This window comes from Phalangium opilio, unplaced genomic scaffold (genome assembly GCF_054372755.1).
Source record: "Phalangium opilio isolate 3A_F unplaced genomic scaffold, DU_Popi_V2 ptg000040l_1, whole genome shotgun sequence".
NCBI lineage: Eukaryota > Metazoa > Arthropoda > Arachnida > Opiliones > Phalangiidae > Phalangium > Phalangium opilio.
The window spans coordinates 316,975-454,314 of record NW_028324164.1 but is presented as its reverse complement, the minus strand read 5'-3'; the positions used below and the strand labels follow the sequence as shown (position 1 = coordinate 454,314).

The 137,340-nt window shown below is 36.9% G+C and overlaps 2 protein-coding genes and 91 non-coding genes across 93 annotated transcripts; 2 read left to right on the top strand and 91 right to left on the bottom strand.

Moving 5' to 3' along the window:
- The first annotated feature begins 1,012 nt into the window (after positions 1-1,012).
- LOC149679934 (uncharacterized) lies at positions 1,013-11,283 on the top strand. The gene is made up of 2 exons (XM_089834716.1): positions 1,013-2,648; positions 11,162-11,283. The coding sequence occupies exons 1-2, from the start codon at positions 1,013-1,015 to the stop codon at positions 11,281-11,283; spliced, it is 1,758 nt and encodes a 585-aa protein (XP_089690842.1).
- Positions 11,284-54,914: 43,631 nt separating this feature from the next.
- On the bottom strand, positions 54,915-54,995 carry TRNAL-UAG (transfer RNA leucine (anticodon UAG)). Its single transcript has one exon. It is a non-coding gene; the product is annotated as a tRNA-Leu (tRNA).
- A 70-nt stretch (positions 54,996-55,065) lies between these two features.
- Positions 55,066-55,147, bottom strand: TRNAL-UAG (transfer RNA leucine (anticodon UAG)). Its single transcript has one exon. It is a non-coding gene; the product is annotated as a tRNA-Leu (tRNA).
- Positions 55,148-55,673: 526 nt separating this feature from the next.
- Positions 55,674-55,755, bottom strand: TRNAL-UAG (transfer RNA leucine (anticodon UAG)). The gene has a single exon. It is a non-coding gene; the product is annotated as a tRNA-Leu (tRNA).
- A 222-nt stretch (positions 55,756-55,977) lies between these two features.
- Positions 55,978-56,059, bottom strand: TRNAL-UAG (transfer RNA leucine (anticodon UAG)). Its single transcript has one exon. It is a non-coding gene; the product is annotated as a tRNA-Leu (tRNA).
- Positions 56,060-56,562: 503 nt separating this feature from the next.
- TRNAL-UAG (transfer RNA leucine (anticodon UAG)) lies at positions 56,563-56,644 on the bottom strand. The gene has a single exon. It is a non-coding gene; the product is annotated as a tRNA-Leu (tRNA).
- A 70-nt stretch (positions 56,645-56,714) lies between these two features.
- On the bottom strand, positions 56,715-56,796 carry TRNAL-UAG (transfer RNA leucine (anticodon UAG)). Its single transcript has one exon. It is a non-coding gene; the product is annotated as a tRNA-Leu (tRNA).
- A 222-nt stretch (positions 56,797-57,018) lies between these two features.
- On the bottom strand, positions 57,019-57,100 carry TRNAL-UAG (transfer RNA leucine (anticodon UAG)). The gene has a single exon. It is a non-coding gene; the product is annotated as a tRNA-Leu (tRNA).
- Positions 57,101-57,322: 222 nt separating this feature from the next.
- On the bottom strand, positions 57,323-57,404 carry TRNAL-UAG (transfer RNA leucine (anticodon UAG)). The gene has a single exon. It is a non-coding gene; the product is annotated as a tRNA-Leu (tRNA).
- A 362-nt stretch (positions 57,405-57,766) lies between these two features.
- On the bottom strand, positions 57,767-57,848 carry TRNAL-UAG (transfer RNA leucine (anticodon UAG)). The gene has a single exon. It is a non-coding gene; the product is annotated as a tRNA-Leu (tRNA).
- Positions 57,849-57,918: 70 nt separating this feature from the next.
- TRNAL-UAG (transfer RNA leucine (anticodon UAG)) lies at positions 57,919-58,000 on the bottom strand. The gene has a single exon. It is a non-coding gene; the product is annotated as a tRNA-Leu (tRNA).
- A 70-nt stretch (positions 58,001-58,070) lies between these two features.
- Positions 58,071-58,152, bottom strand: TRNAL-UAG (transfer RNA leucine (anticodon UAG)). Its single transcript has one exon. It is a non-coding gene; the product is annotated as a tRNA-Leu (tRNA).
- A 362-nt stretch (positions 58,153-58,514) lies between these two features.
- On the bottom strand, positions 58,515-58,596 carry TRNAL-UAG (transfer RNA leucine (anticodon UAG)). The gene has a single exon. It is a non-coding gene; the product is annotated as a tRNA-Leu (tRNA).
- A 70-nt stretch (positions 58,597-58,666) lies between these two features.
- TRNAL-UAG (transfer RNA leucine (anticodon UAG)) lies at positions 58,667-58,748 on the bottom strand. The gene has a single exon. It is a non-coding gene; the product is annotated as a tRNA-Leu (tRNA).
- A 70-nt stretch (positions 58,749-58,818) lies between these two features.
- TRNAL-UAG (transfer RNA leucine (anticodon UAG)) lies at positions 58,819-58,900 on the bottom strand. Its single transcript has one exon. It is a non-coding gene; the product is annotated as a tRNA-Leu (tRNA).
- A 362-nt stretch (positions 58,901-59,262) lies between these two features.
- On the bottom strand, positions 59,263-59,344 carry TRNAL-UAG (transfer RNA leucine (anticodon UAG)). The gene has a single exon. It is a non-coding gene; the product is annotated as a tRNA-Leu (tRNA).
- Positions 59,345-59,414: 70 nt separating this feature from the next.
- TRNAL-AAG (transfer RNA leucine (anticodon AAG)) lies at positions 59,415-59,496 on the bottom strand. The gene has a single exon. It is a non-coding gene; the product is annotated as a tRNA-Leu (tRNA).
- A 70-nt stretch (positions 59,497-59,566) lies between these two features.
- On the bottom strand, positions 59,567-59,648 carry TRNAL-UAG (transfer RNA leucine (anticodon UAG)). The gene has a single exon. It is a non-coding gene; the product is annotated as a tRNA-Leu (tRNA).
- Positions 59,649-59,718: 70 nt separating this feature from the next.
- Positions 59,719-59,800, bottom strand: TRNAL-UAG (transfer RNA leucine (anticodon UAG)). The gene has a single exon. It is a non-coding gene; the product is annotated as a tRNA-Leu (tRNA).
- Positions 59,801-59,870: 70 nt separating this feature from the next.
- On the bottom strand, positions 59,871-59,952 carry TRNAL-UAG (transfer RNA leucine (anticodon UAG)). Its single transcript has one exon. It is a non-coding gene; the product is annotated as a tRNA-Leu (tRNA).
- A 69-nt stretch (positions 59,953-60,021) lies between these two features.
- On the bottom strand, positions 60,022-60,103 carry TRNAL-UAG (transfer RNA leucine (anticodon UAG)). The gene has a single exon. It is a non-coding gene; the product is annotated as a tRNA-Leu (tRNA).
- A 222-nt stretch (positions 60,104-60,325) lies between these two features.
- TRNAL-UAG (transfer RNA leucine (anticodon UAG)) lies at positions 60,326-60,407 on the bottom strand. The gene has a single exon. It is a non-coding gene; the product is annotated as a tRNA-Leu (tRNA).
- A 222-nt stretch (positions 60,408-60,629) lies between these two features.
- TRNAL-UAG (transfer RNA leucine (anticodon UAG)) lies at positions 60,630-60,711 on the bottom strand. Its single transcript has one exon. It is a non-coding gene; the product is annotated as a tRNA-Leu (tRNA).
- A 70-nt stretch (positions 60,712-60,781) lies between these two features.
- On the bottom strand, positions 60,782-60,863 carry TRNAP-UGG (transfer RNA proline (anticodon UGG)). Its single transcript has one exon. It is a non-coding gene; the product is annotated as a tRNA-Pro (tRNA).
- Positions 60,864-61,084: 221 nt separating this feature from the next.
- Positions 61,085-61,166, bottom strand: TRNAL-UAG (transfer RNA leucine (anticodon UAG)). Its single transcript has one exon. It is a non-coding gene; the product is annotated as a tRNA-Leu (tRNA).
- Positions 61,167-61,236: 70 nt separating this feature from the next.
- Positions 61,237-61,317, bottom strand: TRNAL-UAG (transfer RNA leucine (anticodon UAG)). Its single transcript has one exon. It is a non-coding gene; the product is annotated as a tRNA-Leu (tRNA).
- Positions 61,318-61,387: 70 nt separating this feature from the next.
- On the bottom strand, positions 61,388-61,469 carry TRNAL-UAG (transfer RNA leucine (anticodon UAG)). The gene has a single exon. It is a non-coding gene; the product is annotated as a tRNA-Leu (tRNA).
- A 222-nt stretch (positions 61,470-61,691) lies between these two features.
- On the bottom strand, positions 61,692-61,773 carry TRNAL-UAG (transfer RNA leucine (anticodon UAG)). Its single transcript has one exon. It is a non-coding gene; the product is annotated as a tRNA-Leu (tRNA).
- Positions 61,774-62,454: 681 nt separating this feature from the next.
- On the bottom strand, positions 62,455-62,536 carry TRNAL-UAG (transfer RNA leucine (anticodon UAG)). The gene has a single exon. It is a non-coding gene; the product is annotated as a tRNA-Leu (tRNA).
- Positions 62,537-62,606: 70 nt separating this feature from the next.
- On the bottom strand, positions 62,607-62,688 carry TRNAP-UGG (transfer RNA proline (anticodon UGG)). The gene has a single exon. It is a non-coding gene; the product is annotated as a tRNA-Pro (tRNA).
- Positions 62,689-62,758: 70 nt separating this feature from the next.
- TRNAL-UAG (transfer RNA leucine (anticodon UAG)) lies at positions 62,759-62,839 on the bottom strand. The gene has a single exon. It is a non-coding gene; the product is annotated as a tRNA-Leu (tRNA).
- Positions 62,840-62,909: 70 nt separating this feature from the next.
- TRNAL-UAG (transfer RNA leucine (anticodon UAG)) lies at positions 62,910-62,991 on the bottom strand. Its single transcript has one exon. It is a non-coding gene; the product is annotated as a tRNA-Leu (tRNA).
- A 70-nt stretch (positions 62,992-63,061) lies between these two features.
- Positions 63,062-63,142, bottom strand: TRNAL-UAG (transfer RNA leucine (anticodon UAG)). The gene has a single exon. It is a non-coding gene; the product is annotated as a tRNA-Leu (tRNA).
- Positions 63,143-63,212: 70 nt separating this feature from the next.
- TRNAL-UAG (transfer RNA leucine (anticodon UAG)) lies at positions 63,213-63,294 on the bottom strand. The gene has a single exon. It is a non-coding gene; the product is annotated as a tRNA-Leu (tRNA).
- A 1,137-nt stretch (positions 63,295-64,431) lies between these two features.
- Positions 64,432-64,513, bottom strand: TRNAL-UAG (transfer RNA leucine (anticodon UAG)). Its single transcript has one exon. It is a non-coding gene; the product is annotated as a tRNA-Leu (tRNA).
- Positions 64,514-64,734: 221 nt separating this feature from the next.
- Positions 64,735-64,815, bottom strand: TRNAL-UAG (transfer RNA leucine (anticodon UAG)). The gene has a single exon. It is a non-coding gene; the product is annotated as a tRNA-Leu (tRNA).
- Positions 64,816-64,884: 69 nt separating this feature from the next.
- Positions 64,885-64,966, bottom strand: TRNAL-UAG (transfer RNA leucine (anticodon UAG)). The gene has a single exon. It is a non-coding gene; the product is annotated as a tRNA-Leu (tRNA).
- Positions 64,967-65,341: 375 nt separating this feature from the next.
- TRNAL-UAG (transfer RNA leucine (anticodon UAG)) lies at positions 65,342-65,422 on the bottom strand. Its single transcript has one exon. It is a non-coding gene; the product is annotated as a tRNA-Leu (tRNA).
- Positions 65,423-65,492: 70 nt separating this feature from the next.
- TRNAL-UAG (transfer RNA leucine (anticodon UAG)) lies at positions 65,493-65,574 on the bottom strand. The gene has a single exon. It is a non-coding gene; the product is annotated as a tRNA-Leu (tRNA).
- Positions 65,575-65,797: 223 nt separating this feature from the next.
- TRNAL-UAG (transfer RNA leucine (anticodon UAG)) lies at positions 65,798-65,879 on the bottom strand. Its single transcript has one exon. It is a non-coding gene; the product is annotated as a tRNA-Leu (tRNA).
- Positions 65,880-66,102: 223 nt separating this feature from the next.
- On the bottom strand, positions 66,103-66,184 carry TRNAL-UAG (transfer RNA leucine (anticodon UAG)). The gene has a single exon. It is a non-coding gene; the product is annotated as a tRNA-Leu (tRNA).
- Positions 66,185-66,253: 69 nt separating this feature from the next.
- Positions 66,254-66,335, bottom strand: TRNAL-UAG (transfer RNA leucine (anticodon UAG)). The gene has a single exon. It is a non-coding gene; the product is annotated as a tRNA-Leu (tRNA).
- A 524-nt stretch (positions 66,336-66,859) lies between these two features.
- On the bottom strand, positions 66,860-66,940 carry TRNAL-UAG (transfer RNA leucine (anticodon UAG)). The gene has a single exon. It is a non-coding gene; the product is annotated as a tRNA-Leu (tRNA).
- Positions 66,941-67,316: 376 nt separating this feature from the next.
- TRNAL-UAG (transfer RNA leucine (anticodon UAG)) lies at positions 67,317-67,398 on the bottom strand. The gene has a single exon. It is a non-coding gene; the product is annotated as a tRNA-Leu (tRNA).
- A 70-nt stretch (positions 67,399-67,468) lies between these two features.
- Positions 67,469-67,549, bottom strand: TRNAL-UAG (transfer RNA leucine (anticodon UAG)). The gene has a single exon. It is a non-coding gene; the product is annotated as a tRNA-Leu (tRNA).
- A 374-nt stretch (positions 67,550-67,923) lies between these two features.
- TRNAL-UAG (transfer RNA leucine (anticodon UAG)) lies at positions 67,924-68,005 on the bottom strand. Its single transcript has one exon. It is a non-coding gene; the product is annotated as a tRNA-Leu (tRNA).
- Positions 68,006-68,225: 220 nt separating this feature from the next.
- TRNAQ-UUG (transfer RNA glutamine (anticodon UUG)) lies at positions 68,226-68,307 on the bottom strand. The gene has a single exon. It is a non-coding gene; the product is annotated as a tRNA-Gln (tRNA).
- Positions 68,308-68,833: 526 nt separating this feature from the next.
- TRNAL-UAG (transfer RNA leucine (anticodon UAG)) lies at positions 68,834-68,915 on the bottom strand. Its single transcript has one exon. It is a non-coding gene; the product is annotated as a tRNA-Leu (tRNA).
- A 374-nt stretch (positions 68,916-69,289) lies between these two features.
- TRNAL-UAG (transfer RNA leucine (anticodon UAG)) lies at positions 69,290-69,371 on the bottom strand. The gene has a single exon. It is a non-coding gene; the product is annotated as a tRNA-Leu (tRNA).
- Positions 69,372-69,440: 69 nt separating this feature from the next.
- TRNAL-UAG (transfer RNA leucine (anticodon UAG)) lies at positions 69,441-69,522 on the bottom strand. Its single transcript has one exon. It is a non-coding gene; the product is annotated as a tRNA-Leu (tRNA).
- A 222-nt stretch (positions 69,523-69,744) lies between these two features.
- Positions 69,745-69,825, bottom strand: TRNAL-UAG (transfer RNA leucine (anticodon UAG)). Its single transcript has one exon. It is a non-coding gene; the product is annotated as a tRNA-Leu (tRNA).
- A 70-nt stretch (positions 69,826-69,895) lies between these two features.
- On the bottom strand, positions 69,896-69,976 carry TRNAL-UAG (transfer RNA leucine (anticodon UAG)). The gene has a single exon. It is a non-coding gene; the product is annotated as a tRNA-Leu (tRNA).
- Positions 69,977-70,199: 223 nt separating this feature from the next.
- TRNAL-UAG (transfer RNA leucine (anticodon UAG)) lies at positions 70,200-70,281 on the bottom strand. Its single transcript has one exon. It is a non-coding gene; the product is annotated as a tRNA-Leu (tRNA).
- A 224-nt stretch (positions 70,282-70,505) lies between these two features.
- Positions 70,506-70,587, bottom strand: TRNAL-UAG (transfer RNA leucine (anticodon UAG)). Its single transcript has one exon. It is a non-coding gene; the product is annotated as a tRNA-Leu (tRNA).
- Positions 70,588-70,657: 70 nt separating this feature from the next.
- On the bottom strand, positions 70,658-70,738 carry TRNAL-UAG (transfer RNA leucine (anticodon UAG)). Its single transcript has one exon. It is a non-coding gene; the product is annotated as a tRNA-Leu (tRNA).
- Positions 70,739-70,808: 70 nt separating this feature from the next.
- TRNAL-UAG (transfer RNA leucine (anticodon UAG)) lies at positions 70,809-70,890 on the bottom strand. The gene has a single exon. It is a non-coding gene; the product is annotated as a tRNA-Leu (tRNA).
- A 223-nt stretch (positions 70,891-71,113) lies between these two features.
- TRNAL-UAG (transfer RNA leucine (anticodon UAG)) lies at positions 71,114-71,195 on the bottom strand. The gene has a single exon. It is a non-coding gene; the product is annotated as a tRNA-Leu (tRNA).
- A 529-nt stretch (positions 71,196-71,724) lies between these two features.
- TRNAL-UAG (transfer RNA leucine (anticodon UAG)) lies at positions 71,725-71,806 on the bottom strand. The gene has a single exon. It is a non-coding gene; the product is annotated as a tRNA-Leu (tRNA).
- Positions 71,807-71,876: 70 nt separating this feature from the next.
- TRNAL-UAG (transfer RNA leucine (anticodon UAG)) lies at positions 71,877-71,958 on the bottom strand. The gene has a single exon. It is a non-coding gene; the product is annotated as a tRNA-Leu (tRNA).
- Positions 71,959-72,181: 223 nt separating this feature from the next.
- On the bottom strand, positions 72,182-72,263 carry TRNAL-UAG (transfer RNA leucine (anticodon UAG)). The gene has a single exon. It is a non-coding gene; the product is annotated as a tRNA-Leu (tRNA).
- A 69-nt stretch (positions 72,264-72,332) lies between these two features.
- Positions 72,333-72,414, bottom strand: TRNAL-UAG (transfer RNA leucine (anticodon UAG)). Its single transcript has one exon. It is a non-coding gene; the product is annotated as a tRNA-Leu (tRNA).
- A 69-nt stretch (positions 72,415-72,483) lies between these two features.
- Positions 72,484-72,565, bottom strand: TRNAL-UAG (transfer RNA leucine (anticodon UAG)). The gene has a single exon. It is a non-coding gene; the product is annotated as a tRNA-Leu (tRNA).
- A 373-nt stretch (positions 72,566-72,938) lies between these two features.
- Positions 72,939-73,020, bottom strand: TRNAL-UAG (transfer RNA leucine (anticodon UAG)). Its single transcript has one exon. It is a non-coding gene; the product is annotated as a tRNA-Leu (tRNA).
- A 70-nt stretch (positions 73,021-73,090) lies between these two features.
- On the bottom strand, positions 73,091-73,172 carry TRNAL-UAG (transfer RNA leucine (anticodon UAG)). The gene has a single exon. It is a non-coding gene; the product is annotated as a tRNA-Leu (tRNA).
- A 222-nt stretch (positions 73,173-73,394) lies between these two features.
- Positions 73,395-73,476, bottom strand: TRNAL-UAG (transfer RNA leucine (anticodon UAG)). Its single transcript has one exon. It is a non-coding gene; the product is annotated as a tRNA-Leu (tRNA).
- A 70-nt stretch (positions 73,477-73,546) lies between these two features.
- TRNAL-UAG (transfer RNA leucine (anticodon UAG)) lies at positions 73,547-73,628 on the bottom strand. The gene has a single exon. It is a non-coding gene; the product is annotated as a tRNA-Leu (tRNA).
- A 223-nt stretch (positions 73,629-73,851) lies between these two features.
- On the bottom strand, positions 73,852-73,933 carry TRNAL-UAG (transfer RNA leucine (anticodon UAG)). The gene has a single exon. It is a non-coding gene; the product is annotated as a tRNA-Leu (tRNA).
- A 223-nt stretch (positions 73,934-74,156) lies between these two features.
- Positions 74,157-74,238, bottom strand: TRNAL-UAG (transfer RNA leucine (anticodon UAG)). Its single transcript has one exon. It is a non-coding gene; the product is annotated as a tRNA-Leu (tRNA).
- A 375-nt stretch (positions 74,239-74,613) lies between these two features.
- TRNAL-UAG (transfer RNA leucine (anticodon UAG)) lies at positions 74,614-74,694 on the bottom strand. Its single transcript has one exon. It is a non-coding gene; the product is annotated as a tRNA-Leu (tRNA).
- A 70-nt stretch (positions 74,695-74,764) lies between these two features.
- Positions 74,765-74,846, bottom strand: TRNAL-UAG (transfer RNA leucine (anticodon UAG)). The gene has a single exon. It is a non-coding gene; the product is annotated as a tRNA-Leu (tRNA).
- A 223-nt stretch (positions 74,847-75,069) lies between these two features.
- On the bottom strand, positions 75,070-75,151 carry TRNAL-UAG (transfer RNA leucine (anticodon UAG)). The gene has a single exon. It is a non-coding gene; the product is annotated as a tRNA-Leu (tRNA).
- Positions 75,152-75,221: 70 nt separating this feature from the next.
- On the bottom strand, positions 75,222-75,303 carry TRNAL-UAG (transfer RNA leucine (anticodon UAG)). Its single transcript has one exon. It is a non-coding gene; the product is annotated as a tRNA-Leu (tRNA).
- Positions 75,304-75,525: 222 nt separating this feature from the next.
- On the bottom strand, positions 75,526-75,607 carry TRNAL-UAG (transfer RNA leucine (anticodon UAG)). Its single transcript has one exon. It is a non-coding gene; the product is annotated as a tRNA-Leu (tRNA).
- Positions 75,608-75,677: 70 nt separating this feature from the next.
- On the bottom strand, positions 75,678-75,759 carry TRNAL-UAG (transfer RNA leucine (anticodon UAG)). Its single transcript has one exon. It is a non-coding gene; the product is annotated as a tRNA-Leu (tRNA).
- A 223-nt stretch (positions 75,760-75,982) lies between these two features.
- TRNAL-UAG (transfer RNA leucine (anticodon UAG)) lies at positions 75,983-76,064 on the bottom strand. The gene has a single exon. It is a non-coding gene; the product is annotated as a tRNA-Leu (tRNA).
- Positions 76,065-76,134: 70 nt separating this feature from the next.
- Positions 76,135-76,216, bottom strand: TRNAL-UAG (transfer RNA leucine (anticodon UAG)). Its single transcript has one exon. It is a non-coding gene; the product is annotated as a tRNA-Leu (tRNA).
- A 223-nt stretch (positions 76,217-76,439) lies between these two features.
- On the bottom strand, positions 76,440-76,520 carry TRNAL-UAG (transfer RNA leucine (anticodon UAG)). The gene has a single exon. It is a non-coding gene; the product is annotated as a tRNA-Leu (tRNA).
- Positions 76,521-76,590: 70 nt separating this feature from the next.
- On the bottom strand, positions 76,591-76,672 carry TRNAL-UAG (transfer RNA leucine (anticodon UAG)). The gene has a single exon. It is a non-coding gene; the product is annotated as a tRNA-Leu (tRNA).
- Positions 76,673-76,742: 70 nt separating this feature from the next.
- On the bottom strand, positions 76,743-76,824 carry TRNAL-UAG (transfer RNA leucine (anticodon UAG)). Its single transcript has one exon. It is a non-coding gene; the product is annotated as a tRNA-Leu (tRNA).
- Positions 76,825-77,047: 223 nt separating this feature from the next.
- On the bottom strand, positions 77,048-77,129 carry TRNAL-UAG (transfer RNA leucine (anticodon UAG)). The gene has a single exon. It is a non-coding gene; the product is annotated as a tRNA-Leu (tRNA).
- Positions 77,130-77,199: 70 nt separating this feature from the next.
- TRNAL-UAG (transfer RNA leucine (anticodon UAG)) lies at positions 77,200-77,281 on the bottom strand. Its single transcript has one exon. It is a non-coding gene; the product is annotated as a tRNA-Leu (tRNA).
- Positions 77,282-77,351: 70 nt separating this feature from the next.
- TRNAL-UAG (transfer RNA leucine (anticodon UAG)) lies at positions 77,352-77,433 on the bottom strand. Its single transcript has one exon. It is a non-coding gene; the product is annotated as a tRNA-Leu (tRNA).
- A 69-nt stretch (positions 77,434-77,502) lies between these two features.
- On the bottom strand, positions 77,503-77,584 carry TRNAL-UAG (transfer RNA leucine (anticodon UAG)). The gene has a single exon. It is a non-coding gene; the product is annotated as a tRNA-Leu (tRNA).
- A 665-nt stretch (positions 77,585-78,249) lies between these two features.
- On the bottom strand, positions 78,250-78,331 carry TRNAL-UAG (transfer RNA leucine (anticodon UAG)). The gene has a single exon. It is a non-coding gene; the product is annotated as a tRNA-Leu (tRNA).
- A 222-nt stretch (positions 78,332-78,553) lies between these two features.
- TRNAL-UAG (transfer RNA leucine (anticodon UAG)) lies at positions 78,554-78,635 on the bottom strand. Its single transcript has one exon. It is a non-coding gene; the product is annotated as a tRNA-Leu (tRNA).
- Positions 78,636-78,858: 223 nt separating this feature from the next.
- On the bottom strand, positions 78,859-78,940 carry TRNAL-UAG (transfer RNA leucine (anticodon UAG)). Its single transcript has one exon. It is a non-coding gene; the product is annotated as a tRNA-Leu (tRNA).
- A 70-nt stretch (positions 78,941-79,010) lies between these two features.
- Positions 79,011-79,092, bottom strand: TRNAL-UAG (transfer RNA leucine (anticodon UAG)). Its single transcript has one exon. It is a non-coding gene; the product is annotated as a tRNA-Leu (tRNA).
- A 222-nt stretch (positions 79,093-79,314) lies between these two features.
- On the bottom strand, positions 79,315-79,396 carry TRNAL-UAG (transfer RNA leucine (anticodon UAG)). The gene has a single exon. It is a non-coding gene; the product is annotated as a tRNA-Leu (tRNA).
- Positions 79,397-79,467: 71 nt separating this feature from the next.
- On the bottom strand, positions 79,468-79,549 carry TRNAL-UAG (transfer RNA leucine (anticodon UAG)). The gene has a single exon. It is a non-coding gene; the product is annotated as a tRNA-Leu (tRNA).
- A 222-nt stretch (positions 79,550-79,771) lies between these two features.
- TRNAL-UAG (transfer RNA leucine (anticodon UAG)) lies at positions 79,772-79,853 on the bottom strand. Its single transcript has one exon. It is a non-coding gene; the product is annotated as a tRNA-Leu (tRNA).
- A 223-nt stretch (positions 79,854-80,076) lies between these two features.
- Positions 80,077-80,158, bottom strand: TRNAL-UAG (transfer RNA leucine (anticodon UAG)). Its single transcript has one exon. It is a non-coding gene; the product is annotated as a tRNA-Leu (tRNA).
- Positions 80,159-80,228: 70 nt separating this feature from the next.
- On the bottom strand, positions 80,229-80,310 carry TRNAL-UAG (transfer RNA leucine (anticodon UAG)). The gene has a single exon. It is a non-coding gene; the product is annotated as a tRNA-Leu (tRNA).
- A 21,224-nt stretch (positions 80,311-101,534) lies between these two features.
- Positions 101,535-102,489, top strand: LOC149679842 (uncharacterized). Its single transcript, XM_089834715.1, has 2 exons — positions 101,535-101,560; positions 101,679-102,489. Exons 1-2 carry the CDS (start codon positions 101,535-101,537, stop codon positions 102,472-102,474), a joined length of 822 nt encoding a protein of 273 aa, XP_089690841.1. The 3' UTR covers positions 102,475-102,489.
- Positions 102,490-137,340: the final 34,851 nt, after the last annotated feature.

Below are 137,340 nucleotides of genomic sequence, written 5' to 3'. Positions count from 1 at the left end.
TCAATAACAACAAGCCTTAAAGGAATAAAAGTATCACTCGACAACGTTCCATTTCCCTTAGAAAAGGCACAGATAGGACATCCAGAAATATGTAAGAAAATAGAAGGGGTAACAGCGGAATTAAAGGAGCTGAAACTGCAAAATTCTGTTATCACCGGACAAATGAGCATCATTGACCAGAAAGTTGAAAAAGCATTAACTGAAGAAGGCAACGCAATCCCAATGCCAACTTACAAGGAGGTCGCAATCAGGAATAAACCTTTAAAGCACAACAATACGGAAATATCAAACAACGTTAAAAATAGACTGCCGAAGAAGGAGACAAAAACCATCTCTGTGGGAAGAAAGAATTCAACTATTGTGAAAGGCCTCCCAGACAACACGAAGATAATTAGGAAAAAAGCCTTCTTTGTTTCTCGCATAGACCCCGCTATGCCAACAGAACAATTCAAAAATTGGCTGGTGAAAGAATATTCATTGAAAACCGTGGTCGTTACAAGATTGAAAACCCGTTTTCCAACGTATGCCTCGTACCACGTTGCTGTGGGGAATAGCGAATTCGAGCAGCTAAATAACCCTGATTCCTGGCCGGTCAACTCCGTATACTCAGTATACAAGGGATGGCTACGTCAAAACCGGAAATATGACGAAGTACGAGACAGTGTACTCGACGAAACCACACTGGATAAATTGGATAAATTGGAGAACGCTCAGAACTCAAGTACTAACAGCATTGACGTTACAACCTCTAAATCGGAAAGCATAATCGAGCTAGATTCAAACCTGAAAAAATACGAGGACAAACGAACTGAGAAAGAAGATCAAGAACCAAAAATCAATAATGAATTTTCCACAACCAGCAATGAATAACAGGTCAAGGAAGTTATCAATATCGTATCAGAATGTACGGGGCCTACGCACAAAATTAGATGATGTCAGAGCGAACCTTGACAATTCCGATCAAGACATCGTTTGCTTTACAGAAACATTTCTTAATCATACACACTTCAATATGGATTTTGTGCCTTTGGATATGACAGCACACAGAGCAGATCGTTACCTAACAAGTACGGCTGAAAAACGGGGGGGAGGTAGTATGACATTAGTGAAAAACTATCTTAAAGTAAAGCGGCGAATGGATCTTGAACTAAGAGGCGAATGTGTGTGGATAGAGCTATACAAATTAAACGGACGGAAGACCCTGATAGGCAACCACTATTTTGCGCCCCAAGTGCCCAAGGAAGATTACGCTACCTACTTCAATGAACTTTTTGAGAAATTGGAAAATTGGGAAGGTGATATACTAATACTGGGAGATTTCAACGTTCCTGGTGTCAACTGGGACATGCTTACATCAACAAACTGCAATTCAGCAGTGAAACCTAAGGCAGAAGCACTTTTAGAATTTGCCTTAAGTTTAAATCTTAATCAGCTCAATAGAGTGGAAAATAATACAGGAAACGTTTTAGACTTAGTTTTAACAAACCACCCATGCGTAAGGAGTAGCGAAGACGCAACACCATTCTCAAAAGTGGACTTATTCCATCCACCTTTACAAATATACATACAAGACACACACAATATCTTTGCCCCAGTGAGATCACAAATCCTGAGAAACCAACCTAACTTTAAAAAGGGAGATTATAAGGGCCTATACACCTACCTAAAAAATCAAAAATGGGAGGAAGTACTTACCTCTCATGATATAAATACCTCGGTTGAGAAACTTCATGAGACCCTTGACGAAGGCCTTGCAACCTTTATCCCTTACAAGAAAGTAGGAAAAGGATCTAAATACCCTCACTGGTTCTCGATAGAGCTGCGGAAGTCACTGAACCGGAAACATTACTACCATCGGAAATACAAACGCTCCAAGGATCCGGCGGACTTAAGTAACTTTCAAAATCTAAGAAGAGAAACACAACTATTGTTGAAGCTAGACAAATTAAAGTACGGAAATTCGATTATTAAAGAACTGAATGATAAACCCCAAAATCTATGGTCTTATGTGAACAACAGGCTAAAACCTAGGACGGAAAACAATCTATGCCTAGAGGATGAGAGTGGTAACCTTATAACGGACAATAATAATATAGCTATGAGGTTTAAAGAACATTTTGGCTTAATTGATGGGCAAAGTAGTACAAATTTGACATCGGACAATGAAAACTTACTCAAGGAACGCATGAAAGGACAAAAACTTCAAGTATTTAGCACACTTAGAATTAAGGAAAAGGACATAGATGAAGCCATCAGGAAGCTAAGACCAAACAAAGCTATAGGTATGGACAACATACCTGGTTTTGTTATAAAAGCGTGTGCCCTGTCAATGATAACTCCATTGTTGCATATCTTTAACGCTTCCTTAAACCAAGGGATGTTTCCTATTAAATGGAAAAAATCAGTAGCGGTTCCGATCCACAAGAAAGGACCCAAAGGAGATGTCAATAATTATAGACTAATAACAATTATCAGCACCTTTTCGAAAATCTTCGAATCAATCATTTATAAATATGTCAGTACCTGGTTTGAACCATCTTTGGCCCAGACACAGCATGGGTTCTGTAAAGGCAGATCAATCAACACAAACTTACTTTCTTTCTTGGACTACTTGGCACCAAAAGTCGTTGGCAAGAAACAAGTAGATTGTATATATATGGACCTAAGTAAAGCATTCGACCGAATGAACCATAAAATCTTACTTATAAAACTTCATTGGTATGGAATGCATGGTAGAATGCTAGAATGGATTGCAGACTACCTCAATGATAGAGAAAACTATTTAAAAGTTAACCAAATCATCACACAAACCACATTCAAATCCATAAAAGGTGTTCCTCAAGGCTCAGCATTAGGACCCCTGTTATTTGTAATCTTTATAAATGATCTGCTATGGGATAAATCCTACATTAACCAGGCTTATGCTGACGACAATAAGATATATCGAGAAATTAAAACTAGAGAGGACTGTAGAATCTTGAATGAACAACTTCTACTGATAAATGATTGGGCTGAACTTAATAAATTACCACTAAATACTGATAAAACTTACATTATATCGTATACGAGGAAGACGAACATTATTTCATACAAATATCTAGTAGGGAATAAGAACTTACCAAGGAAATATGATATGCAAGATTTGGGCGTAATGCTGGATACAAAATTACACTTCAACAAACACATAGAGATAATACAGCATACCTCCTTAAGAAAATTATATGCAATATATCGCCTAGCAAAAACATTTAACAATACGGATATATTTGTTACATTATATAAAACCATAGTAAGGACGAAACTCGAATATGGTAGTCTTGTTTTTGGGGGTTGTTCAAACTACAACATAATTAAATTAGAACGAGTACAGAGAAAATTTTTAGACCTTTGTTATAAAAAATTTAAAAATCTTAATGAATATGAAATATCAAAATTGAACATTTTACCACTTAAAGACAGATTTAAATATTTAGAGATATCATTCTTATATAATCTAATTCATAACTATGTCAATTGCTCATATCTATTGGGGAATATTAATTTCCACGCTCAACAGAAAACAAGGGAAAAAACTTCATTCTACAATACAAATAATAATCTGTTAAATCCTATTTTAAGGATACAAAATACTTACAATAATCTATGTAACGCCCCAGATATATTTATTTCCAAAAAAAGTTTCTTCCAGACGGAACTTAAGAAATGCTTTTAAGACCTTAAATTTTATTCGACGATGTATTTAAATATATGGAGAACTGTTTTAACCATTGTATTTTTTAAATCTTATATAATATTTAAGTAATTTAATATAGACAAATATGAATTTTAATTTAACACTCTGTATTTCTATGAAAAGTCCTAATTGGATGTTGTTATACAGAGTCAATAAACTTGAATTGAATTGAATTGAATTGAATTATTATTATTATTATTATTATTATTATTATTATTATTATTATTATTATTATTATTATTATTATTATTATTATTATTATTATTATTATTATTATTATTATTATTATTATTATTATTATTATTATTATTATTATTATTATTATTATTATTATTATTATTATTATTATTATTATTATTATTATTATTATTATTATTATTATTATTATTATTATTATTATTATTATTATTATTATTATTATTATTATTATTATTATTATTATTATTATTATTATTATTATTATTATTATTATTATTATTATTATTATTATTATTATTATTATTATTATTATTATTATTATTATTATTATTATTATTATTATTATTATTATTATTATTATTATTATTATTATTATTATTATTATTATTATTATTATTATTATTATTATTATTATTATTATTATTATTATTATTATTATTATTATTATTATTATTATTATTATTATTATTATTATTATTATTATTATTATTATTATTATTATTATTATTATTATTATTATTATTATTATTATTATTATTATTATTATTATTATTATTATTATTATTATTATTATTATTATTATTATTATTATTATTATTATTATTATTATTATTATTATTATTATTATTATTATTATTATTATTATTATTATTATTATTATTATTATTATTATTATTATTATTATTATTATTATTATTATTATTATTATTATTATTATTATTATTATTATTATTATTATTATTATTATTATTATTATTATTATTATTATTATTATTATTATTATTATTATTATTATTATTATTATTATTATTATTATTATTATTATTATTATTATTATTATTATTATTATTATTATTATTATTATTATTATTATTATTATTATTATTATTATTATTATTATTATTATTATTATTATTATTATTATTATTATTATTATTATTATTATTATTATTATTATTATTATTATTATTATTATTATTATTATTATTATTATTATTATTATTATTATTATTATTATTATTATTATTATTATTATTATTATTATTATTATTATTATTATTATTATTATTATTATTATTATTATTATTATTATTATTATTATTATTATTATTATTATTATTATTATTATTATTATTATTATTATTATTATTATTATTATTATTATTATTATTATTATTATTATTATTATTATTATTATTATTATTATTATTATTATTATTATTATTATTATTATTATTATTATTATTATTATTATTATTATTATTATTATTATTATTATTATTATTATTATTATTATTATTATTATTATTATTATTATTATTATTATTATTATTATTATTATTATTATTATTATTATTATTATTATTATTATTATTATTATTATTATTATTATTATTATTATTATTATTATTATTATTATTATTATTATTATTATTATTATTATTATTATTATTATTATTATTATTATTATTATTATTATTATTATTATTATTATTATTATTATTATTATTATTATTATTATTATTATTATTATTATTATTATTATTATTATTATTATTATTATTATTATTATTATTATTATTATTATTATTATTATTATTATTATTATTATTATTATTATTATTATTATTATTATTATTATTATTATTATTATTATTATTATTATTATTATTATTATTATTATTATTATTATTATTATTATTATTATTATTATTATTATTATTATTATTATTATTATTATTATTATTATTATTATTATTATTATTATTATTATTATTATTATTATTATTATTATTATTATTATTATTATTATTATTATTATTATTATTATTATTATTATTATTATTATTATTATTATTATTATTATTATTATTATTATTATTATTATTATTATTATTATTATTATTATTATTATTATTATTATTATTATTATTATTATTATTATTATTATTATTATTATTATTATTATTATTATTATTATTATTATTATTATTATTATTATTATTATTATTATTATTATTATTATTATTATTATTATTATTATTATTATTATTATTATTATTATTATTATTATTATTATTATTATTATTATTATTATTATTATTATTATTATTATTATTATTATTATTATTATTATTATTATTATTATTATTATTATTATTATTATTATTATTATTATTATTATTATTATTATTATTATTATTATTATTATTATTATTATTATTATTATTATTATTATTATTATTATTATTATTATTATTATTATTATTATTATTATTATTATTATTATTATTATTATTATTATTATTATTATTATTATTATTATTATTATTATTATTATTATTATTATTATTATTATTATTATTATTATTATTATTATTATTATTATTATTATTATTATTATTATTATTATTATTATTATTATTATTATTATTATTATTATTATTATTATTATTATTATTATTATTATTATTATTATTATTATTATTATTATTATTATTATTATTATTATTATTATTATTATTATTATTATTATTATTATTATTATTATTATTATTATTATTATTATTATTATTATTATTATTATTATTATTATTATTATTATTATTATTATTATTATTATTATTATTATTATTATTATTATTATTATTATTATTATTATTATTATTATTATTATTATTATTATTATTATTATTATTATTATTATTATTATTATTATTATTATTATTATTATTATTATTATTATTATTATTATTATTATTATTATTATTATTATTATTATTATTATTATTATCATTAAACTTGATTACCGATTAAAGGAAGTTAAGCTAGATTACCGATTGCAGAAAATTAAGCTAGATTACCGATGGCGGGTAATTAAGCTAGATTGCCGATTCGTAATAATTTCCAGTTAGTGTTTAAATTTCACTAACCACTTCTGCTATGAGGATCCTTTTACTGGCGTTTTTTTACTATTTTTCATATGGATGAATAATAGTAAACTTCGAAGGTTGTCGTGCCTGAAATTATTTAAAAAACCTTTGTAATAGACATTTATAATTCACACCATTTTGTGCCTAATTTTGTATTTTTAAATCCTTTACGGGGACCATTGAGCCAACGGTTTTCATCTTTTTTGCTTTTGGTGAAAATAATGCGATTTATCTAGATATCGTGTAACGAAGTAGAAATATCTTCGTGGTTTTGATGTCTTTCTGTTAAATTGAAATTTTTAATAAATCACATTTTGTGTTTAAATTTGAATTACTACATCCGCTATGGGGACCCCATTCCCACGGTTTTTTTATTATCTTTCATATGGATGAATAAAATTAACTTCGAGGGTTGTCGTGTATAAAATTATTTAAAAAAAATCTTTTTCTTGAAATTTATAATTTACACCATTTTGTGTCTAATTTTGGATTTTTAAATCTTTTACGTGGACCTTTGAGCCAAAGGTTTTTCATGTTTTTTGCTTTTCGTGAAAATAATGCGATTTAATTAGATATCGTATAACGAAGTAGAAATATCTTCGTGTTTTTGATGTCTTTCTGTTAAATTGAAATTTGTAATAAATAACATTTTGTGTTTAAATTTGAATTACTACATCCGCTATGGGGACCCCGTTCAAAACGTTTTTTATTAACTTTCATATGCATGAATAAAAGATAACTTCGAGGGTTGTCGTGTATAAAATTATTTAAAAAAAACCTTTTTTTTTGAAATTTATAATTTACACCATTTTGTGTCTAATATTGGATTTTCAAAGCCTTTACGGGGACCTTTGAGTCAACCGTTTTTCATCTTTTTTGCTTTTGATGAAAATAATACGATTTATCTAGATGTCGTATGACGAAGTAGAAATATCTTCGTGTTTTTGATGTCTTTTTGTTACATTGAAATTCGAAATATTCAAATTTTGTGTTTAAATTTGAATTACTACATTCGCTATGGAGACCCTATTCCCAACGTTTTTTATTAAAACTAAACTTTCAAAAATATTAAAAATAAGGCATAATATAGTACACTTCAAGTTACCCATTAAATATTCAGATATTGATTTCTTAGCTCCGTTATGGACTTTAAGAACCTCTCAGTTTTGGTATATTCCGACGTAATGGAAATTAGTAATCTATTGGTGTGTATATATATATTATACTTTAGAGACGTTATGCTCTCTTATCTTAGAGGCCTAAACAAACTTAAATATTGCCTACACCCTATAATTTTTTTCATACTATTATTATTATTTGAAATTAAAAGATCTTAGATTTTTATTAATACAGTAATACTGGCAACACATGTGCCTTTCCATAGTCGTTTTATATAAGAGCTAGTTAAGATAGCAAGTATTCATGTGCTTTTCTTCTCAAAATAAAGAAAACGTTGCGTTTGTGTTTAATTTTTATGATCATTGTTAAAATACCGCTTTTATGGGGCCTTCACTTATACCGGAAGTAGTAGTGTGTGCTTTTTAGTTCTTGCGAGGACCGATAAGGGGGCGCTATTATCAGTCCGTGTGTGACACAAAATCGGCAATGTGTAATTTACCGCCTTTGTGGGGACCACCTTAAAAACTAATTTTAAGCAATTAAAATCAAAAAATAATTAATTTGAGCATATGTTTTTTTTGGGTTTTATGGGGACCGGGGTGTGCGTCCCCATAAGTGACTACGGTCCCCACAGGAAGGGTGTGTTTTCTCGTCGCGGTCCTCATAAGTATAGTAATGCAAACGCACCCACACACACAGACATGCCTGTCGATTTTAGAACCTCTCCGTGACATACGTCACTCGGAGAGGTAACAAGTGTGGCGATAGAGTAATGAAGTAGAATTTTTACCTCTCTCCAAGTGACTGGACGTGTCTGTGTGTCTGTCTGTCACCGCGTTCGCAGTTGGCAAATCGAAGCAAACGTGTTCGTAATTTCCGGAACGCGTTCGCAGTATACAGAAATTCGGAAAATGTTACTTCTTTGCTATATCCATCTTATTTAACGTCAATCATTAACTATTCGTTAAACCTTCATCTGCTGTCTAACAACCAATTGTTTCACCCAATGCTATCCGGTATTTAATTGTTTCTAACAACAACACCATGCACTAGTCTTTCGTGTACACCACACGTGAGACATGAGAAACGTCTAGCCTCCTAATGGCAGAGCTTCCACCAAAGGTTCACGCAATTGCGCATTTCTTATCTCTTAGTGTGAATCAATCACCTTATATACCCAAAATTTACAAAAGTTCTGATATAGGTGTTTCCTAGAAGTATAACTTTATAGATAGCTATGTTTAAAATTATTTTAGGAATTAAATTTCTTAAACCGACCTAACTATAATTAACGTAAAATACTGACAGTTAAAATAATTCATAGCACTTATATTTATTTAATTATTTAAGATAAATTTATTTCTTTGAAGTGACACAAGTGAGAGTTTATATAGAACGAGTAATGAAGATTGCATCTGAATCGAGACACAACACGCATATCAAAGTTAATATAAAGCGAGTAGGATGATAAGATCTCTTACAAAACGATAACATTTTCTTTTTGCAGAATATTAAATGGAAATATTTTAAATATTTTTCGGCATTACGATTCTTTTAGTAGTTGTGTAGCTAAAAAGCTTTGATTATCTCAGACACACAGATACGTCCAGTGTTATACCTCTCCGTGACGTCATCGTCACTCGGAGAGATTAAAACCTGTGTCAAGGGGAAATTCAAGTGATAATTTTATTAATTACTCTAATTCCAAGACATTCCAGCATATTGAACTCTTCAAGAATTATTTTCCAAAGATTGAAAAATCAAAATAAGTATAAATTCCTTCAAATATTAGAATAAGCTAGTCTTAAGAAATGTTAAATAATTTAGATTTTTAAAATCTTTGGGTTATTTTAAGGATGCTTCACTAGATTATTTTCCTCTAAGCTCATATCAATAACCTTTCACTTAAAAAAACATCATATCAGCTGAAAATGTGTAAAGTAAAGCCCAAAGGTGTTTATTCGCACCATTCGAACAGATTTATATTAAAAACACTATTTCCTTTTAAAAAACAATTTAATAAGGGTCAATTAACACCTAAAGGTGTGTCTACGTACCAGTGAATCACGATTTCCTTAAAAAGTACCTTGAAAGAGTCAACTAGCACCTTTTTACGGAGAAAACACCATCTCAGTTAAAAAACACTCCAAAAAGAGTGTATAAACACCTCAAGGTATTTCCGAACACCCATGAAACACCTTTTTTTCTAACAGTGTAGAGTCCCTTTCATTTACCACAAATTGTTGGAAATGTAAGAATATAGACAGCTACTTAAGCCTAACTTGCCAATTTGTAAAGAAATATTTCAAGCTAGAAGTATACACAATGGCTAGCATGCCATTTTAGGATCGACACTCAGCCATCAACATTAGATTCGCCATTCAGAAGTACCTGCAAAACATGTTCCCAGTTGCGAAACTTTAAAGGAAAAGGCCGTCTAACTTTAAAACTATTTTCAAAAGAGTATGCTTTAATACCTTGCAATTCCTTCAGTTGATCAAGATTATCTTATTAGTTAATTTATGATATATATTTATATCTCGAAAATTGGTTATTTATAAAAGGTGCCATTTTTTCTCCGATTTAGTAAATTCTCAGTTTTGTGACGTATGCCGGCCCTTGTATTGTCATTGGCTCCCTAGCCGCTCCTAGTCCACCATTACTTTTACAGGAGTCGGCTGCTTACGGAATCTAGGTAAAAAATATATACATATACTTCATGTTCTCCTTCTTGTTTGGAAATTGGCTGTTCGTAACTATGCAAATTAAAAATGAAACATTGTACAATTAAAGGATGCCAGAATCAAATTGGCGAATCCATGAGGTTATTTGGTGTTCCAAATATAATTAAATATCCCGATTTTGTAATGCTATGCGTAAAGTACGCTCGGGATGATATTCAAAAACTTCATGAAAAATAACTAAGCCTTTGCTCAAAGAAGAACCGACCATATAAGGTTTGTCAGGCACACTTTAATGAAAAATGCTTTAAAATTGATCTAAGAGCTAAATAATACTTAAAAAAAAGTAGCAAAAGTCGATCTTAATCACGGTTCTTATCCAACAATTTTTGATTTCCAAACCTCCGCCAACGTTGACTTTGTAAACAAACCAGTCCTCTCTTCAGAGCCATGCATTTAGAGTTCTACGTCTACGATTTGAGAGTCAATTAATATAGACAATCAAACCAAAAACTTTGAAGAAGAAATCGTTGAACAACCTTTTACAGCCAATGTCGCTACTCAAACTTGTAACAATAAATTTATGGTAGATAAAACTCCTTCAGTTCAAGATAGATAATCCCAAGTTAATATTCAAGAATTTAATTTCAAATTGCTAGTTGATCAATTAAGACTCAGATTCATATAGTGAGAGTAAAATTAAAGAACGTAGCCCCACAATAACGCATACCTAAACCTTATTTAAAGAACAGAAAATCCAAGGGATTAGCCCCTCGTTTCCCTGACCTAAAAAAATACCTGGGCCGTAATCCCTACGTTCATAAATTTACTTATGATTAAATTGTAATACTATATATTAAATATATTAAGATACTATATACTTCCTTTTGCTTTTCAAATTATTTTTGCTTTCTGGAGAAATACAAGTAAATTCTGGGATCGTGATAAACACCGCCTTAAGACCATTCAAAAAATATACCATACTTGCTTTTGCATTTATAGTTAACCTCGATTTCCTTGAATGTTTAAATAGAGGAGCGGGATTGATTCCGTGAAATCCTTATTGTCGACGTGTGACAGAAATTTTAAGGGAGAGTTTAACACCTTCCATTATATTAACGCAATCCAAGGTTTCTTTCGCTTTAGATATATCGAGAAAACGTAAACAAAATTGACAATCATTACCCTCACTTGTACAATTAAGTGAAATGCTAAAACTTACTATTACAGCCCCCATCCATGTAAAAAAAGAACGAAAAATATCACCTCACCACAATCCTCTTTCATTCACTGTCCCTTCAATGACGAACCGAAAATTTTACACTACTACTACTACTACTACTACTACTGCTACTACTACTATGAGAATGGCAACCTGGCAGGTCAAACTAAAAGCCTCATCGTAGATGTACATCATACGATGTGGCTAAAAATCAAAAAGCGAGGTAACTTTTAACACGAAAGTGTTTGTTTCCCATTTGTATAATATTGTAAAAATCAGACACCAAAAGGTTCATCATCCTTGTTAAACTTTGTCTAAAGTAAATTTCCTTGTAGGCCTAGATCAAAATATTGTAATAATGGTTTTTTAATATTATGGGATTCTAATTTCGGTGCCCCTCTGAAATTTACGGGTAGCCAACCCAGCCTACCCCATGGTGACACCACTGAAATTATAGGATCTTCCAATTGCAAAACCTAAGAGTTGAGAAATAATTGACCATCCTTCTGAAAGGTGGCAGTCAAAGCACTGACCAGTCTTATTTAGGAAAACAAAAGCACAATCTTCAGTTCCATCGGCAGAAAAAGAATCAATGTGTCCTAAGTGCTCTGCTTTAGAAAAGTATATACTGTTAGCTAACACCGGCTAAGGGCATTAATAAACTCCAGTATTGAGCTTATTATGTTGTCCTTAAATGCATTGCATTTTCACTTTTTACAGGTACCTTACACGTAGACGGAAAACGATTCCTGCAACCCCAAGAACCAAGCTTAGAAGAAGATGTATCAGTTCGAAATTTCCCATCCAAGATTTAACACCCAAAAGCCGAAATATCCGAATTAAGAACTTACTTAACGAATAATACCGACAAAAGAAAAGATTAAGAAAATTGGAGAAAGACATCAAGGAAAATTCAGTAACTCTTAACACAGAGCAAAGTTATGAATTAGCACAAGTGCTAAGTGACATAAATGTAAACCACAAGAATGACGTAAAAAGGATCATTTTAGAGGTCAAGAAACAAAAACCTCTTCTAGCCAAAGCATTTAGATATCTTGGGAGACGGATAGTGAAAACACCAGACTAGGGAAAATTTTGAAAGACCAGGGGAAAAATTTAGGCACAAGCACAGGCAATAGATGCAGCGCTTTAACATATGATCTTGCCCTAACACTATATTCACGAGCACCGGTTTCGTATAGAGCTTTGAAGTCTCTCAGAATAATAAACTTGCCAAGCGTTCACACTATTAAAAGAAAGGTACAGAAATTTAAATGTGGTGCTGGAATAGATGAAGAACACCTCCAGAGAGAAAGTATGAAATTTAAAAGCAAGTTTGAACAATATGGCGAAATAAAGAAACCACCACAAGACGGTTTCTTAGTTTTAGATGAAGTTAAAGTTATTGGCAAAATGGTATGGAATGCCAATACCAATGAATTCATACGGGCTAGCCACCACCCCTCTATGCATTGTAAAGGGACCCACCTGTAAACAAGCCATAGGCTTAGTGTGGAAATCCCTTCATAGGTAAAGCTTAGATAATTTTTATTATTAGCTATGGATAAGAATGAAATCCCATCACTTCAAATTTTTACAAATCAGGCTCTAAAAAAATGCCTGTCAGACCCAGTATGTTTTACAATATATTTGGAGCTGCACTGGAGATAAATTTGACGTCATTGGTCCTTTTTTTCCTAGTGCTTTTCCCTTTTCCCACAAACAATTAACTGTATTAACCCAGAAGTGCATATTCGCCTTTCAATCGGTTTGTTTTTTAATCTCGGCTATTATTTGAGATGGATTAAGTCATTCTAAGGAAGATGGAACACGAGCGTTTGAAATGGGGGGACTTTCGTTTGGTTGGAAACAGGTCCGAGAAGTTGAAGCCAGGGAAGATATAAGAAAAGATAATCTTGAACTTAATCAAGTTAAAGGTTTGCGCCACTCTTACATTGAGCGGGATGCATGGACAAAAATAAACGTCACTCCGGCAAAAATACTTCAGCAAAAACCATTTTTAAACGAACGTTTTAATAATGCCAATCCAAATTCTCATTTGTTACCTAATAATGATGAAGCTAAAAGCAATGAAAACAATACACCTGATTTTCCATGTAATAAAAAAACTAAAATAGTTGAATCACCCCATGATAGCAAGGAAGTCATGGCTTGCTATGACTTTCTTTCGGCATATCATAATTTTTTTGAAGCTGGTTTTCTTTCTCACAAAAAGGTGTTTTCTCTTGACTCCGAACCAGTTAGAAATATTTTGAAAGGTTACAAATATTTTGAAAGGTTACAAATACTTTGAAAGCTGGACGATAGAGACTATTAAGAGTGGGAAACCTTTGTCAGGAAAAGAATGAAAGTGTTTTTTACCATGGCAAACATGGGATCTTTTGTGTGTTATGGTTTTTGGATTCCTTGGCTTTGTCAAAGACTTTAATAAAGATAAAAAACCTTTTATTTGTATGCTGTAAAAGTTAATGGCAGTATTGTAGAATTGTTTTTTAGCCATTTACGTTTTATAACGGCTGGAAAACTTACAAGCATTAATTACAAAACCGCGAGAAGATCGCTTCCTATTAGTGCTGATATGAAAAGCCGCGCAAAAACTGTCAAAACTGGTGAGAGTATTTATAGAAATGTTGAGTTAGACGTATCGTCAATATTGGATTTTACTAACGTGGGTCAAGTCTGTTTATTTAAACGAGATAAAACAAAATCTTACAACGTAAATGTTACAATAATTTACATTGGCTTTAAAATGTATTATAGGAACTTATTTCTTAGTTCTGAACTAATGTTTAATAAACAAAATCATTATTAATTTTTTTTCCTAATTCTTCCTCGAGTTGAAGTATTTTCACAAATTTGGTCGTCCTTTAAGGGACATGTTTTATCTCGCATTTTTTACAGGTTGGTTTTGAAAGACATTTTTTTCTTTGGGGACTGTTTTCACTATTTTCACCAGATCCTCCGGATTATCGTTTTCAAAAACGTTTAGTTTCTTTAATACTGAACTTGTGACTATTTTGATTTGGTCCTCCTGATTTTCGTTTTCAAAAAGGTTTGGTTTCTTTAATATTAATTTTGATGTGACTATTTCAACTAGTTCATCATCATTTTGAAAAGGTTTTCGTTTTTTAAGGTTGGTTTTAAAACAGATGTTTCTTCTTTTGAGGCTGTTTTGACTGAGATAGTTTGTTTCGAGTTTATTTTTGTTTGAATTGGATCAGAAGTTTTCTTTTTATTTGTACTTTTTGTCCTAGATTTTTCTACCTTCTTTGACCCTGATGAAATGGTATACATCTGGTCTCTTAACAGTTGGCCTCCTTGACCACGGTCTTTGTTTTTCCAGTTTTTTTTATCACATTTAGCTAAGATTATATCGTTTAAAAGTGCATGGCCCATCTTCCTCAAGTGTACAATTCTAAATTCTTTGAGAACCTCTTGTGGCAAGCAGCATATCTCAAAACCTTTTATTGATGAATAAAACATTTCTTTCAAAGTTTCAAGATTCATTGTGTTTTCTAAAACAGAACATAAATTATTAGGAAAAAGCTATGACTATCAGTTTCTAACAAACTTACTTATGACATTCCTCTCATCTATTTTGCTAATACTTCTGTAATGGGCAGCAATGGTATTAGCTACTTCATTTGCATACTGAACAAGTGATTCATGCAAGAAATCCATGCCACCATTGTTTCTGTTATGCATTGCTTTTGGTATTATATTGGCAGATTTAATGGGATCACAAAGTAGCTGAGAAATTTTTAAAAGATGTGAGGCTTTATTTACTTGGGAGAAAGAGAGGTTCGAATTGTTCATTCGCGCCTTATTAACTTTAATAATTTCCCCAAGGGTTCCTCCCCCTAATCTGTAAGCTGCGTATAGAATGTCTGTTTCTTTGTGCCTCAAAGATACATTTTCAATATTTGCACCAGCGCTTGCATTGCCTTCTGATCCAGATAAGAGCTCAGATTGTACATTTGTTTGTTGTTGGTTATAGCAATCAAGAATTGCATGCCCCATCCAATTCAAAATGATCACTATGTCCTCAATGACTCCGTCAGATTTAGATTTAAAATTTTTCCGCACATTTTCTATAATTTCCGCCTGACTTGATTGGCTCTGATCTTCACATTTGTCAAACCCAAAGGCTAAAGATATCAAATCAATTTAATAACAATCCATAGTTTTCATTAACTGTGTTAACTTCTTTCATCTTCATTAACTCGAAAAACATTATCTGCGATACTTTTTATAGTTCAACTGTTGTTCTTAATTTGGAAAACAACTCGTAACGATTTTTGTAAATGGAAATCACTTTGAACTCCTCCTTAGAATGTTTTAATACATCGTTTAGGTCCATTTCAACTTCTAATGTTTAATGTAATCATAATGAATATTATACTTTAATAATTAAATTTTAAAATGTATAAATAAAATACATAATGAGCAACGTTTCGGGTCAGAGATCAGAGAACCAACATAAACAAGAGCAGGCGAACTTTAGAAAAAGTTCAGTTTGTCATGTGATCTATGTGTTACTCCGCGGTTTCCCGCCGAAAAGTATGGTTAATGAGAGGCGCAAAAAATCACGTAAAGTGACGCCTTTGTATCTTTACAGTGCATTAATAGGCGCGAAATTCGAAAGTTTAAGGTAAAATAAGATTCAAAACCCACTAAAAATTGCAATTAAGGTTAAGTATATATTGAAAGTCATTTTATAACCTAAATGTACACTGCCGAAACACAATCCTACGTTAATTGTCACTCAATTAAATATAGTTAACGTGAAATTAAGCCAAATATTTTAATTTTTTGGATAAAAACTCAAATAACTTTTAATCTTATTAAAACTTTTAATCTTATTAAAAACTACCCAAGCCATTGGTAAATCCCAATGTTTTCTATTTCACACTTGAGTTAATTCAAACTGTCTTTAAAGTACATTAATTGGAGCGAAATTCAAATGTTTTGTGTAAAATAATGACTGGCAAAAATGTTAAACTTCAGTAAACGTTGCAATTAGGGTAAAAAATTCCAATGAATTATACTTCTAAGCTTAATCCACTCTCCCGAACCGCGCTCAAATTAAGATTAAAACATCACAAGTTTTTCGCACAGCCACAGATGTTACCTATTTCACTTTCAAATTAATTTAATTCATCATTAAAATACATCGAAAGCTCTTACATATTTTAGGGTAATTGCAATTAAAGTTAATATTTTATCGAAAATTGTATCCACACTAGATAAACCGTTAAATTAAACTTAATCAAGTATAATTAATGTGAAATCAACCCAAAACACGAATGTTTTTGGTAAATTCATGGATACCTTATAATTAAACTAACAAATTATAATTAAAACTACACTTATCTTTCACTCAGCCTCAATTTCCCTGTTTAATTCTTACACTAAAATGAATTGTCATTTAAAAACATTTTTTCCATATTGAAAAGAGAGCCATTGAAATGGAGCGAAAACAAAAAGTTTTTGTTTGTTACAGTATTTGAGCCTTTTTAACAGGAGTATTGTTACAATTTTAACACTACCAGACCTAGAAATAGCACACGTCCACTGGTCCAAAACCAGTTTATTAATTGCTTGGACCAGTTTTTTAATTGAAAAAATTATTAATTAAGTTTTTTGATGGGAATTGAGGCGGGACCAGTTTGAAAATTCAAGCTTTCTTCCAATTTCTACTCTTGACTTTTCTCTTTCAAACACAATAAACCGCATCACTCTTGATTTTAGACCCAAATGAAGGGCTTGTCAAGTGGTACCAGGTTTTGGTAGTGGTATTAAGTTAGATTGAAAACTACGCGGCAGTCAGCAGTCTCAGCACGATTGGAATTTTGAAGCCTCGCAGAGTCGATTTAGTCAAACCTATCCTTTATGGTCAAACTACCTTGAACCTTCTCGCAAGTGGGCTAGCGTCTATATATATCAACAAAAAAATTTTACAATGGGACCAATAGAAATAATATTAAGGTAAGGGTCACTGATCCTAAGGACCAGCTTATTTTTTATAGACGTTAGGGGTCTCTAATCCTGGGGACCAGTTTATAAAAACCACTTATTTCTAAGCCTTAACAATACAGACCTTGTATTTTTAATGGGACCGGCAATACCGCAACGCTGAGCCGAAAAACCAGGATGGTAATTGTTTGGACCTATCGGGAGAGGACATTGGAGCACCAAAAACATACCGCGGTGTCACGTGTCAAAAGTCAAAGCAACCTTCACCACTATAAACCCCATGACCCGCTCAATCTGGCAATCTTTGAAAACTTTGAGGTACTTCCGGTCCCTTTTGATAAACGGGGTCTTCAGTGTAGAAGCTAAGTAGTAGAATTACAGTAGTTAGTCTCATTTCCTAGCAAATTGCCAACCTATTCCAACCAGGACAAATTGGAAAGGATTTTTATTTTGGGTGAAGGTCGCGGTAACGTTCAACTAAAGGCAGTGTTTTATGCCGAACGGTTTTCACACCGACAACATCCGGTGCGAAGCACCTTTTCCGAGATTGGTGAGCACCTTCGTGATTTAGGTAGTGCAAGATCGTGAACGTAGAAGAGACTGTATAGTCTGTAATGAGGATAGAGATTTTAAAATCGTAGCACGTTTTGAAGCCAATTCATGCTAATAATAGAGCGGTGGAACAAGAAGTTGCACTAAGCTATACTACTGTTTGTGCCAGTTTACAAGGGCATCACTACCGGCATTATCATACCCCCCTACATCAAGCCATAACGGACGAGGTTTTCCTAAGACGGCAATACCATTAGTCTTACCATGCGTCATGAGTTTACTGCTTGCAAACGTATTGTAAGACATGAACAGTCGTCTGTAAGAGTGCCCAATCCACAATGGTAGACACATCGAATATTTAGGTTGAGGTGTTTCCCAAACAATTAAGAGGTTATAATTTGAGGCCCACGTTCTAAGACTAATCGTAGGACTGTGATTTAAAATGTTTTGTTGTATTCAGGCATATTCTCCAGTATTCTTTTTGTAACTATTCACTCGTTGTTACTTGCATATAATAAAACATGAATTCCAGATAATTATTTACACGCTGTATAATTTAGTGTGACACCAGCCGTTGGCAGTTTTGGAGGTTGTACATAAAGAGAGGTCTGATCTCGACTACAATGTATATGTATAGAGTGTACGAAACAAAAAACATTTTTATTCTATATTTCAAATATTGTAATTTTTAAACTTCTTTCATGAATAAAGTTAAACATTATATGCTTATCGAAATCTATGCTTTTTATATAAGTTAAACGTAATTAACTTCTTTCAACCCCAAATGTATGACGGTAAAGCAAACATAATTATTCAAAATTTAATTACATTTAGACTGAAGTAACAGATATTATGAAAAAACGTCTTGGTTTAGACAAAGGCCGAAAAAACAAACGATATATGTGAGGTTTATCAATTGGCTGAAGTTCAGATATTGCAATTTTTTAGTTACATTTATCCATTAAATCCTTAATCAATATTAAATTCAATCAACTGATTTTACTGTTAATCGATCTAAATTAATTTAAAAAATTACGTATCTACGCTTTTTCAAGAACAATTACATTGTCCGAAAACATTATATCATGAAATTAATTATTTTGAAGGGATTTCGTGTCGTTGGTCACTAACTTGAATGCACTTTGACGGACATAGTTTTAATTGTTGCTGGCTTAACAAATTTTCAAGTTTGCACCAAAAAAGCTTAAATCTGTAAGTTGCTAGGAAGACTGATGTTCAAAAAAATATGATAATTTAAATCTGGGTGCACGGCAGTGCACCCGCCAAGTTGTCGTGCACTACCAGCAATCCTTTACCCGAAACATTTCAGCCTCATTTTAACCCCCTCTTAAATCGGTACTGGGGAATAGTACACCACTCATATTTGCACCTCAAGGGCACAGTGTTAATCCTAGGAAGTCCTCCAACTTCCAGCTTTCTAACTCATTTGGTTTCTGTGATAATCCTATGTGAAAATGACACATTATGAGACTGACTGACTGACTGACTGACTGACTGACTGACTGACACATCATCAAAACCTCTAGGGCATTTCCGGTGGTGCTAGAATGATGAAATTTGGCATACTTGTACCACTAAGCATACAAGCAAAGGGAAAAGTCCCAAAAGCGGGAGTTTCCCCCTTTTAGCCCCTGAAATGGGGGTTTAAAATTAGAGTCATCATCTAAACCTCTAGGGCATTTCCGGTGGTGCTAGAATGATGAAATTTGGCATACTTGTACCACTAAGCATACAAGCAAAGGGAAAAGTCCCAAAAGCGGGAGTTTCCCCCTTTTAGCCCCTGAAATGGGGGTTTAAAATTAGAGTCATCATCTAAACCTCTAGGGCATTTCCGGCGGTGCTAGAATGATGAAATTTGGCATACTTGTACCACTAAGCATACAAGCAAAGGGAAAAGTCCCAAAAGCTAGAGTTTCCCCCTTTTAGCCCCTGAAATGGGGGTTTAAAATTAGAGTCATCATCTAAACCTCTAGGGCATTTCCGGTGGTGCTAGAATGATGAAATTTGGCATACTTGTACCACTAAGCATACAAGCAAAGGGAAAAGTCCCAAAAGCGGGAGTTTCCCCCTTTTAGCCCCTGAAATGGGGGTTTAAAATTAGAGTCATCATCTAAACCTCTAGGGCATTTCCGGTGGTGCTAGAATGATGAAATTTGGCATACTTGTACCACTAAGCATACAAGCAAAGGGAAAAGTCCCAAAAGCGGGAGTTTCCCCCTTTTAGCCCCTGAAATGGGGGTTTAAAATTAGAGTCATCATCTAAACCTCTAGGGCATTTCCGGCGGTGCTAGAATGATGAAATTTGGCATACTTGTACCACTAAGCATACAAGCAAAGGGAAAAGTCCCAAAAGCTAGAGTTTCCCCCTTTTAGCCCCTGAAATGGGGGTTTAAAATTAGAGTCATCATCTAAACCTCTAGGGCATTTCCGGTGGTGCTAGAATGATGAAATTTGGCATACTTGTACCACTAAGCATACAAGCAAAGGGAAAAGTCCCAAAAGCGGGAGTTTCCCCCTTTTAGCCCCTGAAATGGGGGTTTAAAATTAGAGTCATCATCTAAACCTCTAGGGCATTTCCGGTGGTGCTAGAATGATGAAATTTGGCATACTTGTACCACTAAGCATACAAGCAAAGGGAAAAGTCCCAAAAGCGGGAGTTTCCCCCTTTTAGCCCCTGAAATGGGGGTTTAAAATTAGAGTCATCATCTAAACCTCTAGGGCATTTCCGGTGTTGCGGGAATGATAAAATTTGGCATACAAGTAGGACTTAGCATACAAAGAAAGGAAAAAGTCCCAAAAGCGGGAATTTTCCCCTGTTAGCCCCTGAAATGGGGGTTTTATAATTTATATCCCCTCGTAATAGGACATTATAATTCAATTTTTTCGTCTTTTAATATTAATATTTTTTACTAATATGATTCTTTCGTATTATTGCAAAATTTATGTTTTTTACGTAATGTTTTAGTAATTAAATTTTTTACTCATTTCCTTTTCATTTCGTCTGAAATGGTTCTAAGCGTGTTTTGATTCATTTAGTTTTTCTTAAATCTATTCTGTTGATTAAAAGTGTTACTTGCCACAATATTGTGTTCTTCGAATAGAAATACGGTTAACAATTATCACAGCCTGAGAAAAAAAAAGAAAGTTGAATGCAAAAAAGTTGAAAAAGGCAAAGCCAAGTAAAACTCTTGGAAAGAACAAATAAAAATCTAAAAGTACAAATGTTTATTTCACTTCATAATCCTACTTCTATAAATCTACAAGAACATGCACGTACAAAAAGGAGTGAAATCTCACCAAAAACATCTCTGTAAAAATATGCCAAGTTGTTTGGCCGTAAAAAGAAGTGAGATCTAAAATACGGCCAAGTTATTATCTCCAGGTGAAACAACATTTTATTCGACTTAAAACTTCTCAAGAATGTTTTTCTGACTTGGCCATTTGCATTCCAAACTTGCATCCTTCTTCTTTGCACCCGTGAAGGTTAATAACGGAAATTACAAGTTTAACCACAAAAGCTTATCAAGAATATTTAACCAATTTGATTTAATATTTTAATTTCGATCCATATCTGGAATTAAACGAATCCTTGATATGCAAATGGCCAAGTCAGAAAAACATTCTTGAGAAGTTTTAAGTCGAATAAAATGTTGGTTCACCTGGAGATAATAACTTGGCCGTATTTTAGATCTCACTTCTTTTTACGGCCAAACAACTTGGCATATTTTTACAGAGATGTTTTTGGTGAGATTTATTTTGTTCAGACTAGTTAATAAACTAAATAACTAATGTCGTCTATTTAAGACAAAGCAACATCGTTTATCCTGTGTGGTTTCATTTAGTAGGTAGCTATCTGCAACACTATACAAATATGTCGGTATATAACCAAAGGTAAGGGTAAAAGTTAGAGATGGGCCGATACCAGTTTAAACCGATACCGATATGATCCGATACTTCGGAAACCGAAACGTACCGATACCGATATTTTACCCGATCCTTCGATTAAACCGATATCAAACCGATACCGATATGGCATCGGTATCGGCCCATGATTCTCGATCCAATTTCGGTACTTGAAACTATAAAACTGGCTTATCATACGACAAACCCATTTTGGACAATAGTAACGTTATCCGGTGCATGGGGTATATAAATTTATAATAAAATAGTAACGTTATCCAAAAACAGATGAAAAACTGTGCTGTCTCAGAGTTCAGGTCTTATGGCGCCATCTACTCTCAACATAATTATTTATTTTCTTTAAAAAAATATCGGTTCATTTATAACCAATACCGATATATCGGTTAAAGCCAAATATCGGTACCGATACCGATATGGCATAGGTATCGGCCCATCTCAAGTAAAAATTACATAAAAAGAAATACGTTTCAGTACCAATGGCTTGTTATATTCATCTCCATTCATTACCAGTTAACGAAGAAGGTCACACTTATCTTAACCCCCCCCCTTCCTCCATTTCCCCAATATATAAAATTTTACAATCACCAGTGGTTCCAGTGTTTCGGGTCATCTGAGCCGACGCAATTCACCCAGCAAAAATAACCATATAGGGCGAAACCTTTTCACATTAGTGAGCGGTACATGACTCTCCGGACTTGCCCGACAACCTTAATAACCTAAAACTATAAAACGTTCGTGTACAAGAATGATAATTGTTGTGGCTTGACACTCGCTAGCGCCTGAGGGACCGATCACTCAGTGTAATTTGTGTACATTTGTAAGTGAGTAGACCATTTTAGAAATTACATACAGAGAAACTAAAACACAAGGGTGATGCCGCCATTGGGGTCTTCTCTCTCTCTCTCTCTCTCGCCTAGAAGCACCGCTATAGGCAGAGCGAGTTGACTAGCCTCCTGCCTCTTGTGAACTTTGGCACCGTCTGGCGGTGACCCTTGGTGCGAGGGAGAATACCCAATGGTGGCCACGCCACTGTGTGTTGTCCGAAATGGTATTTACGCGTGCTAAAATGATTATGCGTAATACGTTACCGGTTTACAAGTAACGCCAACAATATAGAAAGGGGTGGTGACGTTTCAAATTCTAAAGTTCGAAGAGGGAAATTGCAGTGCAACCTTTCCTTCATAGTCGCGACATTAGAAATGTAGCATTTCGATATACGAAATTAAATGTATGAATTCGTGCAACACCCTGGTTTGGAATCCACTATTAAAAATTTACATTTTCCTTTCGAATTATGTCAAAGTTCGCTTGGTCTTTTTAGACAGAGTATTTCAAATATTCATTATTAATCCCTCAGCATGTTCTCCCTTCAAAATAATTAATTTCATGATAAAATGTTTTCAGAAAATCTAATTGTTCTTGAAAAAGCGTAGATATGATGTAATTTTTTAAATTAATTTAGAGGGAATAGATCGATTAACAGTAAAATCAGTTGATTGAATTGAATATTATTTAAGGATTAAATGGATAAAAAGAACTAAAAAAAATTGCAATATCTGAAGCTTCAGCCAATTGATAAACCTCACACATATCGTTTGTTTTTTCGGTCTTGGTCCAAACCAAGACGTTTTTTTATAATAAGCTCATGGTGCAAGTGCTGTGATTAACCAAAGGAGTAAATGGTTAATTACATGGCTCTAGCTTTGGTCTAGTTCAATTACCGTCAGTAAATTACTTGTAATTTGCGAATTACCTTAGCAAATTACTGATCAACATCATACCACAGTGTTAATCAGTCTCTAAAATAGAAACCTTTTCCAGCTCTTACTTGTATATTAGAGTAAAACTAAGTGCAAGAGACTGTAACATTGTGCCCATTTTACTTCGGAGCCCAGCTTTCCCTGAATTTTCCTATCCGTTTGCGCTGTGTAAAGCACCTAATAAAGTGCTCACATTTCAACGTAGTTTAATAGACTATATCTCTGCGCGTGGAAAAATTTAAATCAGCGACAAATGGTAAATATATTTTCCCCAAAATTGGAATCGGTAACGTACCAGTACCTTATGTATGGTAATTTAAAAAAGCAGGACACTTTTGTGAATAAGAAAATTCTTAAAGGTGTATCCTAAATAAGAGCCTATTATTATTATTATTATTATTATTACTATTATTATTGGCATGGAGTGGCTGTAGTTCCTATTTACGACAAAGAGTAGAATCGGTACAACGGAAATTTATATTATACACCCATACGTTCTTCTTGCGAAATCTCGCTTACGATTATCAATTGTTACTAATTAGGCTTGGCCTTCCATCTTTAGCCCACTTACTTGAAATTATTGATATTAAATTTCTTTCAAAATTAATTAATAATAAGATTAAATTAAGCGACTTACTCGCAAAACTTAACTTTTTAATTCCAAATTCTCTCCGTCATACCGTGACTTTTTATGTACCTATGAAAGTTCTTAATCCAATTACTCGAATTCAGAAAACGTATAATAAATATTCCCAGACAATAGATATATTTTCCGTACCGATTAAAAATATACGCTAGTGCAAAGTTTATCTCAATCCCATGTATATATGTAAAAAGTGTATTTTCTGTAATTATATTGTATTGCTATCTTTTGATGTCTGTCTATATTCTCGTGAACTACTTGTATAGTTTTTTATATAGACATTAAAAATCTATTTCATTTCATTTCATTATTATTATTATTATTATTATTATTATTATTATTATTATTATTATTATTATTATTATTATTATTATTATTATTATCATTAAACTTGATTACCGATTAAAGGAAGTTAAGCTAGATTACCGATTGCAGAAAATTAAGCTAGATTACCGATGGCGGGTAATTAAGCTAGATTGCCGATTCGTAATAATTTCCAGTTAGTGTTTAAATTTCACTAACCACTTCTGCTATGAGGATCCTTTTACTGGCGTTTTTTTACTATTTTTCATATGGATGAATAATAGTAAACTTCGAAGGTTGTCGTGCCTGAAATTATTTAAAAAACCTTTGTAATAGACATTTATAATTCACACCATTTTGTGCCTAATTTTGTATTTTTAAATCCTTTACGGGGACCATTGAGCCAACGGTTTTCATCTTTTTTGCTTTTGGTGAAAATAATGCGATTTATCTAGATATCGTGTAACGAAGTAGAAATATCTTCGTGGTTTTGATGTCTTTCTGTTAAATTGAAATTTTTAATAAATCACATTTTGTGTTTAAATTTGAATTACTACATCCGCTATGGGGACCCCATTCCCACGGTTTTTTTATTATCTTTCATATGGATGAATAAAATTAACTTCGAGGGTTGTCGTGTATAAAATTATTTAAAAAAAATCTTTTTCTTGAAATTTATAATTTACACCATTTTGTGTCTAATTTTGGATTTTTAAATCTTTTACGTGGACCTTTGAGCCAAAGGTTTTTCATGTTTTTTGCTTTTCGTGAAAATAATGCGATTTAATTAGATATCGTATAACGAAGTAGAAATATCTTCGTGTTTTTGATGTCTTTCTGTTAAATTGAAATTTGTAATAAATAACATTTTGTGTTTAAATTTGAATTACTACATCCGCTATGGGGACCCCGTTCAAAACGTTTTTTATTAACTTTCATATGCATGAATAAAAGATAACTTCGAGGGTTGTCGTGTATAAAATTATTTAAAAAAAACCTTTTTTTTTGAAATTTATAATTTACACCATTTTGTGTCTAATATTGGATTTTCAAAGCCTTTACGGGGACCTTTGAGTCAACCGTTTTTCATCTTTTTTGCTTTTGATGAAAATAATACGATTTATCTAGATGTCGTATGACGAAGTAGAAATATCTTCGTGTTTTTGATGTCTTTTTGTTACATTGAAATTCGAAATATTCAAATTTTGTGTTTAAATTTGAATTACTACATTCGCTATGGAGACCCTATTCCCAACGTTTTTTATTAAAACTAAACTTTCAAAAATATTAAAAATAAGGCATAATATAGTACACTTCAAGTTACCCATTAAATATTCAGATATTGATTTCTTAGCTCCGTTATGGACTTTAAGAACCTCTCAGTTTTGGTATATTCCGACGTAATGGAAATTAGTAATCTATTGGTGTGTATATATATATTATACTTTAGAGACGTTATGCTCTCTTATCTTAGAGGCCTAAACAAACTTAAATATTGCCTACACCCTATAATTTTTTTCATACTATTATTATTATTTGAAATTAAAAGATCTTAGATTTTTATTAATACAGTAATACTGGCAACACATGTGCCTTTCCATAGTCGTTTTATATAAGAGCTAGTTAAGATAGCAAGTATTCATGTGCTTTTCTTCTCAAAATAAAGAAAACGTTGCGTTTGTGTTTAATTTTTATGATCATTGTTAAAATACCGCTTTTATGGGGCCTTCACTTATACCGGAAGTAGTAGTGTGTGCTTTTTAGTTCTTGCGAGGACCGATAAGGGGGCGCTATTATCAGTCCGTGTGTGACACAAAATCGGCAATGTGTAATTTACCGCCTTTGTGGGGACCACCTTAAAAACTAATTTTAAGCAATTAAAATCAAAAAATAATTAATTTGAGCATATGTTTTTTTTGGGTTTTATGGGGACCGGGGTGTGCGTCCCCATAAGTGACTACGGTCCCCACAGGAAGGGTGTGTTTTCTCGTCGCGGTCCTCATAAGTATAGTAATGCAAACGCACCCACACACACAGACATGCCTGTCGATTTTAGAACCTCTCCGTGACATACGTCACTCGGAGAGGTAACAAGTGTGGCGATAGAGTAATGAAGTAGAATTTTTACCTCTCTCCAAGTGACTGGACGTGTCTGTGTGTCTGTCTGTCACCGCGTTCGCAGTTGGCAAATCGAAGCAAACGTGTTCGTAATTTCCGGAACGCGTTCGCAGTATACAGAAATTCGGAAAATGTTACTTCTTTGCTATATCCATCTTATTTAACGTCAATCATTAACTATTCGTTAAACCTTCATCTGCTGTCTAACAACCAATTGTTTCACCCAATGCTATCCGGTATTTAATTGTTTCTAACAACAACACCATGCACTAGTCTTTCGTGTACACCACACGTGAGACATGAGAAACGTCTAGCCTCCTAATGGCAGAGCTTCCACCAAAGGTTCACGCAATTGCGCATTTCTTATCTCTTAGTGTGAATCAATCACCTTATATACCCAAAATTTACAAAAGTTCTGGTATAGGTGTTTCCTAGAAGTATAACTTTATAGATAGCTATGTTTAAAATTATTTTAGGAATTAAATTTCTTAAACCGACCTAACTATAATTAACGTAAAATACTGACAGTTAAAATAATTCATAGCACTTATATTTATTTAATTATTTAAGATAAATTTATTTCTTTGAAGTGACACAAGTGAGAGTTTATATAGAACGAGTAATGAAGATTGCATCTGAATCGAGACACAACACGCATATCAAAGTTAATATAAAGCGAGTAGGATGATAAGATCTCTTACAAAACGATAACATTTTCTTTTTGCAGAATATTAAATGGAAATATTTTAAATATTTTTCGGCATTACGATTCTTTTAGTAGTTGTGTAGCTAAAAAGCTTTGATTATCTCAGACACACAGATACGTCCAGTGTTATACCTCTCCGTGACGTCATCGTCACTCGGAGAGATTAAAACCTGTGTCAAGGGGAAATTCAAGTGATAATTTTATTAATTACTCTAATTCCAAGACATTCCAGCATATTGAACTCTTCAAGAATTATTTTCCAAAGATTGAAAAATCAAAATAAGTATAAATTCCTTCAAATATTAGAATAAGCTAGTCTTAAGAAATGTTAAATAATTTAGATTTTTAAAATCTTTGGGTTATTTTAAGGATGCTTCACTAGATTATTTTCCTCTAAGCTCATATCAATAACCTTTCACTTAAAAAAACATCATATCAGCTGAAAATGTGTAAAGTAAAGCCCAAAGGTGTTTATTCGCACCATTCGAACAGATTTATATTAAAAACACTATTTCCTTTTAAAAAACAATTTAATAAGGGTCAATTAACACCTAAAGGTGTGTCTACGTACCAGTGAATCACGATTTCCTTAAAAAGTACCTTGAAAGAGTCAACTAGCACCTTTTTACGGAGAAAACACCATCTCAGTTAAAAAACACTCCAAAAAGAGTGTATAAACACCTCAAGGTATTTCCGAACACCCATGAAACACCTTTTTTTCTAACAGTGTAGAGTCCCTTTCATTTACCACAAATTGTTGGAAATGTAAGAATATAGACAGCTACTTAAGCCTAACTTGCCAATTTGTAAAGAAATATTTCAAGCTAGAAGTATACACAATGGCTAGCATGCCATTTTAGGATCGACACTCAGCCATCAACATTAGATTCGCCATTCAGAAGTACCTGCAAAACATGTTCCCAGTTGCGAAACTTTAAAGGAAAAGGCCGTCTAACTTTAAAACTATTTTCAAAAGAGTATGCTTTAATACCTTGCAATTCCTTCAGTTGATCAAGATTATCTTATTAGTTAATTTATGATATATATTTATATCTCGAAAATTGGTTATTTATAAAAGGTGCCATTTTTTCTCCGATTTAGTAAATTCTCAGTTTTGTGACGTATGCCGGCCCTTGTATTGTCATTGGCTCCCTAGCCGCTCCTAGTCCACCATTACTTTTACAGGAGTCGGCTGCTTACGGAATCTAGGTAAAAAATATATACATATACTTCATGTTCTCCTTCTTGTTTGGAAATTGGCTGTTCGTAACTATGCAAATTAAAAATGAAACATTGTACAATTAAAGGATGCCAGAATCAAATTGGCGAATCCATGAGGTTATTTGGTGTTCCAAATATAATTAAATATCCCGATTTTGTAATGCTATGCGTAAAGTACGCTCGGGATGATATTCAAAAACTTCATGAAAAATAACTAAGCCTTTGCTCAAAGAAGAACCGACCATATAAGGTTTGTCAGGCACACTTTAATGAAAAATGCTTTAAAATTGATCTAAGAGCTAAATAATACTTAAAAAAAAGTAGCAAAAGTCGATCTTAATCACGGTTCTTATCCAACAATTTTTGATTTCCAAACCTCCGCCAACGTTGACTTTGTAAACAAACCAGTCCTCTCTTCAGAGCCATGCATTTAGAGTTCTACGTCTACGATTTGAGAGTCAATTAATATAGACAATCAAACCAAAAACTTTGAAGAAGAAATCGTTGAACAACCTTTTACAGCCAATGTCGCTACTCAAACTTGTAACAATAAATTTATGGTAGATAAAACTCCTTCAGTTCAAGATAGATAATCCCAAGTTAATATTCAAGAATTTAATTTCAAATTGCTAGTTGATCAATTAAGACTCAGATTCATATAGTGAGAGTAAAATTAAAGAACGTAGCCCCACAATAACGCATACCTAAACCTTATTTAAAGAACAGAAAATCCAAGGGATTAGCCCCTCGTTTCCCTGACCTAAAAAAATACCTGGGCCGTAATCCCTACGTTCATAAATTTACTTATGATTAAATTGTAATACTATATATTAAATATATTAAGATACTATATACTTCCTTTTGCTTTTCAAATTATTTTTGCTTTCTGGAGAAATACAAGTAAATTCTGGGATCGTGATAAACACCGCCTTAAGACCATTCAAAAAATATACCATACTTGCTTTTGCATTTATAGTTAACCTCGATTTCCTTGAATGTTTAAATAGAGGAGCGGGATTGATTCCGTGAAATCCTTATTGTCGACGTGTGACAGAAATTTTAAGGGAGAGTTTAACACCTTCCATTATATTAACGCAATCCAAGGTTTCTTTCGCTTTAGATATATCGAGAAAACGTAAACAAAATTGACAATCATTACCCTCACTTGTACAATTAAGTGAAATGCTAAAACTTACTATTACAGCCCCCATCCATGTAAAAAAAGAACGAAAAATATCACCTCACCACAATCCTCTTTCATTCACTGTCCCTTCAATGACGAACCGAAAATTTTACACTACTACTACTACTACTACTACTACTGCTACTACTACTATGAGAATGGCAACCTGGCAGGTCAAACTAAAAGCCTCATCGTAGATGTACATCATACGATGTGGCTAAAAATCAAAAAGCGAGGTAACTTTTAACACGAAAGTGTTTGTTTCCCATTTGTATAATATTGTAAAAATCAGACGCCAAAAGGTTCATCATCCTTGTTAAACTTTGTCTAAAGTAAATTTCCTTGTAGGCCTAGATCAAAATATTGTAATAATGGTTTTTTAATATTATGGGATTCTAATTTCGGTGCTGTTAATCACTGAACTTGACGACATTTTAACTTGCACATGAATAATCAGAACGCTCTGTTTACTCAGGAATTTTCAACTGAAATATAACCCACTAAGATGAAGGTAGAAAATCGGTATTTTATTAAGTGGCTGTGATATTATATATGACAAGCTAGGGTTGTTAGTTTTTATATTTAGCCTTTATGCTCTGTCACGGTTACTTATATGTTTCAAATGAGTTTAGGAATAAAGTTCCTTAAAACTAGAATTAAGGTAAATTAATTGCGATTTTATTATAATTTAAGTATTTAAGAAAACCTCTTAATTGCACTTACACTCTGAGAGGTTTATTTTGGTTTCCCAATTTGTTAAATATGTAAGCGTAATTCTCCAATCAAATTGACAAAAGTGTCAAACTGGGGTGAATCTGAACATTTTGCATCGATTCAATAAAATTTCGTTTTGCAAAATCACTACTTGAAAATAAGCAACTCGTTTTTCAGATAAAGTTAAAATAGCTTTTCGGCTAAAGTTCAAATACTTTTTCAGCTAAAGTTAAAATAGTTTTTCAGCTAAAGTTAAAATAGCTTCTCAGCTAAAATTAAAATAGCTTTTCAGCTAAAGTTAAACTAGCTTCTCAGCTAAAGTTAAAATAGCTTTTCAGCTAAAGTTAAACTAGCTTCTCAGCTAAAGTTAAAATAGTTTTTCAGCTAAAATTAAAATAGTTTTTCAGCTAAAATTAAAATAGTTTTTCAGCTAAAATTAAAATAGTTTTTCAGCTAAAGTTAAAATAGCTTTTCAGCTAAAGTTGAAATAGCTTCTCAGCTAAAGTTAAAATAGCTTCTCAGCTAAAGTTAAAATAGCTTTTCAGCTAAAGTTAAAATAGCTTTTCAGCTAAAGTTAAAATAGCTTCTCAGCTAAAGTTAAAATTGATTTTCACCTAAAGTTAAAATAGTTTTTCAGCTAAAATTAAAATAGTTTTTCAGCTAAAGTTAAAATAGTTTTTCAGCTAAAGTTAAAATAGCTTTTCAGCTAAAGTTAAAATAGCTTTTCAGCTAAAGTTAAAATAGCTTCTCAGCTAAAATTAAAATTGATTTTCACCTAAAGTTAATACAATTTTTCTAAAAACGAAATGAAACTTTAATCAAATCAAACTTTTTCTATTTCGTCAAAGCCTGTTTAAAATACCAGGGAGGGGTTATGTTCTACAATAAAACTAAGATGTTTATGGTGAGATAGTTTTTAATAGTAATAGATATATTTAAATTATTTAACTTAAGAAATTAAACTATATTAAGGTTTTAACCCTCGGTTTTAACGCAAAGAATTAATAAAGCGTACTGCTTTTTTAAATAAATAATAATGCTAACAGTTTTAATCAATGAAATAAAAATAAAATAACCCTGGCTGGGTTTAATTTAAATAATGGTTCAGTTTATATTTACGATAATGGCCGTCCAGGTAACTGGCGCGTTAATAGTTTTTAAGTCCGGAGACTTTGCGATAAATACAAGACGACCCAAGGGCTCGCATTAGTAGCCACATCATACGGGTGAATAGCCCCTCTATACCTACCCTAATGAGTGGATAACCCCTCTATACCTTACCCTAATGAGTGAATAACGCTATCTTTTACAATGCTTGAATGATTTACCGTGCATAAAATCAGAGTGAATAGCCCCTCGATGCCCTACCCTAAACAGTGATAAAAACTTCTGCCCGGTTGGTAAAAATTTATTTAATATGCTTTTGCCTCTCCCACCGCGAAGTTAAATCTCCTGGCCTCGGATAAGATCATGACTCCTAGTGAGAGAGGGAGTGAGAGAGAGAGAGAGAGAAACTGTGACAAACCTCTCTCTCCGAGTATAGCGCTTTATTCGAGATCGTTGCTTAACAAGCGATTCTATGCGAGGGTTTATAGTACTGGGCTGGCAAGTGAAAGGTCCGCGGTTCGATTCTCCGTGGAGGAAGAAAAGTTAAAAAAAATAATTTCTTCCCTGTTTTAAGTTCAAAACTCCACCTCCTGAACAGAAACGTTAACTAAAAAGAAAAGTATTTTCTCTCGACGTTCAAAAATGACGAACGAAAAATTTGATACTGCCAAAGGCAGGACTGTGGCACTACTACTACTACGAGAATGACAAAAGAGCCTCATCGTAGATGTACATCATACGATGTGGCTGAAAACCACGGCGTGGCCCCGAAGGGTCACTGAGCCCAAGGGCAGCAGCGACAAAAGGGTCCGACCAAGCAAGAGCAAGGTGAGAGTCAGAGAGAGAGCGAGACAAAGGTGGAAGACCCTTTTTATACCACAAACGCGCACAAACACGTAGCCCACTCGTGGGACTTCTTCACGATGTTCACGTTCTTCGGGTCTTTCATTGACGTCATGGTTAAAATAGATAAAACCAGTCAGGTTAGAAAATTGAAGGTGGAGTGCCAGTTTAAAAGGATAGTGTTTAAATACTATTACAATGAAGATGACTGATGACTCACAAATGTCTCTCGCAGGGCCGAATTAAAGGGGGCCGAGGGCGCACTGGCTTCCGGGCGCAAGGCTTGTTTGGGGGCGTATTGAGTTAACTATTCCCCCTTAGTAACATTTGCTGTTCCTTTTTTATCTTGGCCCCCGGATATAGCTTTTCTGGAATTAGACCCAGTATTTTTCAAAGGCCCCAGAACCTCTCCATTTTTGGGGCTGAAAGGGGGCAAGTAAGCTTAAATGTGGTTGTATGGTTGTTTTGTATCTTATTATAGGCTCTGTGCTAACCTAAAATAACAAGTGAAATCCTTGCCTGAATAATTCTGAGGGATTAGTCCCTTGAATAAACAGGTGGAAAAAACAGCGGAAATCGATTACTTGATTTCTAGAATTCTTAGAAAATCATCAGTTATCACAATAATATTTTGTGGGCTAATCAAAGGTTACCAGAAACATCCGAAAATTGCTAAAAATCACGTAAAATCTAGAGAAAATCAGAAATAATCACATGATTTACTATAGTAATATTATGTAATGACCACGGTAATCACACATTTCGTGAAATAATCACCCAAAATCAATCGAGGAATTCGAAAATCCAAATTAAAATTCGTAATCAGTTGAAATAGAAATGATCACTGTATTCATCGAAATTCACGAAGAATATAGTTGTTATCACTGAATTACAACAGAAATCACGAGTAATCTGCGGAAATAACGGGAAATCAGTGTAAAATAATCATAAGGAAAGTCAACTTGTATGGGATCCACAGGAGCCGCGCTATGCTTTAAGGTATAACGTTATGTTCCTTTAATGACTTTTGTTTCGAGAATAGTTTCCTCGAATTGGAAAAATGGCTCATTAAAAAGAAAGAAGTCGATGCTAACTACATTAGAGCAAGTGTTTAAAATTTTGGCCTTTAGCGAAATCAAAGCGTTAGGTAAAAAGTTCTTTTGTCAGATTTTAACAGACGCTCTAGAGGAACGTAGCAATTTCTCACGTATCACGAACCCGTCAAAAGTATTAACAAAGATTTGCTAGAGCTCTCGAATCAACGCTGCCGGTTATGTAACGTCAAATAAAATCCAACGGTGAGTTCATAAATTGCAGACAATGTCTTTCAAATCCGCTTCACTTCATGGATAGCTTAAAATTCTTCAAGTGTTTCCTAATGCGATCGATTCCCAATAAGTGATAGAAAAAATAGCAATTACGTAAAACATTGGTGGAAGCTAGATGTTTCTCGTAACCCTAGCCGATCGCCTTGTACATCTTAACCTTATCGATGATAATGGATTAGAGGCCAAACTTTGTTGAGGCGCACGCTTAATTAATGTTTCCATGAGATTTTTCTAAGAGTTTCAAAATACCTGGGCGTTTCCTTTTTATACTCCATTTTATTTATTTTCAAAGGGAATGAGCCAGAATATATGTATGTATCTTGTATGAGCAGTTCCCGACTACATAAAAACAAAAATTGCTGTTTTAGAAATACGGCTGCTATTTTGCGAAATGGTGGTTTTTAGCTGGAGTTTTCAACAAATCCTAACAGTGTTCTCTAAACAATTGGAGTGTGCTTTAGCACCTTAAAAATTAGTTCATATGGGTCAAAATTTCACACCATTTCAGGTGTTCATTTACACCAACGAAAAGATTAACTAACACTTATTTGAGAAATTGGTGTCAAAAATAAGAATAAAAATTGTGCAACAGAGGTGCAGTTAAACTCCTTTTTAACTCTTATATCGCACTAAAAGTTAATTGATAGTAAAACACTCATAATTCATAAAAGGGTGCGGCATAGCACCTTTAGTGTCGCGTAACACCTTTCTTAGTGTCGCGTAACAACTTTCTTAGTGTCGCGTTACACCTTTCTTATTGTCGCGTAACACCTTTGAGAGTGTCGCCTTACACCTTTCTTAGTGTCCCGTAACACCTTTGAGGGTGTTGCGTAACACCTTTCTTGGTGTCTTGTAACACCTTTCTTGGTGTCTTGTAACACCTTTCTTGGTGTCTTGTAACACCTTTCTTAGTGTCCTGTAACACCATTCTTAGTGTCGTGAAACACCTTTCTCAGTGTCCCGTAAAACGTTGCGTAACACCTTTCTTAGTGTCACGAAACGCCTTTCTTAGAGTCGCGTAACACCTTTCTTAGTGTCGGGTAACACCTTTCTTAGTGTCGGGTAACACCTTTCTTAGTGTCGGGTAACACCTTTCTTAGTGTCGGGTAACACCTTTCTTAGTGTCGGGTAACACCTTTCTTTGTGTCGCGTACGTAACACCTTTCTTAGTGTCGGGTAACACCTTTCTTAGTGTCGGGTAACACCTTTCTTAGTGTCGGGTAATACCTTTCTTAGTGTCGGGTAACACCTTTCTTAGTGTCGGGTAACACCTTTCTTAGTGTCGGGTAAAACCTTTCTTAGTGTCGGTTAACACCTATCTTAGTGTCCCGTAAAACGTCGCGTAACACCATTCTTAGTGACACGAAACACCTTTCTTAGTGTCGGGTAACACCTTTCTTAGTATCCCGTTACACCGTTCATAGTCCTTTAATACGTCCCGTAACACCTTTCTTAGTGTCGCTTAACACCTTTCAGAATGTCGCGTAACACCTTTCAGAATGTCGCGTAACACCTTTCAGAGTGTCGGGTAACACCTTTCAGAGTGTCGGGTAACACCTTTCAGAGTGTCGGGTAACACCTTTCAGAGTGTCGGGTAACACCTTTCAAAGTGTCGGGTAACACCTTTCAGAGTGTCGGGTAACACCTTTCAGAGTGTCGGGTAACACCTTTCAGAGTGTCGGGTAACACCTTTCAGAGTGTCGAATAACACCTTTCAGAGTGTCGGGTAACACCTTTCAGAGTGTCGGGTAACACCTTTCAGAGTGTCGCGTAACACCTTTCAGAGTGTTGCGTAACACCTTTCAGAGTTTCGGGTAACACCTTTCAGAGTGTCGGGTAACACCTTTCAGAGTGTCGGGTAACATCTTTCTTAGTGTCGCGTAACGCTTTTGAGAGTGTTGCGTAACACCTTTGAGAGTGTCGCGTTACACCTTTCATATAGTCGCGTAACACCTTTCTTAGTGTCTTGTAACACCTTTCATAGTGTCGCGTAACACCTTTCATAGTGTCGCGTAACACCTTTCATAGTGTCGCGTAACACCTTTCATAGTGTCGCGTAACACCTTTGAGAGTAGTAGAAAGGCTATTAGTATTCCTGGACTGATTGGAAGCTAAACCAATGACGGATAGTTACATTCTGACCCATCATGGGGCATAATTCCAATATCGAATAATCGAATGGTTTAACTGTATAATTATTTTTTGATTACTCCTTTTTCCGCAGTATTATTAGCAATTTCCGCTATATTCATACAAGGGTTCCACCTAGAGAGAACTTGAGAGGAAAGTTCTTAAGCGAGGGTAGTTGTCGCATGCAGTGTGAAACTGCATTTAAAGTTGGCCACTTGATCGACTTGTAATTTCATGGCTCACAAAGAATACAAAATAAAACTAGAAAATCGAAGAAGATCCCGTTTAAAGGACTTATTGTCCATGGCTAGCAAGATTTACCAGGTAATCCTTTGTAGAAGAAAACGCTGTGTGATAGAATTAAACTCGTATTTATTTTGGAACAAGAAACGCGTCTCAACAGGAGCGCGAGTACAAACGAAATAACAACTGACCCCGTTACAGACGGATGAGGGGGTTTTTATTCCCGCGAAAACGTTTTTATAAGTTTGACAGCAGTGGCGCTTAAGGCGCCACTTCAAGACAATAAAAAAATTATATAAAAAAATTATATATAAAAAAATAAATGTAAAAAATGATAAATGAACAAAGTAGACGAAGCGGTTTTTCCCCGGGAAGGAGGTGCTTGGTGTGGACGGTTATATCCTCCCCCACCCCTAAAGAAAGGTCGTCTGCTGCAAGGCGAGTTCGACCTGTGTGTGTCAGGCGGCACAGATTCGGCGCCATCTTGATTTGGCCTGTGTCTTCGGCGGGCCTTGTACGCCTCGCAGTGTACCTTTTATCAGGGACCATATGCGGTGGAGTAGTCTTGGGCCTCACCGAGGGTTCCACTGGAAACGGCGTTGCCGATGCCGAATTCCCTTGCATAGATACTAGTCAATGAGCGTCCCGTACAGTCTTCCATGGTTCTCGCGAGATTGCTTGACGCGAAAAGTTAAAATCACGAGAAGTCACATCTGTGATTGCTTGTACGTGCGAATATTGTTCTACATCTGCGCGAGACCGAAGAGTCTTATGAGGAAAGTTCACTGGAGGGTGATAATTTATGTCCAGTTCAGGACCTCCAGGCTTTGGATTCTTCCTCATGACTATCTTACGTTTCCATCTTTACGATTGACAAATCTCATAGGATTAACGGGAGTGGGACTGGACATTTCACTGGCGTCTTCCTCAGATTCAGAGGAAGAACTGGAATCGTCAGGGTGATATAGAGGAGAGGGTAGAGGGAGGGACTTCTCCCTCGAGCTCCTATCAGGAGACGAAGGAGGAGAAAGGTCTGGCGGCATCCGATTCACTGGAAAACCGCTGGAGGATCTGAGAAGAATCCGTCTGGTTTATTTTCCGATGAGAAATAAGATGATTCATCCGTGGATGAGGATGAGGATGACGATGGCGTTCCTCCAGACGACTCAGTTTGCGCTTCTTGGTCTCTCAACAGTCGCTGTCTTCTTTCTCGTAGAGTCTCACGACGTTCATCACCAGTACTGACTCCAGCGTCCTGAAGTACAGGTAAGGACTGTGACGAGGTAGAACTTCAAGATGAACTACTTGAAGTTGAGGATGACTGGCTTCCGTCCGGTTTGCAGACATCTTTGTTTGACCAATACAGCTTTAAATGAGCGATATTTTCGATTCCTTTCTTTTCTCCAGTCTCTGGGTCGTCTAGTTGATATCGCAATCGGTCTAGTTTCTTTGCGATTTTGTAGAAACCATCCCATTTGGGACATAACTTAGCGGTGACATTACGTGCCGCTTGAGACAAGGGATGTGTCTCTTTCCAGACAAGAGCACCAACCGGAAATTCAATCCCTTCCCGCCTTTGATCGTAGTAGCGTTTCTGGTGTGCTTGCGCTTTCTTGGCGAGTTCTTTAGACAAAGCAAATTGCTTCGCTAAAGCTGAGAGCGATGCGGAGCTTTCAACAAAGTCCGCCACTGGCATACCCACGTCCAAGTCCCAGGGAAATCTTGATTCCCTACCCATGTTCAGGTAGAAAGGAGTTCTTCCTGTTGTGGTATGTGTAGTCGAGTTGATGGCGAACTGGATAAATGGCAAGTTCCCGTCCCGTCTTCGGTGTTCTCGACCAACGAACATCGAAATAATTTCGCCCTGAACTCTGTTTGTGCCCTCCACGATGTTACTCTGAGGATGATACGGAGTGATGTATCGTGGTTTTACTTTGAACATCTTGAGAATGTCCTTCCAAAGTTGAGAAACGAATTGTGTCCCGTTATCGCGTACGATGGCTTTCGGGCATCCGTGGCGAACTATCATGGAGATTAGTTTCTTCGCGAACCTTCTGGCTGTGATGTTTTTCATCGGGTACAGTTCGACAAATTTGATAGCATAGTCAGTAAAACCAGGAGGTATTTGTGATGGTGACGGCATCTTGGTAGAGGTCCTATTATGTCCACTCCCAGCAAATGAAATAAATCAGTAATGACCTGGACGTTTTCTATTGCGGGCCTTGTGCATTTGACACAAAGGACATCCGCGAACGTAATGGGTAACGTCCAGCCTTAACGATGGCCATCAGTATCTGGCCCGAACTTTCTCAAAGGTACGATCCCGACCTCGATGTCCAGATAGAGGGTGGTCGTAAAATAAGCGGACGGCGTCCCGCCGGAACCGCTGTGGCAAATAGATTTTCGCTGGTTATCTACCATAAGCCTTTCGATATAGGACATCGTTTTTCATCTCGTAGTACCGATGTCCTTGAGGATTATCTCCTGATAACTGGACTATGATGTCATAAGTGGCTTGTTCATCTTGTTGGGCATTTCGGACTTCGTCCAGTGTGAAAGAGTGGTACTATGCGTGATTGGCGGGAGGAGCTAATCCGCTTGTGGTTGAGGACGAAGTCGACGTCATTGACGAGGATTCCGCTGGACTGGAATCGTCTGAAGAGGACGGTGAAGTCATGTCTTCCAAGGACATGGCTAATAAAGAGACAGGCGCTCTTGATAATGCGTCCGCAACCTTGTTCTCAACTCCTTTTTTGTGTATGATCTTGAAGTCATACGTCTGCTGGTACATTGCTCAACGAACAAGTCGAGAATTGGGTTCTTTCAAAGTGAACAACCACTGGAGTGCTTTGTGATCGGTGATCACAGTGAACTTTTTCTAAGTATGGCCGGAACTTTCCAGCTCCCCAATAGATGGCCAGACATTCCTTTTCCGTATTTGTATATCTTCTCTGGACGTCGGTCAGTTGTTTACTGGCATAGGCAATAGGTACCTCGACAGTAGTAATAACTACCCAGATAGACATGGATCCAAGATGGCCGCCACCCCAAGATGGCTGCCATCCCCTCATCCAGCAAACTCCAACCAAACTTCCAGCCAAAGATTAAGCTAAATTCCTACCTGATCAACCCTACCTTCCAGTATGCTATGACTTTTCAGGGGAGTTTTACCCATTTTTCCCCAAACAAGCCCGGATTAACCCTCCAACCAAAGATTGGGCCATAAAACATCCTACCTGACTTACCCTGCCTTCCACCACGCTATTAAGGGGGTTTAACCCCCCTTTTAATAGCCCCAGACTACCACGAGTTCCTACCTTGTGTTATTTAACTTATTTTCAACACCCATGACGTCATTTTCTTAATCAAAACAAAAACAAGCTATATTCAACCTTGACGTCATCCCCCAATCTTACTCTGCCTGCTAGGGTGCTAGTAATGGGCGGTACCTCTTTAATACACCCAAACCAGCCCGGACTTTGAAAAAGCTTACCTTCAGTCCTACCTTCCAGCGTGCTATTAAGGGGAAATAACCTATTTAATAACCCCCCAAACAAGCTCGGACTTCCAGCCCTACTGGTAAAGCTGCTTTCAACCTGGGCGTCCATGACATCATCCTTCCAACTCAAACTAATATGAAATTATTGGCGCCATATTTTAAAAAACTTCTCTCTAGCCCCGCCTTCTAGCGGACTATTTTAGTAACCATTAATAGCTGTGACCCGTTCAATGGTCATGAACAAGTTCGAACCAGCTCTACTAGTACAGGGTACCAAATTTAAAAAACTTACAACCAGCCCCTCCTTCTAGCGGATTATTTTAGTAACTAATAAGGTAATTTACCCATAGAATCAATTAAAAACAAGTCCGGTCCAGCCCCAGTCGTAGAGGGTGCTTTCAACCTGGGTGACTATGACGTCATCCTCCAGACTCAGACTCAAACCAAAACTAAAATATATTAATTATATAATTATACGAGCCATGCCTTCTAGCGGGCTATTTTAGTAACTATTAAGGGAATTTACCCATTGAACAAATCAAAACTAGCCCGGATCAGTCTAAGCTTATTGATGTAGAGGTTGTAGCCCAAGAAAAAAAACCCGAAACGAGTTCAATCCCTGCCTTTCACCCTGTTATTTTATGCCTTAAACTGTACTTTAAATAGATGTCACCCATTGAAGGGTGTCCGAACTAGTCAAAACAAGCCCAAACATGTCTGGGCCAACCAAGTTTCGTCCAAGTATAGATTTACCCCCTTTGATTGGACTAATAATGGGTGGATTACTTATGTACCTGCTACCGTTTGATTACTTACCCATGTAGATGCTCCAAGGATGATGTTTTAACTAGGGTGTCCCCGTTGGCTTGGCGAAAATAAACGTTGTTAGTGGTTAGTTGACGAACAGTTAGGTTTTCTCATGCGGTAAACGAAGAGGTAGCGGGTTCGAATCCCGGTGTACAAATAAGCAAGCTCGGATTAACCTGGATTCGTATACAGGGTGTTACTGTTTAATTAATTGTACGTAGATCCGACCATTTACGCCATTAATAGGGGTAACCAATTTAAGTACGTTTGCCTTAACTCGAACACGTACAGACCGTCGCTGTTTAAATTTTCCCGCCAGCAATTTATTGCCTTTTATTATTCGTCGGCAAAAAAACTTGATTTTGAGCCAAATCAACTTTGTTTCCTTCTAATTCAAAAGTTAATGAAAAAACAGACACACATTTTAAAAAACAAAAGATATTTACTCTTACGTCTTGTACAAAAATTAAATACAAAGTAAACAAATGAGTAGCCAAACAAAGGCGTTATTAGTGTTTTTAAAGTGTCCATATATTTATACAAAACAATTCATTTCTAAATACCTAGATTTTCCATTTAGCCGTTAAGAGAGAGAAATTTGGAGTGGCGCGAGTTTTATTCGCCTCAATATAGCCAGGGGCAAAAAAAAGAGATTCTAAAAAAAAGAAGGTCATTCTTCGCGTCTTCAGTGAGAGATATTTCCGGAAGCGTTTTACCAATTTTAACGAGACTAGAGTTTTAAACTAGATACAGAATAAATCTTTATACATTTTTTAGCTTTAACAACGACAAATAAGACGGGAAAACTAATATTTTCATCCTTTTGTAAGGCGAAAAAAAAACTCAAATATTAGCCAATTAGAACGATCTTTAAGGGAAGATCCTGGTCCACATTCCGAAAACTCAAAACATTTAAGCATTCCTTAACTACTTTACGAGAGCCACCAAAGAACCCTCATCAGACCCCCTGGTTTATGAATCTCGACAAGTAAACAAGCGGGTTTTTGTCGCATATAAAAAGATTTCCTGCGAAATCGAACTGTAACACTAGAAGTCGTTTACTATTTTACAAGAACTTGAAAGTCAACCCACTAAATAGGATGATGACTAATTACAACGACTTTGGTAACTCTATAGACTTGTTTAATGGTGTTCTCAACTTAAAGAAAACTAAAATCGATGGTACTAGAACGTAATATCTTAAGATAATTTTAGTTTTTTAGAGTTATCTTAACGTATACTTAATTTTAACATATATAATTTATTGTATCCCCTACGGACGAATTCCATATTGGAAAGTTTTGTTTCTTTTTCTGGTTTTAACTTAATTTAATTTTATACTGTGCACAACCTTGTAGGTACTCTTGTATTGTTGCTGTGTACATTAAAGAATTATTATTATTATTATTATTTTACAGAAAAACCCCATTATGTGGCAAGAAACTCGCTTCCTTGCCTATTGAAACTCATAGATTAAAGGTAAATGATAACCCCTTGGGGGGGCCCGCGTAATTCCCGGAGAAAAAATCCGAGCCACATCTCGACAAAATATTAATAATCCTCAAAAAGCGGGCTGCAACAAAAAGAAGAAATTAGCTAAAGTCTGGTACGTACCAAGTGGCTGTACATACCTTGTCACGCTTAGGAACTTAGCCATCAAATAATCCCTGTTTTTTTGAAAACTTTTAATATAGAAAACATTTCGCTGCGAATCCATATTTTTAGAAGTGACGAGCCCCTCTTTATCGCTTTTTACGGGTTAACGATGGCGTTAAAGTACCGCCAACAGGATCGTAATGCTCAACCGTCGAATTCAACTTAAATATTCAAGGAAATTTTCTCACAAATCTATATTGCTAAGCCTAAATATATTTCTTTAACTTACGCGCCAAAAATAAGAGATTCTACCCCGTTACTCACCGATTGTAAAGAGAGACGCATTCAGGGTTTCAAAGAGTTTAAATTGTTAACATTTAAAAAACCAGTATATATACCGGCAAAAAATTAGGTTACCCCACCCTTTTTTACGTCTAGTCTTGTACTCACCTTGATTTTCTTTCTTTCCCCACTACAGAAAGCCAGTTTTTTTCCGCGTAATTTACTTTCTCTCTCTCTCTTAGCGGCAAAAGACTCGCAAATAACCCTGAAAGGGAGGAGTGAAATATTTACATACTCGTTTACCTTACTACAAAAGACCTAAGAATGGTTTAAAGTTACACGCTTGGCTGGTCAAAAAAAAAGGGATAAAATACCTACATTGAGAGGAAGGATGTGTCTCGATTAAAAAAAAAATCACCCATAGATTGCTTACATGTCCAATTTTTTTCTATTACAAGGAATCCCAGCTGAATATTATGCTAGAGGCAAACCTCTGAAATTGGTGCCAATGATAATTATGTCAATCATAGAGGTCATTAAATTAAATATGATGTAGAGAGTGGAGGGTGTTTTAAAAAACTGCTATTTAGTGGCTTATTTTTTAAGCTGTAAAATAGACATGTTGAATAAATCTGTTTCCTTTTCGATGCTGGAAAAATTAAATATTTACAATGGGTTTCATTTAGAAAGCTTTTCAAGTATGGGTATTCAAAATTACCTGATTTGAATTCAGTTCACAATTGGTCAGTTATCTAGTGTAAAATTTAGGTAATACTTCAGGCCTTTCACGCCAGCGAATGTTTGTATTATATTCAACAGGGTTCGTTCGTTAAGGTGTTAAAAACTTAATAATAAATGCATGCATTTTTTAAAAAATATTGAAAATCGCCAGAGATTTTGCATGACTTTTTTTCCTTCATTACATTTGCAAGTGTATTTGGAACTATCTTGAGACATATAACAAAAAATATCCGTACATTCGCAACTAATATCCAGAACACAATGCGCGTTATTTTTGGCTCAAATTTCCTTCCCCTCTCGTTCGCAAACATCCTCGCATTTTTCCGTTTTCACTTAAGACCATTCCCGGGTAACACTCGCATTTATAAGTACTGTTATTGGAAGAATTGGGGCTGCAAACGGTTTTGATGTCGGAAAAAATTATCATTTCCTTTGATTTCGCATATATCGAAGCAATTCAAATCGGAATCAGGGATCAAACCAATGGCACATTGGCAATAATACGTTGCGTTATTAGATTCATTAACGTGACATTCTGCATTAAGATTCTGACATTCAATATCCCTTTTGCTTCGCCAATGTCAACGCAAATGCCAGCCTGACTATCATAGTGACCAGCTGAGCATTCGCAGTAAAATGAAGTATTTTCCTGACTCGATACGACGCATTCGGCTTTAAGCTCTGAGCAGGCATTATTTCCCATAGTTTTACAAATATTTTCGCATGTTTGGGTATTCTCCTCGAGCAGTCCAGCATGACATTCGCAGTAATACGTTGAGTTATTAGTTTCATCAACACGGCATTCGGCTTTAAAATCCTGGCATTCACTGTCATTTTTCACTCGGTAAATATCACCGCAAATTTGGTGTTTCATCTTCGAATAGCCCGGCGGGACATTCACAGTAATAGGTTGATGTATCAGTTTGATTAACACGGCATTCTGCTCAACGATTTTGACATTCACTTTCTTTTAAAAAAATTAAAAATCCCCAGCGATTTTTAAAATGCATGAATTTTTTAACGTGACATTTGGCATTAAGATTCTGACATTCAAAAGCTGCTAATATTTTATAACAAAGGCATGAATTTTTTTTAAGAAAAATTTTAAAAATCCCCGGTGATTTTTAAAATTTTAAAAAATTTTAAAATTTAAAATTTTTCTTAAAAAAAATTCATGCCTTTGTTATAAAATATTAGCAGCTTTTGAATGTCAGAATCTTAATGCCAATTGTCACGTTAAAAAATTCATGCATTTTAAAAATCGCTGGGGATTTTTAATTTTTTTAAAAGAAAGTGAATGTCAAAATAGTAGAGCAGAATGCCGTGTTAATCAAACTGATACATCAACCTATTACTGTGAATGTCCCGCCGGGCTATTCGAAGATGAAACACCAAATTTGCGGTGATATTTACCGAGTGAAAAATGACAGTGAATGCCAGGATTTTAAAGCCGAATGCCGTGTTGATGAAACTAATAACTCAACGTATTACTGCGAATATCATGCTGGACTGCTCGAGGATAATACCCAAACATGCGAAAATATTTGTAAAACTATGGGAAATAATGCCTGCTTAGAGCTTAAAGCCGAATGCGTCGTATCGAGTCAGGAAAATACTACATTTTACTGCGAATGCTCAGCTGGTCACTATGATAGTCAGGCTGGCATTTGCGTTGACATTGGCGAAGCAAAAGGGGATATTGAATGTCAGAATCTTAATGCAGAAAGTCACGTTAATGAATCTAATAACGCAACGTATTATTGCCAATGTGCCATTGGTTTGATCCCTGATTCCGATTTGAATTGCTTCGATATATGCGAAATCAAAGGAAATGATAATTTTTTCCGACATCAAAACCGTTTGCAGCCCCAATTCTTCCAATAACAGTACTTATAAATGCGAGTGTTACCCGGGAATGGTCTTAAGTGAAAACGGAAAAATGCGAGGATGTTTGCGAACGAGAGGGGAAGGAAATTTGAGCCAAAAATAACGCGCATTGTGTTCTGGATATTAGTTGCGAATGTACGGATATTTTTTGTTATATGTCTCAAGATAGTTCCAAATACACTTGCAAATGTAATGAAGGAAAAAAAGTCATGCAAAATCTCTGGCGATTTTCAATATTTTTTAAAAAATGCATGCATTTATTATTAAATTTTTAACACCTTAACGAACGAACCCTGTTGAATATAATACAAACATTCGCTGGCGTGAAAGGCCTGAAGTATTACCTAAATTTTACACTAGATAACTGACCAATTGTGAACTGAATTCAAATCAGGTAATTTTGATTACCCATACTTGAAAAGCTTTCTAAATGAAACCCATTGTAAATATTTAATTTTTCCAGCATCGAAATAATTTAGACCAAGTTGACCTCGCTTAAATTATTGAAGGCAATTCGTTACGGAGAGTAGTTCCAAGTTGTTTCTCCCCGAAAGAGAATCATTAGACTTGTAAAAATTGTTTATTTTGTTGCTTAAACTGGAGATTTTTTTAACGTCTTCTAATATCGTACTAATGCATTTTTTATTTCACAATAATAGTTTTTATTAAATATTTTTGGTTAATTTAAATTTTTTAAGCGGGTTGAAATTTAACAAGCAAAAGGTTGACAGCTATTAATCAAATACTTTCTTAAACACTTTAAACTAAACTAATTTCCAAACATTTCTTTAAAAAATGAGAACTGGTTTTTTAAAGACCTCTTGCCTGTTACCGCTATTCAGAGATTATTAAAGGTTTTTTTTAAAACTCACAGACATCAAGATCTGTCTTATTTTAAAGTAAACTTTAGTGCGATTATTTTTTTTTTGAGGCTATCAAGGTAATTTAGATGAGAATTAATACGTCTTGAATCAATATAAACTTTTTTTAATGTATACATTTGCATGTAAAAATACAATAATTAAAATAATAAAACCATATTTTATAAATAATTTATTTTAAAACTAATATATTTTAATCACTAACAAAAATAATATATTAAATAACAAAAAAATTAACATAAAAAATAAAATATAAAATTAATCAAAAAATAAGAACAACAGCATCCTTGTGTTGAGACTTAACCTAAATTTTATACAGAAACATTCAGTCAAAAATTTACACTTTTTAAAACGAATAATAGTACCAATTGAGAATTACCTGTCAATCACAGGACCACTCGTAACAGGGGCATAGGTATTTTACACGGTACTGAAATTCACCGCAAAGTGAACAAAAGTTCCGTGTGCTAAGCAAATGCCGCTGGTCGCTACGCGTGGCAAAACTGATATATTGTTTGCACTGGACTAAAACGCATTTTCTAAAATAATTACAGTCGCGCGTCGTGCAATAGTAATTTAATTGGCCATAATCGGGCGTGTCCTTTAATGTCCCTTCGCAATGTGGACAATAAAGATGCCCGTTACGGGGCATGGGGGCAGAACCTTGCTTCTTAATAACGTCCACAAAGCTCTCGACGCTGGCCCTAAATTATCAACAAAGTTTTGAAAAGAAATACATAGAAATATATTTATAGCAAATATATTACTTACATTTTTTTTAATTAAAGCGCTTCAAAGATGGATTAGAATTCTTATTAAAAAAATTTCACCACAAATGTATTATCGCAACTAGTCTCTGTACTATTTAAACTGGAACTTGTATATAATTACGCAAAGTTAATTATAATCCTATTCTAATATACCACAGAATAAATTAACAGCCTTAATATTTAAAAAAAATATAATTCGGGTAATTATCAAAATTAAGGACCAGTTTGATATTGTAATTCTCGAGCTCACTGTTTGTCTTTGTCCGTTGGCCGTTTTAAATCTTCATCGTCGCTTGACCATTCAATTATTTTAAATCAACGTTACTAGAAAGGGTAACGCGTCGCTGTCGATCAGTCCTTGCATAATGTCTGATAATGTTAAACACCAGGTGGTATTGCAATATAGGCGAGCTACGCCCGCTATATACATGGCTTTCTTTAAATACCATCTAGATAAGGACTGTCGAAAGTGAGTCTTTTCTTTAGGGCACGGTCTATTTATTCGCGTGATTTGTAGCAGGCATAGTTTAAAACACATATCCAAGACACGTCTATAGAACGTTTCTTCGTGAAAACAATATCCCCCGTAATACCAATAACGCGCCGCACATTTCACCGAAGCGTGATGTATGGGTCCGTACGGACACTCTATTTTAGAAAAGGTTTGCGGAGGAACTATCCACGCTGTAAATCTACTCATTCGGACCGAGCTATTGTTTTGGGGGTTGTTAATAGTCGTAAAAAATTGGGTTACGCTGACAAAAACGCGAGCTTGGAAAAGGTGTTTAGAAATTAAACGCAACGCAAACTGGACATGGGGTTTTTCCAGGATTCTGTGTTGGCGAAATAGTCTCTACCAGCATAAATCCTCCAAAGCATTGAAGGTATAATCAACGGCCATATTGTATTGTATTTCGTATGTTTCTATTCTATCGCGTTCTTTTCGCTCCTGTACGCAAAATGAGTTTGAAAACCAAAACTTGTCCGCGTTGGGGCTAAACCACCAGCTAGTAAAGATACCATCGTTTTCGACTTTAAAAAACATATGGTCCGTGTAATTGGAACAACCCCTAACGAGAGCATGGAGTAAATCCGCGTTAGGTCGGTAGTGGTGATTATAGACATCTTGAATTGTAAACACTAAGAAAGAGGCATTGTAAGCTCATGTTAATTTACGCCAAATGTTCCTTTTCTGCGCGTCCGTTAAAGTATTTTTATCCCAAACATCTCTAAATAAATCATCCCAAGTAAAATCCTTTAAATCAGGATTGTCGTAGAGCTTTCTATTCACCCTCCATATCATCGAGCGACCACAAGGAATTAAATTAGACATTATACTTACAAGTGTTTAAGAGCTTGTAAAGCGAAAGAGAGCGTCTAGAAAATTTTCGAATGAAGAAAGTATCGAGACTCTGGTCTTTAAATACTCCCAAAAAATTGATATTTTTTATACCCCCCAAAAATACATTTTTATTTATTGTGGAGTTGATACTAAAAACTATAAAGGATAATGCCATACCTGCCTATATAAAAAATACCCCTATAGTTTAATATTAATATACAATTATTTAGATTTATATCATATTAAAAAAACATTTTTCTCCCTCCCAAAATAATTACTTTTAACCTTCATTAAAATTTTTTCTTTATATAATGCGATCTTATGTGAATTATTCAAATTAAATTATTTAGAACACGCCCAAACAAGCTTTTGCATACGAATAATATTTGTCCCCTCGGGCTTCTATCAAAGTAACTCCTTTTTAACCTTTTATATAACACGATCTCTTTGAATTATTTGCATACGAAAAAATCTTAGACCTCGGAGAGATTTCTAATTTTATGCCTAATTAACTTTTTCCTATTTATTGAATTTTAAAATCTTGAAAGTATTGGCTTATTCAAATTTAACTATTCGAAACACGCCCAAACAAGCTTCTGCATACAAAAAAACTAGGACCTTGAGCTAAATAGAGATTTCTAACTTTATAAATATATATGTAAAAGTCAATTATGAATTTATTAGCGGAAAGTTTAACATCTTCTCCTCCCATTATACAAGGTGTTTTTTCGCTTGCCATAAATCAAAATGTGTGAGTTAATACTCGAAAACCTGAGAAACACACGAAACAGTGTTACAATTAATTTGTCATATAGGACATGTCAAGAATTTTCTCTATTATAGTCGCTTTGTTTTTTTTCACCTTTTAGCCACAAAAAATATCAGGATTTTTTTCTTTTGCGTTACCTTAGAGTAATATGTCAAAGTACATAACTTGTCAAAAATGATTGGCTAGCTTATTTTAATATTTATCTACTTTTCTAGTCATGTTTCTTATTTGTTTGGAAGGGTAACGGTTGCTTATTTTGGTATATTTATAAACATTATCTCTAGAAGGACTATAATTAAGTCACAATGAATTATCCTATAATATTTTTTACTTAGAGGCATGTATACTTATTACAGACTCCAAAGATAGCTCTAGTATAAAAATAGAAAAGGAAACAGATTTATTTAACACGTTAATTTTACAGCTTAAAAAATAAGCCACTAAGTAACAGTTTTTTAAGACACCCTCCACTCTCTACAGCATATTCAATTTAGTCACCTCTATGATTGACGTAATTCTCATTGGCATCAATTTCAGAGGTTTGCCTCTAGCATAATATTCAGCTGGGATTCCTTGTAATAGAAAAAAATTGGACCGGTAAGCAATCTATGGGTGATTTTTTTTTAATCGAGACACATCCTTCCTCTCAATGTAGGTATTTTATCCCTTTCTTTGACCAGCCCAGCGTGTAACTTTAAACCATTCTTAGGTCTTTTGTAACGAGGTACGGAAATATTTCACTCCTCCCTCTCAAGGTTATTTGCGAGTCTTTCGCCGCTAAGAGAGAGAAAGTAAATTACGCGGAAAAAAACTGGCTTTCTGTAGTGGGGAAAAAAGAAAATCAAGGTGAGTACAAGACTAGACGTAAAAAAAGGGTTGGGGGGACCTAATTTTTTGACGGTATATATACTGGTTTTTTAAATGTTAACAATTTAAACTCTTTGAGACCCTGAAGGCGTCTCTCTTTACAATCGGTGAGTAACGGGGTAGAATCTCTTATTTTTGCCGCGGAAGTTAAAGAAATATATTTGGACTTAGCAATATATATTTGTGAGAAAATTTTCTTGAATATTTAAGTTGAATTTGACGGCCGCGCATTACGATCTTGTTGGCGGTACTTTAACGCCATCGTTAACCCGTAAAAAGCGATAACGAGGGCCTCATCACTTCTAAAATTATGGATTCGCAGCCAAATGTTTTCTATATTAAAAGTTTTCAAAAACACAGGAATTATTTAATGACTAAGTTCCGAAGCGTGACTCGGTATGTACAGCCACTTGCTATGTACCAGACTTTAGCTAATCTATTTTTTTTGTTGCAGCCCGCTTTTTGAGGATTATTAATATTTTGTCAATATTAATTTCTCCGGGAATTACGCGAGCCCCCCAATTGGTTATCATTTACCTTTAATCTATGAGTTTTAATGGGCAAGGAAGCGAGTTTCTTGCCACATAATGGGGTTTTTTTGTAAAAGCTTTACAGAAAATCTTTTTATATGTGACAAAAAACCCGCTTGTTTACTTGTCAAGATTCATAAACCAGGGGCCCAATGAGGGTTCTTTGGTGGCTCTCGTAAAATAATTGGGGACTGCTGAAATAAGGGGGAATCCTGCTCTGCCTTACGCATTCTTGATGCAGATTAAATGTTTTGAGTTTTCGGAATGTGGACCTGGATTTTCCCTTAAAGATCGTACTAATTGGCTAATATTTGAGTTTTTTTTCGCCTGACGAAAGGATGAAAATATTAGTTTCCCCGTCTTATTTGTCGTTGTTAGAGGTAAAAAAATGTATAAAGATTTATTCTGTATCTAGTTTAAAACTCTAGTCTCGTTAAAATTGATAAAAAGCTTCCGGAAATATCTCTCACTGAAGCCGCGAAGAATGACCTTCTTTTTTTTTAGAATCTCTTTTTTTTTGCCCCTGGCTATATTGAGGCGAGTAAAACTCGCGCAAATCCAAATTTCTCTCTCTCTTAACGGCTAAATGGAAAATCTAGGTATTTAGAAATGAATTGTTTTGTATAGATATATGGACACTTTAAAAACACAAATAACGCCTTTGTTTGGCTACTCATTTGTTTATTTTGTATTCAATTTTTGTACAAGACGTAAGAGTAAATATCTTTTGTTTTTTAAAATGTGTGTCTGTTTTTTCATTAACTTTTGGCTTTGAAGGGAAAAAGTTTGATTTGGCTCAAAATCAAGTTTTTTTGCCGGCGAATAATAAAAGGCCATAAATTGCTGGCGGGAAAATTTAAACAGCGACGGTCTGTACGTGTTCGAGTTAAGGCAAACGTACTTAAATTGGTTACCCCTATTAATGGCGTAAATGGTCGGATCTACGTACAATTAATTAAACAGTAACACCCTGTATACGAATCCAGGTTAATCCGAGCTTGCTTATTTGTACACCGGGATTTGAACTCGCTACGTCTTCGTTTACAGCATGAGAAAACCTTGCTTTTCGTCAACTAACCACTGGCAACGTTTATTTTCGCTAAGCCAACAGGCACACCCTAGTTAAAACATCATCCTTGGAACATCTACATGGGTAAGTAATCAAACGGTAGCAGGTACATAAGTAATCCACCCATTATTAGTCCAATCAAAGGGGGGTAAATCTATACTTGGACGAAACTTGGTTGGACCAGACATAATTAAGTACAGTTTAAGGCATAAAATAACAGGGTGAAAGGCAGGGATTGAACTTGTTTCGGGTTTTTTTTATTGGGCTGCAACCTCTACATCGATAAGCCTAGACTGATCCGGGCTAGTTTCGATTTGTTCAATGGGTAAATTCCCTTAATAGTTACTAAAATAGCCCGCTAGAAGCCATGGCTCGTATAATTATATAATTAATATATTTTAGTTTTGGTTTGAGTCTGAGTCTGGAGGATGACGTCATAGTCACCCAGGTTGAAAGCACCCTCTACGACTAGGGCTGGTCCGGACTTGTTTTAATTGATTATATGGGTAAATTACCTTATTAGTTACTAAAATAATCCGCTAGAAGGAGGGGCTGGTTGTAAGTTTTTTAAATTTGGTACCCTTTACTAGTAGGGCTGGTTCGAACTTGTTCATGACCATTGAACGGGTCACAGCTATTAATGGTTACTAAAATAGTCCGCTAGAAGGCGGGGCTGGAGAGAAGTTTTTTAAATATGGCGCCAATAATTTCATATTAGTTTGAGTTGGAAGGATGACGTCATGGATGCCCAGGTTGAAAGCAGCTTTACCAGTAGGGCTGGTAGTCCGAGCTTGTTTGGAGGGTTATTAATTAGGTCATTTCCCCTTAATAACACGCTGAAAGGTAGGACTGGAGGTAAGATTTTTTAAAGTCCGGGCTGGTTTGGGTTTATTAAAGGGGTACCGCCCATTACTAGCACCCTAGCAGGCAGGGTAAGATTGGGGGATGACGCCAAGGTTGAATATAGCTTGTTTTTGTTTTGATTAAGAAGATGACGTCATGGGTGTTGAAAATAACACAAGGTAGGAACTCGTGGTAGTCTGGAGCTATTAAAAGGGGGTAAAACCCCCTTAATAGCATGGTGGAAGGCAGGGTAAGTCAGGTAGGATTTTTTATGGTCCAATCTTTGGTTGGAGGGTTAATCCGGGCTTGTTTGGGGAAAAATGGGTTAAACCCACCCCCGTTAATATTCATAGACGGCGACATAGCACGGTGGAAGGCAGGGTATGTCAGGTAAGATTTTCTCATACAATAACGTAATCTTGGGTCTTAAATTTAAACGGGATCTTGCAAAAAGAACTACACCCTCCGAGGGTTAGCCGAGCTTGTTTTGGGGGAAAAATAGGTAAAACCCCTCTAAAGAGTCATAGCATGGTGGAAGGTAGGGTTCATCAGGTAGGAATTTAGCTTAATCTTTGGGTGGAAATTTTGGTTTGAGTTTGGTAGAGGGCGGCCATCTTGGGTGGTGGCCATCTTGGATCTCTGCGCATCTGTATAGTCCCTACTACTGGCGTTTCCATTTTTATCTTTCGAACCTTCGTACTTTTGCGGTATTAACTGTACTCTTCTAACGTCCCGGCCAACATTCATTAAATATTGTTCAGGTACCTGTATTTCGAAAGAGTTACAGGTATTGTCTATTACGGTTGAAATTTTTGGTGTTAATATTTCCGATAAACCAATTTCCCAATCGTTTGAAAGAATAATTGGTTTACCTAATTTCACCGTGAAAGACGATTGTGAATTATCGGGATATTCATCAGTTTTATCACTTAACAGAGTAACGAAAAAAGAATTGACCGACATAATCGATATTTTATTTAATAATGAATGAGGATTTACACGTTATCCAATTTTATTTAGAAATAAAAGGTTGAACTCGATGTGATGGTTAGAGTGGGGTTCGATCTCGCGACCTATTGATTGGCGAAAAAACGCGCTAACCACTACACCGAGAGCAACCTTAATCGCTTCCTACGTTATAGAGAAGATTACATTAACATATTCTTGGAAATAAAACGGGTAAATGTTCATGATGAAAACTATCGGGAGTACCGAATTTACTCATTTGTTCCTGTATGTATTTTATAAAGTCATTACCGTAAAATTCGGCTTTTTCTTCTAAACACAATGGCGCCAGTGAATCCGTTTCCGGGGCTTTGGCTCTTGGTTGATTTATACCGTGACCCAATCGGGTAAATAACAGTCCATCATCTAATTCCTCCAAAATAATGGCACTTCTAGGTAATAAGAATCGTTTCAAAATTTCCACCTGATTCTGGTACTCGATATCTTTTGTTGAGGCTCTCTATCTTTAAACATCGGGCATTTCTTCGTAACACGAGCGATTTTCCCACTTTCAGATACTCGGTGTTCGAAACATATTGTATACATAGTGCATTGATCTAAAAGATACGCGACCATATATTGGAAATCCTCGCGCCCTTTGAATCGCTGATACGTCACTATATAACGCATTGGGTGTAAAAAGATATCCATTAGAACTCACTGCTCTCTTCAAGGCGAATAACCGAGATAAAAAGAGATCACTCTCTTATCAGACAAACTCTAATTTAACTCTGACGATTACGTCACGAATAAAGAGAGACAAGTTCACGCCTTAACCCTTTAACCAATTAACAAAGACCTAATCAATTAACGACCCCCAATATCGACCAATAAACGAAGTTAGAGAAACCCACCCGGATAAAAAACCGACTTTTCCCCCATTCTAGACTCACGCGTAAGTCTCGCGCGAGTCTAAAGCGCTAGAAGGCTGGCGGTACATTTTAATAACCTAGTTAACACTCCATAACTCAGGTGGTTTACTACTAACGTCACCTCAGACTAGTAAGCAAATGGTTCATATTATTAATCGAAGAAAACAAAAGAAGCTGATAGAGGTGGGATTCGATCCCACGCCCCGAACAGACTGGTGCCAAAAATCTCCGCCTTAAACCATTCGGCCACTCTAACTGGGAATCAGAAGTCATCTCAGACTTATAAGCAAAAGCTTCATATTATTAATCCTAGAAAACAAAATAAACTGATGAAGGTGGGATTCTAACCCACGCCCCCGATGAGACTGGTGCCCTAAACTAGCGCTTAAGACCACTCGGCCACTCTACCTGAAAGCAATAGCAAGCTCAGTCTATTAAGCAAAAGCTTCATATTATTAATCTTAGAAAACAAATAGGCTGATAGAGGTGGGATTCGAACCCACGCTCCCGAAAATTTGGTGCCTAAAACCAGCGCCTTAGACCACTCGGCCACTCTACCTGGAAACAAACGTCACCTCATGCTAACAAGCAAAAGATTCATATTATTAATCCTAGAAAACAAAATGGACTGATAGAGGTGGGACTCGATCCCACGCCCCCGAAGAGACTGGTGCCTAAATCCAGCGCCTTAGACCACTCGGCCACTCTACCTGGAAACAAACGTCACCTCAGACTAATAATAAAAAGCTTCATATTAATAATCCTAGAAAACAAAATAGGCTGATAGAGGTTAGATTCGAACCCACGCCCCCGAAGAGACTGGTGCCTAAAACCAGCGCCTCTGACCACTCGGCCACTCTACCTGGAAACAAACGTCACCTCAGACTAGTAAGCAAATGGTTCATATTATTAATCGAAGAAAACAAAATAAGCTGATAGAGGTGGGATTCGATCCCCCGCCCCGAACAGACTGGTGCCAAAAATCACCGCCTTAAACCATTCGGCCACTCTAACTGGGAATCAGAAGTCATCTCAGACTTATAAGCAAATGCTTCATATTATTAATCCTAGAAAACATAATATGCTGAAAGAGGTAGGATTCAAACCCACGCCCCCGAAAAGACTGGTGCCTAAAACCAACGCCTTAGACCGCTCGGCCACTCTACCTGGAAACAAACGTCACCTCAGACTAATAAGCAAAAGATTCATATTATTAATGCTAGAAAACAAAATGGACTGATAGAGGTGGGACTCGATCCCACGCCCCCGAAGAGACTGGTGCCTAAAACCAGCGCCTTAGACCACTCGGCCACTCTACCTAGACACAAACGTCACCTCAGACTAATAAGCAAAAGATTCATATTATTAATGCTAGAAAACAAAATGGACTGATAGAGGTGGGATTCGAACCAACGCCCCCGAAGACAATGGTGCCTTAAACCAGCGTCTTAGACCACTGGGCCACTCTACCTGGAAACAATAGACACCATAGACTAATAAGAAAAAGCTTCATATTATTAATCCTAGAAAACAAAATAGGCTGGTAGAGGTGGGATTCGAACCCACGCCCTCGAAGAGACTGGTGCCTAAAACCAGCGCCTTAGACCGCTCGGCAACTCTGCCTGGAAACGAAACTCACATCATACTAATAAGCAAATGGTTCATATTATTAATCGAAGGAAACAAAACAAGCTGATAGAGGTCACGCCCCGAACAGACTGCTGCCAAAAATCAGCGCCTTAGACCACTCGGCCACTCTACCTAAAAACAAACGTCACCTCAGACTAATATGCAAAAGATTCATATTATTAATGTTAGAAAACAAAATGGACTGATAGAGGTGGGATTCGACCCCACGCCCGCCGAAGACAAAGGTGCCTTAAACCAGCGTGTTAGACCACTCGGCCACTCTACCTGGAAACAATAGACACCACAGACTAATAAGAAAAAGCTTCATATTATTAATCCTAGAAAACAAAATAGGCTGATAGAGGTGGGATTCGAACCCACGCCCCCGAAGAGACTGGTGCCTCTTAGACCACTCGGCCACTCTACCTGGAAACAAAAGTCACCTCAGACTAGTAAGCAAATGGTTCATATTATTAATCGAAGAAAACAAAACAAGCTGATAGAGGTGGGATTCGAACCCACGCCCCCGAAGAGACTGGTGCCTAAAACTAGCGCCTAAGACCACTCGGCCACTCTACCTGAAAGCAATAGCAAACTCAGTCTATTAAGCAAAAGCTTCATATTATTAATCTTAGAAAACAAAATAGGCTGATAGAGGTGGGATTCGAACCCACGCCCCCGAAGAGACTGGTGCCTAAAACCAGCGCCTCTGACCACTCGGCCACTCTACCTGGAAACAAACGTCACCTCAGACTAATAAGCAAATGGTTCATATTATTAATCGAAGAAAACAAAATAAGCTGATAGAGGTGGGATTCGATCCCCCGCCCCGAACAGACTGGTGCCAAAAATCACCGCCTTAAACCATTCGGCCACTCTAACTGGGAATCAGAAGTCATCTCAGACTTATAAGCAAAAGCTACATATTATTAATCCTAGAAAACATAATATGCTGATAGAGGTAGGATTCGAATCCACGCCCCCGAAGAGACTGGTGCCTAAAACCAGCGCCTTAGACCACTCGGCCACTCTACCTAGACACAAACGTCACCTCAGACTAATAAGCAAAAGATTCATATTATTAATGCTAGAAAACAAAATGGTCTGATAGAGGTGGGATTCGAACCAACGCCCCCCGAAGACAATGGTGCCTCAACCAGCGTCTTAGACCACTGGGCCACTCTACCTGGAAACAATAGACACCATAGACTAATAAGAAAAAGCTTCATATTATTAATCCTAGAAAACAAAATAGGCTGATAGAGGTGGGATTCGAACCCACGCCCTCGAAGAGACTGGTGCCTAAAACCAGCGCCTTAGACCGCTCGGCCACTCTGCCTGGAAACGAAACTCACCTCATACTAATAAGCAAATGGTTCATATTATTAATCGAAGAAAACAAAACAAGCTGATAGAGGTCACGCCCCGAACAGACTGCTGCCAAAAATCAGCGCCTTAGACCACTCGGCCACTCTACCTAAAAACAAACGTCACCTCAGACTAATATGCAAAAGATTCATATTATTAATGTTAGAAAACAAAATGGACTGATAGAGGTGGGATTCGACCCCACGCCCCCCGAAGACAAAGGTGCCTTAAACCAGCGTGTTAGACCACTCGGCCACTCTACCTGGAAACAATAGACACCACAGACTAATAAGAAAAAGCTTCATATTATTAATCCTAGAAAACAAAATAGGCTGATAGAGGTGGGATTCGAACCCACGCCCCCGAAGAGACTGGTGCCTAAAACCAGCCTCTTAGACCACTCGGCCACTCTACCTGGAAACAAAAGTCACCTCAGACTATTAAGCAAATGGTTCATATTATTAATCGAAGAAAACAAAACAAGCTGATAGAGGTGGGATTCGAACCCACGCCCCCGAGGAGACTGGTGCCTAAAACTAGCGCCTAAGACCACTCGGCCACTCTACCTGAAAGCAATAGCAAACTCAGTCTATTAAGCAAAAGCTTCATATTATTAATCTTAGAAAACAAAATAGGCTGATAGAGGTGGGATTCGAACCCACGCCCCCGAAGAGACTGGTGCCTAAAACCAGCGCCTTAGACCGCTCGGCCACTCTGCCTGGAAACGAAACTCACCTCATACTAATAAGCAAATGGTTCATATTATTGATCGAAGAAAACAAAACAAGCTGATAGAGGTCACGCCCCGAACAGACTGCTGCCAAAAATCAGCGCCTTAGACCACTCGGCCACTCTACCTAAAAACAAACGTCACCTCAGACTAATATGCAAAAGATTCATATTATTAATGTTAGAAAACAAAATGGACTGATAGAGGTGGGATTCGACCCCACGCCCCCCGAAGACAAAGGTGCCTTAAACCAGCGTGTTAGACCACTCGGCCAATCTACCTGGAAACAATAGACACCACAGACTAATAAGAAAAAGCTTCATATTATTAATCCTAGAAAACAAAATAGGCTGATAGAGGTGGGATTCGAACCCACGCCCCCGAAGAGACTGGTGCCTAAAACCAGCCTCTTAGACCACTCGGCCACTCTACCTGGAAACAAAAGTCACCTCAGACTATTAAGCAAATGGTTCATATTATTAATCGAAGAAAACAAAACAAGCTGATAGAGGTGGGATTCGAACCCACGCCCCCGAGGAGACTGGTGCCTAAAACTAGCGCCTAAGACCACTCGGCCACTCTACCTGAAAGCAATAGCAAACTCAGTCTATTAAGCAAAAGCTTCATATTATTAATCTTAGAAAACAAAATAGGCTGATAGAGGTGGGATTCGAACCCACGCCCCCGAAGAGACTGGTGCCTAAAACCAGCGCCTTAGACCGCTCGGCCACTCTGCCTGGAAACGAAACTCACCTCATACTAATAAGCAAATGGTTCATATTATTAATCGAAGAAAACAAAACAAGCTGATAGAGGTCACGCCCCGAACAGACTGCTGCCAAAAATCAGCGCCTTAGACCACTCGGCCACTCTACCTAAAAACAAACGTCACCTCAGACTAATATGCAAAAGATTCATATTATTAATGTTAGAAAACAAAATGGACTGATAGAGGTGGGATTCGACCCCACGCCCCCCGAAGACAAAGGTGCCTTAAACCAGCGTGTTAGACCACTCGGCCAATCTACCTGGAAACAATAGACACCACAGACTAATAAGAAAAAGCTTCATATTATTAATCCTAGAAAACAAAATAGGCTGATAGAGGTGGGATTCGAACCCACGCCCCCGAAGAGACTGGTGCCTAGAACTAGCGCCTAAGACCACTCGGCCACTCTACCTGAAAGCAATAGTAAACTCAGTCTATTAAGTAAAAGCTTCATATTATTAATCTTAGAAAACAAAACAGGCTGATAGAGGTGGGATTCGAAACCACGCCTACGAAAAGACTGGTGCCTTAAACCAGCGCCTTAGACCACTCGGCCACTCTACCTAGAATCAAACGTCACCTCATACTAATAAGCAAAAGATTCATATTATTAATATTAGAAAACAAAACAAGCTGATAGAGGTGGGATTCGAACCCACGCCCCCGAAGAGACTGGTGCCTAAAACCAGCGCCTTAGACCACTCGGCCACTCTACCAGGAAACAAAAGTCACCTCAGACTAATAAGAAAGAGCTTCATATTATTAATCCTAGAAAACAAAATAGGCAGATAGAGGTGGGATTCGAAACCACGCCCCCGAAGAGTCTGGTGCCTAAAACCAGCGCCTCAGACCACTCGGCCACTCTACCTGACAGCAATAGCAAACTCAGTCTAATAAGAAAAACCTTCATATTTTTAATCTTAGAAAACAAAATAGGCTGATAGAGGTGGGAGTCGAATCCACGCCCCCGAAGAGACTGGTGCCTAAAACCAGCGCCTTAGACCGCTCGGCCACTCTACCTGGAAACAAAAGTCACCTCATACTAATAAGCAAATGGTTCATATTATTAATCGAAAAAACAAAACAAGCTGATAGAGGTGGGATTCGAACCCACGCCCCCGAAGAGACTGGTGCCTAAGACCAGCGCCTTAGACCACCCGGCCACTCTACCTGGAAACAAAAGTCACCTCAGACTAATAAGAAAGAGCTTCATATTATTAATCCTAGAAAACAAAATAGGCTGATAGAGGTGGGATTCGAATCCACGCCCCCGAAGAGACTGGTGCCTAAAACCTGCGCCTTAGAACACTCGGCCACTCTAGCTAGAAACAAACGTCACCTCAGACTAATAAGCAAATGGTTCATATTATTAATCGAAGTAAACAAAACAACCTGATAGAGGTGGGATTCGAACCCACGCCCCCGAAGAGACTGGTGCCTAAAACCAGCGCCTAAGACCACTCGGCCACTCTACCTGGAAACAAAGGTCACCTCAGACAAATAAGAAAGAGCTTCATATTATTAATCTTAGAAAACAAAATAGGCTGATAGAGGTGGGATTCGAAACCACGCCTACGAAGAGATTGGTGCCTTAAACCAGCGCCTTAGACCACTCGGCCACTCTACCTGAAAGCAATAGCAAACTAAGTTTATTAAGCAAAGGCTTCATATTCTTAATCTTAGAAAACAAAATAGGCTGATAGAGGTGGGAGTCGAATCCACGCCCCCGAAGAGACTGGTGCCTAAAACCAGCGCCTTAGACCGCTCGGCCACTCTACCTGGAAACAAATGTCACCTCATACTAATAAGAAAATGGTTCATATTATTAATCGAAGAAAACAAAACAAGCTGTTAGAGGTGGGATTCGAACCCACGCCCCCGAAGAGACTGGTGCCCAAAACCAGCGCCTTAGAACACTCGGCCACTCTAGCTACAAACAAACGTCACCTCAGACTAATAAGCAAATGGTTCATATTATTAATCGAAGTAAACAAATCAAGCTGATAGAGGTGGGATTCGATCCCACGCCCCGAACAGACTGGTGCCTAAAACCAGCGCCTAAGACCACTCGGCCACTCTTCCTGGAAACAAAGGTCACCTCAGACTAATAAGAAAGAGCTTCATATTATTAATCCTAGAAAACAAAATAGGCTGATAGAGATGGGATTCGAACCCACGCCCCCGAATAGACTGGTGCCTAAAACCAGCACCTTAGACCACTCGGCCACTCTACCTGGAAACAAAAGTCACCTCAGACTAATAAGAAAATGGTTCATATTATTAATCGAAGTAAACAAAACAAGCTGATAGAGGTGGGATTCGATCCCACGCCCCGAACAGACTGGTGCCTAAAACCAGCGCCTTAGACCACTCGGCCACTCTACCTGGAAACAAAGGTCACCTCAGACTAATAAGAAAGAGCTTCATATTATTAATCCTAGAAAAGAAGATAGGCTGATAGAGGTGGGATTTGAACCCATGCCCCCGAAGAGTCTGGTGCCTAAAACCAGCGCCTTAGACCACTCGGCCACTCTACCTGGAAACAAAGGCCACCTCAGACTAATAAGAAAGAGCTTCATATTATTAATCCTAGAAAACAAAATAGGTTGATAGAGGTGGGATTCGAATCCACGCGCCCGAAGAAACTGGTGCCTAAAACCAGCGTCTTAGACCACTCGGCCACTCTACCCGAAAACAATGGCAAACTCAGTCTATTAAGCAAAAGCTTCATATTATTAATCTTAGAAAACAAAATAGGCCGAAAGAGGTGGGATTCGAATCCACGCTCCCGAAGAGACTGGTGCCTAAAACCAGCGCCTTAGACCACTCGGCCACCCTACCTAGACACAAACGTCACCTCAGACTAATAAGCAAAAGATTCATATTATTAATGTTAGAAAACAAAATGGACTGATAGAGGTGGGATTCGACCCCACGCCCTCCGAAGACAAAGGTGCCTTAAAATAGCGTCTTAGACCACTCGGCCACTCTACCTGAAAGCAACAGCAAACTAAGACTATTTCGCAAAGGCTTCATATTTTTAATCTTAGAAGACAACAATAGGCTGATAGAGGTGGGATTCGAATCCATGCCCCCGAAGAGACTGGTGCCTAAAACCAGCGCCTTAGACCACTCGGCCAACCTACCTAGACACAAACGTCACCTCAGACTAATAAGCAAAAGATTCATATTATTAATGTTAGAAAACAAAATGGACTGATAGAGGTGGGATTCGACCCCACGCCCTCCGAAGACAAAGGTGCCTTAAAACAGCGTCTTAGACCACTCGGTCACTCTTCCTGAAAGCAATACCAAACTAAGTCTATTAAGCAAAGGCTTCATATTTTTAATGTTAGAAAACTGAATAGGCTGATAGAGGTGGGATTCGAATCCACACCCCCGAAGAGACTGCTGCCTAAAACCAGCGCCTTAGACCGCTCGGCCACTCTACCTGAAAGCAATAGCAAACTAAGTTTATTAAGCAAAGGCTTCATATTTTTAATCTTAGAAAACAAAATAGGCTGATAGAGGTGGGAGTCGAATCCACGCCCCCGAAGAGACTGGTGCCTAAAACCAGCGCCTTAGACCGCTCGGCCACTCTACCTGGAAACAAATGTCACCTCATACTAATAAGAAAATGGTTCATATTATTAATCGAAGAAAACAAAACAAGCTGTTAGAGGTGGGATTCGAACCCACGCCCCCGAAGAGACTGGTGCCCAAAACCAGCGCCTTAGAACACTCGGCCACTCTAGCTAGAAACAAACGTCACCTCAGACTAATAAGCAAATGGTTCATATTATTAATCGAAGTAAACAAAACAAGCTGATAGAGGTGGGATTCGATCCCACGCCCCGAACAGACTGGTGCCTAAAACCAGCGCCTAAGACCACTCGGCCACTCTACCTGGAAACAAAGGTCACCTCAGACTAATAAGAAAGAGCTTCATATTATTAATCCTAGAAAACAAAATAGGCTGATAGAGGTGGGATTCGAACCCACGCCCCCGAATAGACTGGTGCCTAAAACCAGCACCTTAGACCACTCGGCCACTCTACCTGGAAACAAAAGTCACCTCAGACTAATAAGAAAATGGTTCATATTATTAATCGAAGTAAACAAAACAAGCTGATAGAGGTGGGATTCGATCCCACGCCCCGAACAGACTGGTGCCTAAAACCAGCGCCTTAGACCACTCGGCCACTCTACCTGGAAACAAAGGTCACCTCAGACTAATAAGAAAGAGCTTCATTTTATTAATCCTAGAAAACAAGATAGGCTGATAGAGGTGGGATTCGAACCCATGCCCCCGAAGAGTCTGGTGCCTAAAACCAGCGCCTTAGACCACTCGGCCACTCTACCTGGAAACAAAGGCCACCTCAGACTAATAAGAAAGAGCTTCATATTATTAATCCTAGAAAACAAAATAGGTTGATAGAGGTGGGATTCGAATCCACGCGCCCGAAGAAACTGGTGCCTAAAACCAGCGTCTTAGACCACTCGGCCACTCTACCCGAAAACAATGGCAAACTCAGTCTATTAAGCAAAAGCTTCATATTATTAATCTTAGAAAACAAAATAGGCCGAAAGAGGTGGGATTCGAATCCACGCTCCCGAAGAGACTGGTGCCTAAAACCAGCGCCTTAGACCACTCGGCCACTCTACCTAGAAACAAACGTCACCTCAGACTAATAAGCAAAAGATTCATATTATTAGTGTTAGAAAACAAAATGGACTGATAGAGGTGGGATTCGAGCCCACGCCCTCCGAAGACAAAGGTGCCATAAAACAGCGTCTTAGACCACTCGGCCACTCTACCTGAAAGCAATAGCAAACTAAGTCTATTAAGCAAAGGCTTCATATTTTTAATCTTAGAAAATAAAATAGTCTGATAGAGGTGGGATTCGAATCCACGCCCGCGAAGAGACTGGTGCCTAAAACCAGCGCCCTAGACCACTCGGCCAATCTACCTAGAAACGAACGTCCCCTCATACTAAAAAGCAAAAGATTCATATGAATAATGTTAGAAAACAAAATGGACTGATAGAGGTGGGATTCGACCCCACGCCCCCCGAAGACAAAGGTGCCTTAAACCAGCGTCTTAGACCACTCGGCCACTCTACCTGAAAACAATAGCAAACTCAGTCTATTAAGCAAAAGCTTCATATTATTAATCTTAGAAAACAAAATAGGCCGAAAGAGGTGGGATTCGAATCCACGCTCCCGAAGAGACTGGTGCCTAAAACCAGCGCCTTAGACCACTCGGCCACTCTACCTAGAAACAAACGTCACCTCAGACTAATAAGCAAAAGATTCATATTATTAATGTTAGAAAACAAAATGGACTGATAGAGGTGGGATTCGAGCCCACGCCCTCCGAAGAAAAAGGTGCCATAAAACAGCGTCTTAGACCAATCGGCCACTCTACCTGAAAGCAATAGCAAACTAAGTCTATTAAGCAAAGGCTTCATATTTTTAATCTTAGAAAACTAAATAGGCTGATAGAGGTGGGATTCGAATCCACACCCCCGAAGAGACTGGTGCCTAAAACCAGCGCCTTAGACCGCTCGGCCACTCTACCTGGAAACAAAGTCACCTCATACTAATAAGGAAATGGTTCATATTATTAATCGAAGAAAACAAAACAAGCTGATTGAGGTGGGATTCGAGTCCACGCCCCCGAAGAGACTGGTGCCTAAAACCAGCGCCTTAGACCACTCGGCCACTCTACCTGGAAACAAAAGTCACCTCAGACTAATAAGGAAGAGCTTCATATTATTAATCCTAGAAAACAAAATAGGCTGATAGAGGTGGGATTCGAACCCACGCCCCGAAGAGACTGGTGCCTAAAACCAGCCTCTTAGACCACTCGGCCACTCTACCTGGAAACGCAAGTCACCTCAGACTAATAAGCAAATGGTTCATATTATTAATCGAAGAAAAAAAACAAGCTGATAGAGGTGGGATTCGAACCCACGCCCCCGAAGAGACTGGTGCCTAAAACCAGCGCCTTAGACCACTCGGCCACTCTACCTAGAAACAAACGTCACCTCAGACAAATAAGCAAAAGATTCATGTTATTAATGTTAGAAAACAAAATGGACTGATAGAGGTGGGATTCCACCCCACGCTTCCCGAAGACAAAGGTGCCTTAAACCAGCGTCTTAGACCACTCGGCCACTCTACCTGAAAACAATAGACACCACAGACTAATAGGAAAAAGCTTCATATTATTAATCCTAGAAAACAAAATAGGCTGATAGAGGTGGGATTCGAACCCACGCCAACGAAGAGACTGGTGACTAAAACCAGCCTCTTAGACCACTCGGCCACTTTACCTGGAAACACAAGTCACCTCAGACTAATAAGCAAATGGTTCATATTATTAATCGAAGAAAACAAAACAAGCTGATAGAGGTGGGATTCGAACCCACGCCCCGAACAGACTGGTGCCTAAAACCAGCGCCTTAGACCACTCGGCCACTCTACCTGGAAACAAAGGTCACCTCAGACTAATAAGAAAAGGCTTCATATTATTAATCCTAGAAAACAAAATAGGCTGATAGAGGTGGGAATCGAATCCACGCCCCCGAAGAGACTGGTGCCTAAAACCAGCGCCTTAGACCACTCGGGCACCCTACCTAGAAACAAACGTCACCTCAGACTAATAAGCAAAAGATTCATATTATTAATGTTAGAAAACAAAATGGACTGATAGATGTGGGATTCGACCCCACGCCCTCCGAAGACAAAGGTGCCTTAAAACAGCGTCTTAGACCACTCGGCCACTCTACCTGAAAGCAATAGCAAACTAAGACTATTAAGCAAAGGCTTCATATTTTTAATCTTAGAAAACAAAATAGGCTGATAGAGGTGGGATTCGAATCCACGCCCCCGAAGAGACTGGTGCCTAAAACCAGCGCCTTAGACCACTCGGCCACCCTACCTAGAAACAAACGTCACCTCGGACTAATAAGCAAAAGATTCATATTATTAATTTTAGAAAACAAAATGGACTGATAGAGGTGGGATTCGAGCCCACGCCCTCCGAAGACAAAGGTGCCTTAAAACAGCGTCTTAGACCACTCGGTCACTCTACCTGAAAGCAATACCAAACTAAGTCTATTAAGCAAAGGCTTCATATTTTTAATCTTAGAAAACTAAATAGGCTGATAGAGGTGGGATTCGAATCCACGCCCCCAAAGAGACTGGTGCCTAAAACCTGCGCCTTAGACCACTCGGCCACTCTACCTAGAAACAAACGTCACCTCAGTCTAATAAGCAAAAGATTCATATTATTAATGTTAGAAAAAAAATGGACTGATAGAGATGGGATTCGAACCCACGCCCCCGAAGAGTCTGGTGCCTAAAACCAGCGCCTCAGACCACTCGGCCACTCTACCTGACAGCAATAGCAAACTCAGCCTATTAAGAAAAAGCTTCATATTATTAATCTTAGAAAACAAAATAGGCAGATAGAGGTGGGATGCGAATCCACGCCCCCGAAGAGACTGGTGCCTAAAACCTGCGCCTTAGAACACTCGGCCACCCTACCTAGAAACAAACGTCACCTCAGACTAATAAGCAAATGGTTCATACTATTAATCGAAGTAATCAAAACAAGCTTATAGAGGTGGGATTCGATCCCACGCCCCGAACAGACTGGTGCCTAAAACCAGCGCCTTAGACAACTCGGCCACCCTACCTAGAAACAAACGTCACCTCAGACTTATAAGCAAATGGTTCATGTTATTAATCGAAGTAAACAAAACAAGCTGATAGAGGTGGGATTCGATCCCACGCCCCGAACAGACTGGTGCCTAAAACCAGCGCCTTAGACCACTCGGTCCTACTACCTGGAAACAAACGTCACCTCAGACTAATAAGCAAATGGTTCATATTATTAATCGAAGTAATCAAAACAAGCTGATAGAGGTGGGATTCGATCCCACGCCCCGAACAGACTGGTGCCTAAAACCAGCGCCTTAGACCACTCGGCCACTCTACCTGGAAACAAAGGTCACCTCAGACTAATAAGAAAGAGCATCATATTATTAATCCTAGAAAACAAAATAGGCTGATAGAGGTGGGATTCGAGTCCACGCCCCCGAAGAGGCTGGTGCCTAAAACCAGCGCCTTAGACCACTCGGCCACCCTACCTAGACACAAACGTCACCTCAGACTAATAAGCAAAAGATTCATATTATTAATGTTAGAAAACAAAATGGACTGATAGAGGTGGGATTCGACCCCACGCCCTCCGAAGACAAAGGTGCCTTAAAATAGCGTCTTAGACCACTCGGCCACTCTACCTGAAAGCAACAGCAAACTAAGACTATTACGCAAAGGCTTCATATTTTTAATCTTAGAAGACAACAATAGGCTGATAGAGGTGGGATTCGAATCCACGCCCCCGAAGAGACTGGTGCCTAAAACCAGCGCCTTAGACCACTCGGCCACCCTACCTAGAAACAAACGTCACCTCAGTCTTATAAGCAAATGGTTCATATTATTAATTGAAGTAATCAAAACAAGCTGATAGAGGTGGGATTCGATCCCACGCCCCGAACAGACTGGTGCCTAAAACCAGCGCCTTAGACCACTCGGCCACTCTACCTGGAAACAAAGGTCACCTAAGACTAATAAGAAAGAGCTTCATATTATTAATCCTAGAAAACAAAATAGGCTGATAGAGGTGGGATTCGAGTCCACGCCCCCGAAGAGACTGGTGCCTAAAACCAGCGCCTTAGAACACTCGGCCAACGTACCTAGACACAAACGTCACCTCAGACTAATAAGCAAAAGATTCATATTATTAATGTTAGAAAACAAAATGGACTGATAGAGGTGGGATTCGACCCCACGCCCTCCGAAGACAAAGGTGCCTTAAAACAGCGTCTTAGACCACTCGGTCACTCTTCCTGAAGCAATACCAAACTAAGTCTATTAAGCAAAGGCTTCATATTTTTAATCTTAGAAAACTAAATAGGCTGATAGAGGTGGGATTCGAATCCACACCCCCGAAGAGACTGGTGCCTAAAACCAGCGCCTTAGACCACTCGGCCACTCTACCTGGAAACAAAGTCACCTCATACTAATAAGCAAATGGTTCATATTATTAATCGAAGAAAACAAAACAAGCTGATTGAGGTGGAATTCGAACCCACGCCCCCGAAGAGACTGGTGCCTAAAACCAGCCTCTTAGACCACTCGGCCACTCTACCTGGAAAAGCAAGTCACCTCAGACTAATAAGCAAATGGTTCATATTATTAATCGAAGAAAAAAAACAAGCTGATAGAGGTGGGATTCGAACCCACGCCCCCGAAGAGACTGGTGCCAAAAACCAACGCCTTAGAACACTCGGCCACTCTACTTAGAAACAAACGTCACCTCAGACTAATAAGCAAATGGTTCATATTATTAATCGAAGTAAACAAAACAAGCTGATTAAGGTGCGATCCGATCCCACGCCCCGAACAGACTGGTGCCTAAAACCAGCGCCTTAGACCACTCGGCCACTCTACCTGGAAACAAAGGTCACCTCAGACTAATAAGAAAGAGCTTCATATTATTAATCCTAGAAAACAAAATAGGCTGATAGAGGTGGGAATCGAATCCACGCCCCCGAAGAGACTGGTGCCTAAAACCAGCGCCTTAGACCACTCGGGCACGCTACCTAGAAACAAACGTCATCTCAGACTAATAAGCAAAAGATTCATATTATTAATGTTAGAAAACAAAATGGACTGATAGAGGTGGGATTCGAGCCCACGCCCTCCGAAGACAAAGGTGCCTTAAAACAGCGTCTTAGACCACTCGGTCACTCTACCTGAAAGCAATACCAAACTAAGTCTATTAAGCAAAGGCTTCATATTTTTAATCTTAGAAAACTAAATTGGCTGATAGAGGTGGGATTCGAATCCACGCCCTTGAAGAGACTGGTGCCTAAAACCAGCGCCTTAGACCACTCGGCCACCCTACCTAGAAACAAACGTCACCTCGGACTAATAAGCAAAAGATTCATATTATTAATTTTAGAGAACAAAATGGACTGATAGAGGTGGGATTCGAGCCCACGCCCTCCGAAGACAAAGGTGCCTTAAAACAGCGTCTTAGACCACTCAGTCACTCTACCTGAAAGCAATACCAAACTAAGTCTATTAAGCAAAGGCTTCATATTTTTAATCTTAGAAAACTAAATAGGCTGATAGAGGTGGGGTTCGAATCCACGCCCCCGAAGAGACTGGTGCCTAAAACCAGCGCCTTAGACCGCTTGGGCACTCTACCTGTAAGCATAATAACCTCATACTAATAAGCAAAGGGTTCATATTATTAATCGAAGAAAACAAAACAAGCTGATAGAGGTGTGATTCGAACCCACGCCCCCGAAGAGACTGGTGCCTAAAACCAGCGCCTTAGACCGCTCGGCCACTCTACCTGGAAACAAAGTCACCTCATACTAATAAGCAAATGGTTCATATTATTAATCGAAGAAAACAAAACAAGCTGATAGAGGTGGGATTCGAACCCACGCCTCCGAAGAGACTGGTGCCTAAAACCAGCACCTTAGACCACTTGGCCACTCTACCTGACAGCAATAGCAAACTCAGTCTATTAAGAAAAAGCTTCATATTATTAATCTTAGAAAACAAAATAGGCAGATAGAGGCGGGATGCGAATCCACGCCCCCGAAGAGACTGGTGCCTAAAACCTGCGCCTTAGAACACTCGGCCACCCTACCTAGAAACAAACGTCACCTCAGACTAATAAGCAAATGGTTCATACTATTAATCGAAGTAATCAAAACAAGCTTATAGAGGTGGGATTCGATCCCACGCCCCGAACAGACTGGTGCCTAAAACCAGCGCCTTAGACCACTCGGCCACCCTACATAGAAACAAACGTCACCTCAGACTTATAAGCAAATGGTTCATGTTATTAATCGAAGTAAACAAAACAAGCTGATAGGGGTGGGATTCGATCCCACGCCCCGAACAGACTGGTGCCTAAAACCAGCGCCTTAGACCACTCGGCCACTCTACCTAGAAACAAAAGTCACCTCAGACTAATAAGCAAAAGATTCATATTATTAATGTTAGAAACCAAAATGGACTGATAGAGGTGGGATTCGACCCCACGCCCTCCGAAGACAAAGGTGCCTTAAAACAGCGTCTTAGACCACTCGGCCACTCTACCTGAAAGCAATAGCAAACTAAGACTATTAAGCAAAGGCTTCATATTTTAAATCTTAGAAAACAAAATAGGCTGATAGAGGTGGGATTCGAATCCACGCCCCCGAAGAGACTGGTGCCTAAAACCAGCGCCTTAGACCACTCGGCCACTCTACCTAGAAACAAAAGTCACCTCAGACTAATAAGCAAAAGATTCATATTATTAATGTTAGAAACCAAAATGGACTGATAGAGGTGGGATTCGACCCCACGCCCTCCGAAGACAAAGGTGCCTTAAAACAGCGTCTTAGACCACTCGGCCACTCTACCTGAAAGCAATAGCAAACTAAGACTATTACGCAAAGGCTTCATATTTTTAATCTTAGAAGACAACAATAGGCTGATAGAGGTGGGATTCGAATCCACGCCCCCGAAGAGACTGGTGCCTAAAACCAGCGCCTTAGACCACTCGGCCACCCTACCTAGAAACAAACGTCACCTCAGACTTATAAGCAAATGGTTCATATTATTAATTGAAGTAATCAAAACAAGCTGATAGAGGTGGGATTCGATCCCACGCCCCGAACAGACTGGTGCCTAAAACCAGCGCCTTAGACCACTCGGCCACTCTACCTGGAAACAAAGGTCACCTAAGACTAATAAGAAAGAGCTTCATATTATTAATCCTAGAAAACAAAATAGGCTGATAGAGGTGGGATTCGAGTCCACGCCCCCGAAGAGACTGGTGCCTAAAACCAGCGCCTTAGACCACTCGGCCACTCTACCTAGAAACAAACGTCACCTCAGACTAATAAGCAAAAGATTCATTTTATTAATATTAGAAAACAAAATGGACTGATAGAGGTGGAATTCGAGCCCACGCCCTCCGAAGACAAAGGTGCCTTAAAACAGCGTCTTAGACCACTCGGTCACTCTACCTGAAAGCAATACCAAACTAAGACTATTAAGCAAAGGCTTCATATTTTAATTCTTAGAAAACAAAATAGGCTGATAGAGGTGGGATTCGAATCCACGCCCCCGAAAAGACTGGTGCCTAAAACCAGCGCCTTAGTCCACTCGGCCACCCTACCTAGAAACAAACGTCACCTCGGACTAATAAGCAAATGGTTCATACTATTAATGTTAGAAAACAAAATGGACTGATAGAGGTGGGATTCGACCCCACGCCCTCCGAAGACAAAGGTGCCTTAAAATAGCGTCTTAGACCACTCGGCCACTCTACCTGAAAGCAACAGCAAACTAAGACTATTACGCAAAGGCTTCATATTTTTAATCTTAGAAGACAACAATAGGCTGATAGAGGTGGGATTCGAATCCACGCCCCCGAAGAGACTGGTGCCTAAAACCAGCGCCTTAGACCACTCGGGCACGCTACCTAGAAACAAACGTCATCTCAGACTAATAAGCAAAAGATTCATATTATTAATGTTAGAAAACAAAATGGACTGATAGAGGTGGGATTCGAGCCCACGCCCTCCGAAGACAAAGGTGCCTTAAAACAGCGTCTTAGACCACTCGGTCACTCTACCTGAAAGCAATACCCAACTAAGTCTATTAAGCAAAGGCTTCATATTTTTAATCTTAGAAAACTAAATAGGCTGATAGAGGTGGGATTCGAATCCACGCCCCCGAAGAGACTGGTGCCTAAAACCAGCGCCTTAGACCACTCGGCCACCCTACCTAAAAACAAACGTCACCTCGGACTAATAAGCAAAAGATTCATATTATTAATGCTAGAAAACAAAATGGACTGATAGAGGTGGGACTCGATCCCACGCCCCCGAAGAGACTGGTGCCTAAAACCAGCGCCTTAGACCACTCGGCCACTCTACCTAGACACAAACGTCACCTCAGACTAATAAGCAAAAGATTCATATTATTAATTTTAGAGAACAAAATGGACTGATAGAGGTGGGATTCGAGCCCACGCCCTCCGAAGACAAAGGTGCCTTAAAACAGCGTCTTAGACCACTCGGTCACTCTACCTGAAAGCAATACCAAACTAAGTCTATTAAGCAAAGGCTTCATATTTTTAATCTTAGAAAACTAAATAGGCTGATAGAGGTGGGATTCGAATCCACGCCCCCGAAGAGACTGGTGCCTAAAACCAGCGCCTTAGACCGCTTGGCCACTCTACCTGTAAGCATAATCACCTCATACTAATAAGCAAATGGTTCATATTATTAATCGAAGAAAACAAAACAAGCTGATAGAGGTGTGATTCGAACCCACGCCCCCGAAGAGACTGGTGCCTAAAACCAGCGCCTTAGACCGCTCGGCCACTCTACCTGGAAACAAAGTCACCTCATACTAATAAGCAAATGGTTCATATTATTAATCGAAGAAAACAAAACAAGCTGATAGAGGTGGGATTCGAACCCACGCCTCCGAAGAGACTGGTGCCTAAAACCAGCACCTTAGACCACTTGGCCACTCTACCTGACAGCAATAGCAAACTCAGTCTATTAAGAAAAAGCTTCATATTATTAATCTTAGAAAACAAAATAGGCAGATAGAGGCGGGATTCGAATCCACGCACCCGAAGAGACTGGTGCCAAAAACCAGCGCCTTAGAACACTCGGCCACTCTACCTACAAACAAACGTCACCTCAGACTAATAAGCAAATGGTTCATACTATTAATCGAAGTAAACAAAACAAGCTGATAGAGGTGGGATTCGATACCACGCCCCGAACAGACTGGTGCCTAAAACCAGCGCCTTAGACCACTCGGCCACGCTACCTGGAAACAGCAGACACCACAGACTAATAAGAAAAAGCTTTATATTATTAATCTTAGAAAACAAAATAGGCTGATAGAGGTGGGATTTGAACCCACGCCCCCGAAGAGACTGGTGCCTAAAACCAGCGCCTCAGACCACTCGGCCACTCTACCTGAGAGCAATAGCAAACTCAGTCTATTAAGCAAAAGCTTCATATTATTAATCTTAGAAATGAAAATTGTCTGATAAAGGTGGGATTCGATCCCACGCCCCCGATGAGACTGGTGCCTAAAACCAGCGCCTTAGACCACTCGGCCACTCTACCTGAAAACAAACGTCACCTCAGACTAATAAGCAAATGGTTCATATTATTAATCGAAGAAAACAAAACAATCTGATAGGGGTTGGATTCGATCCCACGCTCCGAACAGACTGGTGCCAAAAGTCACCGCCTTAAATCATTCGGCCACTCTAACTGGGAATCAGAAGTCATCTCAGACTTATAAGCAAAAGCTTCATATTATTAATCCTAGAAAACATAATACGCTGATAGAGGTAGGATTCGAATCCACGCCCCCGAAGAGACTGGTGCCTAAAACCAGCGCCTTAGACCACTAGGCCACTCTACCTAGAAACAAACGTCACCTCAGACTAATAAGAAAATGGTTCATATTATTAATCGAAGAAAACAAAACAAGCTGATAGAGGTGGGATTCGAACCCACGCCCCCGAAGAGACTGGTGCCTAAAACCAGCGCCTTAGACCACTCGGCCACTCTACCTAGAAACAAACGTCACCTCAGACTAATAAGCAAAAGATTCATATTATTAATATTAGAAAACAAAATGGACTGATAGAGGTGGAATTCGAGCCCACGCCCTCCGAAGACAAAGGTGCCTTAAAACAGCGTCTTAGACCACTCGGTCACTCTACCTGAAAGCAATACCAAACTAAGTCTATTAAGCAAAGGCTTCATATTTTTAATCTTAGAAAACAAAATAGGCTGATAGAGGTGGGATTCGAATCCACGCCCTCGAAGAGACTGGTGCCTAAAACCAGCGCCTTAGACCACTCGGCCACTCTACCTAGAAACAAAAGTCACCTCAGACTAATAAGCAAAAGATTCATATTATTAATGTTAGAAACCAAAATGGACTGATAGAGGTGGGATTCGGCCCCACGCCCTCCGAAGACAAAGGTGCCTTAAAACAGCGTCTTAGACCACTCGGCCACTCTACCTGAAAGCAATAGCAAACTAAGACTATTAAGCAAAGGCTTCATAATTTAAATCTTAGAAAACAAAATAGGCTGATAGAGGTGGGATTCGAATCCACGCCCCCGAAAAGACTGGTGCCTAAAACCAGCGCCTTAGTCCACTCGGCCACCCTACCTAGAAACAAACGTCACCTCAGACAAATAAGCAAAAGATTCATGTTATTAATGTTAGAAAACAAAATGGACTGATAGAGGTGGGATTCCACCCCACGCTTCCCGAAGACAAAGGTGCCTTAAACCAGCGTCTTAGACCACTCGGCCACTCTACCTGAAAACAATAGACACCACAGACTAATAGGAAAAAGCTTCATATTATTAATCCTAGAAAACAAAATAGGCTGATAGAGGTGGGATTCGAACCCACGCCAACGAAGAGACTGGTGACTAAAACCAGCCTCTTAGACCACTCGGCCACTTTACCTGGAAACACAAGTCACCTCAGACTAATAAGCAAATGGTTCATATTATTAATCGAAGAAAACAAAACAAGCTGATAGAGGTGGGATTCGAACCCACGCCCCGAACAGACTGGTGCCTAAAACCAGCGCCTTAGACCACTCGGCCACTCTACCTGACAGCAATAGCAAACTCAGTCTATTAAGAAAAAGCTTCATATTATTAATCTTAGAAAACAAAATAGGCTGATAGAGGTGGGAATCGAATCCACGCCCCCGAAGAGACTGATGCCTAAAACCAGCGCCTTTGACCACTCGGCCACTCTACCTAGAAACAAACGTCACCTCAGACTAATAAGCAAAAGATTCATATTATTAATGCTAGATAACAAAATGGACTGATAGACGTGGGATTCGAACCAACGCCCCCCGAAGACAATGGTGCCTTACACCAGCGTCTTAGACCACTCGGCCACGCTACCTGGAAACAGCAGACACCACAGACTAATAAGAAAAAGCTTTATATTATTAATCCTAGAAAACAAAATAGGCTGAAAGAGGTGGGATTTGAACCCACGCCCCCGAAGAGACTGGTGCCTAAAACCAGCGCCTCAGACCACTCGGCCACTCTACCTGAGAGCAATAGCAAACTCAGTCTATTAAGCAAAAGCTTCATATTATTAATCTTAGAAAAGAAAATAGTCTGATAAAGGTGGGATTCGATCCCACGCCCCCGATGAGACTGGTGCCTAAAACCAGCGCCTTAGACCACTTGGCCACTCTACCTGAAAACAAACGTCACCTCAGACTAATAAGCAAATGGTTCATATTATTAATCGAAGAAAACAAAACAATCTGATAGGGGTTGGATTCGATCCCACGCTCCGAACAGACTGGTGCCAAAAGTCACCGCCTTAAATCATTCGGCCACTCTAACTGGGAATCATAAGTCATCTCAGACTTATAAGCAAAAGCTTCATATTATTAATCCTAGAAAACATAATACGCTGATAGAGGTGGGATTCGAATCCACGCCCCCGAAGAGACTGGTGCCTAAAACCAGCGCCTTAGACCACTAGGCCACTCTACCTAGAAACAAACGTCACCTCAGACTAATAAGAAAATGGTTCATATTATTAATCGAAGAAAACAAAACAAGCTGATAGAGGTGGGATTCGAACCCACGCCCCCGAAGAGACTGGTGCCTAAAACCAGCGCCTTAGACCACTCGGCCACTCTACCTAGAAACAAACGTCACCTCAGACTAATAAGCAAAAGATTCATATTATTAATATTAGAAAACAAAATGGACTGATAGAGGTGGAATTCGAGCCCACGCCCTCCGAAGACAAAGGTGCCTTAAAACAGCGTCTTAGACCACTCGGTCACTCTACCTGAAAGCAATACTAAACTAAGTCTATTAAGCAAAGGCTTCATATTTTTAATCTTAGAAAACAAAATAGGCTGATAGAGGTGGGATTCGAATCCACGCCCTCGAAGAGACTGGTGCCTAAAACCAGCGCCTTAGACCACTCGGCCACTCTACCTCGAAACAAAAGTCACCTCAGACTAATAAGCAAAAGATTCATATTATTAATGTTAGAAAACAAAATGGACTGATAGAGGTGGGACTCGATCCCACGCCCCCGAAGAGCATGGTGCCTAAAACCAGCGCCTTAGACCACTCGGCCACTCTACCTGGAAACAAACGTCACCTCAGACTAATAAGCAAAAGCTTCATATTATTAATCCTAGAAAACAAAATAAACTGATAAAGGTGGGATTCGACCCCACGCCCTCCGTAAACAAACGTGCCTTAAAACAGCGTCTTAGACCACTCGGCCACTCTACCTGAGAGCAATAGCAAACTCAGTCTATTAAGGAAAAGCTTCATATTATTAGTCTTAGAAAACAAAATCGGCTGATAGAGGTGGGATTCGAACCCACTCCCCGAAGAAACTGGTGCCTAAAACCAGCGCCTTAGACCGCTCGGCCACTCTACCTGGAAACAAAAGTCACCTCAGACTAATAAGCAAAAGATTCATATTATTAATCGAAGAAAACAAAGCCAGCTGATAGAGGTGGGATTCGAACCCACGCCCCCGACGAAGCTGGTGCCTAAAACCAGCGCCTTAGTCCACTCGGCCACTCTACCTGACAGCAATAGCAAACTCAGTCTATTAAGCAAAAGCTTCATATTATTAATCTTAGAAAACAAAATAGGCTGATAGAGGTGGGATTCGAATCCACGCCCCCGAAGAGACTGGTGCCTAAAACCAGCGCCTTAGACCACTCGGCCACCCTACCTAGAAACAAACGTCACCTCAGACTAATAAGCATAAGATTCATATTATTAATGTTAGAAAACAAAATGGACTGATAGAGGTGGGATTCGACCCCACGCCCTCCGAAGACAAAGGTGCCTTAAAACAGCGTCTTAGACCACTCGGCCACTCTACCTGAGAGCAATAGCAAACTCAGCCTATTAAGCAAAAGCTTCATATTATTAGTCTTAGAAAACAAAATAGGCTGATAGAGCTGGGATTCGAACCCACGCCCCCGAAGAGACTGGTGCCTAAAACCAGCGCCTTAGACCGCTCGGCCACTCTACCTGGAAACAAAAGTCACCTCATTCTAATAAGCAAATGGTTCATATTATTAATCGAAGAAAACAAAACCATCTGATAGAGGTGGGATTCGAACCCACGCCCCCGACGAAACTTGTGCCTAAAACCAGCGCCTTAGTCCACTCGGCCACTCTACCTGGAAACAACAGTCACCTCAGACTAATAAGAAAGAGCTTCATATTATTAATTCTAGAAAACAAAATAGGCTGATAGAGGTGGGATTCGAACCCACGCCCCCGAAGAGTCTGGTGCCTAAAACCAGCGCCTCAGACCACTCGGCCACTCTACCTGACAGCAATAGCAAACTCAGTCTATTAAGCAAAAGCTTCATATTATTAATCTTAGAAAAAAAATAGGCTGATAGAGGTGGGATTCGAATCCACGCCCCCGAAGAGACTGGTACCTAAAACCAGTGCCTTAGACCACTCGGCCACTCTACCTGGAAACAAAAGTCACCTCATTCTAATAAGCAAAAGATTCATATTATTAATGTTAGAAAACAAAATGGACTGATAGAGGTGGGATTCGACCCCACGCCCTCCGAAGACAAAGCTGCCTTAAAACAGCGTCTTAGACCACTCGGCCACTCTACCTGAGAGCAATAGCAAACTCACTCTATTAAGCAAAAGCTTCATATTATTTGTCTTAGAAAACAAAATCGGCTGATAGAGGTGGCATTCGAATCCACGCCCCCGAAGAGACTGGTGCCTAGACCACTCGGCCACTCTACCTAGAAACAAACGTCACCTCAGACTAATAAGCAAAAGATTCATATTATTAATGTTAGAAAACAAAACGGACTGATAGAGGTGGGATTCGACCCCACGCCCTTCGAAAACAAAGGTGCCTTACAACAGCGTCTTAGACCACTCGGCCACTCTACCTGAGAGCAATAGCAAACTCAGTCTATTAAGCAAAAGCTTCATATTATTTGTCTTAGAAAACAAAATCGGCTGATAGAGGTGGGATTCGAACCCTCTTCCCCGAAGATACTGGTGCCTAAAACCATCGCCGTAGACCGCTCGGCCTTCTACCTGGAAACAAAAGTCACCTCATTCTAATAAGCAAATGGTTCATATTATTAATCGAAGAAAACAAAACCATCTGATAGAGGTGGGATTCGAACCCACTCCCCCGAAGAGACTGGTGCCTAAAACCAGCGCCTTAGACCGCTCGGCCACTCTACCTGGAAACAAAAGTCACCTCATTCTAATAAGCAAATGGATCATGTTATTAATCGAAGAAAACTAAATAGGCTGATAGAGGTGGGATTCGAACCCACGCCCCCGAAGAGTCTGGTGCTTAAAACCAGCGCCTCAGACCACTCGGCCACTCTACCTGACAGCAATAGCAAACTCAGTCTATTAAGCAAAAGCTTCATATTATTAATCTTAGAAAACAAAACAGGCTGATAGAGGTGGGATTCGAATCCACGCCCCCGAAGAGACTGGTGCCTAACACCAGCGCCTTAGACCACTCGGCCACTCTACCTAGAAACAAACGTCACCTCAGACTAATAAGCAAAAGATTCATATTATTAATGTTAGAAAACAAAATGGACTGATAGAGGTGGGATTCGACCCCACGCCCTTCGAAAACAAAGGTGCCTTACAACAGCGTCTTAGACCACTCGGCCACTCTACCTGAGAGCAATAGCAAACTCAGTCTATTAAGCAAAAGCTTCATATTATTAATCTTAGAAAACAAAATAGGCTGATAGAGGTGGGATTCGAATCCACGCCCCCGAAGAGACTGGTGCCTAAAACCAGCGCCTTAGACCGCTCGGCCACTCTACCTGGAAACAAAAGTCACCTCATTCTAATAAGCAAATGGTTCATATTATTAATCGAAGAAAACAAAATAGGCTGATAGAGGTGGGATTCGAACCCACGCCCCCGAAGAGTCTGGTGCCTAAAAGCAGCGCCTCAGACCACTCGGCCACTCTACCTGACAGCAATAGCAAACTCAGTCTATTAAGCAAAAGCTTCATATTATTAATCTTAGAAAACAAAACAGGCTGATAGGGGTGGGATTTGAATCCACGCCCCCGACGAGACTGGTGCCTAAAACCAGCGCCTCAGACCACTCGGCCACTCTACCTGAGAGCAATAGCAAACTCAGTCTATTAAGCAAAAGCTTCATATTATTAATCGTAGAAAAGAAAATAGGCTGATAAAGGTGGGATTCGATCCCACGCCCCCGAAGAGACTGGTGCCTAAAACCAGCGCCTTAGACCACTCGGCCACTATAACTGGGAATCAAAAGTCTTCTCAGACTTATAAGCAAAAGCTTCATATTATTAATCCTAGAAAACAAAATAAACTGATAAAGGTGGGATTCGAACCCACGCCCCCGAAGAGTCTGGAGCCTAAAACCAGCGCCTCAGACCACTCGGCCACTCTACCTGAAAACAAACGTCACCTCAGACTAATAAGCAAATGGTTCATATAATTAATCGAAGAAAACAAAACAAGCTGATAGGGGTTGGATTCGATCCCACGCCCCGAACAGACTGGTGCCAAAAGTCACCGCCTTAAACCATTCGGTCACTCTTACTGGGAATCAGAAGTCATCTCAGACTTATAAGCAAAAGCTTCATATCATTAATCCTAGAAAACATGATAGACTGATAGAGGTGGGATTCGAATCCACGCCCGCGAAGAGACTGGTGCCTAAAACCAGCGCCTTAGACCACTAGGCCACTCTACCTAGAAGCAAACGTCACCTCAGACTAATAAGCAAAAGATTCATATTATTAATGCTAGAAAACAAAATGGACTGATAGAGGTGGGATTCGAACCAACGCCCCCCGAAGACAATGGTGCCTTAAACCTGCGCCTAAGACCACTCGGCCACTCTACCTGGAAACAATAAACACCACAGACTAATAAGAAAAAGCTTCATATCATTAATCCTAGAAAACAAAATAGGCTGACAGACGTGGGATTTGAACCCACGCCCTCGAAGAGACTGGTGCCTAAAACCAGCGCCTTAGGCCGCTCGGCCACTCTACCTGGAAACAAAAGCCACCTCATACTAATAAGCAAATGGTTCATATTATTAATCGAAGAAAACAAAACAAGCTGATAGAGGAGGGATTCGAACCCACGCCCCCGAAGAGACTGGTGCCTAAAACCAGCGCCTTAGACCACTAGGCCACTCTACCTAGAAATAAACGTCACCTCAGACTAATAAGCAAAAGATTCATATAATTAATGCTAGAAAACAAAATGGACTGATAGAGGTGGAATTCGAACCAACGCCCCCCGAAGACAATGGTGCCTTAAACCTACGCCTTAGACCACTCGGCCACTGTACCTGGAAACAATAGACACCACAGACTAATAAGAAAAAGCTTCATATTATTAATCCTAGAAAAAAAATAGGCTGATAGACGTGGGATTTGAACCCACGCCCCCGAAGAGACTGGTGCCTTTAACCAGCGCCTCTGACCACTCGGCCACTCTACCAGAATCCAATAGCAAACTCAGTCTATTAAGCAAAAGCTTCATATTATTAATCTTAGAAAACAAAATAGGCTGATAGAGGTGGGATTCGAACCCACGCCCCCGAAGAGACTGGAGCGCCTTAGACCGCTCGGCCACTCTACCTGGAAACAAAAGTCACCTCATACTAATAAGCAAATGGTTCATATTATTAATCGAAGAAAACAAAACAAGCTGCCTTCCGTCTTTTTAGGCAGAATTTGGGTTTTGGCGCCGAAATCAGTGGCACCAACGTCATTTATATGAACACTAAAAAGACTGCATATTGGTCCCACGTGTTTTAGAAAGAAATTTCTTTAACTGGTTTTATTACACTAGTCCAGTTGTGATCAGATTCGAGGACTCAATTTAGGTTGTTTTAACCTTCAGTTTCGCTTTGAATCGGTTCAGAACTGGTTTGCCCAACTAGTTATAAAACCCTTTTCATTACCGATTTCAACAGCCTCGGTTCACACTTAACGAAGCTTTGCTAGGTCTCAATTTAGTGTTGCCTGCTAAGACCAGCGAAAATATCCATAAGACTTATCTCATCCCAGCTAAAATAACTCTGAAATATAGTCTCATCCCAGGTGAAATATCCCTGAGAAGTAAAAACTGACCTCCAAACCCTTTTTACGTTGTTTTGCGAAGTTGTTTCAAGAAACCGCGTTTGTAATTAGTTTCTAGAGTATCAGTTTTGTTCACTTATTATAAATATGAGCGTTTTGAATCGCTTCGAAGCAGTTTCTCATGTATGTGTGATCATGGCTTTAGTCAATAAACTACCATAATTTCTGATACAATCAGGGAGAAGAGACTTGCGAGGGAGTGTTAAAGTGAATAGGCGCGTTCGTTCGCTACGTGGCTAAAATCGTCTCTCTCTGGCGCTGACTCGGGGCCTCATCGCGGTGTCCGTGCGCATGCGTCAAATTTAAAAACCGGCTTTGAACTAGCAGGGGAAGGTCGTGTTTAAATTTCTGCCATGGTTAACTATAAGAAGTGTTGTTTTTTAATTGTTCAAGTAACCTTAAGTATTTAACAATACCCGGCATGGTAAATATCGTTTTCAAACCATTTCCCAAACCAAAAACAAAGCTTGAAATTTATTGAAAGTGAATAGAAGCTAGTGGAAATCGGTCTTCCACAAGCTAATATCCATCTTTTACATTTTTCTATCTGGGTTTTTGCCTTTGGAAACGCGTGGAAGGATATTCCTTTCATATCTTTTTAAGCGAATACCTTGAATCATTCCTACAACCGTTACAAAAATAATTTGGCATTTTTATTAAGCCTCGGTTTCCTCCCAACAGACGTTGATTGTTGGTTGAACAGAGTGAGTGGGGCAGCATTCGATGGAAGCGGAAGCTGGCGGCAGGGAGAATTTTTAAATTCTCTCTGCTGGCGTTAGTAAACGACGTCACTCGCGCCTGCGCGTTAGCTAAAGTTGCGGAATGGAGATAAAAATTCTTACCCCCACTTTCTTTTCCATTTGCCACTGTATGACGGTTTTTTTAGCATTAGATCAACACTCCCTCTAACGTTCCTTACTCCCTGATACAATACTGTTAAATTGAAAAAAACGTAACACCTGATAAAGTTTAAAAATTTGCATTACTAATGATTTAATTGAAAATATTTCAATAACAGTAAATAAAATAGGCTTGACTTATATTTAGATACAGATTAAAATAAAATGTATTTATCCAAAATTTAATAATAAACCCTTCTCGTTGAAAGTAGTACCGGATAAGATACTCAAGGCATTAAAGTAGCGCTTTCAATTGTATTTTTCCTAACAATACCGGTTCCAAACTGAATGAAAGCATATTTACACCTTTCAAAAGCTAAGAAGACGACTAAAAAAATCTAAATCCATTTTAAAAAATTGAAGGCAAAGAAGTTATCATGGAAAGAAGCGAGTGAGGCGAGGCTGGAGCGTTGAAATAAAAAGCTGCGAAAATTTCCAAAGTGTTTCCTTAATTTCATCTCGCAAAGTGGACTGAAAAGTTTTTTGGGTGGAATGAGGTGGTTGCTGTGTAAGAAAGAAGCTCTGTGTATGTCCGTGTTGGCCCCGAGAATGGGGTGATAGCTTTAGTTAAGCGAGGTACACAAAAAACACCTTAACAGAGGCCGATTAACTGAGGTAAACACTTTAAAGAATATCTTGGTATCGTTAGTAGAACTTCACTTAGTACTCGGTTTAAAAAAGTCTTATATAATTGTTTACTTTTAAGCCTTTTGTGTACGAAGAATGTCACAAAAGCTGCAGTGTCTTTTAAGACAATTATTCAAATCGTAGATTGTTTTCTCATTTTAACTTATTTGGAAGGGACTTTCTAATTTAGCAAGATTATTTCTAACTTAGTCAAAGGTTTAAATTCATACATAATGAAGTATTTAGTAACCATGGTTGGACAAGTTTTTAAAATTTAATGACGGTGGTTTAATATAGGTTAGGAAATTTATTAAATCAATTCACAACGGAAAAATTCGACTTAGTTGATCATTTCTGTGAATTTGTATAAGATTTCCAAAACTATATCTGACTTCAAAATGCAACTTTTGGTGAGAAATAATGCTACCCGTAAAAGCACCCTACTATAACCATACTATTTAACAACTTTTCAGTGTAAAATTAAGTAAAATTCCTCGAAAATGTCCTCAGTTCTAATAAAGTTACTCCCATTTCATCCGATCTAAATTTGAGAATGTTTCCTTCGTCTGAAAGACTTCTGTATCTTAGTGTATCTTCATCAATTCCTAGTTTAAGCTCTGTTCAGTCACAGTCCTCGAAAAGCGATGCGGATTTCGAGGGGGTTGACGGACTTTTTTTTTCGTTCTTTTGTTTTAAAGGCTTTTGGAGGCATTCGGGCGAGCTTAAAGTTTTTAAAGCCTTCTTTTCTAAAAGGGGAAGGGGGGTGAGATAGTGAAAAATGTGTCATCGGGGATTGGGCCGATCTAGAAGAGGAAGAAGACGTCTTCAAAGACTTGGGCATAAAATATCCCCCCCCCTCTTTTCCATCCTCTTCAAAAAGATTTTCTTTCTTTTTTTCTTTCGGCCTTTTCTTTTGAAAAAAGTGGAAAAACACTTTTAAGAAGAATGGATGTTAAAAGTGACGGTTCTCCATGCTTTTCCTTACTCTTCTTGTATTGCAAAAAATCGTAATCATTTTCTAGGCAAAGACGACTTTCGACCCAGTTTTCCTAGGTTTCTAAACCAACAGATCTAACAAATTTGGTTTGGCAACTTCAGGACAATATTATCGTATATAGAGAGCTTTATGATTCGAATACTCAAAATTTTATATCAAGTACTATAACCCATGATTTTGATTTGATTTAATTTTATCTATGAGTGTACGACACTATCAACTATTGCCACGTAATAATTGCCAAACTTTGCAAAGACAAATTTTAGAGATAAGATCAAAAGCCCCACTAATTATTATTTTGTTTTGTTAACGTTATCAGTTTTTTGCGTAATTGATAAGTATCGATACCAGAATGTATTTTGCGTGGAATAATTCGTGCTTAATTCGGAATTAGAAAACTATAGAAAAACCAAGATTGGTAAGTAATTGATCATTTAGAGTGACTGGTTACTTTGTTGGTGTCAGGAATACGTAGATTAATTTAACTTGGAATTTTAATATATCTTTTTCTGACCCTTTTCTGCTTGAACTAAAGGGGAGGAGTTATAGACGCCATGCCTAATTTATTTGAACTTTGAAGCCAAGTGACATTGACGTAGCCATCGACCTATCCGTGCCGAAGCTAAGTATAAACAAGTTCTCTTCGCGTCGTCTGAACGAGTAAACCTAGGGACGTCGAAGGTTGTTCTATAAATGTGAATAACCAATGAAGCACGAGGAAGGAGGAGCAGGTGATTTAACAAATTTTTAAGCCCTCCCCTTTGCTCCAATACATATTAGTATGGGGTCTACGGCCTCTTAAAGTATCCAAGTAAAAGAAACATAATAGAACAAAAATAAAACATAGAATTATTTATAAGTAAAATTTAGACAATAGCTGGAACATGCAAGCTATGAGGCTTCTATTGGGCTGCCGGTACCAACATGTTAATTACCGCGATGCTCCTAAAATATCGCTGCTAAGCTTGTGTCTCGGTTTTCATTTTCATTTTCGGTATTAGAAAGATAAAAAAGAAAACAAGTTGGGAAAACCAAAATATTACCTCTCCGAGTCAAGAGGTCTACTACTACAAACTTATTTACCTAGATATGGAATTATTTCTCTTTTTTGAAGTAAAAATTTACGAAATATTGAAGCAGTATTCCAAGCATAGCGAATAATACAGTAAAGCAGACGACATTTTACATCCAATAAGGATAAATCTTGGACACATGGAAATCAGTCAATGGAAAAAAGAACAGGGAATGAAGTCTACGCTTCAGCAGTTTACCGTATATTCTGATAGCTACATTCACAACTGGTTTGCAGTGTAAATACTATCGTCTCGTCTCACCTCAACAATATTCTTAGTTTGCCAACATGAATGTTAACGTTAAATAACACCAAAGCTAAATTGTAGCTCGACGCACTAATAGTCAAGGCGCACCATAAAGAGAATAAAAAGTCTGTAGCTACTACCCGTTTACCATTAGCCCTTTTACTATTCTAATTGCCACAACGATCTTTTCTTCTATTATAAAATCTTAACTTGATTATTTAATAGTGTATTTAACTTTGAGCTCACTCTGAACCGTTGATGTCTCTTCATTTCAGACACGAAAATCAAAGCCCAAAGTTTACTTCACCTCAGGCCTCAATTATTTACTCTTTGTTTCACTAAGCCTATTGCGGATGATACTTAATATACCCGCCGGAAACTAGGTCTTAGCTTTCTTCATAAAATCACTAAACCAAGGATTATTCTATATACAGCTGTAGTATAGCTTAAGTAATATATAAACAGCCATTTCAAATAACAATATTAAAAAAAATCTTTGGAATATCAAAATGAAACAGAGCTTTAAAGCTACAATAGTACTAAATGCATCATAATTACGAAAAATACTTCCACATATTCACTTTATATTATGGAAAAAGGGAATATTAAGGTTCTGTATGATTTTTTAACACATCAACACAAGGCTAACTGCTAACGCGACGCACTAGTGTAACAATGGACGGACACACACAGACAAAAACATAGACTGCTTTTTAACTCTTTCCGTATTAATTTTGAGTTGAGAAACAAGATTATCTTTAATATTTAAATAAATATAATTATTTTTAATTATTTTAATCTTCAATAATTAACATTAATAATAGTTAAATCGTTTAAAATAAAGTTATACCTATTATCATCTCAAACTTTGCTAATATTGACGTTTAAAGTGAAGGATACCCCTCTTGCCCGCTTTCTTCAAATTTTGGGGTATATATAAGGTCAGAGTTGATAAAAATCGGAAACATTTGAAAAACTGAGCCCAATTACGGACACAACTCATTTTCAAAATCATTTACCATAGGAATATGCATTAGAAACGAGTTTTAGCTCGTCAATTTTTTTCCCAGCTTGGTATGTATTTCGACTTCTTGCTGGTACGCGCTTTAACATAGAGGGCGGCCAAAGTTGGCGGGCCTTAATGGCAAGCTTTAGTGAGAATCCAAGTGGGCCGTGGCTGGATTCTTGAACCACAGCCCACTCGATCACGCCACTGCGCTAGCGCTTTAGAAGCCCGTTCAAAGAATTCTCGCTATTCCACTCAAATTCCTTAGTCAACTCTACAACATTGATGTTTTACGTTTAACACTGAAATTAGGAATTGCAAACCGGTGAAAATAAAAAACCCAAAAAATTACATTTTGTTTTACCTTTGCGTACTTTTTATTGATTTTCTAGCAAACTATGTGCAGGAAGGGTATCTTCCCATTGCGCAGAATTCCATTAGACCGAATCCCGCCCAGTGGCGTAACGACGTTTGTTGGGCCCGCCCGCAGCCCGACAATTTGGGCCCCTTCTTGAGTGTCGAGCTTTCAAAAAGTATGAAAGCTTCACGAACGCTACTCCTTTTCAATTTCATAATTTAAAGCAATGCGCCTTGTTGCCGCTTTTGACTAAGATTTCTTGCACATACATGGCTCACTCCCCTAAACTGCAATGCAGGGCCTCAACTATTATGGAGAACTTTTAATGCAAAAAAGTAGGATTCTCTTCGCCAAATTATAGGATTATACAGGACTCATAAATGATTAGATTTAGAGTGTGGATTATTTTATTGTATTTTTTTTTGAAAACATAAGAATCTTTAAATGAGTGTTACATCGCACCTAGAACTAAACAAATGCTGAAGGGCTCACAAAGACGTACATTTAGATTTACTTGAAAAAGTGACTACTAATTGAATGAAACGGTAAGCCAAAGAGACCTAAGTGAGTGAAAATTACCAAATCAAGCTATTTAAAAGGGTTAGGTAGGAAGAAATGTTTTCAGAGATGACAGATTTTCAAAACTCCTTTTTATAATTAAAAATATTTTAAAATTCTTTGCTATAATTCAGTTCAATCTTTGGGCTTAGATATTTAAATGGAAGGTCTGAGGCGAAATTCAATTGTGTTATTTGGAGTGCAGCTCTGAATGCAAAGTAATTGTTATCATTTCATATAATGACCTTAAAATATCGTATAAATTCAATTATGTGAGAATTTAAGAGAAAACAAGTTGGGAAAACCAAAATATTACCTCTCCGAGTCAAGACGACTACTTACAAACTTATTTACCCAGATATGGAAATGTTTCTTAAGTTAAAATTTATGAAATATTAAAGCAGTATACAAAGCATAGCAAATTTACTGTAAATCAGACGACATTTTACATCCAATAATGATATACTTGTACACATTAAAATCATCCGATGGGGGAAAAACGGGTCATCGGCGTTTTATAAATGACGCTAGCGCAATAAAGCGTGCAAGGTACCAAGGCTTAACAAAAATTGTAGGATAACATATTTATAGAGATAGATAACAACTTTTATAATTAAAATTAGAAACTAACATATCTCTTAAAATTCTCGCGTGATCAACTGGTTTCACGCCAATTAAATAGCTATAGTCCCATAGAGCTATTTGTATTAATTCCTCCATGGTTTTTTCGCCAAGCTGAGAACTACGCGTTTTACGTCACGTTATCAAAAAAGCAGACTATTTTCTTTGAAGACCGCGCTAGCTCAGCGCTAAGAACCGTGACGTCAAAATTCAAAAACAAAATCCCTGGGCCGCGTTCAGCAACGCGAGGCTCTGCTGAACGCGACCCAGATTTCCACCATGATTATAAATCTAAGCCTAATTATTTAAAAGTGTATTTAACTTTCGGCTCACTCTGAACCGTTAATGTCTCTGCATACAGAAACGAAAACCAAACCCAAACTTTTACGTTTTGGTTCACTAGGCCTATTGACAGATAAGAGTTCATTTGACCAACATAGCAGCATTGTACTTGTATTCACTATGATTTTAGAAAGGATTATGCTATAAACAGATGTAGTATAGCTTAAGTAATATATAAACATCCATTTTAAATAATAATATTAAAAAAAATCTTTGGAATATCATAATGAAATAGAGCTTTAAAGCTACAAAAGTACTAAATGCATCATAATTACGAAAAATATTTCCACATATTCAGTTTATATTAAGGATAAAGGGAATATTATGGTTGTGTTGGATTTCTTTACACATCAAAAGAAAACGAACTTCTAACGCAGCGCACTACTGTAACAACGGACGGACACATACAGACAAAAACATAGACTGCTTTTAACTCTTTCCGTATTAATTTTGAATTGAGAAACAAGATTATCTTAAATATTAAAATAAATATAATTAATATTTAATATTTTCTTCGTTAGTTATTCGCCTTATTGAACGTTACATCGTTTTAAAAAAGAACAATTAAACATTCTTGAGAGACTTGACTAATATTGGCGTTTGAAATGAAGCATACGCCGGTTGCTTCGCCTTACTAAAATAGGTAGTATATAAGGGTTTCGAATCGCAGCCATGGATAAGAACAGCGCAATTGCGTGAACCTTTGGTGGAAGCCCCACCTTAGGGAGGCCGGACGTTTCTCGTAACCCTGGCCGATCGCCGCGTATGTCTTAACCTTAACGATGATGATGGAGTAGAAGCCAGGTGTGCAGACTGGGGTCCATGTGGGATGGACAAAAACAATGACCAGAAGATGGTGGTGTGTAGAAACCAGTGTGTACAGACTGGTGTCCATGTGGGATGGACAAAAACAAAGACCAGAAGATGGTGGTGTTAGAAGCCAGGTGTACAGACTGGTGTCCATGTGGGATGGACAAAGAGCAGATGACGGTGGTGATTAGAAGCCAGTGTGGACAGACTGGTGTCCATGTGGGATGGACAAAGACCACAAGAGGGTGGGGATTAGAAGCCAGTGTGTACAGACTGGTGTCCATGTGGGATGGACAAAGAGCAGCAGATGATTGTGATTAGAAGCCAGTGTGTACAGACTGGTGTCCATGTGGGATGGACAAAGACCAGAGGCTGGTGATGTTAGACAGGCAATGGAGTAATAGCCTGTAAGTGTAATACAATTTTCGAAATTTCCGGAAATTGAGAACACGTTTGCTCCGATTTGCAAACTGCGAACGCGGTCACGTGGGTGTAACAACAGACAGACACACACACACACACACACACACACAGACACGTCGAAATTAGAACCTCTCCGTGACATACGTCACTCGGAGAGGTAATTATCGGAACACGAGTTACAGAGTTTTCCGTCCAAGGTCAGTATATGGGAAGGGTATGTTCCGTAAAGACAGATTAAAGAGAATTACATAAGGATGATTTTTTATTTTTCGTTTTTATACAGGAAAAACCTTTTCTAACGGAGCCCCGCCAATCCTCTATTTCCGTGTCTAGGAGAAGTTATAATAAATAGCATTTTTAGGAAAAGGAATACGCGTTTCTTAGAGGTTATCAATCGTACGGAAAGATTTGTTTTCATATTTATTTTATTCTTTCCGACTTCTAGAGTTTCAATTTTCCTAAGAGCTAGTCCAAACTATTACAAATGCAAAGCATATTTGTTCAATTTCGAAAATTTAGGGTGTCTACTTTGAATAGTACAGCGACGATTAAGCGATGAAAAAAAAGTTGAATATATATTATTTTTTGTCCGTACCCTATTTTAGATTTAACGATAGCAATTTCTAAACCAAACTTATCTGAAATGGAAATGCATGATAAATAGTACGCCGACTTATATCTACAAACAATTTTTTCTTGTCAAAGGAGAAATCAATAATGCTTTCTTGTTTACTTTAAAAAAGGTTATGTTTTAGTTTAAATCGATTATATTGGCTTCAAGAAGCTGTGAAATCCATCAAACTTTGAAATGCCGAGACATTTTCATTAGATTATGATAATGTAATATTAATAGCTACATGTAATAGTATAACTTTATAAATACCACTTTATGACGATACACCTCATAGAAATTTGGATTCAATATAAATACATGTTGTTTCTGACAAGTCCGTAGATGTAATTTTAGAAGCAGGAATGGAGATCAGAGTAATTTGGGCACGAGTCAAAGTCCCAAACCCACTTCTCCGTGACCGGGGGGCGGGGCATGAAAGAAGAGGCGGGTAATAGTGACAGAGGTAAAAAGGAATTACGTATTTTTCGCCGTCTTCGTCAGCAGCGAAATCAAAACTTAGTTTAAGTGAGCCAATAAGATAATTTAAAATTTTCTATACTGCGTTATGAGTCGGACTGAAGTAAAAATTAACAGTTCTCCATTCCAGCTTCTAAAATCACATGGATTCCTGGGATTGTCTACCATTGGGTCGAATCCCATTGGATTTAATGTCTTGTTCGACCGAATACCGCAATTTGGGCGGTTTTCCAATCATGAATTTTCCATTCATTCCTATTTTTCAATTGATTTTCTAATTAAACTTCTTGATATGCAGCAAATAATATTTATGTTCACCAATAACATTCTTCAATAAATTTTAGTAGTTAATTCTCATTGTTGGAAATTGTCTAACCTAACCTAACCTAACCTAACTTAACCTAACCTAACCTAACCTAACCTAACCTAATCTAACCCAACCTAACCTACCCTAGCCTAACCTAACCGGACAATAAAATTGATATTCTTATTAAACTTCTTGATATTGCAGAAAATAATATGTATGTTCACCAATAACATTCTTCAATAAATTTCAGTAAATAACTTTCATTTTTGAAATTGTCTAACCCTAACCTAACCCTACCTAACGTAACCTAACCTTACCTAACGTAAGAGATCTCCCTCCCAAGTACTGACGGCGCTCGATGCTGCTTAACTTCTTCGATCATCCAAATCACTTAATCCATTGCGCTACTGGAGCTCGGCAACTCAAGGAAAACGCTATGATTTTATGTGTAAACCCATTCCATTCAGTCGAAAGCTCTTTCATATAAATATTCCCATTCAGCAGAAAATTGCTCCTTGGGCTATAAATTGTTTTAAATTTGGCTACAATTATAGAAATCTGAATTCGGTCCAACGGGATTCTATCCAATAGGAGTATACCATTCCGGGTGTATGCCACGAATTTCGAAGTGATAAAGTGCCCGATGAAACCGAAATTATCCAACTAACTTCGCGAATCTTTTACGTGACACACGTGAACATTCTAATTATGCTAGCTGACGTGTGAATGGTCCTTAAAATCTAACCTACATTACTTTCCACTAAACAATCGTACAAGAATAGTAGTCTTATTGGATTGGAAAACCTGCTGACCATAATGTCGTTTTCACGATAAAACAATAATAGAAATTCTTCTTCTTCCTCTTCTAGAACGGCCCAATCCCCGATGACACATTTTTCACTATCTCACCCCCCTTCCCCTTTTGGAAAAGAAGGCTTTAAAAACTTTAAGCTCGCCCGAATGCCTCCAAAAGCGTTTAAAACAAAAGAACGAAAAAAAAGTCCGTCAACCCCCTCGAAATCCGCATCGCTTTTCGAAGACTGTGACTGAACAGAGCTTAAACTAGGAATTGATGAAGATACACTAAGATACAGAAGTCTTTCAGACGAAGGAAACATTCTCAAATTTAGATCGGATTAAATGGGAGTAACTTTATTAGAACTGAGGACATTTTCGAGGAATTTTACGTAATTTTACCATGAAAAGTTGTTAAATAATATGGTTATAGTAGGGTGCTTTTACGGGTAGCATTATCTCTCACCAAAAGTTGCATTTTGGATATAATTTTGGAAATCTTATACAAATTCACAGAAATGATCAACTAAGTCGAATTGTTGCGTTGTGAATTGATTTAATAAATTTCCTATCCTATATTAAACCACCTTCATTAAATTTTAAAAACTTGTCCAACCATGGTTACTAAATACTTCATTATGTATGAATTTAAACCTTTGACTAAGTTAGAAATAATCTTGCTAAATTAGAAAGTCCCTTCCAAATAAGTTAAAATGAGAAAACAATCTACGATTTGAATAATTGTCTTAAAAGACACTGCAGCTTTTGTGACATTCTTCGTACACAAAAGGCTTAAAAGTAAACAATTATATAAGACTTTTTTAAACCGTGTACTAAGTGAAGTTCTACTAACGATACCAAGATATTCTTTAAAGTGTTTACCTCAGTTAATCGGCCTCTGTTAAGGTGTTTTTTGTGTACCTCGCTTAACTAAAGCTATCACCCCATTCTCGGGGCCAACACAGACATACACAGAGCTTCTTTCTTACACAGCAACCACCTCATTTCACCCAAAAAACTTTTCAGTCCACTTTGCGAGATGAAATTCAAGAAACACTTTGGAAATTTTCGCAGCTTTTTATTTCAACGCTCCAGCCTCGCCTCACTCGCTTCTTTCCATGATAACTTCTTTGCCTTCAATTTTTTAAAATGGATTTAGATTTTTTTAGTCGTCTTCTTAGCTTTTGAAAGGTGTAAATATGCTTTCATTCAGTTTGGCACCGGTATTGTTAGGAAAAATACAATTGAAAGCGCTACTTTAATGCCTTGAGTATCTTATCCGGTACTACTTTCAATGAGAAGGGTTTATTATTAAATTTTGGATAAATACATTTTATTTTAATCTGTATCTAAATATAAGTCAAAGTGCTGACTGACTGACTGACTGACTGACTACCTGATAATCAACACCCAGTACAAACCACTATACCTAAAATTTTGCAGGGACGTTACTCTTGAGTAGTAGTTACGCAAAAAGAGAGATTTTTTCAATCCGCAGTCATCTTGAAAAATTGCGGCTGGAAATGTAACAAAACATTCTTCAAGGATTAATTGTCGTACATTTCAACAGATTTCTTTAATAGTTATTAAATTGGCTACCTTTATCCAATAGACGAACCTTCTGGCATTTGGGGTTCGATTTTCCATCATCTTTCAAAAAATAACAAGTTGGGAAACCAAAATAAACTTCTCCGATTCGAGAGATCGCCGAGTACATCTCAACCCTAACGATGATAATGGAGTAGAAGCCAATATTACTTTCTGTGAAATGCGAACACGTTTGCTCCGATTTGCCAAGTGCGAACGCGGTGACAGACACACACGCAGACACGTTCAATGTTATACCTCTCCGTCACATCATCGTCACGCCGAAAAGTAATGAAAAAACCATCGAGCTGAAGGTCAACGCCGGGTGCCTTGCTACTAGTGCAATATAGAAAAGAAAACTTTGTTCTTCTTTCGAAATCAGTTTTTTTTTTAAATTTTGTTATTTAAATTGTCTGGCGACCTCTTAATCAAAACGACACCGTTATGGCGTTCCGTTTCGCTTTAGACACTGCGTTGCACGCCGCACCATCTATGTAGCAAGTGATAGTCGCCAGCTGCAGATATTTCTACCATAAATTATCTTAGTTACGCTGAGCTGTGTGCCTATTACCTCTCCGTGTGACGTAGTCCAGGAGAGGTTCTGTAACGGCCGTGTCTGTGTGTGTGTCTGTGTGTCTGTCTGTGTGTCTGTCTGTCCGTTGTTACACCCACGTGACCGCGTTCGCAGTTTGCGTATCGGAGCAAACGTGTTCGCCATTTCCGAACTGCTTTCACAGTCACGGAAATGGCTCCTCTACTTGAGTACTCACACCACCATCTTCTGGTCTTTGTCCATCCCACACGAACACCAGTCTGTACTTACTGGCTTCTAATCACCCCACCATCTTCTGGTCTTCGTCCATTCCACTTGGACACCAGTCTGTACATACTGGCTTCTAATCACCACCATCTTCTGCTGGTCTTTGTCCATCCCACTTGGACACCAGTCTGTACATACTGGCTCCTAAACACCACCATCCACTGGTCTTCCGTCTACTCCACATAGACACCAATCTGTATCATTGGCTTCTAACACCACCATCCACTGGTCTTCCGTCTATTCCACATAGACACCAATCTGTATCATTGGCTTCTACTCCATTATCATCGTTTGGTTTTAGGATATACGCGGCGATCAGCTAGGGTTACGAGAAACGTCTAGCCTCCCTAAGGTGGGATCGCCACCAAAGGTTTTCGCAATTGCGCTTTTTCCTTTCTATTATAATGGAAAAGAATCGTATATATACCCCAAAATCTCAAGAAAGCGGGCAAGAGGGGTACCCTTCACTTTAAACGTCAATATTAGCAAAGTTTGAGATGATAATAGGTATAACTTTATTTTAAACGATTTAACTATTATTAATGTTAATTATTGAAGATTAAAATAATTAAAAATAATTATATTTATTTATTTATTTAATTATTAAAGATAAACCTCTCGTGCAAAGAGAGAGATTATCATTGCCTCCTATATCTACCAAGGCCCGTGCATGCGATATATTTCCTTCATTGCCTCCTATATCTTTCAATGCCCGTGCATTGTATATATTTCATTCATTGCCTCCTATATCTATCAAGGCGCGTGCATTGTGATATATTTCATTCATTGCCTCCTTTATCTATCAAGGCCCGTGCATTGCGATATATTTTTCAAAACAACAACAAAAATGGGAAGCTCCTCTCAGAAACATAATAATTTCTTTTCTCTGTATATGAAATGAAAATATGGATAATATTGCGCTCCTTCTTTAATGGTATCAATCCTTGCCTGTCTATTAATATTTTACGTAGGAGTAATACGTTTTTAGCGAAGTCTAGAGAGGATAAACATAAGCGAAATTGTTTCGAAAAAAATACTGCTTCCACTAATGGGTTTATACTCCTTGTTACTGTTGTATAGAGTAATCGTGATAAAAGCTTAAAAAATGCGAGAGGACAGACCTTTTTTATCCTCTTGTTTTATTCTTAATAAGAATATAAAACATTTATTTTTTGATGCTAAGATTGCTTTAAAAAATCCAAACGGTTAGGCATTGGTAAAAAAGACAAATGATATTTTTCAAATCTAATGAGATAACGCCCACCTAGTTGAAAATTGGCCTTTTTTATCCGCGGGAGCCATTCTTAATGAGAATTTCGATGCTAGTAGGTTGTCAATTAAACTACCGGTATATTATTGTTGTTGGAAATTGGATATTAAGTCAAATTAAGTGGTTGTAAAGAGCCAGCAGGTTTTTGCCACTTCTTTTTGTGAGTATTTGATTTTTGTATGTAAAATGGAGGAAGATAATGTTGAGAGTAAGGATGAAATGCGGAAGCGCAAAGCGCGGGAAAGGATGAGGGCAAAAAGGTCGACGTTTTCATTGGATACTTAAGTTTATATAATCTTCTCGACACGGAGAGGTAATATTTTGGTTTTCCCAACTTGTTTTATTTACTGTTATTGAAATATTTTCAATTAAATCATTAGTAATGCAAATTTTTACCTCTCCGAGTGACGATGACGTCACGGAGAGGTATTACACTGGACGTGTCTGTCTGTCTGTCACACCCCACGTGACCGCGTTCGCAGTTTGCATATCGGAGCAAACGTGTTCGCAATTTCCGGACCGCGTTCGCAGTACACAGAAATTCCGAAAACTTTACTTCATTGCTTCATCTATCTTATTTAACGCCAATCATTAACTAGTCGTTACACCTTCATTTGCTGACTAACCGCCAATTCTTTCACTCAACACCCTCAGTATTTATTGGCTTCTAACAACAACAACATGCACTAGTCTTTCGTCTACACCACATACACACCAATCTGTTCTTATTGGCTTCTAACACCACCATCTACTTGTCTTTCGTCTATACCACATAGACACCAATCTGCAACATTGGCTTCAAACACCACCATCTACTGGTATTTCGTCTATACCACATACACACCAATCTGTTACATTGGCTTCTACTCCATCATCGTCGTTAGGCTTAAGATGTACGCGGCGAGCGGCTAGGGTTACGAGAAACGTCTAGCCTCCCAATGGCAGGCCTTCCACCATCGGTTCACGCGAATGCGTTTTTATCTATTATTATAATGGAAACGAATGGTACATATACCCCAAAATTTTAAAAAAGCGGGCAAGAGGGGTACCCTTCACTTTAAATGTCAATATTAGCAAAGTTTCGAAAGATAATAGGAACAACTTCATTTTAAACGATTTAACTATTTTTAAAGTTATTTACTGGCGATTAAAATAATTAATATCATTTATATTTAATTAATTATTTAAGATAAACTTATTTCTATGTAATGACACAAGTGAGAGTTTATATAGAACGAGTAATGAAGATTGCATCTGAATAGAAACACTACACGTATATCAAAGTTAATATAAAGCGAGTAGGATGAAAAGATCTCTTACAAAACGATAACATTTTCTTTTTGCAGAATATTAAATGGAAATTGTTTTCGGCATTACGATTCTTTTAGTAGTTTTGTAGCTATAAAGCTCTGTTTCATCTCAATATTCCAAGAACATCTTTTGAAATTAACATTTCAAATTTGGTGTTTACTTTTTAATTCAGCTTTACTACATATATATATATATATAGCGTAAACGTAACTTTTAGCTTCGTTGAATAATATGGATGTTAATACTTCATCTTTCCATAAGTGTTGAAACGATTGGGTCTATGAGTTAAGATACCCTAGATTGTAACCAGAATTGACCTGGTTTCGTGTCCTCATGTAGGAGGTCTTAACGGCTCAGAGTGAGCCGAAAGTTAAATACATGTATTTAAGTGATAGATATTAGGTCCTCATTAGAAATATTGAGGATACGCAGGAAATTATGAAACGCTTTAACCTTTACAAATGACCTAGCCAATTTGAACTATGTATTTCCGGTTTTACTCATTGGCTGGTGGACCTGTGATTCGAAAGTAAATTCGTCTCGACTCGGAGAGGTTTATTTTGGTTTCCTAACTTGTTAAACTTTATCAGGTATTACGTTTTTTTCAATTTAACAGTATTGTATCAGGGAGTAGGGAACGTTAGAGGGAGTGTTGATCTAATGCTAAAAAAACCGTCATACAGTGGCAAATGGGAAAGAAAGTGGGGGTAGGAATTTTTATCTCCGTTCCACAACTTTAGCTAACGCGCAGGCGCGAGTGACGTCGTTTACTAACGCCAGCAGAGAGAATTTAAAAATTCTCCCTGCCGCCAGCTTCCGCTTCCATCGAATGCTGCCCCACTCACTCTGTTCAACCAACAATCAACGTCTGTTGGGAGGAAACCGAGGCTTAATAAAAATGCCAAATTATTTTTGTAACGGTTGTAGGAATGATTCAAGGTATTCGCTTAAAAAGATATGAAAGGAGTATCCTTCCACGCGTTTCCAAAGGCAAAAACCCAGATAGAAAAATGTAAAAGATGGATATTAGCTTGTGGAAAACCGATTTCCACTAGCTTCTATTCACTTTCAATAAATTTCAAGCTTTGTTTTTGGTTTGGGAAATGGTTTGAAAACGATATTTACCATGCCGGGTATTGTTAAATACTTAAGGTTACTTGAACAATTAAAAAACAACACTTCTTATAGTTAACCATGGCAGAAATTTAAACACGACCTTCCCCTGCTAGTTCAAAGCCGGTTTTTAAATTTGACGCATGCGCACGGACACCGCGATGAGGCCCCGAGTCAGCGCCAGAGAGAGACGATTTTAGCCACGTAGCGAACGAACGCGCCTATTCACTTTAACACTCCCTCGCAAGTCTCTTCTCCCTTATTGTATCAGAAATTATGGTAGTTTATTGACTAAAGCCATGTTCACACATACATGGGAAACTGGTTCGAAGCGATTCAAAACGCTCATATTTATAATAAGTGAACAAAACTGATACTCTAGAAACTAATTACAAACGCGGTTTCTTGAAACAACTTCGCAAAACAACGTAAAAAGGGTTTGGAGGTCAGTTTTTACTTCTCAGGGATATTTCACCTGGGATGAGACTATATTTCAGAGTTATTTTAGCTGGGATGAGATAAGTCTTATGGATATTTTCGCTGGTCTTAGCAGGCAACACTAAATTGAGACCTAGCAAAGCTTCGTTAAGTGTGAACCGAGGCTGTTGAAATCGGTAATGAAAAGGGTTTTATAACTAGTTGGGCAAACCAGTTCTGAACCGATTCAAAGCGAAACTGAAGGTTAAAACAACCTAAATTGAGTCCTCGAATCTCATCACAACTGGACTAGTGTAACAAAACCATTTAAAGAAATTTCTTTCTAAAACACGTGGGACCAATATGCAGTCTTTTTAGTGTTCATATAAATGACGTTGGTGCCACTGATTTCGGCGCCAAAACCCAAATTCTGCCTAAAAAGACGGAAAAGGCTGAAAATCCCTTCGTGGAAGAGGGGTATTAATAATTCACCAAAAACTTTGTATCTTCATCTTCTACAAATTGTCAAGAGACTTCATCGTAAATTACGTATGAAAAACTCAACCCTTACATTCCCGTTCGTAGATCAATTTAGGAAACTTTTGTAAGATCTGAGGCAAGAAGTAGCTATTTCGGCATTAAAATGTATATATACCAAAGCCTGATGTGTTTTTTTAGTACAGTCGCCGCAATTAAAAACTTTCTCTCTCGCGACGTCTTGTTTCAATCATAAGCCGCAAATTATTGATCTGATACAATGGGTATAAAAAACGTATCTTATATTGTTGTTTCAATAAATTTTTTACTAAGCGTTTTTTTTTTCACTCTCCACTTTCCATTTCCAACTGCTAAATAGGGGGTTTTGAATGATTGGGATGATTTTAAAGAGAAGGTGAACAGTTGAGCATAGCTCGTCCGAATTACCGAATGACATTCCAGTAAAGGGAGAGTGATGTTAATTGCAATTTTCTGAATACACGTCCCCCACGGAATCAATGCCTTGAGCCATATTTTTATGGATAGAGATCCCCTTTAATGTTGCACAAATATATAATCAACAATTGTGGAATGAAACTTCAAATTTTCCTCCGGTGAAGATATGGCCACGGGTGCGACATTCTGTTCCACTATGGTTCGCAAATGCCAGGGGGTGGAGAATGATTTCTATCTAGATTAGTGGGCGATTCTTGATGTCAGTTTCAACATAAGTCTGCACGAACGTTTGGTTGAAAACGGCGCATTTCGGAGAGAACCATCTAGAAATTCAATGGCCAACCAATTCCCTCAATATGTCACCCATTGAAAACCGCTTGGTGGAGGAAATACAGGTTCACTGAAAAGGAGAATACCCACATTCAAAGCATAGCATGGGTCACAAAGTGGTGCCTACATTTGAGGAAGTGGTTGTGTTCATTGTATTCAACTAATTGGGATTCGCCATAACGAAGATGACGAACCTTTCTCAAGAAACACTTTATTTACAATGCGAAATTAGCATTATACTAAAGTTCCACTAGTCTTAGCAGTGTATCCGATGGCAAATTATGGTCTTTTTGAGAATCAATGGAATCTGCTGAGCTGCACGAAGTATTAAATCCTTAAAGGTTAAGTAAGGACGCAATGTAGAGTGTGTATATATTTTATTGAGAACTACCCAACCAACATAACAAGTTAAATAAAGAATAAAGACACTTTGCTAATTACTATCGAACATTTATTCTTAATTATGAACATGGTTAGGATAAATACATTTATGCGTTTTCATTTTTAATTTCATTATGCGATTAATATTTGATCATCTTACCGTTGGCATTTACAACCTGTTGCATTCTCTGCGGCATTGATGAAAACAGATTGTTTATATAATCGGGCCGCTCACCAACCTCTTCCCATGCGGCCTGGATGATGGTGAAAAGTTCGTCCTTATCATTGGGAATTATATTGTTCTGGGATACAATCCTTTTCATAATCGCCCAGACGTTTTCGATTGGAGATAAGTCGGGTGAATTTCTTGGCCAGTTCATTAGATCTATTTCCGGGTGATTCTCATTCATATACGCCATGGTTGCACGTGACTTGTTGATACTCGAATTATCTTGTTGAAATATAAATTTCGTTTGATCTCGTCGAATTTTGTTTGATTTCAAAATTTGATAAAATCCGATGAATCTCGTTGGATTTTTAGATTTTTCCATTGATTTCGCCGGACTTTACATTTTGTTATTGATTTCGTCAGAAGTTAATGACTTCTTATCCTGGGAAGTATTGGACATTAAGGCTTTATATAGTATCCATCCCTGCTAGTCAAAATTGCCTATGGCAATCGTAAAAGAGGGTCGAAAGTTTCCTCCCCACTAGGAAAACTATCTAATCTACTGAAAAAAATCCCACGCCGAGAGGCTGTGGCACTCAAACTGTGGGCGTGTTCAAAACTTCTTCAGCGCCAATCGTTGAAAAGCTGTCTGTCTAGAACTCTTTGAAAATCCATTACAATCCGTGGGCCTAGGACCCCACACTAGTTTGACCGGAATTTCTTGCAAACTCTATTAACAGCTGTTCTTGTCACCATTTCTGATTCGTTACCTCAAACCACAGGACACGCCTTAAAGTTTCGTTACTTGCCCGCTGCTGGCGCGCAAATCAGCCTGCCAGCTCAAAATGAGGGAAGCGCCGTTGGTGGCGCGATGATCGGACCTAATAAGAAGTTGGCTAACAGAGATGGTTCCGGATATGGTTAGAGTCCAATACTTCCCAGGATAAGAAGTCATCAACTTCTGATTTCGTTTTTCTCAAGTTGGATTTAGGGAATGACCGACCCCTCGCGTCTCGTTCATTGCCATTTTTAACTCAGTAGGACCAGAAGGGGATAATAGAAGAAGGATGACACTCTGTATCCTCTTAATGCTTTAGTTATGTAACGTCATTCTTCCCAGGCTCCCCCTTTTAGTTTGCTTTCCCGCTCATCAAACTACAAATGGGCATCGCACCGTAAGGTGAATTCTATAATTGTTTGGCACTAAATCCCCAGCAATCATCCCACAAACCTCGTCTTGACGTGGGACAAAATGCACAAGCGCGTCTTGCCAAATATTTAAACGCTAATAGAGTAATGATGGGGGAACTATTTATCGTGTATGTGATTCGGTTTAGTAACCTTGCTCTAAGTGTTCCGATGTTGGGAAGCGTGACGTTACAATCACCCAGCTTTGTGGTACACTTCTCTCGAAGAGAAGTATTATATTCTTCTGGTAGGACCCAAAGAACAAACCCTTCGATTTATGTCAGACTTTTCAGAAGCACCCGTTACATGTTTTGTGTAAAAGTGTGAGTTTATTTCTCATGAATAATTTTACATTTACTGTTTTTTCTCTACTCGTCTTCTCAGTAATTTCGGTAGAAAAAGTTTAAAGAAACGTTATTCAGGCTAACATTTGTGATAAGCTCAAGTGTAATTCGACAATAGAACATCAATTGCGGTAAATTTTTGACAATATTTGCGTTAAAAACGGAACCTTTATGTTGTAATATAGTCTTATTATTGTTTAAATATCGCGCCTAGCGCCACAGCCTACTTCATATTCAACAATCTTTGTTATATAGAACTATATGTGCGGAGTAGTCTCTAGTCTCCAGTACGAGCTAGACATGTAAATGTAAAAGTCACTGTCGTCGCCTTCTCAATAAAACTTAATAATTTTCCTCATTAACTTAAATATATTTTGTTGACATCAAAATATAACATGGTATCAGAAGTGTGCTCCCCGTTTCCGCATTAGTTTGCCCAGTGTTCGCGTTGTCTTTATTAGCCGCCTCCGTTTCTAGCGTCGTACTCGTTCCGAACTGGACAAGGCTTAAGTTCCCATTGTTTACCGTTGTTGCGTCATCTTTCCACAACATGGCTCAACCAATTGAGTCGGCATTGGCTCAACCATCCGTACCGGCTACCCCGGCCCCAACATTTCAAGTTAGTTCTCCGGAACCATTTTCTTTTTCTACACCGTGTGAATGGCCTCGGTGGATCCGGCGTTTCGAACGTTTTCGCACCGCGTCCGGCCTCAGTAAAAATTCGGAGGAAGAACAAATCAGTGCTCTAATTTATATGATGGGGGATCAGGCCGAAGACATATTTCTGTCATTTAACATGTCAGCGGCTGATTCCAAGGTTTACGCCACCGTTGTGGCCAGATTTGAAGGACATTTCGTTCTCGAAAAGAACGTCCCATACCTTCGTGCCCGTTTCTTCTCTCGTTCTCAAAAGGAGGGTGAACCTATTGATGATTTCATCACTTCACTGTACCAGTTGTCAGAGCATTGCGACTTCGACAAGCTTCAAAATGCTAAAGAAGAAATGATTCGCGACCGCATCGTCGTAGGAATTCGCGACAAAGCCTTGTCTGAAAGATTACAAACAGACCACAAACTGACCTTGGAAAAAGCCATCATAGCCGTTCGCCAAAGTGAAGAAGTTAAACGCCAATCAAATGAACTACAAGTAGACACGAAACCACATGCCAACGTAGATAAGCTCAGTGGCAAGCCTCGATAATCACGTCAAGCATCAAACAAATTTGCCAACCCAGTTTCCCCGCCTCAAACTCCATATCGTCCGCGGCCACACGCCCAGAATAATAAATCTGCCAATTCAAGACGTGGCTGTCAAAAATGTGGTTCTGAAAATCAACATCGAGTTGAAGAATGCCCTGCCCGTTTTGCAACGTGTCGCAAATGTAATTACAAAGTCCATTATGCTAAGGTTTGCAAGAACAGACATATTAAGGAGATATCCAGTGCCGAACCACCAGCAAATGCCATTCAGGAAGCATACATTGTTGCCCTGTCTGAAGCTAATGGTGCCAATCCCGAGAAGTGGTTAGTCCAAGTACAAGTGGATGGACAACCCATAAAGTTTCAAGTTGACACCGGTGCCGACGTTTCCATTATACCTGAGTCACTATTCAAGTCTAAACTTCAGGGACACGTACTGCAAGACACAAACAAAAGATTGCTGGGGCCTGGCAAAATACAATTACATTGTTGCGGTATGATAGAGGCAGAACTTCAACACAAAAACCGTATATTCCTCAGCCACATTTATGTTGTACATACGAGACTTAGAAAGAAGTTTACTCAGCCTGGCAGCTTGTGAAGGTCTCAAAATAATTGAAAGACTTCACCCAATACTCTCCGAGTCAAGAGTAAATCCGGAAAAAGAATTTCCCAGTCTCTTCTGTGGACTTGGTAGGATTAAGGAAGAATACACCATACAGTTGAATGATAATGCTGTTCCGGTTGCGCTCACAACCCCAAGACGTGTACCAATAGCCTTGATGGACCAAGTCAAAGAGGAATTAGACCAAATGGTTGAACAAAACGTCATAACCAAGATAGAGAAGCCAACAGAATGGTGTTCTCCCATGGTTGTTGTTGCTAAGCGTGACAAAAACGAAGTTGTACCCGAGCCCAAGAGGGACCAAGGCCATAGTAAAGCATCTCCAAAGGCAGTCAAATCCAAAGTTCGCATATGTGTCGATTTGACTCAGTTAAACAAACATGTCAAAAGAGAAAGATACCAGCTACCTGCCATCGATCATTGCCTAGGACGTCTTGCGGGAGCAAAAATATTCTCAAAATTAGATTGTAACTCCGGTTACTAGCAAATTCCGTTGAACAAAAATTCAGCTCATCTAACTACTTTTATAACCCCGTTTGGTCGATACCACTTCAATCGGTTGCCTTTCGGACTCAGTTCAGCATCTGAACATTACCAAAACCGGATCAATTCTTACATAGAAGATCTAGAAGGGTGTTTCAACAGCCAAGATGACATCTTCATATGGGGAACTACCCCTGAAGAGCATGACAAGCGCCTTAGGGCCGTGTTAACGAGATTGGTCGACAAAGGCGTCACATTAAACTTACAAAAATGCCAATTCGCTGTCACAGATTTGATATTTTTGGGTCACAGAATCACCAGTAACGGGATCTCACCAGACGACTCAAAGGTCCAAGATATACTGGACCTGGCCCGTCCAAACGATGTTCCTGAATTACGTAGGCTGCTAGGAATGACACAATACTTAGGAAAGTTTATTCCTCACCTAGCACACATGTTGCAACCGTTGACCAGCTTGCTTAGCAAGAAATCAGAGTGGATTTGGGATACTCCCCAACAGAATGCATTTAATCAAATTAAAGCAGTTCTTACTAGTCATCCAGTTTTGGGTTTATATGATCCGAAGAAACCATCTCACATATCTGCAGACGCTTCATCCTATGGTCTAGGAAGCGTTCTCCTTCAAGATAATCCCGAAGGCTCACGACACGTGGTCGCCTATGCGTCAAAGACTCTTTCTGATGCTGAGAAAAGATATGCACAGATCGCAAAAGAGGCCTTAGCCATCACATGGGCATGTGAGCGCTTTCATGATTATATCATGGGCATACATGTTCACATTGAAACGGATCATAAACCATTACTTTCGATATTGCAATGCAAAATGCTTGATGACTTGTCGCCACGTTTGCAACGATTGAGAATTAGATTGATGCGCTATTCTTATACTTTGACCCACACACCAGGAAAATTTCTCGTCACAGCCGACACATTGTCGAGGGCGCCTCTTCAGATTACTGGACCTTCTGAACTACAAGACGAAATCGAAGCTCACGTACGTTTGGTAATTTCGCACTTGCCAGCTTCTGATTCACGACTATCATAACTATGGACAGCACAAAAGAATGACGAAACATGCCGAAAGTTGTATCGCTATTGTGCTACAAATTGGCCTGACAAGGTTAATAATCAAGATCCTTGCTATCCATATTATGCACATAGGCATGAAATTACAGCCCAAAATGGCTTATTGATGAAAGGATCAAGGTTAATAGTGCCCAGTAGCATACGAAGAGAGATCCTAGATCGAATTCATGACGGACATTTGGGTATTTCCAAATGTCGAGAACGTGCCCACCAATCAGTTTGGTGGCCCAAGATATCATGCGACATTGAGAGCCACGTCCGTTCCTGTAAAACGTGTGCTAAAGAATCAATCAATCGTCATGAACCTCTGGTACCGTCTTCCCTGCCAGCCCGCCCGTGGCAAATAGTAGCGATGGATATTCTTTACCATGAACGTGTTGGTACTTGATCATTACGGATTATAATTCAAGATTTTTTGAGCTGCTGGAATTGAATAACCACACATCAAACACAGTTATATGCGCCATGAAAACTGTTTTCGGACGTTTCGGCATTCCCGAAACAGTACGTTCAGACAATGGCAAACAATTCGATGCTAAAGCCAAAGAATTCCAGGCTTTCGCCAAGCAATATGGGTTCAACACCATCACTTCCAGTCCCAGATTTCCGCAGAGTAATGGCTTTGTGGAGGCTGCGGTTAAGCGGTACCGGACATTTGGGCGCCGACATTTAGGCGCCGGTCATTTAGGCGCCGGTCATTTAGGCACCGCCACTTAGGCGCCGGGACAGTTAGGCGCCGGGACAGTTAGGCGCCGCGACATTTAGGCTCCGCGACAATTTGGCGCCGCGACATTTAGGCTCCGCGACAATTTGGCGCCGCGACATTTAGGCTCCGCGACAATTTGGCACCGAGACATTTAGGCGCCGAGAAAATTAGGCGTCGCGACATTGCCGCAAAATTTTCATGAAAGATTTGAGATATTTAATAAAGGAACATGACAAGTACTTTTAGGCTTATATTCTTTTTATTCAACTGACATCAGAGTTCAACGATGTTGTTGTTTGTCTCCATTGGCTTCCCAAAATAATACGCCTTTTCCAAGATATTGTTGTTCATCTTCATTGACTTCCCAAAATAATATGGCCTTTCCAAATTATTGTTTATCTTCTTTGACTTCCCAAAATAATATGCCTTTTCCAAATTATTGTTTATTTTCTTTGACTTCCCAAAATAATATGGCCTTTCCAAATATTGTTTATCTTCTTTGACTTCCCAAAATAATATGCCTTTTCCAAATTATTGTTTATTTTCTTTGACTTCCCAAAATAATATGCCTTTTCCAAAATATTGTTGTTTATCTTCTTTGACTTCCCAAAATAATATGCCTTTTCCAAAATACTGTTGTTTATCTTCTTTGACTTCCCAGAATAATATGCCTTTTCCTAAATATTGTTGTTTATCATCTTTTGACTTCCCAAAAAAATTTGCCTTTTCCTAAATATTGTTTTTATCTTCATTGACTTCCCAAAATAATATGCCTTTTCCAAATATTGTTGTTTATCTTCATTGACTTCCCAAAGTAATATGCCTTTTCTAAATTATTGTTGTTTATGTTCTTTGACTTCCTATAATAATATGCCTTTTCCAAAATATTGTTGTTCATGTTCGTTGACTTTCCAAAATAATATGCCTTTTCCAAAATATTTTTGTGGTTATATTCATTGACTTCCCAACTTAGGTTAGGTTAGGTTATGTTTATTTTTATTATTTTAAGATTGTTTTGTAAAAACAAGTAAGGTGTCGTGCCCTTTAATGGGGGTTGCGAACATAGTCATGCAGTGACGCACAGAGACAATACACGGGTTGCCAAATTGAGAGGTCATTACGAATTTTTAGAAGCAATAATGGAAAAATTATTGGCACGTAAATGGCTCGACGCCTAAATGTCGCGGAGCCTAAATGTCACGGTGCCGAAATGTCGCGGCGCCTAAATGTCGCGGAGCCTAAATGTCACGGTGCCGCAATGTCGCGGCGCCTAAATGTCTCGGCGCCTAATTGTCTCGGCGCCTAAATGGCGGCGCCTAAATAACCAGCGCCTAAGTGGCGGCGCCTAAATGTCACGGACCGGCGGTTAAGGTGGTCAAGGCTCGCATGAAGAAATCTGATGACTTACAGCTCGGATTATTAGCCTACCGTACTACACCGCTTAAGAATGGTTATAGTCCCGCTCAATTACTCATGAGTCGCCAATTACGTACAACCATTCCCACACACTCTGCGAATCTAGAACCTCACGTACCACCAAGAAATGAACTAGTACATAAAGAGACCGCTTTAAAACAGCTACAGAAACACTATTATGATCGCCGTCATGGTGTTCATACCCTTCGCGACCTCGCTCAAGGAGAACAAGTATGGATTACGGACATGCGGACCGAAGGACGGATTAGCGGCAAATCTCCAGAACCGCGTTCCTATATCATCTCGACGCCACACGGACTACTGCGAAGAAATTGATATCATATTATTCCGCTCACGGCAGGTACTACGCCGCGTGACGATCGCCCTGTTGTTGAAAATACCAACCACGTCGAAGAGCAAACTCATCCTACGTCGCTCTCCGACAACGATCAACTTCAAGACAACACTTCTCCGGTGCCGCTGCAAAGTTCATCCCAACATCATCGTGATGTCCCGCGCAACAGTACGCTGACCGCTCCAGTCCAAACGCGATCGGGACGAATTGTTAAAAAACCTAATAAACTTGATCTATAAACAGTATTAAATCTTTCACCCTGTTTTTCAAAAAAAAAAGACAAAAAAGGATGTTGTAATATAGTCTTATTGTTTAAATATCGCGCCTAGCGCCACAGCCTACTTCATATTCAACTATCTTTGTTATATAGAACTATATGTACGGAATAGTCTCTAGTCTCCAGTACGAGCTAGACATGTAAATGTAAAAGTCACTGTCGTCGCCTTCTCAATAAAACTTAATAATTTTCCTCATTAACTTAAATATATTTTGTTGACATCAAAATATAACAATTTATATTGAGTTAGTTTTTTTAAGAAAGTTATTCAAACAATTGAAGAATATTTTCGCATTCGAATAACATATGTCTGTGAATTTGACGCTATATATGAAATGTTTGGACATTAAAATTGTACCGGTATATGGATTCAACATTTTATTGTGACAAAAATATATTCAATATTATTGAATAAATTATGTGACATTTAATCAGTATGTATGTTTTCCCATTAAATTTTTATAGTTTATTCTAAATATTGGGTATTCACAATCATGATAGTGAAAGGTTTTGGGGATAATCTATAAGATAATGAATTTCATAGATTCCCCAATTTATTTTGTGCAAAACATTGAGCCTGTAGAGGCCGCATTGTACTCACAATACTATCGAATTTTAATTTCAGTATTTTATCATTGTTATTTACAACATTATTTAAAGGAAATATCTCATTCAGAAACGTAGAATTTACTGTAAATATCCAATGACATTTAGAAAGTCTCTAGAAAAAACTCATTTTGAACGTTTATCAATGAAATTGTGGTATATTTTATGTTTTGAGTAAAATAGTTCATTGAACAGTTAAACTATTTATCTTCATCAAAATATCTGAGACAAACCCTGCTTTAAGAAAGCTACGATTACAAACATTTCATAATTGCTGTTTCTTATATTTGATGTTTATTTTCTTTAATGTAAAACAGTTTATTGAAAAAAACTTTGAATATATTAAACGTGTATGACTTTAATTAAGTTTAAGTGCCAAAATCTCATTTGAACAAATAACTTCGTATATGAACATTTTTGAAATATATATGGTTCTACACAGTTGTTTTAAATTACGATTGGAATTTTATGAATGTACCCTACTTAATTTGGGCGTTAATTTAAGCGTGTATGGGTCCCATAAAAGTTTGATTATTAGATCAATTTGTCATTGGTTATCAACTTTAAATTTGAGATAAATTAAAATGGAAAATTTATAATAATCTTCGAAACTGTCATAGAAAAGATGAAGTTTTGTTTCGTTCACTTGATATGATCCAAATGAAAAGAAAATGTGTAAATGTCATTATAACTTCCAAAGAGCTTGTACCTTATCCTTCTAAGTGACATTATTCTCAGTTTATCCTTTGAAAACTACTTGTTTTATTATTTTATATATTAAAAAAATCAATCGATGTTTAGTTTATTAATTGATCTTAAATGCTCTTCCACGCTGCACGTGATTTCGATGCGAGAGCTTACTATATGAAAACTGATCCAGTATTCATAGATTAGTTATCAAATGTTTAAATATATGGATGTTTGATTAAGGTTTTTGGGAACCGCTCTTTTGTTAACAAGTTTCCCGGTAACGAAAGTGAATTATTTTTTAAATATAAGCATTTTAAAAAGCTATTTGATATTATATATTGAATAATGGTTTTTCTAATAATACAAATATAGAAGCCGGTTATTCAATCAAATTTCGGGGCAAACTAACGAGCAAATCCACTAAAGCGCAATCGCAATATTATTGCAAAATATAAATGTATCGTCAAAATTGTCTTTGGTGCGTAATCCACTTTTAATGAATTAAATTCAACTTCTTTAAATTGGATAAAATCTCATAAATGGCGACCAAAGTGGCGATTGAAATTCCGTAGAAGTATATGGTAAAAATGGGACTGAGAAACCCGAGAGACAACGAAGTCGTCTCTTGAAATTGATTTGAGTCCGTCAAAAGAAATTCTTGGCTCCTTAAGTCTTCAAAAGTTTTTCTAATAGTTCCTTGACGAGTCTCCATAAACATTAGTATTCTGAAATAAATATTTTAAATCATTAGTTAGCATAAAAAGAAGTTATTGTGATTAGTGGACATCTTTTTATAGATAAAGCCATTATTATTATTATTATTATTATTATTATTATTATTATTATTATTTTTATTATTAATATTATTAATATTATTATTATTATTATTATTATTTTTATTATTAATATTATTAATATTATTATTATTATTATTTGAAATCAATAGAAACTTTTGCATGTAAATACATTTTTTATGAAGTATTTCTTTAGAACTTGTACATTTTGAATTGTGACGCACTCCTGTAAGTCCTGCAGGTTCTGTGAAACTAAGTTTGAAGGAATACGACATACTCCATCAATCCCACTGCCGACTTCCCCTTGTCTACCGGAGGTGATTTGAGCCCAACGCCCCTTCCGTCACTTTCATAGTAGCCTCATTTCCTCTCACTGATTATACACATCTCGAAACCTAATCTGCAACAACCTGGCCCCTGCATGATATCTTTCCGTAACTCGAATCATTTGTGTCAATGCGATATAATCAGTCATTATTGGGATATCAGGGATATATATATATAATTTTAGAAGTAGGACTGGAGAACGGTTAGTATTTACTACAATCCAGCCCAGTATAGAGCCCCTCCCTTCAACACGTAAGGAAAGCTACCTTTCGATGACGTTGCTGACGGGGACGGAGAAAAATACGTTATTCGTTTTTACCTCTGTCGCTATGACCCGCCTCTTCTTTCATATCCCCCTTGTCGGGTAAGGGGGTCCGGGACTTTTAGGCCAGCCCCGATTACTCTGTTCTTCATTCCTACTCCTAAAATTAAATCTATCCCTGGATATATATGAGATATGAAGGTACCCTCCCACTGGACTGAAATTCCATTCAACCGAATTGCTATAAAGTATTGAAGAAGCTAGCACGAATTGCTATAAAGTATTGAAGAAGCTAGCACAAAGGTGGATTTCGAAAGCGTCCCTTTCATCCGAATGACAGTGATGCTCACCGCATTTTCCTGTTGAGCATGATAAATGTTAGGATGAGGCCAGGAACGAAAGTAAACGAAATATTAGTTGCCGAAAGGTAATATGTTCTATATTTTAGATGGGTTATGTTAGGTTTGACTAGGGTTATTGAGGTTAATCTAGGTTAGTTTATATTCGGTTCGGTTTAGTTAAGCTAGGCTTGAGTAATCAAGGTTAGGTTAGGTTTTGTTAAGCCAGATTAGAATAATTTATTTTACGTTAGGATATGTTAAGCAAGGTTAGTTTAGGATAATTTATGCTAGAATGGGATGGGTTACGTTTGGTAACTCAAAGTAAAAATAAATAGTATTAAATGAATGAAAAATATTTAGGTTCGGTTAGCGTATAACAAAAACATTTAGAGGATTCAAATTAAAATAACTGATTCTGTAATAATGGATTTGAATAAAAATTGAAGATTGATCATTGGTTTCCTTCACTAGGTTTACTGCCTGAGTATACAATTTTTCACTTTAATTAAATGAACTGTTATTAAGGGTTAATTTACAAAAAGCGTCTCCGTGTTTTAAATAAATTTTAAATCAATCGTTTTTTCGGTAGAATGAGACCTCCAATTTAATTAATAAAAAAAATAATTAAAAAAAGTGGGTGCTAGCATTTCAAGTAGAAAAAATCTTTGGTTTTTGAATTTTGAATTTCTGGGCACTTTATCGATTGTATAATGTCATGTTAAAAGTCAATACGGTTGAACGTAAGGAAGAACACGCTTATATACATTTTGGTAACATCAAGTACAGTACTTACAAATAGTTGATGTTTTCAAGTATGTCAGGAGGGAGTTGTTTGTTTATAAGATAATGATAATATTTTGCTTCGTAAGATTCTTTTCCAATGTACAATTTTCTTCTTGATTTCACCAAGGCGGGTTTAACATAATCGAGTATGGATGTCTCAATGTATTTCTTATCTGCAAAAAGCGAAGAAGTGCCACGGGGAAAAATGTCTTTAAGTATAGAACTCGTAATAGTATCATCGTAAATGAACCCATTTTGTTCAATCTTTTTCTGAAGTTTGGTGCTAAAAGACGAATTTCTCTGAATGAAAGAAAAATAGTTGTATAGTTTTCTGTTAGATAGTATTGAACTTACCCGAACGGGTCGAATAGCTACTTGTGGGAGGGAAAGGGGCGCGTGACTATCTAACTCGTCACAACACTTCCACTTGCTTTTTACTTTTTAAACATTAAACATTTATAGTACCATAAAATATATTTGATTTGCTTTATGAAACTTTATGTTTTTTTAAATGAGTATCATAGAATATCTCCCACATGAAGCTTCCAAATTGTCAACTACACAAAGAAAGTTTTTCGCTCATGCGTGAAATGTATTCTGACTTTTCTCTATTTCTTGTGCTAAATTGTTTTCTTAATTTCTAGTGGTATAGAAACGTAAAGCTCGATACCTCACCGTCGCTAAAGGAAGTAGTCCACTTAGCCTTGCAAAACCGTATTGTTACCGTTTTAAGTTCGTAAATCATCCGAAAGAGGGCGCCCATTACCTACGTCTGAAAGCATCGTTATCAGATGGCGTTCTGTTCGTATTTGGATACGTGACGATACGTTAACGATATGGTTTCACAAGGCTTAGTGGACTACTTGATTTAGTTTTCGAGTTTGGGGCTCTAGTGTACATCTCCAAATAACCACTTTAATGAGCTCAGTCCTGTGCGATTGAAAGCGCACAACCATTGCTTAACCGGAAGTATTACGACGAATATGGAAGTGGAGGGTTTTACCTTCAGCGCCATGTGAATAGGAAAATTTTTCGGTATCATTAAAGTAATGTCTTTCTGCTCACAAAGATCGTCAATGGTATTTATGTATTTTGTTTTTGATAATAGCATTTCCGATTTCAAAGCACCAGAAAAGCATCTGGACAAAACAGTGCACCCGAGTAACCATCCGCACAGCAAGAACCTCGGTGATTTCGAATTGAAGTACTAGAAACTGTTTTCCAGGAAATCCGATAAATATTGCCAAACATACTGATTGAAGTTAGCCATTAAAGCAGGTATGCACCCTAGAAATAATTGCATTATTTGTGAAGTAACTAAGTTTTGTGACACGTAAAAATCACTGTCTCTTTAATTAAAAAGTCAACTTTTTACGATCCGCATATATACCTCTCTGATCTCCGTAACTTTCCGCTAAGGAAGAGGATGTTGCCAACGACGATGCCATAGACATGATTAACAATGCCGTAGCGATCAAGCACCACGTGGGCATATCTAAACCATTTACCGATAAACGCGTGTCGTGTTCATTTACTGTGTTTAAACATGTTGCAATGCGATTGTTACCCATTAAGGCAGTAGGAGAAACGTGATAAAGAAAAGCGTTTTCGGGTTCTAATGAATAAGTTACGTCAGCCATATTAATAACCTATAAATGTTAGTACAAACGTTAAAAATATAAAGAAAGAACTACAAACCCGGGATGTACATGTACAATGAGAAAAGTTTACTTTCCAGTACTCTTTTCGTCATTTTGGATAAGTCGTTAGGAAGGATTGGTATTGTTCCAATCGCTCAAGCAAAATCATATGTTTTTATAGAGATAAGCACAAGGTTTTGCACGTTTTGGAAAAGTGTACGGGATTTCGAAATCCAATTTGATTTCTTCGGAGTTCGTTTGATTTCGTCCGATTTGAATTGATTTCAAAATTCAGTAAAATGGTTTTACTGAATAAAATCCTACGAAATTCGTCGGATTTTGAGATTTTCCCCGTGATTTCGACAGATTTTGCTATATTGCCCTTGATTTCGTTGGATTTTCAGTTATTTCCCGTGATTTCCATAGATTTTTCAGACTTTTTAATTTTGATTTCTTGAAATTTGTTATGGATTTTGCGATTTTTTCACTGATTTCGTGATTTCTTTATTGATTTTGTGATTTTTTTTACTGAATTTGTGATTTCGTTACTGATTTTGTGAAATTTCGTTACTGATTTTGTGAAATTTCGTTACTGATTTTGGATTTTTATGGGATTTCGAAATCAGAAGAAATATACGTCTGATTTCTTTCCGGATTTCTGATTTTGTTATTGATTTCGGATTTCTTAAATTGGATTTCGCGGATACACACAAAAAATTTGAGTGTTTTTTTGGAGTGAAAATGGTGTACTTTTTAAATACACCTATATAACACCTAACATTTTCACATGAATAACAAAAACGGTGTTATATTGGTATTTTAAAGGTGACCATTATCTACGAAAAAACGCTAAGTTAATATAGGTGTAAAATGTATCTGGAATTACTCCTTTTTCTCAAAAAGGGTGTTATAAGGGTAGATCTCAGACTTTAAATTTTATTTTTTAGCACAATTCTGTAAATTTTTAATTTCTATTTATAGTTAAACTGTCTCATACAATAACGCGAGAGCGGCAAGAGAGGCGAGAGAACAATTTCGCATTTTTTCACTGATTTATGATTATTATTAATATTAGTATGAAATAGTTTAATATTTAGCGAAATGGAAGTTTCAAAAGAGCGTAATTCAAGAAAACACTTTTTTACAAATTAAAAACATCCAAAATAGAGTTTCGTCACGTTGAGTTTTCCGGACAATTTAAGGTGTAAATTCGGTAATATAAACCTTTAAAACACCATTTGAAATTAAACACGGAAATTAAATAATAATACTGCGGGATAGAAAATCAATAACTTGTTTCTTAAATGAGGTCTTCCGTTTCTGTTTTAATTTTGAAGACAATCCAAAGATTATAAAGTCAAGGAAAAAGACTTAATTGTTCGTATTAAATTAAATATAACAGCATTTTTAAAGATGATATTTTCTTTAGAAAATATTTTTATCCCTGAGTAAAACGTAGCTAAGAAATTGGTGATCAGGTGGTATGGTAGCTTTATAAAACCTGCTAACTGTGTAATGTGACACTTTTAAAAGCGTTACGCGGCATTCTTAAAAGTGTTACGCGACACTCATAAAGGCGTTACGCGACACTCTTAAAGGCGTTACGCGACACTCTTAAAGGCGTTACGCGACACTCATAAAGGCGTTACGCGACACTCATAAAGGCGTTACGCGACACTCTTAAAGGCGTTACGCGACACTCTTAAAGGCGTTACGCGACACTCTTAAAGGCGTTACGCGACACTCTTAAAGGTGTTACGAGACACTCTTAAAGTTGTTATGCGACACGCTTAAAAGTGTTATGCGACACGCTTGAAAGTGTTATTTTAAGCTCGCAAAGGTGCTGAACAACACACATAAAAGTGTAACAATTATCTTTTAGTACGAAAGACGAGTTGAAAAGGTGTTAAACTGCACCTCTGTTGAACAATTTCCATTCTTATTTTCGACACCCATTGTTCAAATAGGTGTGTTTAAATCCTTTCAGCTTAATATCTAAAGAACAGTTTCTAAGTCTACCTTATTTGACATCTCCCATAAAGTTCTATAATCATTGTTTTGACACATTGCGTCCCGGGTTTAACATTTCTAATCTAATCAAACAAGGTTAATTTATCGTTAAGTGCTCACGACGCCCACACTCTGCGTATACGGTCCAAAGTATCGGTTATCGGTTGAATTAATAGTTTAGAGAACCCATATAATAACAAATTTTCTTCTGCACTAAAATTTCGTGATTCTGCGGATGTAAATTTGAACTACAGACAAACCTTTCATTAAAAATCCATAAATATCTCAACAATTTACTGGAACATGTTTATTTACCATAATTTAAATATCAATTTATCTTTTTAAGCATCATCTTACAATAATAACAAGGGATATGTTATGGATTATGGATTATTTCACCTTTCCCTTATAATTAGATAAGCCTTCAAATCGTTAAATAATGTATCACCTTGCAACTCTGTTATTATCAGAGAAATTTTAGAAATGAACACTTAAGTTTAGTCTTTTGAGGCTATTTACCACTGTTCGAAAAGCGCCTAAATTGCGGGAGGTTGGTCAAATGGGACCTTCAAATTATGGTTTCGGTCTGTGTAAAATGTGGACCAATAAAAACTACATTTAAAGGTGATAAAACACTAAATATTTTTGAGTGTACTGTGAAAAGTATGTGTAGCATCTTTAGTGAATGTAGCACGAAGTGGTAAAGGTGGCAAACTGTATTAAAATCACGCTGTAATACAGGCTTCCTACAATATTTCACGCCTTTTCTGCAGTATTTCCCACTTCAGTAGTTCAAATTCACGCCATTTGAAGAATATTGGAAGAACATACAAACACTTAAAGAACACCTTTTAAAAATATTATTTTTAAAAGGTGTAAGAAATAGCTCAATGAGGCGTAATAAATGTGTCAGTGTGAAATATTTTTAAGATGCAGTGTTAAAAATGGTCTATTTAACACTTTCCGAGGTGTTGTTTAACATCTTTAAATTGAGACGAAAGGTGCTAAATCACACCTTTTAAGAATGTAATATTCCATTTCGGCACTATTTCACACTTTAAGCCAAAAATGACGCCTTTTGAAGAATATTAGAAGAACATACAGACACTTTAAGAACACGTTTTAAATATATGGCTTTTAAAAGGTGTAAGATAAAGCTTTATAAGGTGTAATAAATTTGTCGGGAGAAAATATTTTTAAGACGCAAAGTGTTGAAAATGGGCCATTTAAAACCTTCAGAGGCGTTATTTAACCACTTTAATGGTGCTGTTTTTGGACCCGTCAAAATTAAGACAAAAGGTGCTAAATCAAACTTTTGATTTTAAGAGTGTAGCGTACGGGATTTCGTGAATGACTGACCATTCGGGTAAAATCTATTCTCGTCTTTATATGACTAATTCTTTTCTTTAGGAACTATACCTGCATAGAGAGACTGTCTAATAATGAGTTTGTTTTTTGAATTTATGTAGGATTTACAATGTTTTCTCGGTTTTGATCGAAGTTCAATTTAGGATGAAAGGAAACACCGTGCCTTCTAGGTTAAAACTTGAGCAATCATTTTCAATATTAAGTACGTCTAAAATACGCCAATAAGTAAGTATACGACTCCGCAAACAAAGAAGAATCCGAGGAGCCTGCAATTAAAGAACTATGCGACATCACAGAAATACAGAAAATATCCAACCCATACAGAAAAGGTCACAAAGCGTGATCAAGGGAGACAAGGTGTTAAAATGGGGGGTTCCCATTCAACCGAATCTCAATGGACAGAATCGCATTCGACAGAAAATAATTGGCTAGAATTTCAAAATCTAGCCCAATGGCTATATTCCCGATGGGCCGAAATCCCAATCGTCCTAATATGCCCTAAAAATACATCAGTATAACTTGAAACACGATAGCCGTCAGCGATTCGGTGGTGCAGTTTTAAAATATATAAATTAAATGTTTCGTGATACTAATTAAAAAGCTCACTTTCATTCCTTTCAAGGCAAGAGATATTTAGAATTAATAAACAAATTGTGCTTAAAATGAAGTATAATCTTAATGGTAGTTCCATCAATTTTTAAGTTTTAAATTAAAATTTTAATATTTTGGTTTCGGGTAAGTTAGGTTCGGTTAGGTTATTCTCCTACTAATTAGCTACCACCTTTTCCAAAATATTCTCCTAATAGTTAGCTGCCACCTTTTCCAAAACAATGGTTCCAATAATTCGTTGCCACCTTTTCCAAAATATTCTCCTATTAATTAGCTGCCACCTTTTCCAAAATATTCTCCTATTAATTAACTGCCACCTTTTCCAAAATATTCTCCTACTAACTAGCTGCCACCTTTTCCAAAATATTCTCCTACTAATTAGCTGCCACCTTTTCCAAAATGTTCTCCTACTAATTAGACGCCACCTTTTCCAAAATATTCTCCTAATAGTTAGCTGCCACCTTTTCCAAAATATTCTCCTATTAATTAGCTGCCACCTTTTCTAAAATATTCTCCTAATAGTTAGCTGCCACCTTTTCCAAAACATTCTCCTACTAATTAGCTACCACCTTTTCCAAAATATTCTCCTAATAGTTAGCTGCCACCTTTTCCAAAACAATGGTTCCAATAATTCGTTGCCACCTTTTCAAAAATATTCTCCTATTAATTAGCTGCCACCTTTTCCAAAATATTCTCCTATTAATTAACTGCCACCTTTTCCAAAATATTCTCCTACTAACTAGCTGCCACCTTTTCCAAAATATTCTCCTACTAATTAGCTGCCACCTTTTCCAAAATGTTCTCCTACTAATTAGCAGCCACCTTTTCCAAAATATTCTCCTAATAGTTAGCTGCCACCTTTTCCAAAACAATGGTTCCAATAGTTCGTTGCCACCTTTTCCAAAATATTCTCCTACTAACTAGCTGCCACCTTTTCCAAAATATTCTCCTATTAATTAGCTGCCACCTTTTCCAAAATATTCTCCTATTAATTAGCTGCCACCTTTTCCAAAATATTCTCCTATTAATTAGCTGCCACCTTTTCCAAAATATTCTCCTAATAGTTAGCTGCCACCTTTTCCAAAACAATGGTTCCAATAGTTCGTTGCCACCTTTTCCAAAATATTCTCCTATTAATTAGTTGCCACCTTTTCCTAAATATTTTTCTATTAATTAGCTGCCACCTTTTCCAAAATATTCTGCTATTAATTAGCTGCCACCTTTTCCAATATATTCTCCTATTAATTAGCTGCCACCTTTTCCAAAATATTCTCCTACTAATTAGCTGCCACCTTTTCTAAAATATTCTCCTACTAATAAGCTGCCACCTTTTCTAAAATATTCTCCTAATAGTTAGCTGCCACCTTTTCCAAAATATTCTCCTACTAATTAGCAGCCACCTTTTCCAAAATATTCTCCTAATAGTTAGCTGCCACCTTTTCCAAAACAATGGTTCCAATAGTTCGTTGCCACCTTTTCCAAAATATTCTCCTACTAACTAGCTGCCACCTTTTCCAAAATATTCTCCTATTAATTAGCTGCCACCTTTTCCAAAATATTCTCCTATTAATTAGCTGCCACCTTTTCCAAAATATTCTCCTATTAATTAGCTGCCACCTTTTCCAAAATATTCTCCTAATAGTTAGCTGCCACCTTTTCCAAAACAATGGTTCCAATAGTTCGTTGCCACCTTTTCCAAAATATTCTCCTATTAATTAGTTGCCACCTTTTCCTAAATATTTTTCTATTAATTAGCTGCCACCTTTTCCAAAATATTCTGCTATTAATTAGCTGCCACCTTTTCCAATATATTCTCCTATTAATTAGCTGCCACCTTTTCCAAAATATTCTCCTACTAATTAGCTGCCACCTTTTCTAAAATATTCTCCTACTAATAAGCTGCCACCTTTTCTAAAATATTCTCCTAATAGTTAGCTGCCACCTTTTCCAAAATATTCTCCTACTAATTAGCTGCCACCTTTTCCAAAATATTCTCCTAATAGTTAGCTGCCACCTTTTCCAAAACATTCTCCTACTAATTAGCTACCACCTTTTCCAAAACATTCTCCAACTAATTAGCTACCACCTTTTCCAAAATATTCTCCTATTAATTAACTGCCACCTTTTCCAAAATATTCTCCTACTAACTAGCTGCCACCTTTTCCAAAATATTCTCCTGCTAATTAGCTGCCACCTTTTCCAAAATATTCTCCTAATAGTTAGCTGCCACCTTTTCCAAAACATTCTCCTACTAAATAGCTACCACCTTTTCCAAAACATTCTCCTACTAATTAGCTACCACCTTTTCCAAAATATTCTCCTATTAATTAACTGCCACCTTTTCCAAAATATTCTCCTACTAACTAGCTGCCACCTTTTCCAAAATATTCTCCTAATAGTTAGCTGCCACCTTTTCCAAAACATTCTCCTACTAATTAGCTACCACCTTTTCCAAAATATTCTCCTAATAGTTAGCTGCCACCTTTTCCAAAACAATGGTTCCAAAAATTCGTTGCCACCTTTTCCAAAACATTCTCCTACTAATTAGCTACCACCTTTTCCAAAATATTCTCCTAATAGTTAGCTGCCACCTTTTCCAAAACAATGGTTCCAATAATTCGTTGCCACCTTTTCCAAAATATTCTCCTATTAATTAGCTGCCACCTTTTCCAAAATATTCTCCTATTAATTAACTGCCACCTATTCCAAAATATTCTCCTACTAACTAGCTGCCACCTTTTCCAAAATATTCTCCTACTAATTAGCTGCCACCTTTTCCAAAATATTTTCCTATTAATTAGCTGCCACCTTTTCCAAAATATTTTCCTATTAATTAGCTCCCACCTTTTCCAAAATATTCTGCTATTAATTAGCTGCCACCTTTTCCAAAATATTCTCCTATTAATTAGTTGCCACCTTTTCCTAAATATTTTCCTATTAATTAGCTGCCACCTTTTCCAAAATATTCTGCTATTAATTAGCTGCCACCTTTTCCAAAATATTCTCCTATTAATTAGCTGCCACCTTTTCCAAAATATTCTCCTACTAGTTAGCTGCCACCTTTTCTAAAATATTCTCCTACTAATTAGCTGCCACCTTTTCTAAAATATTCTCCTAATAGTTAGCTGCCACCTTTTCCAAAATATTCTCCTACTAAATAGCTACCACCTTTTCCAAAACATTCTCCTACTAATTAGCTACCACCTTTTCCAAAATATTCTCCTATTAATTAACTGCCACCTTTTCCAAAATATTCTCCTATTAATTAACTGCCACCTTTTCCAAAATATTCTCCTACTAACTAGCTGCCACCTTTTCCAAAATATTCTCCTACTAATTAGCTGCCACCTTTTCCAAAATGTTCTCCTACTAATTAGACGCCACCTTTTCCAAAATATTCTCCTAATAGTTAGCTGCCACCTTTTCCAAAATATTCTCCTATTAATTAGCTGCCACCTTTTCTAAAATATTCTCCTAATAGTTAGCTGCCACCTTTTCCAAAACATTCTCCTACTAATTAGCTACCACCTTTTCCAAAATATTCTCCTAATAGTTAGCTGCCACCTTTTCCAAAACAATGGTTCCAATAATTCGTTGCCACCTTTTCAAAAATATTCTCCTATTAATTAGCTGCCACCTTTTCCAAAATATTCTCCTATTAATTAACTGCCACCTTTTCCAAAATATTCTCCTACTAACTAGCTGCCACCTTTTCCAAAATATTCTCCTACTAATTAGCTGCCACCTTTTCCAAAATGTTCTCCTACTAATTAGCAGCCACCTTTTCCAAAATATTCTCCTAATAGTTAGCTGCCACCTTTTCCAAAACAATGGTTCCAATAGTTCGTTGCCACCTTTTCCAAAATATTCTCCTACTAACTAGCTGCCACCTTTTCCAAAATATTCTCCTATTAATTAGCTGCCACCTTTTCCAAAATATTCTCCTATTAATTAGCTGCCACCTTTTCCAAAATATTCTCCTATTAATTAGCTGCCACCTTTTCCAAAATATTCTCCTAATAGTTAGCTGCCACCTTTTCCAAAACAATGGTTCCAATAGTTCGTTGCCACCTTTTCCAAAATATTCTCCTATTAATTAGTTGCCACCTTTTCCTAAATATTTTTCTATTAATTAGCTGCCACCTTTTCCAAAATATTCTGCTATTAATTAGCTGCCACCTTTTCCAATATATTCTCCTATTAATTAGCTGCCACCTTTTCCAAAATATTCTCCTACTAATTAGCTGCCACCTTTTCTAAAATATTCTCCTACTAATAAGCTGCCACCTTTTCTAAAATATTCTCCTAATAGTTAGCTGCCACCTTTTCCAAAATATTCTCCTACTAATTAGCTGCCACCTTTTCCAAAATATTCTCCTAATAGTTAGCTGCCACCTTTTCCAAAACATTCTCCTACTAATTAGCTACCACCTTTTCCAAAACATTCTCCAACTAATTAGCTACCACCTTTTCCAAAATATTCTCCTATTAATTAACTGCCACCTTTTCCAAAATATTCTCCTACTAACTAGCTGCCACCTTTTCCAAAATATTCTCCTGCTAATTAGCTGCCACCTTTTCCAAAATATTCTCCTAATAGTTAGCTGCCACCTTTTCCAAAACATTCTCCTACTAAATAGCTACCACCTTTTCCAAAACATTCTCCTACTAATTAGCTACCACCTTTTCCAAAATATTCTCCTATTAATTAACTGCCACCTTTTCCAAAATATTCTCCTACTAACTAGCTGCCACCTTTTCCAAAACATTCTCCTACTAATTAGCTACCACCTTTTCCAAAATATTCTCCTATTAATTAACTGCCACCTTTTCCAAAATATTCTCCTACTAACTAGCTGCCACCTTTTCCAAAATATTCTCCTAATAGTTAGCTGCCACCTTTTCCAAAACATTCTCCTACTAATTAGCTACCACCTTTTCCAAAATATTCTCCTAATAGTTAGCTGCCACCTTTTCCAAAACAATGGTTCCAAAAATTCGTTGCCACCTTTTCCAAAACATTCTCCTACTAATTAGCTACCACCTTTTCCAAAATATTCTCCTAATAGTTAGCTGCCACCTTTTCCAAAACAATGGTTCCAATAATTCGTTGCCACCTTTTCCAAAATATTCTCCTATTAATTAGCTGCCACCTTTTCCAAAATATTCTCCTATTAATTAACTGCCACCTATTCCAAAATATTCTCCTACTAACTAGCTGCCACCTTTTCCAAAATATTCTCCTACTAATTAGCTGCCACCTTTTCCAAAATATTTTCCTATTAATTAGCTGCCACCTTTTCCAAAATATTTTCCTATTAATTAGCTCCCACCTTTTCCAAAATATTCTGCTATTAATTAGCTGCCACCTTTTCCAAAATATTCTCCTATTAATTAGTTGCCACCTTTTCCTAAATATTTTCCTATTAATTAGCTGCCACCTTTTCCAAAATATTCTGCTATTAATTAGCTGCCACCTTTTCCAAAATATTCTCCTATTAATTAGCTGCCACCTTTTCCAAAATATTCTCCTACTAGTTAGCTGCCACCTTTTCTAAAATATTCTCCTACTAATTAGCTGCCACCTTTTCTAAAATATTCTCCTAATAGTTAGCTGCCACCTTTTCCAAAATATTCTCCTACTAAATAGCTACCACCTTTTCCAAAACATTCTCCTACTAATTAGCTACCACCTTTTCCAAAATATTCTCCTATTAATTAACTGCCACCTTTTCCAAAATATTCTCCTATTAATTAACTGCCACCTTTTCCAAAATATTCTCCTACTAACTAGCTGCCACCTTTTCCAAAATATTCTCCTACTAATTAGCTGCCACCTTTTCCAAAATGTTCTCCTACTAATTAGACGCCACCTTTTCCAAAATATTCTCCTAATAGTTAGCTGCCACCTTTTCCAAAATATTCTCCTATTAATTAGCTGCCACCTTTTCTAAAATATTCTCCTAATAGTTAGCTGCCACCTTTTCCAAAACATTCTCCTACTAATTAGCTACCACCTTTTCCAAAATATTCTCCTAATAGTTAGCTGCCACCTTTTCCAAAACAATGGTTCCAATAATTCGTTGCCACCTTTTCAAAAATATTCTCCTATTAATTAGCTGCCACCTTTTCCAAAATATTCTCCTATTAATTAACTGCCACCTTTTCCAAAATATTCTCCTACTAACTAGCTGCCACCTTTTCCAAAATATTCTCCTACTAATTAGCTGCCACCTTTTCCAAAATGTTCTCCTACTAATTAGCAGCCACCTTTTCCAAAATATTCTCCTAATAGTTAGCTGCCACCTTTTCCAAAACAATGGTTCCAATAGTTCGTTGCCACCTTTTCCAAAATATTCTCCTACTAACTAGCTGCCACCTTTTCCAAAATATTCTCCTATTAATTAGCTGCCACCTTTTCCAAAATATTCTCCTATTAATTAGCTGCCACCTTTTCCAAAATATTCTCCTATTAATTAGCTGCCACCTTTTCCAAAATATTCTCCTAATAGTTAGCTGCCACCTTTTCCAAAACAATGGTTCCAATAGTTCGTTGCCACCTTTTCCAAAATATTCTCCTATTAATTAGTTGCCACCTTTTCCTAAATATTTTTCTATTAATTAGCTGCCACCTTTTCCAAAATATTCTGCTATTAATTAGCTGCCACCTTTTCCAATATATTCTCCTATTAATTAGCTGCCACCTTTTCCAAAATATTCTCCTACTAATTAGCTGCCACCTTTTCTAAAATATTCTCCTACTAATAAGCTGCCACCTTTTCTAAAATATTCTCCTAATAGTTAGCTGCCACCTTTTCCAAAATATTCTCCTACTAATTAGCTGCCACCTTTTCCAAAATATTCTCCTAATAGTTAGCTGCCACCTTTTCCAAAACATTCTCCTACTAATTAGCTACCACCTTTTCCAAAACATTCTCCAACTAATTAGCTACCACCTTTTCCAAAATATTCTCCTATTAATTAACTGCCACCTTTTCCAAAATATTCTCCTACTAACTAGCTGCCACCTTTTCCAAAATATTCTCCTGCTAATTAGCTGCCACCTTTTCCAAAATATTCTCCTAATAGTTAGCTGCCACCTTTTCCAAAACATTCTCCTACTAAATAGCTACCACCTTTTCCAAAACATTCTCCTACTAATTAGCTACCACCTTTTCCAAAATATTCTCCTATTAATTAACTGCCACCTTTTCCAAAATATTCTCCTACTAACTAGCTGCCACCTTTTCCAAAACATTCTCCTACTAATTAGCTACCACCTTTTCCAAAATATTCTCCTATTAATTAACTGCCACCTTTTCCAAAATATTCTCCTACTAACTAGCTGCCACCTTTTCCAAAATATTCTCCTAATAGTTAGCTGCCACCTTTTCCAAAACATTCTCCTACTAATTAGCTACCACCTTTTCCAAAATATTCTCCTAATAGTTAGCTGCCACCTTTTCCAAAACAATGGTTCCAAAAATTCGTTGCCACCTTTTCCAAAACATTCTCCTACTAATTAGCTACCACCTTTTCCAAAATATTCTCCTAATAGTTAGCTGCCACCTTTTCCAAAACAATGGTTCCAATAATTCGTTGCCACCTTTTCCAAAATATTCTCCTATTAATTAGCTGCCACCTTTTCCAAAATATTCTCCTATTAATTAACTGCCACCTATTCCAAAATATTCTCCTACTAACTAGCTGCCACCTTTTCCAAAATATTCTCCTACTAATTAGCTGCCACCTTTTCCAAAATATTTTCCTATTAATTAGCTGCCACCTTTTCCAAAATATTTTCCTATTAATTAGCTCCCACCTTTTCCAAAATATTCTGCTATTAATTAGCTGCCACCTTTTCCAAAATATTCTCCTATTAATTAGTTGCCACCTTTTCCTAAATATTTTCCTATTAATTAGCTGCCACCTTTTCCAAAATATTCTGCTATTAATTAGCTGCCACCTTTTCCAAAATATTCTCCTATTAATTAGCTGCCACCTTTTCCAAAATATTCTCCTACTAGTTAGCTGCCACCTTTTCTAAAATATTCTCCTACTAATTAGCTGCCACCTTTTCTAAAATATTCTCCTAATAGTTAGCTGCCACCTTTTCCAAAATATTCTCCTACTAAATAGCTACCACCTTTTCCAAAACATTCTCCTACTAATTAGCTACCACCTTTTCCAAAATATTCTCCTATTAATTAACTGCCACCTTTTCCAAAATATTCTCCTATTAATTAACTGCCACCTTTTCCAAAATATTCTCCTACTAACTAGCTGCCACCTTTTCCAAAATATTCTCCTAATAGTTAGCTGCCACCTTTTCCAAAACATTCTCCTACTAATTATCTACCACCTTTTCCAAAATATTCTCCTAATAGTTAGCTGCCACCTTTTCCAAAACAATGGTTCCAATAATTCGTTGCCACCTTTTCCAAAACATTCTCCTACTAATTAGCTACCACCTTTTCCAAAATATTCTCCTAAAAGTTAGCTGCCACCTTTTCCAAAACAATGGTTCCAATAATTCGTTGCCACCTTTTCCAAAATATTCTCCTATTAATTAGCTGCCACCTTTTCCAAAATATTCTCCTATTAATTAACTGCCACCTATTCCAAAATATTCTTCTACTAACTAGCTGCCACGTTTTCCAAAATATTCTCCTACTAATTAGCTGCCACCTTTTCCAAAATATTCTCCTACTAATTAGCTGCCACCTTTTCCAAAATATTCTCCTAATAGTTAGCTGCCACCTTTTCCAAAATATTCTCCTATTAATTAGCTGCCACCTTTTCCAAAATATTCTCCTAATAGTTAGCTGCCACCTTTTCCAAAACAATGGTTCCAATAGTTCGTTGCCACCTTTTCCAAAATATTCTCCTATTAATTAGTTGCCACCTTTTCCTAAATATTTTCCTATTAATTAGCTGCCACCTTTTCCAAAATATTCTGCTATTAATTAGCTGCCACCTTTTCCAAAATATTCTCCTATTAATTAGCTGCCACCTTTTCCAAAATATTCTCCTATTAATTAACTGCCACCTTTTCCAAAATATTCTCCTACTAACTAGCTGTCACCTTTTCCAAAATATTCTCCTACTAATTAGCTGCCACCTTTTCCAAAATATTTTCCTACTAATTAGCTGCCACCTTTTCCAAAATATTCTCCTAATAGTTAGCTGCCACCTTTTCCAAAACATTCTCCTACTAATTAGCTACCACCTTTTCCAAAACATTCTCCAACTAATTAGCTACCACCTTTTCCAAAATATTCTCCTATTAATTAACTGCCACCTTTTCCAAAATATTCTCCTACTAACTAGCTGCCACCTTTTCCAAAATATTCTCCTGCTAATTAGCTGCCACCTTTTCCAAAATATTCTCCTAATAGTTAGCTGCCACCTTTTCCAAAACATTCTCCTACTAAATAGCTACCACCTTTTCCAAAACATTCTCCTACTAATTAGCTACCACCTTTTCCAAAATATTCTCCTATTAATTAACTGCCACCTTTTCCAAAATATTCTCCTACTAACTAGCTGCCACCTTTTCCAAAACATTCTCCTACTAATTAGCTACCACCTTTTCCAAAATATTCTCCTATTAATTAACTGCCACCTTTTCCAAAATATTCTCCTACTAACTAGCTGCCACCTTTTCCAAAATATTCTCCTAATAGTTAGCTGCCACCTTTTCCAAAACATTCTCCTACTAATTAGCTACCACCTTTTCCAAAATATTCTCCTAATAGTTAGCTGCCACCTTTTCCAAAACAATGGTTCCAATAATTCGTTGCCACCTTTTCCAAAACATTCTCCTACTAATTAGCTACCACCTTTTCCAAAATATTCTCCTAATAGTTAGCTGCCACCTTTTCCAAAACAATGGTTCCAATAATTCGTTGCCACCTTTTCCAAAATATTCTCCTATTAATTAGCTGCCACCTTTTCCAAAATATTCTCCTATTAATTAACTGCCACCTATTCCAAAATATTCTCCTACTAACTAGCTGCCACCTTTTCCAAAATATTCTCCTACTAATTAGCTGCCACCTTTTCCAAAATATTCTCCTAATAGTTAGCTGCCACCTTTTCCAAAATATTCTCCTATTAATTAGCTGCCACCTTTTCCAAAATATTCTCCTAATAGTTAGCTGCCACCTTTTCCAAAACAGTGGTTCCAATAGTTCGTTGCCACCTTTTCCAAAATATTCTCCTATTAATTAGTTGCCACCTTTTCCTAAATATTTTCCTATTAATTAGCTGCCACCTTTTCCAAAATATTCTGCTATTAATTAGCTGCCACCTTTTCCAAAATATTCTCCTATTAATTAGCTGCCACCTTTTCCAAAATATTCTCCTACTAGTTAGCTGCCACCTTTTCTAAAATATTCTCCTACTAATTAGCTGCCACCTTTTCTAAAATATTCTTCTAATAGTTAGCTGCCACCTTTTCCAAAATATTCTCCTACTAAATAGCTACCACCTTTTCCAAAACATTCTCCTACTAATTAGCTACCACCTTTTCCAAAATATTCTCCTATTAATTAACTGCCACCTTTTCCAAAATATTCTCCTATTAATTAACTGCCACCTTTTCCAAAATATTCTCCTACTAACTAGCTGCCACCTTTTCCAAAATATTCTCCTAATAGTTAGCTGCCACCTTTTCCAAAACATTCTCCTACTAATTAGCTACCACCTTTTCCAAAATATTCTCCTAATAGTTAGCTGCCACCTTTTCCAAAACAATGGTTCCAATAATTCGTTGCCACCTTTTCCAAAACATTCTCCTACTAATTAGCTACCACCTTTTCCAAAATATTCTCCTAATAGTTAGCTGCCACCTTTTCCAAAACAATGGTTCCAATAATTCGTTGCCACCTTTTCCAAAATATTCTCCTATTAATTAGCTGCCACCTTTTCCAAAATATTCTCCTATTAATTAACTGCCACCTATTCCAAAATATTCTCCTACTAACTAGCTGCCACCTTTTCCAAAATATTCTCCTACTAATTAGCTGCCACCTTTTCCAAAATATTCTCCTACTAATTAGCTGCCACCTTTTCCAAAATATTCTCCTAATAGTTAGCTGCCACCTTTTCCAAAATATTCTCCTACTAATTAGCTGCCACCTTTTCCAAAATGTTCTCCTACTAATTAGCAGCCACCTTTTCCAAAATATTCTCCTAATAGTTAGCTGCCACCTTTTCCAAAATATTCTCCTATTAATTAGCTGCCACCTTTTCTAAAATATTCTCCTAATAGTTAGCTGCCACCTTTTCCAAAACATTCTCCTACTAATTAGCTACCACCTTTTCCAAAATATTCTCCTAATAGTTAGCTGCCACCTTTTCCAAAGCAATGGTTCCAATAATTCGTTGCCACCTTTTCAAAAATATTCTCCTATTAATTAGCTGCCACCTTTTCCAAAATATTCTCCTATTAATTAACTGCCACCTTTTCCAAAATATGCTCCTACTAACTAGCTGCCACCTTTTCCAAAATATTCTCCTACTAATTAGCTGCCACCTTTTCCAAAATGTTCTCCTACTAATTAGCAGCCACCTTTTCCAAAATATTCTCCTAATAGTTAGCTGCCACCTTTTCCAAAACAATGGTTCCAATAGTTCGTTGCCACCTTTTCCAAAATATTCTCCTACTAACTAGCTGCCATCTTTTCCAAAATATTCTCCTATTAATTAGCTGCCACCTTTTCCAAAATATTCTCCTATTAATTAGCTGCCACCTTTTCCAAAATATTCTCCTATTAATTAGCTGCCACCTTTTCCAAAATATTCTCCTAATAGTTAGCTGCCACCTTTTCCAAAACAATGGTTCCAATAGTTCGTTGCCACCTTTTCCAAAATATTCTCCTATTAATTAGTTGCCACCTTTTCCTAAATATTTTTCTATTAATTAGCTGCCACCTTTTCCAAAATATTCTGCTATTAATTAGCTGCCACCTTTTCCAATATATTCTCCTATTAATTAGCTGCCACCTTTTCCAAAATATTCTCCTACTAATTAGCTGCCACCTTTTCTAAAATATTCTCCTACTAATTAGCTGCCACCTTTTCTAAAATATTCTCCTAATAGTTAGCTGCCACCTTTTCCAAAATATTCTCCTACTAATTAGCTGCCACCTTTTCCAAAATATTCTCCTACTAATTAGCTGCCACCTTTTCCAAAATATTCTCCTATTAATTAGCTGCCACCTTTTCCAAAATATTCTCCTAATAGTTAGCTGCCACCTTTTCCAAAACAATGGTTCCAATAATTCGTTGCCACCTTCTCCAAAATATTCTCCTATTAATTAGTTGCCACCTCTTCCTAAATATTTTGCTATTAATTAGCTGCCACCTTTTCCAAAATATTCTGCTATTAATTAGCTGCCACCTTTTCCAAAATATTCTCCTATTAATTAACTGCCACCTTTTCCAAAATATTCTCCTACTAACTAGCTGCCACCTTTTCCAAAATATTCTCCTACTAATTAGCTGCCACCTTTTCCAAAATATTTTCCTACTAATTAGCTGCCACCTTTTCCAAAATATTCTCCTAATAGTTAGCTGCCACCTTTTCCAAAACATTCTCCTACTAATTAGCTACCACCTTTTCCAAAACATTCTCCAACTAATTAGCTATCACCTTTTCCAAAATATTCTCCTATTAATTAACTGCCACCTTTTCCAAAATATTCTCCTACTAACTAGCTGCCACCTTTTCCAAAATATTCTCCTGCTAATTAGCTGCCACCTTTTCCAAAATATTCTCCTAATAGTTAGCTGCCACCTTTTCCAAAACATTCTCCTACTAAATAGCTACCACCTTTTCCAAAACATTCTCCTACTAATTAGCTACCACCTTTTCCAAAATATTCTCCTATTAATTAACTGCCACCTTTTCCAAAATATTCTCCTACTAACTAGCTGCCACCTTTTCCAAAACATTCTCCTACTAATTAGCTACCACCTTTTCCAAAATATTCTCCTATTAATTAACTGCCACCTTTTCCAAAATATTCTCCTACTAACTAGCTGCCACCTTTTCCAAAATATTCTCCTAATAGTTAGCTGCCACCTTTTCCAAAACATTCTCCTACTAAACTAGCTGCCACCTTTTCCAAAATATTCTCCTAATAGTTAGCTGCCACCTTTTCCAAAACATTCTCCTACTAATTAGCTACCACCTTTTCCATAATATTCTCCTAATAGTTAGCTGCCACCTTTTCCAAAACAATGGTTCCAATAATTCGTTGCCACCTTTTCCAAAACATTCTCATACTAATTAGCTACCACCTTTTCCAAAATATTCTCCTAATAGTTAGCTGCCACCTTTTCCAAAACAATGGTTCCAATAATTCGTTGCCACCTTTTCCAAAATATTCTCCTACTAATTAGCTACCACCTTTTCCAAAATATTCTCCTATTAATTAACTGCCACCTTTTCCAAAATATTCTCCTACTAACTAGCTGCCACCTTTTCCAAAATATTCTCCTAATAGTTAGCTGCCACCTTTTCCAAAACATTCTCCTACTAAACTAGCTGCCACCTTTTCCAAAATATTCTCCTAATAGTTAGCTGCCACCTTTTCCAAAACATTCTCCTACTAATTAGCTACCACCTTTTCCATAATATTCTCCTAATAGTTAGCTGCCACCTTTTCCAAAACAATGGTTCCAATAATTCGTTGCCACCTTTTCCAAAACATTCTCCTACTAATTAGCTACTACCTTTTCCAAAATATTCTCCTAATAGTTAGCTGCCACCTTTTCCAAAACAATGGTTCCGATAATTCGTTGCCACCTTTTCCAAAATATTCTCCTATTAATTAGCTGCCACCTTTTCCAAAATATTCTCCTATTAATTAACTGCCACCTATTCCAAAATATTCTCCTACTAACTAGCTGCCACCTTTTCCAAAATATTCTCCTACTAATTAGCTGCCACCTTTTCCAAAATATTCTCCTAATAGTTAGCTGCCACCTTTTCCAAAATATTCTCCTATTAATTAGCTGCCACCTTTTCCAAAATATTCTCCTAATAGTTAGCTGCCACCTTTTCCAAAACAATGGTTCCAATAGTTCGTTGCCACCTTTTCCAAAATATTCTCCTATTAATTAGTTGCCACCTTTTCCTAAATATTTTCCTATTAATTAGCTGCCACCTTTTCCAAAATATTCTGCTATTAATTAGCTGCCACCTTTTCCAAAATATTCTCCTACTAACTAGCTGCCACCTTTTCCAAAATATTCTCCTACTAATTAGCTGCCACCTTTTCCAAAATATTTTCCTACTAATTAGCTGCCACCTTTTCCAAAATATTCTCCTAATAGTTAGCTGCCACCTTTTCCAAAACATTCTCCTACTAATTAGCTACCACCTTTTCCAAAACATTCTCCAACTAATTAGCTATCACCTTTTCCAAAATATTCTCCTATTAATTAACTGCCACCTTTTCCAAAATATTCTCCTACTAACTAGCTGCCACCTTTTCCAAAATATTCTCCTGCTAATTAGCTGCCACCTTTTCCAAAATATTCTCCTAATAGTTAGCTGCCACCTTTTCCAAAACATTCTCCTACTAAATAGCTACCACCTTTTCCAAAACATTCTCCTACTAATTAGCTACCACCTTTTCCAAAATATTCTCCTATTAATTAACTGCCACCTTTTCCAAAATATTCTCCTACTAACTAGCTGCCACCTTTTCCAAAACATTCTCCTACTAATTAGCTACCACCTTTTCCAAAATATTCTCCTATTAATTAACTGCCACCTTTTCCAAAATATTCTCCTACTAACTAGCTGCCACCTTTTCCAAAATATTCTCCTAATAGTTAGCTGCCACCTTTTCCAAAACATTCTCCTACTAAACTAGCTGCCACCTTTTCCAAAATATTCTCCTAATAGTTAGCTGCCACCTTTTCCAAAACATTCTCCTACTAATTAGCTACCACCTTTTCCATAATATTCTCCTAATAGTTAGCTGCCACCTTTTCCAAAACAATGGTTCCAATAATTCGTTGCCACCTTTTCCAAAACATTCTCATACTAATTAGCTACCACCTTTTCCAAAATATTCTCCTAATAGTTAGCTGCCACCTTTTCCAAAACAATGGTTCCAATAATTCGTTGCCACCTTTTCCAAAATATTCTCCTACTAATTAGCTACCACCTTTTCCAAAATATTCTCCTATTAATTAACTGCCACCTTTTCCAAAATATTCTCCTACTAACTAGCTGCCACCTTTTCCAAAATATTCTCCTAATAGTTAGCTGCCACCTTTTCCAAAACATTCTCCTACTAAACTAGCTGCCACCTTTTCCAAAATATTCTCCTAATAGTTAGCTGCCACCTTTTCCAAAACATTCTCCTACTAATTAGCTACCACCTTTTCCATAATATTCTCCTAATAGTTAGCTGCCACCTTTTCCAAAACAATGGTTCCAATAATTCGTTGCCACCTTTTCCAAAACATTCTCCTACTAATTAGCTACTACCTTTTCCAAAATATTCTCCTAATAGTTAGCTGCCACCTTTTCCAAAACAATGGTTCCAATAATTCGTTGCCACCTTTTCCAAAATATTCTCCTATTAATTAGCTGCCACCTTTTCCAAAATATTCTCCTATTAATTAACTGCCACCTATTCCAAAATATTCTCCTACTAACTAGCTGCCACCTTTTCCAAAATATTCTCCTACTAATTAGCTGCCACCTTTTCCAAAATATTCTCCTAATAGTTAGCTGCCACCTTTTCCAAAATATTCTCCTATTAATTAGCTGCCACCTTTTCCAAAATATTCTCCTAATAGTTAGCTGCCACCTTTTCCAAAACAATGGTTCCAATAGTTCGTTGCCACCTTTTCCAAAATATTCTCCTATTAATTAGTTGCCACCTTTTCCTAAATATTTTCCTATTAATTAGCTGCCACCTTTTCCAAAATATTCTGCTATTAATTAGCTGCCACCTTTTCCAAAATATTCTCCTACTAGTTAGCTGCCACCTTTTCTAAAATATTCTCCTACTAATTAGCTGCCACCTTTTCTAAAATATTCTCCTAATAGTTAGCTGCCACCTTTTCCAAAATATTCTCCTACTAAATAGCTACCACCTTTTCCAAAACATTCTCCTACTAATTAGCTACCACCTTTTCCAAAATATTCTCCTATTAATTAACTGCCACCTTTTCCAAAATATTCTCCTATTAATTAACTGCCACCTTTTCCAAAATATTCTCCTACTAACTAGCTGCCACCTTTTCCAAAATATTCTCCTAATAGTTAGCTGCCACCTTTTCCAAAACATTCTCCTACTAATTAGCTACCACCTTTTCCAAAATATTCTCCTAATAGTTAGCTGCCACCTTTTCCAAAACAATGGTTCCAATAATTCGTTGCCACTTTTCCAAAACATTCTCCTACTAATTAGCTACCACCTTTTCCAAAATATTCTCCTAATAGTTAGCTGCCACCTTTTCCAAAACAATGGTTCCAATAATTCGTTGCCACCTTTTCGAAAATATTCTCCTACTAATTAGCTACCACCTTTTCCAAAATATTCTCCTATTAATTAACTGCCACCTTTTCCAAAATATTCTCCTACTAACTAGCTGCCACCTTTTCCAAAATATTCTCCTAATAGTTAGCTGCCACCTTTTCCAAAACATTCTCCTACTAAACTAGCTGCCACCTTTTCCAAAATATTCTCCTAATAGTTAGCTGCCACCTTTTCCAAAACATTCTCCTACTAATTAGCTACCACCTTTTCCATAATATTCTCCTAATAGTTAGCTGCCACCTTTTCCAAAACAATGGTTCCAATAATTCGTTGCCACCTTTTCCAAAACATTCTCCTACTAATTAGCTACCACCTTTTCCAAAATATTCTCCTAATAGTTAGCTGCCACCTTTTCCAAAACAATGGTTCCAATAATTCGTTGCCACCTTTTCCAAAATATTCTCCTATTAATTAGCTGCCACCTTTTCCAAAATATTCTCCTATTAATTAACTGCCACCTATTCCAAAATATTCTCCTACTAACTAGCTGCCACCTTTTCCAAAATATTCTCCTACTAATTAGCTGCCACCTTTTCCAAAATATTCTCCTAATAGTTAGCTGCCACCTTTTCCAAAATATTCTCCTATTAATTAGCTGCCACCTTTTCCAAAATATTCTCCTAATAGTTAGCTGCCACCTTTTCCAAAACAATGGTTCCAATAGTTCGTTGCCACCTTTTCCAAAATATTCTCCTATTAGTTAGTTGCCACCTTTCCTAAATATTTTCCTATTAATTAGCTGCCACCTTTTCCAAAATATTCTGCTATTAATTAGCTGCCACCTTTTCCAAAATATTCTCCTATTAATTAGCTGCCACCTTTTCCAAAATATTCTCCTACTAGTTAGCTGCCACCTTTTCTAAAATATTCTCCTACTAATTAGCTGCCACCTTTTCTAAAATATTCTCCTAATAGTTAGCTGCCACCTTTTCCAAAATATTCTCCTACTAAATAGCTACCACCTTTTCCAAAACATTCTCCTACTAATTAGCTACCACCTTTTCCAAAATATTCTCCTATTAATTAACTGCCACCTTTTCCAAAATATTCTCCTATTAATTAACTGCCACCTTTTCCAAAATATTCTCCTACTAACTAGCTGCCACCTTTTCCAAAATATTCTCCTATTAATTAACTGCCACCTTTTCCAAAATATTCTCCTACTAACTAGCTGCCACCTTTTCCAAAATATTCTCCTAATAGTTAGCTGCCACCTTTTCCAAAACATTCTCCTACTAAACTAGCTGCCACCTTTTCCAAAATATTCTCCTAATAGTTAGCTGCCACCTTTTCCAAAACATTCTCCTACTAATTAGCTACCACCTTTTCCATAATATTCTCCTAATAGTTAGCTGCCACCTTTTCCAAAACAATGGTTCCAATAATTCGTTGCCACCTTTTCCAAAACATTCTCCTACTAATTAGCTACTACCTTTTCCAAAATATTCTCCTAATAGTTAGCTGCCACCTTTTCCAAAACAATGGTTCCAATAATTCGTTGCCACCTTTTCCAAAATATTCTCCTATTAATTAGCTGCCACCTTTTCCAAAATATTCTCCTATTAATTAACTGCCACCTATTCCAAAATATTCTCCTACTAACTAGCTGCCACCTTTTCCAAAATATTCTCCTACTAATTAGCTGCCACCTTTTCCAAAATATTCTCCTAATAGTTAGCTGCCACCTTTTCCAAAATATTCTCCTATTAATTAGCTGCCACCTTTTCCAAAATATTCTCCTAATAGTTAGCTGCCACCTTTTCCAAAACAATGGTTCCAATAGTTCGTTGCCACCTTTTCCAAAATATTCTCCTATTAATTAGTTGCCACCTTTTCCTAAATATTTTCCTATTAATTAGCTGCCACCTTTTCCAAAATATTCTGCTATTAATTAGCTGCCACCTTTTCCAAAATATTCTCCTACTAGTTAGCTGCCACCTTTTCTAAAATATTCTCCTACTAATTAGCTGCCACCTTTTCTAAAATATTCTCCTAATAGTTAGCTGCCACCTTTTCCAAAATATTCTCCTACTAAATAGCTACCACCTTTTCCAAAACATTCTCCTACTAATTAGCTACCACCTTTTCCAAAATATTCTCCTATTAATTAACTGCCACCTTTTCCAAAATATTCTCCTATTAATTAACTGCCACCTTTTCCAAAATATTCTCCTACTAACTAGCTGCCACCTTTTCCAAAATATTCTCCTAATAGTTAGCTGCCACCTTTTCCAAAACATTCTCCTACTAATTAGCTACCACCTTTTCCAAAATATTCTCCTAATAGTTAGCTGCCACCTTTTCCAAAACAATGGTTCCAATAATTCGTTGCCACCTTTTCCAAAACATTCTCCTACTAATTAGCTACCACCTTTTCCAAAATATTCTCCTAATAGTTAGCTGCCACCTTTTCCAAAACAATGGTTCCAATAATTCGTTGCCACCTTTTCCAAAATATTCTCCTATTAATTAGCTGCCACCTTTTCCAAAATATTCTCCTATTAATTAACTGCCACCTATTCCAAAATATTCTCCTACTAACTAGCTGCCACCTTTTCCAAAATATTCTCCTACTAATTAGCTGCCACCTTTTCCAAAATATTCTCCTACTAATTAGCTGCCACCTTTTCCAAAATATTCTCCTAATAGTTAGCTGCCACCTTTTCCAAAATATTCTCCTAATAGTTAGCTGCCACCTTTTCCAAAACATTCTCCTACTAAATAGCTACCACCTTTTCCAAAACATTCTCCTACTAATTAGCTACCACCTTTTCCAAAATATTCTCCTATTAATTAACTGCCACCTTTTCCAAAATATTCTCCTACTAACTAGCTGCCACCTTTTCCAAAACATTCTCCTACTAATTAGCTACCACCTTTTCCAAAATATTCTCCTATTAATTAACTGCCACCTTTTCCAAAATATTCTCCTACTAACTAGCTGCCACCTTTTCCAAAATATTCTCCTAATAGTTAGCTGCCACCTTTTCCAAAACATTCTCCTACTAAACTAGCTGCCACCTTTTCCAAAATATTCTCCTAATAGTTAGCTGCCACCTTTTCCAAAACATTCTCCTACTAATTAGCTACCACCTTTTCCATAATATTCTCCTAATAGTTAGCTGCCACCTTTTCCAAAACAATGGTTCCAATAATTCGTTGCCACCTTTTCCAAAACATTCTCCTACTAATTAGCTACCACCTTTTCCAAAATATTCTCCTATTAATTAACTGCCACCTTTTCCAAAATATTCTCCTACTAACTAGCTGCCACCTTTTCCAAAATATTCTCCTAATAGTTAGCTGCCACCTTTTCCAAAACATTCTCCTACTAAACTAGCTGCCACCTTTTCCAAAATATTCTCCTAATAGTTAGCTGCCACCTTTTCCAAAACATTCTCCTACTAATTAGCTACCACCTTTTCCATAATATTCTCCTAATAGTTAGCTGCCACCTTTTCCAAAACAATGGTTCCAATAATTCGTTGCCACCTTTTCCAAAACATTCTCCTACTAATTAGCTACTACCTTTTCCAAAATATTCTCCTAATAGTTAGCTGCCACCTTTTCCAAAACAATGGTTCCAATAATTCGTTGCCACCTTTTCCAAAATATTCTCCTATTAATTAGCTGCCACCTTTTCCAAAATATTCTCCTATTAATTAACTGCCACCTATTCCAAAATATTCTCCTACTAACTAGCTGCCACCTTTTCCAAAATATTCTCCTACTAATTAGCTGCCACCTTTTCCAAAATATTCTCCTAATAGTTAGCTGCCACCTTTTCCAAAATATTCTCCTATTAATTAGCTGCCACCTTTTCCAAAATATTCTCCTAATAGTTAGCTGCCACCTTTTCCAAAACAATGGTTCCAATAGTTCGTTGCCACCTTT

Bases quoted from the DNA above. Each gene is read 5' to 3' on its own strand.
- LOC149679934 (XM_089834716.1), top strand. From the start codon at position 1,013: ATGGATTTTGTGCCTTTGGATATGACAGCACACAGAGCAGATCGTTAC. The intron at 2,649-11,161 runs GTATATATATGG...CAATTAATATAG, and splicing joins TGGCAAGAAACAAGTAGATT to ACAATCAAACCAAAAACTTT.
- LOC149679842 (XM_089834715.1), top strand. From the start codon at position 101,535: ATGTGCGGAGTAGTCTCTAGTCTCCA. The intron at 101,561-101,678 runs GTACGAGCTAGA...ACATGGTATCAG, and splicing joins GGAGTAGTCTCTAGTCTCCA to AAGTGTGCTCCCCGTTTCCG.